The sequence below is a fragment of the Microcaecilia unicolor genome, chromosome 5 (assembly GCF_901765095.1).
Source record: "Microcaecilia unicolor chromosome 5, aMicUni1.1, whole genome shotgun sequence".
NCBI classification, from domain to species: Eukaryota; Metazoa; Chordata; class Amphibia; order Gymnophiona; family Siphonopidae; genus Microcaecilia; species Microcaecilia unicolor.
In genome coordinates, this window is record NC_044035.1 from 289,398,442 (window position 1) to 289,542,620 (window position 144,179).

Sequence of the window (144,179 nt, forward strand, 5' to 3'; positions counted from 1 at the left end):
CTCAAAATTTACTATACTGTGAAATATTACTAAAGAAATTGATTCTTTGTGTGCAATTTTCTTTTAAAGGAGTCAAACTTTTCCTAACTTGGATATGAACACACACCTCCACCTCAAGGTAAGTATTTGTGTATGGATGTAGAGTCTCTGAATCGCTGAGGGCAATGATGCTTGTACTTAGCTGAGCTTTTAGTTGACCTTTCTTGTATAGGAAGAATCTTTGGTCTTTCTTGAAATGTTGGTGCACGTGCTGCTTCGGCGTTGCTCCTTCTGCGTTGCTCAACAGCCCCGGTACCTGTACTTTAATTAACTGAGAGGATTTAAAACCCTATCTCCCTATTTGTTAGGAATTCTGTAGGGATTCTATTGTTTTTTAAAACTGTGGCTCACTCATCTCATTCGAAATCAAAAGATAATTAACTTCCCTAAAATGACCTGTCTAATTATTTTTTTCCTACCTAATGAGGAACACTTTGAGATTTAAGTTGGTCACACCGTATCATCACACTTGCATTTCACATCCCCAAACAAGAGCTGGAACACAGGTTATATAATGCCTGTCATCAAATTCACTTTATTCATTTCTCAGACCAATGCTCTCACAAGCACACGGTTCCACCTCAAAGTCAACAGTCTTGCTTTAATTTTTTAATCAGCGCTAATTCATACTGCGGACAGGTGCAAGGTGATTGCACAACCCCGCTCAGTGGCAAGTCAGTGAGAACCCACCAAGTTTGCTGCACACCCACTACCACTGGTCACATTCACTGGCTACCAGCAGCTATTATACAGTTTACAGCTTATTCCCAAACTCAGGCAAGCCTCAGTACCACCACTCAACAAATGAACGCATGCACATCTCTCAAAATGCCAATCAGGTGTTCTATGATTATCAGCTTGCCTATTTTAATCAACTTCTCTCTCACTCAGGCTCTCTCCCTTAGCCTCAATCTCACTCTCTTACACAAACAGGCAGAGCACGTTCCATGCAGGTCCTGTCTCTCCTGCGCCTTCAGTCCCTCTACCCCTGTCACCAGCACCGTTCCCCTAGCAACGGGACCGCGGCTTGGGCATCTGACCGGCCAGCACCAATCAAACGCTAGCTTTCGGAATGTTAGCCAGCTTTTACAGTTTGGAATTTTATATCAATCTCCATCTTAAAATCAATTTTTGCCATTAAAGTATATGGAGAAAATGAATTTTTATACAAAATACAGAATAAATCACATTGCACTTCAATGAAAATTACACCACCTTCCAAGTCATATTTTTCTGACTCCAGTCCATGTTTTATTTTTTAAAACCTATTAACAGGCACCAATTCTCACTATTTTCACCAAAATAACCCATAAAAAATTAATAGAATTTCACCAAAATTTCCAAGTATGGGCGGCAACATGCGCTCTCACAAATGCCATCGACGGAATTTTAAAAAAACGTAACCAGAGCAGCGCACGACGCTCCGCAACAAACAAACCTCTAAAACCCCTTTAAAATTAACTTTAAAAATTTTAAAGTATTCAATCCATTTAAACAATTCTCCAAGACCCCCTAACCATAAAAATAATAATTTAAAAAAATTCCAGGAAGGCCCGACAGAAAACATTGAAAAAACTCAAAAATTAAACTAATTTAAATTAAACCAAGGCCATAGGACCTCTTACCTGGCCTCCCTCACGTGCATCCTGGGGTTGTCCAACTTCCCGATGGTCCCGAATACCCTCCGACGCTCCTCTTCATCGCAGGCCCGAAAAATCCAAAAATCGAGGCCCAGGCTCCATTTTTCGGCCTACCGGCATCTCAGGCGAATCGCGCATGCGCGCGCACCAGAGACAGCCGGCTTTTCTCTCTCCCCAGCTCTCCTCCGGCTCCGCGGCGGCGCGCCAATCGCGCCTGCCAGAATTTCAGCTTCTCCTCCTCTCCCCTGCCCCAGGACTTGCTCCGGTCCCGAATCGGGACCCAGGAACGCCGGAGCAAGCCCTGGGAAGCCCGGAGAGCGCTGGCCAGCATCGAGGGAGCCTCTGAATGGGCCCAAAACCGGCCCAAAGACATCAGACCCACAGAGGGTCACAAAACTGAATGGGGCACACTCAAAACGGCCCCGAAGACCGTCAGGCCCAGCGGAGGGCTTGAAAAATGAGGGGCACACTCAAACCAGCCCCTAAAGCACCCACCGGACCCCGGAGCACCCCAGGAGTCCCAAAAACCCCCGTGGACCATCCCAAGGCCCAGGTAAGCCCCTCTTAAAGGGGACACCGACCCTTTTTTATTATTTTCTTTACCCCATCTACAGTATGTATGTATGTATGTATGTATAGGCACTTATATATAAATATCAGCAGTCTTTCAAATCAATATGTTTGAAGGGAACAGAGTTGGCATGCATTCATTTTTTTTTGAAGGCATGAATAAACATGTGGATAATGGTGAGTCAGTTGATGTAATGTATCTACATTTTCAGAAAGCTTTTGACAAGGTTCCTCATCATAGACTACTGAGAAAATGAAAGAGTCATGGGAAAGGAAGTAACCTTCTGCTGTGGATTAGGAATTGGTTATTGGATAGAAAACAGAGTAGGGTTAAATGGCCATATTTCTCAAAGGAGGAGAGTGAATAGTGGAGTGCTACAAGAATCTGTACTGGGACTGGTGCTATTTAACATATTTATAAATGATCTAGAAATCAGAATGACAAGTGAGATGATAAAATTTGCAGATGATACAAAACTATCCAAAATGGAGTGGAGGAGTGGCCTAGTGGTTAGAGCACTGATCTTGCAATCCAGAGGTGGCAGGTTCAAATCCTGCTGCTGCTCCTTGTGATCTTGGGCAAGTCACTTAACCCTCCATTGCCTCAGGTCCAAACTTAGATTGTGAGCCCTTATGGGACAGAGAAATATCCAGTGTACCTGAATGCAATTCACCTTGAGCTACTACTGAAAAAGGTGTGAGCAAAATCTAAATTAATAAAGTTGTTAAAACACAGGTGAACCATGAAAAACTGCATGAAGACCTTAGGGAATTGGCAGAATAAGCATCTAAATGGCTTCAATATGGACAAATGCAAAGTGATGCACTTAGGGAAGAATAATCCAAATCATAGCCAAATCTAAGGTCTACCTTGGAGTCAACACCCAAGAAAAAGATCTAGGTGTCATTGTTGACAATATGCTGAAATGTTCTGCCTACTGTGTTGTGGCAGCCAAAAAAGCAAACAGGATGTTAGGAATTACTAGGAAAGGGATAAAATAAGACCAATAATAATATAATGCCTCTGTATTGCTCCATGGTGCAACCTCACCTTGAGTATTGTATTTACATCTGATTGCCATATCTCAAAAAAGATATAGCAAAATTAGAAAAGGTTCAAAGAAAAAGGTGTCACAATTCTATGATATGTGTTACAGATGTTGGTGACAAATAAATATCTTTAAATGGCCTGGAATGACTGCGGTCATGTCAAATATATGACTCCCGCATCAGGGACTCTGACAAAATGGGCCTCACTCTAAAAGACTCCTAGGACCAGTCCTAAGCTCCAGGAGTGCCCAGGTATATTTAAAAAATAAATTTTAACCATTCTGGATACAATAGGGAATACTTTCCTTATCTGGAAGTAGAAGTATCCCTCAAAGATTGGTGTAGAAATCTATATTCAATCTCATTCTGCTCAGTCATTGTGAAATCATATTCTTAAAACTATGTTCCTCTGATTGGGAATAATCAAACTTCCTTTGCTAAAAGGCAAATATCTTCACAGGTTCCAAGGATCATTGTTTCTCTTGGCACTATTTCCAGTGGAGACTTGAGAGGTTCAAGCTCTCTGGTCTAATGCATTTATTTGTCATCAGATATGATTTAGAGGTAACTGCAGTTTCTGTTTTAATTAATGTTTCTTAGAGTTGGGAAAGCGGCTGGGCTAATCAAATCAATACTACAAAAATAATATCCATTCCTAGAATAGGAACTTATTCAATTATTTGTTTTGTCTCAATATAGGGACAAGTTCAGAAATGTTTTCCTCTTTGTAAAGCTTATTTTACTTGCAGAAAAAATGCCTTTTACAAACTTGTATGATGCTTGCCAATAAGATGGTACATTCTTACATGCACACCGCATGTAGGTATTCTCAGAGGTGTAGTTTGGGTGGAGAAGAGAAGAATGTACATGCATTTTTTAAATAATAAAATACATATGTACATGGTTAGAGGACAAAATGGGGCTAGAAGAAAATCAGATTGAGTAGAATCCAGTTGTAAAACGTATTAATAACAAGATTTTAAATATTGTTTGACATGGTGTGTTTTGCCCCTTCTTCCTGGGCTGTGTCAGGGGCCCATAAACCTTAATAATATAAAAAAAGCACTTCACCAGAAGATAAAACAGCAAGAACTCCCCTTCTCTAAGGGATCTCTGGTTAGAGGACATACACACATTTACACTTTTATCAAAGCAGGTGTAAATGTGTGCATCAGTATTTCTGCAATAAATGGGCAAGTTCTGGGTACCTGTTTATAAAGGCACATACATGTTTATTTGTTTTAGGGGGTATCCAAAAAAAGAAGAGGCACAGAAAAGCCACAGAAGAAGTCCAAATATCAAAAAAGGAGCAGCCAAAAGAACCAACGAATGACTGATAAATAAAATAGATTTATTATAAAGAGCAACCTTTGATGATGAAATGTTTTTGTATTGTCCTTCTGTACAGACATTCTAATGAGAGCCTAATGTGTTTCGGCAGCAGGATATCTGCATCAGGGGCACACTTTGCCCTTGTAATATGTGAAGAGTAAGTTGTGAAGACTAAGGGGCTGTCTTATCCTGGGTAGGCCACTAGAGGGTGATGGTCCCATAGAAAAGGGGGAAAATGTCCAGGTCATGTTGTTACTGAGGAGTCACTAGAGGGAGCCAGTAGGAGGATGTTCAGCTGGAGGGTGCTAGGACCAAGGAGAGTCCTGGGCTAGAAACAGGTGTAAGTTGTTATGGGCTGGGTCCTGCCTGGAATTAGGGGGAAGAGCCTGATGGGGTGGATAAGCTAATCAACCTCCTTATACCTACCTGAGTTTGTGAAAGGAAAGAGAAGAGAGAGGAGCTGGAGACCTGGCAGCTGAAAGAATACCCTCCTTTGAAGGTACTGGCTGGACTCTTTTGACTTTTGTTAGTCTGTTGTGGCTAGAACTGTGTATTAAGAACAATGAGCTAGCAGCCAGGGGCCAGAGGACAGAGCTGTATACTCCTGGTGAGGGGAAAACATCTTGTCCAGGACAGAAGGCTGTTAGTACTGAGCCCAGGTGTCTGTGTGTAGGAGGCTCAGTGGGAAGACCTGTGAAAGTGTTTAAGCTGGAAGAAGTGTGCCCGGGGGTTGGAATAAAGAGCTGCCTGATGAACATGCTGTTGTGGAGAACTGCTTAATCTACATCTAAGTTGCATATTAAGAACAAGGTCACCCTGAGTGGAAAAGGGACCCCGGATCTTGAGGTTGGTGTGTTCAGGATGCTGGGGAGAGACCGGCCAGAGTCCTGCTCAGGAGCCACAGGCCAGTGAGGCCTGCTAGAGAGCAGGAGGAGAAGCCTCGTCTTCACAACTTATAAATAATAATATAAATCAGAACATATATGCATAATAAAATCATAGTAATCAGAAATTAAAATAATATAATAGGCATATGACTATAAATCCATAAGGGGCCAGATTCTATATATGGCTCTTAAAAAATCCACATGGAAAACATTTCTGCCTAGGTGTATTAAATAAGAATTAGGCGTGGTCTATAGAATATGCTTAGTTGATATCCCAGCGCCTAAAACTACATGCCTCCATTTAGACCAATGAGAATATGGAGTAAATCCCTTTGCGTAGATTTTCGTGGACTGGGCCATATTCTATAACAACACATGTAAATTTGGCCCCTTTTGAGCTGCACACATTAGAATTCAGGCTCAGTACATTACAGAATACGCTTAGTGAGTTATTATTTATTTATTTGAATTTATTTACCGTCTTTTTGAGAGAATTCACTCAAGGAGGTGAGTTATGCGTTTAAATTCTAATTATTGCCAATTAGTGCTCATTATTGTTTAAGGACTGTTAAAAACACTGATTGGCTTGTTAAGCCAATTAAATTATGTGTGTTGTTATGGAATATTTCAATGCTGAACACAATAGGTGTGATATATAGATTCCTGCAGAAAAAGTGAACACATGCACATTAAAAGTAAAGCACTCAGGAGGCCTGTTACTAAAGTTTAGTGCACACCTCATGCTGACTGCCCCATTTTATATCTTTGGGTATCTAACACAGCACATGTCAATGTCTGTTAGTTCATGCCAAGTTTTAGTAAAATGGCCCTTTAATATGTAAAAAAAAAAAAGCAACATAAATAAATAAACATAAATATAACACTAAAGGGGGGGATATTACTTTAAGCAGGATACTCACTGCATAAATGTTGCCTATACTGGGTTCCTTGAGGCTGTTCCTTGTAAGCTGTTAAGAAACAACTGTACATCTCAGTCATTTAAAATATAGAAACACAGATAACAGCAGTGTTCACAAACAAACATCTAAAAAAAAAAAAACAACTTTTGGAGTCACATAGTACAGACCTGAAAGATAAAAAGGAGAGATACATACCAATAAGCTAGTTTGTAAAGATCATATGGTGCTGATTTCACCAAATCCCGTTATGAAGAAGGCATGGAAATAATTGAACTTGTCAGGGCCTAATGGTACAGATCTCACTCAAATAGACCCTCATACCAGCAAACCACTCTGGGTTGAGCTGGGATAGAGATTAGGGGTGGGTTGTTCTTAGAATGTATTCTTACAACAAAGAGCACATGTTTTAATTTGCATACAGTACACACAACTTTCTTAATGAATGTACACTATCCCCCCCCGGATTCTATATAGCATGCATAGCATTCTGCTCCAAAATCCAAGCGTATTCTATAACAAGCCAATCAGTGTTGTTAACTGCACTTAACAAGCAATAATGAGCACTAATGGGCAATAATTAGAATTTACGTGCATAACTTGCTAAACATATTCTGTAATGCACTGCGCCTAAATTCTAATGCATGCAGGCAAAAAGGGGCATGGTTATAGGTAGAGAAATGGGCATTTTGTGAGTGTCCCAACATTTACATGCATTGTTATAGAATATGGCCCAATGTACCTAAATCTATGTGCTGGGATTTATGCCATATTTTCATTGGTGTAAATGGAGGATCATAGATTTAGGTGCTAGGATATCAATTAAGCGTATTCTATATACCACACCTAAATATAGGAGCCCCTTATAGAATACACTTAGACAGAAATGTTTCCCATGTGGATTTTCTGGGCACCATATATAGAGTTTCCCCCCTATAGGGGTAAATTCTCAAAAGATCGCTGAAATTTAGGTTTAGGGATGGTGCGCACTAAGCACGAGTTCTTTATCGGCAGTTGTGCACACAGCTGCCATTATAGAATGCTAGCATAAGTCTTTATTTATACACCTAACTGTAGACAGTTTGGCACATAAATGCTAATAGCTTATAGCTGCCTGACATGCCCTGACCCACCCATGTCCCTCCCAGGTCCATGCTTCCTTAAAGTTGTGTGTTCTAATAATTAACAGCCAATTACTGAATTAAGTTACTTGTGCAACTGACATTATTTTATATTTTACGTGTGCAAATTTGCACAATAGTCAGAAATTTGAGCATGTAAGTTTAAAGAGTTACTGCGTATAATCACATGCGGGAGGGCATTCTGAAAATGGCACTAAAAATTGGGTTGAGCTCCATGTACAGAATAGCGCTTAGAGCCCATTTTCATGCCAAAAGTTAGGTGCCGGTATTTATGCCAGCTGAAGCCTGATGTAAATGCCAGTACCTAAACTTTGGGCATTTTGGCATAGAAATGGGGCTATTCTATAACCCCATGTGCAACTTTTAGTAATGCCATTTCCACTCCCCTGGTCATATCCTCTTTTAAGTTGTGCACTAGTGGATTTAGGCACACAAGGTTCTAGAATAGGGTGTGGGAAGATGTGCATGCAAATTTCAATTATTGCCAATTAACTGCACTAATTAACACCAATTAATTGCAATTAATTGGTTCGTAAGCTAATTAATTTGAATGTGCAAATTTTGGTGGCAAACTCTCGGCGCCAGATATGCACACACTTTCTCTGCCTATCAGTTGATGTTTTTTGGCTTGGGATCTCTCAGATGTGGCACAATGTTATAAAGAGAAATTAAGATATATAGCCACATTTATACTTCCGCTTTGGATCTTTTTGAATGTGAGATCTGCAGGAGAGAATTTTGGCCCTGACATATATGCTTCCCAAAACAAGGTATGTTGGGCTCCAATGCACGTTTTAGTCCAGATTATTAATAACTAGTAAAAAAGGCCCGTTTCTGACACAAATGAAACGGGCGCTAGCAAGGTTTTCCTCGGAGTGTGTATGTTTGAGACAGAGTGTGTGTGAGAGATGGAGTGTGTGTGTCAGAGAGAGAATGAGAGAGAGACAGATACAGCGTGTGTGTGTGTTTGTGTGAGAGAGAGAGTGTGTGAGAGACGTGGAGGGGCATAATCGAACGTGAACACCTATCTCCATGAGCGTTTATCTCCGAGAACGGGTCCGTGAAGGGGCGGGTCGAACCGTATTTTCGAAAAAATGGACGTTTTTGAGCTGGGCGTTTGTTTTTTTTAGCGATAATGGAAACTAAAAACGCCCAGCTCAAAAACGTCCTAATCTGAGCCATTTGGTTGTGGGAGGGGCCAAGATTGGTAGTACACTGGCCCCCCTTATATGCCAGGACACCAACTGGGCACCCTAGGTCAGTGCGGTGGACTTCAGAAAAAGCTCCCACATGCATAGCTCCCTTACCACGGGTGCTGAGCTCCCAACCCCCTCCCCCAAAACCCACTACCCACAAATATACAACACTACCATAGCTCTTAGGGGTGAAGGGGGCACCTACATGTGGGTACAGTGGGTTTTGGAGGCCTCCCATTTACCAGCACAAGTGTTGCAGGTGGGGGGGGGGGAATGGGCCTGGGTCCACCTGTCTGAAGTGCACTGCGGTACCCACTAAAAGTGCTCCAGGGACCTGCATACACGCAGGCTTCTAGGACTTGTTGCTGCTGTAAAACATTGGCACACCAGTTGACACCTGAAGACTAATCTCTCCGAAAACGTCTTTAATTGGAATAAGCACGTTTACTCACAGTTAACTGCTCAGGTTGTGCCCCACTGGCAACGAGTCTCCCTGGTACTGAGATGAGCAGTAGGTCAGAGCTGGCAGAATGCTGTACAATGCCCTCTTTCAGCCACATTCAAGGGAAGAACTAAGTTGTCTAACGTGGCTAACACAGGAAAGGGAACTAAAACTGGCTTACAAAAATGGCCACTACCGCATGGACTACAACAGGAAACACAACAGGGCACACTCTGACCCAGTAGGCAGGGGGAAAAGCACCATGGGAGAAGAGCCTACCAACTACCAACATCGTGAGACTGTAACTCAAGCTAATGAAATCATGGAGCCCAATACCCTACACCCACCACAATGCAATGCTGATGTGACCCTGTAGTGCACCTGAGAGCCACATCTGACCCAGGGAAAGGCTGTGAGAGGATCGAACACATTCTGCTGTCATGGAGGTGGGTGCGGCATTAGAGGCTGGCATACAGGCTGGGAAAAAAGTTTTTAAAGTGTTTTTTTTTGGGTGGGAGGGGGTTAGTGACCACTGGGGGAGTCCGGGGAGGTCATCCCCGATTCCCTCCAGTGGTCATCTGGGCAGCTGGGGCACTTTTTTGGGACTTGTTCGTGAAAAAAAAGGGTCCAAAAAAGTGACCCAAAATTGCGGTAAAAACGCCTTTTTTTTCGATTATCAGCTACAGATGCCCATCTCTCCTCAGCTGATAACCACGCCCCAGTCCCGCCTCTGACACGCCTCCGACACGCCCCAGTCAACTTTATTCATTTCCATCACGGAGTGCAGTTGGAAACGCCCAAAATCGGCTTTCGATTATACCGATTTGGGCGCCTTTGCGAGAAAAACGCCCATCTCCCAATTTGGGTTTAAATATAGGCGTTTTTCTCTTTCGATTATAAGCTGGAGAGTGTCTGTGTGTATGAGAATGTGTGTGTGTGTGACAGAGACATGGAGTGTGTCAGAGAGAGTGTATGTGAGAGACAGTGAGTGAGTGAGTGAGTGTGAGCCCCCACCCCCCCTCTCGCAGGGCCCCCCCTCCCCACCCCCACCTCTCTGGTCTCAGGGCCCCCTCCCCACCTCCCTCTCCCCTGCCCCCCCCTCCAGCCATCCATGTTCAGCGACCCTCCTCTCCCCCTGCAGCCACCCATGTCCAGCGACCCTCCCCTCCCCCCTCCAGCTACCCATGTCCAGCGACCCTCCCCTCCCCCCATGTCGCATCAAACCCCCTCGCCATCCGCAGCTGCCAGCGGTAACACTGTCCGGCTGCTGCTGCTTCTCCTGTTGAGCAGCAGCGGCCGCTACAAAAGAAAAAAAGCAATAAATGTTTTTAACCCAGCCCAAATCATTCGCAAATGCCCGAGTCTTAAAACGCAGTCTCTGCAGCCGCTCCTCCTCTCACCTGTCATGTTGCTGTGCCCCTCCAGGGTCTTATTCCAGGGGCAGTGATGTGAAGACGAGAGGAGGGGAGGGTCGGGTCGCTGGACATGGGTAGCTGGAGGGGGGAGGGGAGGGTCGCTGGACATGGGTGGCTGCAGGGGGAGAGGAGGGTCACTGGACATGGATGGCTGGAGGGGGGGCAGGGGAGAGGCAGGTGGGGAGGGGGCCCTGAGACCAGAGAGGGGAGGGTCGCTGGACATGGGTAGCTGGAGGGGGAGGGGAGGGTCGCTGAACATGGGTGGCTGCAGGGGGAGAGGAGGGTCGCTGGACATGGATGGCTGGAGTGGGGGCAGGGGAGAGGGAGGTGGGGAGGGGCCCCTGAGACCAGAGAGGTGGGGGTGTGGAGGGGGGCCCTGCGAGAGGGGGGTGGGGGCTCACACTCACTCACTCACTCACTGTCTCTCACATACACTCTCTCTGACACACTTCCTGTCTATCACACTCTATCTCTCTGTCACACACACACATTCTCATACACACACATGATTTGGGCTGGGTTTAAAAACATTTATGTTTTTTTTTTCTTTTTGTAGCGGCCGCTGCTGCTCAACAGGAGAAGCAGCAGCAGCCGGACAGCGTTTCCAGTGGCAGCTGCGGGTGGTGAGGGGATTGATGTGACGGGGGGGGTGGGGGTGTTGATGTGCTTTGGGAGGGGGGAGGGGGGAGGGGGGTGTTTGATGTGCCGGGGGGGCTTGGGTGATGCGCCGAGGGGGGGTTTCTGTGGTGCCGCGCTTGTAGTTTTTTGATGCGCCGCTCCCGGCCACTTGCTCCGAAGTGGCAGGGAGCGGCGCACTGACAGCTGATTCCCAGGCAGGGGGAGGAGTAGGGAAACGTGGAGCGTGTTTCCCTACTCCTCCCCCTGCTTGGGAATCAGCTGTGAGTGACGTCATCCTGGATACAGAGCCTAGCTCAGCAACTCCAGGAGCTACGGACACAGGCAGACCCACATTAGAACGTTGGTGGTGGGAATTATTGTTTCCCTACTCCTCCCTTTGCCTGGGAATCAGCTGTGAGTGATGTCATCCTGGCTACGGAGCCTAGCTCAGCAACTCCAGAAACCACAGACCCAGGCAGTCCCACATTAGAACGTTGGTGGTGAGAATTATTATATAGGAAGTGTGTTTTGACGACAATTATCACTTTTTCTGTTTTCTGCTCCTTGGTGTGCTGTTTGGTCTCTTGTGTGTTTGGTATGCATTGTAGAAGTCCTGAAAACCAGACTGAGGGCAAGATGCACTAAACTAAATGAGCCTTTAACGAGCCTTTAACTAACAATTTTTTAACCCTGGCATGTACTAAAGTCCAATTTCCGAGGACGGTAGCAGCAAATGAAAACGGAATGCAGATGAGCAAATTGTGTAGAAACCTTATTGAAATGAGATGCACTAAGGTTTTCCGCTTGCCCTAACGCTGGAAAACTCCGGGAAAGCTAACGAGAAGTCTGTACCTCTCGTTGGGGCTGCACGGCTTCCAAAACTGTGAAAAAAAATCGGGAGGGGGCAAAAACTCTCGTCAGGAGCGTCCTTTATGGACGGCCATGCCCCCCCCCCGCCCCGCCCGAGGTCGCCGCTGCTCCCCGCTCCCCCTGCATTAAAATCGTGACTTTTTTAGGCAGATCCGGCCCCCTCCCTCCCTCCCTCCCCTCCTCTCTTTCTCCTTTTTTAGAAAAAAACAGCTCCCGCCATCCTCTGCAGCAGCGACGACCTCAGGGGGGCGGCGGAGGCGGGGCACAGGGGCGGAGGATGGCGGGAGCTGTTTTTTTTGTAAAAAAGGAGGAAGAGAGGAAGGGAGGGAGGGGGCTGGGGCTGCCTAAAAAAGTCACAATTTTAATGCAGGGGGGGGCGGGGAGCAGCGGCGACCTCGGGAGGGGCGGGGCAAGGCCGTCCATAAAGGACGTGTTTGTTTTTGTTTTTACGTTTTGGCATCCGCAGAGCAGCCAGCATAACGCTTGGCTGCTCTGTGCATGCTTTACGGGCCGATTATCAACGGTTTTAATGAAGGGTTAGAGAATGCAAGTGAGCTGCAATGAGCAGCTCATTTGTATTCCTTTTCCTTCGTGTATAGCCGTTCCGTACCGATTCGTTATGGAATTCGGTACGGAACGGCTCTAACGAGGACTTTTATGCATCTTGGCCTGAGTGGATGTTTCCCAAGGATTGAGATGAGAACCATTTCCTTAGTGCATAATCTACCAATTTGCGGGGGTACACTAAACAGCCTTAGCACATTTGCTAACCTTTCTTTCTTTGGTCCCATAATCTATAAAATTAGAAGGCCAAAAACTCATGTAGCAGTTGTTTAACAATTAGTTGCTGGTAGAGGAAATATTTTAAATTACTTGAAATCAATGTTTTTAACCAACTATGCATCTGTTAAATGTATAGCATATCCTAAGGGTTAATATAATAGAATTCATAATAGTTTTCATTTACAGTTCAAGTTCAGGTTGAAACTGCAAAGAGATGAATCCATGCAACCCATTCAGGCATCCTATAATTCAATTATAGATACCTTCAGGAAATGGAATGCTTTGTTTCATGAGCTCAGCTGTACTCACTGCAGATTATACACTTCCACAGACAGAAAAAGATATTTCATGGAATGAACTGATTGTTAAACCATGGACTTATAACATTTATGAGTCAATTGACAGGGGGATTTATTTTCAATCTATTTATAGAAAAAAAGATCTTGATGAATCCAAATGACTAAAATACTTGAATCTTATTCAAGTCTAAGTTGTTTCACCTCAATTTTCTTTTAAATGCACCATCTAAAACCATACAAGATGTATTACGTGTTCCTATGGAGGCTTGAAAAGAATCCCCCATGGGTTGCTCTATGGGAGTGGGTCTTGGGTGTGGCTGTATGTGATGATTATGTGGCCAAATAGTTTAAAAACGTGACGGCAAAAGCTAGAAAGATACTTGGGTGCACAGGGAGAGGAATGACCAGTAGGAAAAAAGAGGTGATGATGCTCCTATACAGGGCTTTTTTTTGAGGGGGTACTTGGGGGTACTGTGTACCGGCACCTTTTCTATTGTCTCCTAAAATTCACCTATTGTCTCCACAGTTTAATGAAAGAGGTCAGGCTCCACACACCAATTCTGTCTTGTCAAAGATTCTGTGACTGGTTGCAAGGGGCCTGGCCATTGTGGGGTGGGTCCCTCAGTGATCTCCCCACCCCTGAAGGGTTGCCTAGCATGTGAGTACCGGCACCTTTTTTCTAGAAAAAACACACAGACTCTGGTGCAGGGGCGTAGCCACGGGTGGGCCTGGGCCCACCCAATTTGGGGTCAGGCCCGCCCAGCAGCACAGCGATTCTGGAGGCTCTGGTCCCCATCATCCATTCCCCTGTGGCGTGCCGCAACTTTCACCCCCATCTTCCCTCACCCTCGCAGGCCCGCCCAGCAGCGATTTCGATCGCAGGCAGCTCCTTCGGCTCGTACACGCTGCCTGCCGGCTGCTGCTCAAATCTCCTTGCAGCTACTAGCAGTGCTAACCCGGAAGCCTCTCCTCTGAGCTTCCGGGTTAGCGCTGCTAGTAGCTGCAAGGAGATTTGAGCGGCAGCCGGCAGGCAGCATGTATGAGCCGAAGGAGCTGCCTGCGATCGGAATCACTGCTGGGCGGGCCTGCAAGGGTGAGGGAAGATGGGGGTGAAAGTTGTGGCATGCCACGGGGCAAGGGATGATGGGGAAAAGATGTTGGAATGGGGGAGGGAAGACGGGGACAGCAGCTGCACGGGGGGGGGGGGGGGGGGGAAGAAGATGGAAGGAAAGATGCTGCACAGGGAGGAGGGAAGATGGAATGATGAGGCATGGTGGGTGGGGGAGAAGCTGCATGGGGAAGAAGGGAGAGATCCACTAAAGGGGTGGAGGGGTCAGGAAGGGAGAAGTCTTGGCTGCATATGAGGTGGAGGAGAGGGAGACATGCTGCATAGAGAGGGGATAGGTGGCGAGAGGGGGAAATATGTTAAACATAGGGGTGGAGAGGAGGGCAAAATGGTGGGCATAGGGGTGGAGGGAAGGGAGAAATGTTAGACATGCTGGTAGAGGGGAGGAAGGTAGATATGCTGTATGGGAAGGGGAGAGAGACGTTGGACAGTGGGAATGAGAGGGGGAGATAGACATGGGGGTGGATGAGAGGTACACAGTAGGTGGTGAGGGGGGAAATGCTGGGCCATGGGGGAGAGGACTACTACTATTACTATTTAACAGGAATGAAGAGAGAAGGGGCAGGAAAATATAAGGCTACCATGGTGGGGTGGGGAGGGGATCAGATGCTGGTTAGAAGGGTGGAGGGAGAAGATGATGGGAATGGTGGAACCCTGTGGGAGAGGGCAAGAGGGGGAGGAGAGGGTGGCAAGGAAATGAATGAGAGATAGTGATTACAGAGGGTAGAAATATGGTAATGGGGAGTAGATTAAAGATAAAAGAGAAAGTAGGGATGGGGAGGAGTAAGATGGGGAATGGGAGAGCTAGTGGGTGAAAAAAGAAGATGGAAATTTGATAGGTAGTTGAAAAGTAAAAAGGAGACAAATAAGGGTGAGAGAGAGGCAGAAAAGAGCTACAAAGGAATGACCAACATGTCAGAGGCAGGAATATTGAGGGAACAGACAGGAGAGAGGAGAAAAGACAAATGGACTACAGCCGCTTGAAGAAGAATTAGCAGACGGCAGAGAGGAAAGCAGAAAAGAGAAATTGGAACCAGCAAGATGGAAAAATAAAATGTCCAGACAACAAAGGTAGAAACAAAGCATTTTATTTCAAATGTTTTAAATGAAATATGTTAGCTTTTGGAAATGTGCATAGGAAATGTCTTTGTATTGTGTTCTGTAGAAAAGGAAATGCATGTTTTGTGTCTCCAGTGTTGCAGTAATGCTATGTTTAACTTCTTGGGGTTCCTTTTCAATTTTTGTCTAAATATTTTTATTTCTAATTTGTGATCCCTTGTTCTGTATTTGGTGAGGTTCTGTTGGTGTGATAGTAATGGCAAGTGGAAAATTGGAAGGGAGGCAAAGAGGAGAGGGAATCGGGGAGGGGAGCCCTCCTTTATGTTCTGACCTGGGCCCAAGCAGGTCTAACACCAGTCTTAACCCTTGCTGTATAGCTGGTGAGGATTCCCAGGCATCCCCAGCTAAGGACCTCCTCCAAAGGCAGCCAGTACTCCCTTCTACCAAGCTTTGGCAACAGCATCCTTGAGCCATCGACAGCTAAGCATGTGTGGGGTACTGGCATCAGTGGCTTAGGGTCATTGCTGCTGCCTGCCAAGCTTGGTAAAAGAGAGTTCTGGCCACCTTCAGAGAAAGTCTTCAGCTGACTGAGCTTGAGGATCCTCATTAGCTAAAGTATTTATATTTTGAGGTGGAGGTAGGGTGGAGCAGAGAAAATTTTGTGCCCACCCACTTTGGGCTCAGGCCCACCCAAAACTGGCTGTCTGGCTACGCCACTGCTCTGGTGAGACCTCACTTAAAATATTCTCCCGTATTCTATATATGGCACTTTGCATTACGCGTGCACTTCTGGACATATTCTGATATGCACACGTAACTTAATTTGATAAGGAGCCATATTCAGATATACGCAGGTAAATTAATTTGATAACGAGCCAATCAGTGCTAATAATTGAATGCTAACAAGCAATTATCAGCACTAATTGGCAATAATTAGAATTTACACGTCCTTCTCTCTAAGCGTATTCTATAACATAGTCCACGAGAATTCCAAAAGGGGATGTGACTGTGGGAAGAGCATGGGCGGGTTGCGGACGTTCCAAGAATTTATGTGTAATATTATAAAATAACACACTCTCTCCCAGATTCTATATAGTTCGCCTAAAGATCTGCGCTGAAATTGGTGCAGATTCTATAATGATGCACACAATTTAACAAGTTTAACAAGCTAATGAGCACTGATAACAGCACTTAACAAGCAATAATGAGCACTAACTGGCACTGATTATAGTTTAGGTGCACAGCTCACTGGGTCCTTTAACAAAGGCATGCTGAAAATGGCGTGGTAGTGGAGGCACAGGTTTTGGGCACATGCCGATCCATTTTTTAGCATGCCTGTAAAAAATGCCTTTTTAAATTTTTGCCAAAAATGGACGTGCGGCAAAATGAAAATTGCCGCATGTCCATTTTGGGTCTGAGACCTTACCACAAGTCATTGGCCTAGTGGTAAGATCTCACGCAGTAACTGGGCGGTAATGGTCTTCGCATGTCAAATTCCACTTGATGCGCGTAGCTGCCGCGTGTCAGAAAATAAATAATATTTTTCAGATGTGCGTAGCGGACGCATGTCAAAATTGAAATTACCACAAGGGCCATGCGGTAACCAGGCGGTAACTCCAGTTTGGTGCATAGATTTTTTTTGTTTGAAAAACAGATAGGCAAACGATCTGCAAAATCCAACGTGGAAACAAACACAGCAGATCAGTCAATGATATGGTTCAAAACTTTATTCTAGAGTCATTGCCCGACACAGACTGTGTTTTGCCCACTAGGGCTGCGTCAGGGGCTTTAAATTGAAACCAAGTTTGAAACCGAAGCAAAAAAAACCAGCGTAATGCCTTCTTCCAAGGTGAACCCAATAAATTCACTCCATGGACCGGCAACATATACACGCTGGAAAACCTTGGAAGAAGGCATCACGCTGGTTTTTTGCTTCGGTTTCAAATTTGGTTTCAATTTAAAGCTCCTGATGCAGCCCTAGTGGGTGAAACACAGTCTGTGTCGGGCAATGACTCTAGAATAAAGTTTTGAACCATATCATTGACTGATCTGCTGTGTTTGTTTCCATGTTAGATTTTTTGTTTTCCTTGATATAAATGGATGCAAGTAGATTTAGGTGCTGAAATATCAACTAAGTGTATTCTACAATCAACACCTAAATCTAGGCACCAATTATAGAATATGCTTAGTCAGCACTGATTTCAGTACCAATTTTTTAGGCACCATATATACAATCCCCCCTCTGCGCCTAAAGTTAGGCAGGGACATTCGCATCAAGTTTTCATTGGTATAAATTGCTGCACCTAAATTCTAGTCATGTGGATGGATTTAGGCAGTGCACTTTTTCTAGTGAAAAAGGTGCTGGTACTCAAATGCTAGGCCACCCTTCAGGGGTGGGGGTAATCACTGAGGGACCCTCCCCACAATAGCCAGGCCCCCCTGCAACCAGTCACAAAACCTATGAGAAGGCAGAATTGGTGTGTAGAGCCTGAGCTCTTTCATTAAAACTTGGGGTCCATGGGTCAATTTTAGCAGACAATGGAAAAGGTGCCGGCACTCAGTACCCCCAAGTACCCTCTCAAAAAAAGCCCTGGATTTAGGTATTTTCTGTAAATCACAATTAATTTTTTTTCCACAGTTTACAGAATAAGCGTGTTTTCCATCTGTGTTGATATTTTTTAGGCAATATATATAAAATTAGGTCCATGTACAATTCTGGAGACCACATGTTCAAAAAGATATATTCAGGATGGAGTCAGTCCAGAAAGCAGCTACTAAAATAGACAGTGGTCTTTGTCATAAATCATATGGGAAGAAAGGTGGGAGAGGGGAGATATGATAGAGACATTTAAAAACACAGGATGCAAGTCTTTTTCAATTGAAAGGAAGCTCTGGAATGAGGGAGCATAGGATGAAAGTGAAAGAGGATAGACTCAGAAATAACCTGAGGAAATACTTCTTCATGGAAAGGGTGGTGAATTAATGAAATGGCTTCTTGGTGAAGATGATGAAGACCAAAACTGTATCTGAAGTCAAAAAAGCGTGGGACAACTGCATAAGATCTCTAAGGGAGAAGAAGGGATAGTCGATAGCATGATTGGGCAGAATGGATACGCCATATGGTGTTTATCTGCCTTAATTTTCTCATTTAACAGAAACTCACATTGTTAACACACCCCCCCCCCCCCCGCAGCCCTTAAAGTTAGCATGTTATAACATCCCGCATCAGGTAGCATTGTGGCTTAAATAAAAGTGACACCCCATGTATCCCCAACACTCCCAGACAAATGTGTAACCTATATTCAAAGCCCCTAGTCAAAGTTTCCACCACGTGAAGTCCCCCAACTGAAACTCCTCACTTGGTTAAAGCATGCCCCATAAGGACCACAACCCAATCCTATTCCCACCTCCTAACATCCAGGATGTACCTGGCACTATCCCTAGTTGTCTACTAGTTGGGGCAGAAACAATCTTCCTCTACTCCTGCTCCGTTGCTACCTGGGCTCAAAATGGTGGTTCAGAACCCTAGCAGTAGTCTCATTGTCTTATTAGACAAATTGACCCCTAATGATAGTACTCTAAGACTATTGCTAGGGAGGAAGGACAAGATCCCCCCCCCCTACTAGGGAGGAGGGACAAGATGGACCCCTGCTACTACTGCTCCATTTACCTTTGCCATGCCCAAGAAAAACTGCAAGAAAGTTAGTTTCTAGCTGTCTCTTAGGGTCTTTCTTCTATACATGCTGTTCACCGCCGTTGCCTTGACTTTCTTTCATCTCAAGCTATTCTTGATCCACTTCAATCTGGCTTTTGCCCCCCTCATTCAACTGTAACAGCACTTGCTAAAGTCTCCAATGATCTGTTCCTGGCCAGATCCAAAGGTCTCTATTCTATCCTCATCCTTCTCGATCTATCTGCTGCTTTTGACACTGTTGATCAAAGCCTACTCCTTGATACGCTGTCCTCACTTGGATTTCAGGGCACTGTTCTTTCCTGGTTTTCTTCTTATCTCTCCCAGCGTACCTTTAGTGTATACTCTAGTGGATCCTCCTCTACTTCTATCCCACTGTCAGTTGGTGTACCTCAGGGATCTGTCCTCGGACCTTTTCATTCCTCCATCTATACTTCTTCCCTTGATACTCTGATCTCATCCCATGGTTTTCAGTATCATCTTTATGCTGATGACTCCCAGATCTACCTCTCCACACCAGAAATCTCAGCGAAATCCAGGCCAAAGTATCAGCCTGCCTGTCTGACACTGCTGCCTGGATGTCTCACCGCCATCTGAAACTAAACATGACCAAGACTGAGCTTCTCATCTTTCCCCCTAAACCGTCTCCTCCTCCCCCATTCTCTATTTCTGTGGATAACACTCTCATCCTTCCTGTCTCATCAGCTCGTAACCTTGGGGTCATCTTCGACTCCTCCCTCTCCTTCTCTGCACATATTCAGTAGACTACTAAAACCTGTCATTTCTTTCTCTATAATATCAGCAAAATTTGCACTTTCCTTTCTGAACACACTATCAGAACCCTCATCCACACTCTTATCACCTCTCGCTTAGACTATTGCAACTTGCTTCTCACAGGCCTCCCACTTAGCCATCTCTCTCTTCTTCAATCTGTTCAAAATTCTGGTGCATGACTAATATTCCGCCAGTGTCATTATGCTCATATTAGCCCTCTCCTCAAGTCACTTCACTGGCTTCCTATCCGTTTCCGCATACAGTTCAAACTCCTCTTATTTACCTATAAGTGCATTCACTCTGCAGCTCCTCAGTACCTCTCCACTCTCATCTCTCCTACATTCCTCCTCGGGAACTCCATTCACTGGGTAAAACTCTCTTTTCTGCTCCCTTCTCCTCTACTGCTAACTTCAGACTCTGTTCCTTTTATCTTGCTGCACCATATGCCTGGAATAGACTTCCTGAGCCGATACATCAAGCTCCATCTCTGGCCATCTTCAAATCTAAGCTAAAAGCCCACCTTTTTGATGCTGCTTTTAACTCCTAACCCTTGTTCAGAACCCTTATTTTATCATCCTCACTTTAATATTCCCTTATCTCTTGTTTGTCCTGTTTGTCTGTCCTAATTAGATTGTAAGCTCTGTCGAGCAGGGACTGTCTCTTCATGTTCAAGTGTACAGCGCTACGTACGTCTACTAGCACTTTAGAAATGATAAGTAGTAGTAGTAGTACATAGGCTGTTGCAGACTACTATGGTGATGTTTGCTGTCCAATCATCAACTGGAGGCCTGTTGAGAGCAAGGGAAGTTGAAGCATCATCTTCCTTGCTCCAAGACAGTGCATTTTGCTATCCCCCAAGGAACAAGAGCTTCTATGAAACCTGGCCAAACAGTGGGTGTTGAGCTCTACAGAAATTGTGGCACAGTTAGATGACATTTAGATCACTGCTATGCAGGACATGGCTGGTATTGCTGAATGAGCCGTGGATGAGGTGTAGTGCAGCCAGAGACTAGGGACTTTTCCTGGCGATTTTACAGCCAGTGAACAAGACACTAGAACTGTACTGGGTATGGTGGTTTATCAGACCATTTCATCATTTTTTATTTCCTTGGCAATGCCTGATGTTTTTACTCTTGAAGAGATATGGAAGGTTACAGTAGCATTGGGTCAATCCATAACTAAAAAGATGGCTGCAGATAATATGGTTCAGGTAATCAACATCCAAGTCTCAACTGAGTGTGGTGCAAATCTGGCAGTAAATCCCTCAAAAAATTGTCAGCTTCTTTGGTTAAGGGAAATACGAACCTTGAAGTCAAATATGGTGCATCGAGTAGCATGTATAACTTTGTAACCAGTTTACATGTGTTACTAAATTAAGTAATGAGCCAATTTGTCTTGATAATCAATTTAACTTCAGGAAACTACTGAAAACCAACTTGTTTAAGAAGGCCTACCCCCCTGATCAAAATTAACTTCTCACTTCATGCGACACAACAAAATATGAACCATACTAGATTTTTATAACTTACTGTTGTTTTATACTGATGTTTATTACATGCTTTCTAATGTACTATGTATTTGCATTATTGAACCGGAGTCTTCCTCTACGGTATTGTGTAAGCCACATTGAGCCTGCAACTAAGTGGGATAATGTGGGATATAAATGTGTTAAATAAATAAATACATAATTGGCCAATAACAAACAGTTATCAGTACTAATTGAGCATAATTAGAATTTACTTGCACTTCTTTTTAGGTGTATTCTAAAAAGCAGCATGCATAAATTCCCACACGCGCAGTCAAAAATGAGACACAGTCATGGGAGAAGTGTGGGTGTGTTTGGGTCATCAATCACATCCACGCACATGGTTATAGAATTTGGAGGAGAATGTCTACATTTAGGTGCAGGCATTTACACCAGCTTTTCACTGGTATAAATGGCTGTGCCTAAATCTAGGTGCATCCACCCAGCCTATGCAATATCCTATAAACTGCATCTGAATGTAAACGTGGCTTCTAGAATACCGCTAGGTGTGCGAATTGAACGCTCCTAGCTTTTAGTCGCCATATATAGAATCCTGCCTTATATGTTGGAAATTATTAAAATTGCTCTTCATTCCCTACCTCCAGTTTCTTTCTACTTGCCATCCTTTAAGAAAGAATTTTATGGAGAAAGGGTTGATGTTTTGTCCCCCATGACACTGGATAGTTTGGATTTAACCACTTTTTTGGAGTCTGCTAATGAAGCAGCAGCTATATCCTCCACTCTTCTTGTGACTTTAACGTTGGACTATGAAAGGGATTGGCTACTAAGGGGTTTGTTTACTAAAGTTTAGTTCGAGTTATCTGCAGCAGGGCCCATAGCTTTAGTAAACAGGGGGGTAAAAATTTACTTTAGACATTGTAATTCTACTTTTTATACTTTAAAGGTTCAAGTATTTCCTGATGTAGCTAAGACCACAAAAAATGTTGACAGTGTAACAGCCCTAGGTAGGTTTGTTTCTTTTGAATTTTCCCTGCAAATGTATGGTCAAATATCAATCCCAAACATATTTTATGATCCCTGTTATTTGACTATGATTTTAAGTAATACAATTGTGACAAGTGGTCAGAATACATCTATCCAGTCAGTAGAGCCCCAACCATAAGAATCCATGTCACCTTCGTGTAAGAATACATTTTCCTTACTCTAAGCTTTGTTTTCTTCTTAATGATTCATGACATTTTACTGATTTTTTTCCCTATTATTGTTTGTTATATTGTCCTAACTATTATTGTGAACTTGAATCCGATACTGTATTATTTTATTATTATTATCATGGAAAGTACAACAACAGTTTATATATTTTCCTGTGGTAATTGATACTCTAACAAGTTGTTTTACTTGTAATATATGTTTTAAATTTCAATAAAAATGAAAAAAAAAAAACTACTTCTAGGGGTCAGAGCCACTATTTTGAACCCGGGCAGCAACAGAGCAGAAGCAGAGGGAGATCACTTCTGTCCCATGACTGGGGATACTCCAAGGTAAATTCTGGTTGGATAAGGGTGGGGGAGGGTTGGGTTTTGTTCTTGCAGGGGGATTTTGGTCAAGCAGGGGTTCTACTTGGAGGGCTTAATCTGGAGGGTTTCACTTGGAGGGGACTTTGACTGGTGGGCTTGCATTTGGGATTGGGACTGACTGGGGGACTTGGATCAGGGGTTGGGACATTGATCATGGGGAGGTTGGTTGAATAGAGGACTTTAATCTGGGTGGGTTGCTAATGGGAAGTTTTGATTTGAGGGGGTTGTTGCTAAGGAAGGAACTTTAATCTAGCTGATGGGGAGAGGGGGTGTGATCTAGGAGGTAGGGGTTGTTTTCTTGGTGATTATTTTTCACATAGGTTGAGGCAACAGCCATATCCTGTATTACAAGCTATTTGACAGTGAATGCAATGCAGTCCTATATCATAATTGTCTGCCTTATGTGATAAATGCACGGCAGATGATAGTCATACATTGAAGGTGTAGTAGGTGCACTATAATCATGTTTGAAAAGTTGTAAACATTACTATTTTAGCACAATTTAGGATTTTCAAAGCAGTTTGTTAAATTCAGTAATGAGCTGAACATCGTGCAAACAAGCTCATTAGCAATTTAACAATAGCTAAATTCCACATGCAAAATGTTAGTGTACCTCTGAGAATATATTTCTCAAAATATGACACAGTTCTACTTTAAATAAATTGTCTTCACTATTTATAATGTGTGTTGGCTTTTTTTTTAAACCCAGCTACATTGTAGCCAGTTTTCAAAGGGGAAAGCATTCACATTGGGGCCTTTTTAATAAAAGATGTTAAGCCTTTAACGTGTGATTAGTGCACTCTAATAGGTTACTGTAGAAGACCTTAAAGTGCTTTACATTATTGTCCCTCTTTTTAGGAGGAGTCATGTCATGAGTAGAGAGTGGGTGTTCCTATCTTATCCATTTAGCACGTTAGGATTAGCACATGTTAACTGGATAATGCGAGATTAACACAGAAACACTCATAGCCCATTAAATAGGAGTCATTAATTGTTCCTGTGTTCATATTTTTGCAGATTCCCCAAACTAATGGGCATATTAGCACACAGCATGAAAAAAAAAAAAAGCCCTACAAAAATGGTACATTAAAATCTGGCCTTAATGTGCAAGAAAGTCCCACATTAGAATGTGCTAAGCTCAATTTTTACTGCACTTTAGTACAAGGCCCCATTGTGTTCTTTTGAAAATAGGCTATATAATATGTATATACTAGTAACGAAGGCCCGTTTCAAAATGCAATGAAACGGGCACTAGCAAGGGTCCCCTGCGTTCCTTCGTGTCTCCCTCCCTGCCGAGTTGCAGACGGCCCTCCCACAGAGTTGTAGACTCCCCCTCCCTCCGATTAGAACCCCCTCCGTTCGCGTTACTGCCCCCCCCCCCCCCGTGGCGCGACTCTGTGGAGAGCACCTTTACCTCCGGAGAAGCTGGCCCGAAGCCTCAGCGTGCATGTGGTGATGGAGGTGAACTTCTTTTCAGGGCTGCAGGGCATTCCTTGTTGAAGGAGCATCTGTTGACGTTTCTGTGCATGCGTCTGATGTCAGATGCACGCACAGAGACAACAGATACTCCTTCATGAAGGCACGCCCCGCAGGCGAGAAAAGAAGTTGTTCGGCGTTAGGAGAGGTAGGCGAAGGGTTCGGGGGAGGGTTTTCGGAGGGAAGGGTGGTGTGCAGAGGGTCACAGTGGGGGGTCCAGGGTGCAGTAACATGGAGGGGGTGTGTTAGAATTGGAGGGAGGGAGGAGTGAGTAAATGGTTGTTAAGGGAGTGACAGGCGTTGAAGTGGGAGGGATGGAGGGAGTGACATGTGTGTGGGTGGGGGCGGGTGTGTTGATGGCCATCTGTGTTGCGCCCTCGACGTCATCACATTTGACGCGAGGGCGGGGAGCGCAGACATGGTGAGTTTCATGGCTTCACCACCATGAACTAACGAACCATTGAGGGAGTGTGCAGTTGGCTTCAGGAGTTTTTTTGTCCTCAGAACGTTGAGGTAGCGTTTTATGTACAGATGGGGCGTGGCTGAGGGTGGGTGTATGACTGAGGGTGACTGGTCCTGATACCCTAGCATACGAAGACTACAGGAGTGCAGTGCTTCAGTGCCTTGCAGTGAACTTCAGAACGTTCGAGGTGGGATTTATTTATATAGATGTGTTAAAAGGACCCACATACTTACACCTGCTATTTGAGTCTGTAGCCGAGCAAGAATAAAATAGCACACACACATTTGAAAAGCAGAGGTGCATGGGTTTCATTTTTTTTTTACCAAAGCATAGCACCTTTTTTTAAAACCAGACCAAAGTAAGAGGACCTCTTACCAGGCTGCGGTAAAACGGGCCCTGCGGTGACATCGATATGTGGATTTGCCATGTGTGAGGCCCCTTTTACTGCACTGTTTATTTTTTACAGGAAATGTTTTAATACAAACTTATCTGGGGGAGCCTTCACCGCCTCCTATTTAGGAGGCAGTGAGGGATCCTGCTCTAACCTGGTGGTAAAAATAAGATATATCTGGTTGCAATGGAAATAGTGGGCACAGGGGGTAGGACTACTGCTTGCTCCCACTATGGGCCAGTGGTAGTGCTGGACTGGTGCATGCTAATGCCACAGTAACTCTATTGCGGCATTGTAAAAGGGACCCTAAGTACTGATTGGAGGCCAGGTAAATTGCTATTTAACTGAATAAATAGCTTTGAGAATTGCCCTCCAGAAGAAATAAAAATGCAGTTATTTCAATACAACATTATTCCAGATTTGTGATTCAGTTGTAGAACAACACAGCAGATTATATTCATCTAGAAAAGAACAGAACCAAGTGTCAGCAACCCAAAAATGCATGCAGTGAGTGGACAGCACAGGATTGGGGTCATTAAATATAAATATTGTTTATTTATTCCATAAATTTTAAATTACTGCGAGAATCTTTAAAACAGAAACACCCTACATGATTTTTTAAATTTTAACTTATTCCATGATAAATAATAATTAAATATTACCCCAAACATCAAACTGCAGAGTGCTAGAAAAATCAAAGTGGTGAATATCAGAGGCAAAGAAACAGAATCAAATAGTTATTCTGAGGGGTTAATTTAAAAATAACAATAGGCAAGAAACAAAGATGATTTTTACAAAAAAAAGACCTGTAATGAACTGTAAAATAATAGATCCATAAATTTCTAAAAGTAATTTCAAGAAGAACTTGAATACAAACACACACATGTTCTGCTTCTGTGTGGATGCACAAGGCATATGCAGTATCTATGTATCTATTCAAAGGGACACAGACATGAATGTAGTTATACAAAAATTAGGGATGTGCATTTGTTAAGATTAATTTAGTTTGTTGAAATGGACATATATATGCCTACTAAATGCGACAGCAGCATGCACTCTGTAATTGGCACCACCTAAAATATCAGAACATACCCATTTTTGTCTGCCATTTTAGAAATATGCATGTCTATGTTTCCCCAAGCTGTCACAGAGCTACTACTATTTGCCAGTATTGCTTTAGGAGGGGGAACATAAAATATTGGGGAAATAAAGGAGCAACCTCCCCTATTCCCTCCTGTAGAATGCTACATGAAATATCAATAAATTCAACCACACATCTAATCAATTTTAACTTTTCAAGCCAATAAACTAGCATTTATAAATAGACCCTCAAAATAAAGTGTGCTTGATAAATGCAAAAAAGCAATTTGAGCATAGTTTTCATCACTGGTCCATTAGACCTCTACAGTTTAGCAGGATACAAATATCAATTATCACTTGTCTGAATGTCCATAATCTGACATGATATCATATTTCTTGTAACACTGCATCAGGTACAAAATATTAACTCTCCTTCAGCTAATACAGTCCATATCACTTCAAAATGCCAGCATAACCTTCAGCCAATAGCCTCACTGCTTGCTATAAATGAAACAAAAAATGACATTATCATTCTGAAAGAACAGGTGTGTGATAACAGCCAATAGCACAGTGGCGTAGCTACGTGGGGCCTGGGCCTCCGTAGATTTGGCCCTGGACCCCCCTGCCAATGACCCACCCGACCCCCCTCCTGCCGCCAACCCGCCGTCGCATGCCTTTACTGGCGGGGGGACCCGCCAGCCGAGGTCCTCTTCTTCTCGCAAAAGGCTTCCTTCTGTTTCTGACGTACAACGTGCAGGATGTGAGAAACAGAAGGAAGCCTTTTGCGAGAAGAAGAGGACCTCGGCTGGTGGGGGTTGGGGTCCCCCTCCAGCAAAGGTATGCGACGACGGGTTGGCGGCGGCAAGGGGGGCAAAGTTGGCAATGGCGGGGGGGGGGGGGGGTTGGCGGCGGTGCCGGGGGGAGGCTAAAATGTGCCCCCTCACCTCAGGCTCTGGACTCCCCTCCCACCAAAGTCTGGCTATGCCCCTGCAATAGCGTTATGTTTTTTTTTTAATTATTATTATTTTTACTTCTACATTAGACCCCTGAGGCAGTCACATAGGTGAAACATAGCCACATTGGGCATTGTGTATTGCAGTCAAGATTGCTTAAAGGGCCCTTAATAACATAAGCATTGTCATACTGGGACAGGCTGAAGGTTCATTATGCCCAGTATCCTGTTTCCATCAGTGGCCAATCCAGGTCACAAGTACCTGGCAAGACCCCAGAACAGTAAAACAAATGTTATACTGCTTATCCTAATATTAAGCAGTGGATTTTCCCAAGTCCATCTTAATAATGGCTTATGGACTTCTCTTTTAGGGGTCCTTTTACAAAGCTGTGGTAAAACCTGGCCTGCGGTAGTGTGGGCACATCTTTTGGGCATGTGCTGGGCCACTTTTTACCACTGCTGGGAAAAATAGTCTTTTTTAATGGGCTGGGAAATGGGCATGCGTAAAAATTAAAACTAGTGTGTGCCTATTTACGGCCTGAACCATTACCACCAGCCATTGATTTAGCACTAAGGTCTTATATGCTGGCTATGCTGCAGATTATCACCGGGAACACTCCTCGCAGTAGAAAATAGAAAAATATTTTCTACCGTGTGATTTGGCACATGCCAAACTTGGACTTACCGCTGTACCATGTGCTACCCCAGTGGTAGTGCCAATTTGACATGCACTACCCGCACATTAGCCATCCCACAGCTTTGTAAAAGGGCCCCTAAGTAAATTATCCAAACCTTTTTTTTTTATCCTGCTAAGCTAACTGCTTTTCCCACATTTTCTAGCAATTAATTCCAGAGTTGAATTACATATTCAGGGGGTCTTTTACAAAGCATTGCTAAGCCTAATGTGGGCTTACCACATGCTACACTGGATCTACCAGTGGTCCAGTGCAGGCACTGGTGGTAGATCCAGCCCCAGTATGTAACATTCCCCCACGATGGGGAAATACGGCTGTAATTGTTTACCACAGCGCTAACTTAGCAGTAATCAAGCAGTGCCACACGCTACCTGGTTATTGTTGGGTTAACGTGGGAGCCCTTACTTCCTCTCAATGGGTGGTGGCAAGTGCTCCCCCTTCCATGGCCACACAGAGCAATCTTACCACATACCCATGGCTATTTTCAGTCTTTTTTACCCTCTGCAGTAAAAAGGGCAGCAGCACATGTCAAAAATGGCCCCCGCCACTAGCACAGGGCCGTTTTTACTACAGCTTGGTAAAAAGGACCCCAAGTGAAAAAAATATTTTCTCCATTTTGTTTTAAATTTACTACTTAGTAGCTTCAATGCATGCCTCCTAGTCCTATAATTTTTGGAAAACATAAGTGATTCCTGTCTACCCGTTTCACTCCACTCAGTATTTTATAGACCTCTATCATATCTCCCCTTAGCCATCTCTTTTCCAATCTGAAGAACCTTAGCCGCTTTAGCCTTACCTCATAGGGAAGTTGTTCCATCCCCTTTATCATTTTCATCTCCCTTCTCTGTACCTTTTCTAATTCCTCTATAACTTTTTTGAGATGCGATGACCAGAATTGCAAACAGTATTTGAGGTGCGGTCAAACCATGAAGCGATACAAAGGCAATATAACATTCTCATTTTTGTTTTCCATTCCTTTATTAATAATTCCTAACATTCTATTTGCTTTCTTAGCCACTGCTGCACATTAAGCAGAGGGTTTCGACGTGTTATCAACAATGAAACCTAGATCCTTTTCCTGGGCGGTGACTCCCAATGTGGAACCTTGTAGCTACAGTTTGGATTCCTCTTTCCGACATGCATCACTTTGCACTTGCTCACATTAAATGACATCTGTCATTTGGATGTCCAGCCTCCGAGTCTTATAAGGTCCTCTTGCAATTTTTCAAAATCCTCTTGTGATTTAACAACTTTGAATAACTTAATGTCATCTGCTAATTTAATTACCTCACTAGCTATTCCCATTTCTAGACTATTTACAAATATATTAAAAAGCAGCGTTCCCAGCACAGACCCCTAGGGAACCCCATTATCTACCCTTCCCAATTGAGAATACTGACCATTTAAGCTTACTCTCTGACTTCTATCTTTTAACAAGTTTTTAATCCACAATAGGATACCTTCTATCCCATGACTTTCTAATTTCCTCAGGAGTCTTTCAAGTTGTACTTTTTCAATTACCTTTTGGAAATCCAGATACACAATATCAACTGGCTCACCTTTATCTATATATGTATTGATCCCTTCAAATAAATGTAGTAGATTGGTGACACTACACTAAGAAAAGGGCTTAATACGTCATTACACAGGTCTTTCCTGTGTGCTAAACCAATTTCTAGCATGGCTATCAAAAAAGGCTCTATTCTATCTCTTGAATATATAGCCGTGTGCTAACTTTTAGCATTAGTGTTTGACTGATTCATACAATGAATGCAAGAATATTTACCGCCTCCTATTTCGGAGGTGCTAAGGGCTTCCAAAGTATTTACTCACTAATTAGTTAGTGGAGTGGTAAAGTCAGCACGCTAGATGATTAGCACATCCATGTTCATTCTCTACCCCTAAAATGCTCCCCATATACATGCACTAAGCGCACACAAATGGGAGTATTGTGTACTTAGTGCATATATATGGCAAAACTAATGCAGAACGCTTTAGCTCACCCTGTATTAGACCATTTTTGTTGTGTTCAATCCGTGTTAGCGCCTAACATAGTTTAGCAAAATAAACTGTATTTGGAACCGTTCTCTGACTTTTCTGGTTTTTTTGTATTTTTTTTTTCACTTTGCCTTACTGTAATGATAAAATGGTTCCACAAAATGTTCATTGTTTTTTAAATACAAAGAGAATATATCTGTGTCAGCATCCAAATGCCTACATTTGCATGCATAAATTTTAATTAATTCAATTTAGTACTAATAATTGCTTGTTAAGATTTTGAGTATTGGCTCATTATTCAATTAAATTCATGCACAAATTGAGCATGTGCCCACATTTGCTCATGCAATATTCAGCACATTTATAGAATTCAGGGTTAATGTACAGTAACTTACCATATAGGGCTAGATTCTATATATGACACCTGAAAAATCCACGCAGAATAAATTTCCTCCTAAGTGTATTCTATAAGCAGTGCCTAGATTTAGGCGCAGTATATATAATATACTTAGCTGATATACCAGCAACTAGAACTATGTGCATCCATTTACACCAAGGGTAGCGTGGCATAAATAATGCCGGATAGATTTATGTGCAGAGGGCTATACTCTATAACAGTGTGCATACATTTTGGAGCACCCACAAAATGCCCATTTCCCTGCTCGTAACTAAGCCCCCCTTTTGGCTCCACACATTAGAATTTAGACGCTGTGGATTACAGTATATGCCTAGTGAGTTATGTGCATAAATTCTAATTTTTACCGATTAGTGTCATTGTTGCTTGTTAAGTGCTTTTAAAAATGCTGATTGGCTTGTTAAACTAATCAAGTTATACGTGTTGCTATAGAATATGCTTGGACTTTGTTGTGGAATGCTAGGCATGATATATAGAATCCTGGAGATAGTAACTGCAAGCACAATACATGCCCATAATCTGCGCATTCTCCTCTCCCCCACTGTGGAAAGCAGTTAGGACTAGTTTCTGCTTATCATGTCTAAAAAATCAGTGCTGAAATGAAATTTGCCTAAGCGCATTATATAAAGTACACCTTAATTTAGGCATACTTTAGAGAATAAGCCTACATTTTCATACGGTATATAGAAAATGAGTGCTGCTCTGTGCGACTAAATTTAGTCACGGACAATTACACCAAGTAAAAATTGGTATCAATCCCGACACCTTGCCCTATCCCTCCCTAATATTTTCCCCCTCCCACCGCAGTATACCACACAAACTCACTGCCCAGCCATGTCCTCTCCCGTCCTACTCACCACTGCAATACCCTACCTACCCCTGTCCTCCACCACCTCACCATCCCTACTGTCCTCCTCCTCCTTCCTAGCTCTCAACCTTCAACACCGCCTTCCTGCCACGAACCCTTCCCCATTCCTCCTAAGCGCATCCCGTCTTCGTCACCTTCGTCGCCCTACCTCCCCCACCCTTCTCCGCTCTCTCTTGCTCCTCCTCCTGCTATCTGCGGGAGACATCAACCCCAACCCAGGTCCCCCACACCTGTCCTCGTCTCAACTATGCAAACATTTCCGCAATATCTCCAATCTCATCTCCATTCCCCTCCTCCCCCTCCTCCCTCCCCTTCTCCTGTGCCCTGTGGAATGCCCACTCAGTCTGCAACAAACTCTCCTTCACCCATGATCTCCATCTCCCACTCCCTTCAACTGCTCGCCCTAACCGAAACCTGGCTCACCCCTGACGACTCTGCCTCAGTCGCGGCCCTATGCCACAGAGGTTATCTTTTCTCCCATTCGCCCCGCCCAGTTGGCCGCAGTGGCAGCGTTGGTCTACTACTTTCGTCCTCCTGCAGTTTTCAACCTCTCCTCCTACCACAGTCTCACTGCTTCTCATCCTTTGAAGTCCACTCTATCCGTCTATTCTACCCGCTGCCACTCAGGGTTGCAGTCATTTACCGCCCTCCTGATAAGTCCCTCCCTTCCTTCCTTACTGACTTTGATGCCTGGCTCTTCGTTTTTCTTGAGCCCTCATCCCCATCCCTCATTCTTGGTGACTTCAACATACACATTGATAACCCATCCAACTCATATGCTTTTCAATTCCTCACTCTAACCGCCTCCTTCAACCTCCAGGTGAGCTCCACCACCCCTACTCACCAATCTGATCACTGTCTTGATCTCGTCCTCTCTTCTACCTGCTCACCATCCAATTTCTGTGCATCAGCTCTTCCTCTCTCTGACCATCACCTGATCACATTCACACTTCATCACCCTCCCCCTCCGTCCCGCCCAACACTAACCACCACATCCAGGAATCTCCAGGCTGTGGACCCCCCCACCTTATCCTCTATTATCTCTGATCTCCTCCCTTCCATCATGTCCTCCGAATCTGTTGACAAGGCTGTCTCCACTTACAATGCCACTCTCTCATCGGCCCTAGACACCCTTGCACCATCCGTCTTCCGTCCTACAAGGCGTACTAATCCCCAGCCCTGGCTGATCCCCTGCACCCGATACCTTCGCTCCTGCACCCGATCGGCTGAACGCCTATGGAGGAAATCTCGCACCCATACTGATTTCATTCACTACAAATTCATGCTATCCTCCTTCCAGTCCTCCCTATTCCTCGCCAAACAGGACTATTACACCCAATTGATCAATTCCCTCAGCTCTAACCCTCGTCGTCTCTTCGCCACCCTCAATTCCCTCCTCAAAGTGTCCTCCGCTCCCACCCTCCCTCACTCTCTCCTCAATCACTGGCTGACTACTTCCGTGACAAGGTCCAGAAGATCAACCTTGAATTCACCACTAAACCTTCTCCTCCTCTTCATCCTACTACGCACTCCCTCAACCATTCAACCCAGGCCTCCTTCTCCTCTTTTCCCGATATTACCGAAGAGGAAACCGCCCATCTCCTCTCCTCCTCAAAATGCACCACCTGTTCCTCAGACCCCATCTCCACCAATTTACTTAACACCATCTCTCCTACTATCTGTCATGTCCTCAACCTCTCTCTTTCCACTGCAACTGTTCCGGACACCTTCAAGCATGCCATAGTCACACCTCTCCTCAAAAACCCATCACTTGACCCTACCTGTCCCTCCAACTACCGCCCCATTTCCCTCCTACCATTCCTCTCCAAGATACTGGAACGTGCCGTTCACAGCCGTTGCCTCGATTTTCTCTCCTCTCATGCCATCCTCGATCCACTTCAATCCGGCTTTCGCCCCCTGCACTCAACAGAAACGGCACTATCTAAAGTCTGCAATGACCTGTTCCTCGCCAAATCCAAAGGTCACTACTCCATCCTCATGCTCCTCGATCTATCCACCGCTTTTGACACTGACAATCATAACTTACTTCTTGACACACTGTCCTCTATTGGATTCTAGGACTCTGTCCTCTCCTGGTTCTCCTCTTATCTCTCCCATCGTACCTTCAGAGTACACTCTCACGGTTCGTCCTCCACCCCCATCCCGGTCTCTGTTGGAGTCCCTCAGGGATCTGTCCTTGGACCCCTTCTTTTTTCTATCTACACCTCTTCCTTGGGATCCCTGATCTCATCTCATGGCTTCCACTATCATCTTTATGCTGACAACACCCAGCTTTATCTCTCCACACCAGACATCACTGCGGAAACCCAGGCCAAAGTGTTGGATGTCCAACCGCCACCTGAAACTGAACATGGCCAAAACCGAACTTATTGCTTTCCCACCCAAACCCACTTCTCCTCTCCCTTCACTCTCTATCTCAGTTGATAACACCCTCATCGTCCCCGTCTCATCTGCCCGCAACCTCGGTGTCATCTTCGACTCCTCCCTCTCCTTCTCTGTGCATATCCAGCAGATAGCCAAGACATGTCGCTTCTTCCTCTATAACATTAGCAAAATTCACCCTTTCCTCTCTGAGCACACCACCCGAACTCTCATCCACTCTCTCATTACCTCTCGCCTTGACTACTGCAACCTACTCCTCACTGGCCTCCCACTCAGCCATCTATCCCCCCTTCAGTCCATTCAGAACTCTGCTGCACGTCTTATCTTCCGCCTGGACAGATATACTCACATCACTCCTCTCCTCAAGTCACTTCACTGGCTTCCGATCAGGTACTGCATACAGTTCAAGCTTCTCCTACTAACCTACAAATGCACTCGATCCATAGCCTCACCTTACCTCTCTACCCTCATCTCCCCTTACATTCCTACCCGTAACCTCCGCTCTCAAGACAAATCCCTCCTTTCAGTACCCTTCTCCACCACCGCTAACTCCAGGCTCCACCCTTTCTGCCTCACCTCACCCCATGCGTGCAACAAACTCCCTGAGCCCATACACCAGGCCCCCTCCCTGCCCATCTTCAAATCATTGCTCAAAGCCCACCTCTTCAATGTCGCCTTCGGCACCTAACCACCACACCTCTACTCAAGAAACCTAGACTGCATCAACTTGACATTTCGTCCTTTAGACTGTAAGCTCCTCTGAGCAGGGACCGTCCTTCTTTGTTGATCTGTACAGCGCTGCGTAACCCTAGTAGCGCTCTAGAAATGTTAAGTAGTAGTAGTAGTAATAGACACCTAAATTATGCATGGAGTGGGTGTATTCTATAAAGAACCCACATATATTTTAGAAACACCTATGACCCACCCATTCTATGCCATGGCCATTCCAGTTGTCTACTATGCAACTTAGAGGTATGTTTACTAATGTGCATTTAATAACGGTCTATGGACTTTTCCTTTAGGAAGCCGTCCAAACCTTTTTAAAACTCTGCTAAGCTAACCACCTTTACAACATTCTCTGGCAACAAATTCCAGAGTTTAATTACACGTTGAGTGAAGAAAAATTTTCTCCTATTTCTCTCTCCCTGTCTATGCACATCAGACTCTCACTGCCTAACACATACGTCTCCCATGGATTTCTACTCCTTAAGTGCATCAATTTGCACTTTTTTGCATTTGTATTGTTGTTCTTGAATGATTTTTGATACATTACTTTAAGTACTACTCATAATAAAGATCATTTTTGTTTAGGAGGTAGAGGTATGACAAATTATTTGAAAATTGTATAAAGATCTCGAACTAGGAACAGCTGTGTGCTGTAAAATGTACAACACGGGCATTCGGCATTCACTCAGTCACCCCCTTCTATCCAAACACCACACCAGAAGCCAATTTCTTTAACAAATGTGGATTTATTTAGGCCGCAGCCAGGTCCGCAAAATTTATTTATTGTAAACCTTCACATAAACAATCATTGGTAAACATCCTTGATAAACATCTCCCTCCGAGTACACAGCCCTTCTTGCTTATATTACTACAGGCTGTGCCGTCCAAGCACCCTGTTCCTCCTCAGTGCTGTCTGCTATAGCACGCTGTCCAATCAAATGCATCCCGTACAAGGATGCATTTACCACTTTAACCAAAGCTATTGGCCCCCTGGCCGTCCAAGCCAGGAGACTAGTCGTATCCATCTTGTTCTGTAATCCTGCCCGCATGCAGGCATAACATTTTGCTGAGTATTGTAACTTGCAACAGGTCATTAACATATACATAGTAACTCAGTTTGCCATATTATCCGCTGAGGTGCTGTGTACTCGTCGCTAATGTTACCTAAGTTCCATAGCTTATGCCTTGCTGCGACAACGACCCTTTCCCTGTACCTCATGGGCGGGAGGGCGGGTCAACACTGCTCCCTCTGCTTGCTGCAATCCAAATGGCGCTGTGTTTCCCTTCACAGCCCTTCTTCACCCCTCCTCCCTACCCGCCCCTTTTCCCATCACCCTTCAATCTCTTAATCTCCCTATCCCCTCCCACTCATCCCTCCCTCTCCTCCCCACCCCAGATTCTTCCTGAGCCTTCAGCCCGGTTGTAATCGGCTCCCCTTTAAGGGTGAGCCTTTCCATCAACACGGGCATTCGGCATTCACTCAGTCACCCCCTTCTATCCAAACACCACACCAGAAGCCAATTTCTTTAACAAATGTGGATTTATTTAGGCCGCAGCCAGGTCCGCAAAATTTATTTATTGTAAACCTTCACATAAACAATCATTGGTAAACATCCTTGATAAACATCTCCCTCCGAGTACACAGCCCTTCTTGCTTATATTACTACAGGCTGTGCCGTCCAAGCACCCTGTTCCTCCTCAGTGCTGTCTGCTATAGCACGCTGTCCAATCAAATGCATCCCGTACAAGGATGCATTTACCACTTTAACCAAAGCTATTGGCCCCCTGGCCGTCCAAGCCAGGAGACTAGCCGTATCCATCTTGTTCTGTAATCCTGCCCGCATGCAGGCATAACATTTTGCTGAGTATTGTAACTTGCAACAGGTCATTAACATATACATAGTAACTCAGTTTGCCATATTATCCGCTGAGGTGCTGTGTACTCGTCGCTAATGTTACCTAAGTTCCATAGCTTATGCCACAGCCCACGGCAACGACTCCTCGTTCGCCGCGGGCTCCCCCCAAACCCTGGCTGCGACCTACCACCAGCGTAATGGCTTCAATAAAATTCTGTAAATCAAAGTTATAGCACGCTGTGCAATCAAATGCAATGAAATGCAAATCAAATGCTATTCTGTAAATCAAAGTTATAGCACGCTGTGCAATCAAATGCAATGAAATGCAAATCAAATGCTATAGCACGCTGTGCAATCAAATGCAATGAAATGCATCCAAACTCGTCCCTTCTTGCTTAATATTACTACAGGCTGTGCCGTCCAAGCACCCTGTTCCTCCTCAGTGCTGTCTGCTATAGCACGCTGTGCAATCAAATGCTATAGCACGCTGTGCAATCAAACGCAATGAAATGCAAATCAAATGCTATAGCACGCTGTGCAATCAAATGCAATGAAATGCATCCCGTACAAGGATGCATTCACCACTTTAACCAAAGCCCCCTGGCCGTCCAAGCCAGGAGACTAGCAATCAAATGCAATGAAATGCATCCCGTACAAGGATGCACTGCTTGCTGCAATCCAAATGGCGCTGTGTTTCCCTTCACAGCCCTTCTTCACCCCTCCTCCCTACCCGCCCCTTTTCCCATCACCCTTCAATCTCTTAATCTCCCTATCCCCTCCCACTCATCCCTCCCTCTCCTCCCCACCCCAGATTCTTCCTGAGCCTTCAGCCCGGTTGTAATCGGCTCCCCTTTAAGGGTGAGCCTTTCCATTAACTGTTCTGATGTCATTTCATCCTTATTTTAGCTATATTGTGGATTAGTTTTAACAATTATTTAGTAATAAACATTATTCATACATGGATATATATGCTCTCTCTCCTTTTTTCCAGTATGTTTTTTTTTTGGCGGCGGGGGGGGGGGGGGTCCACTAGCTTTTTTGTTGCAAAAAGTAAGGAAGTGACATTGTCAGAGGGACCAATTCAACATTAGTACCTTTTGGGGGGGGGGTCTATATACTAACTGCCAAAATGTTCACTGGTTAGTACCCATTTTCCATGAAATTTAGCTGGAGATGTAAATAACAGCAGGACCTATTTGCATTTCTTAACTAAGGACCCTGTTTACTAAGGTGTGCTAGCATTTTTAGTGCATGCTAAAAATTAGCATGTGCTAAAAATGCTAGTGTGGCTTAGTAAACAGGGCACTTAGTTAAGAAATGCAAATAGGTCCTTCTCTTATTTACATCTCCAGCTAAACTTCACATTAAATTTTTCACATGTTGCCACAGTTGCTACTGAAATAGCAACAGAAGGGTTTTAATTTTAAGACCAGTATATAGAACTTCTCTTAACAATTACATTTAATTTTGGGATATTTCCTGGTCATTTGTTGGTTTACATGCTTTTACCTTTGCAATGAGCCCTCAGCTCCTCCCTGCAGTGCATGAATTGTGGGAAACATCCCACCTCATGGATTTTTATTTCTTGAGTAACTATTTTGGAATGAAGACATGTTTGCATCTTCCTCTATCATAAGTATGGGAGAAAGGAGAAAGACAACTGAACTAGAAATATCTTTCTTTAGATATCTGGGCATTTATTGCCACACAATATTAAAGCGCAACTAACTTGTATTAGCCTGTATATTCCATTAAAGAAATAATAAATCAACAAAAGTCTTACATGCCTCATTATAAGTTTCAAGATAAGAACCCATAGCAGTGTGCATATAAAAGCAGTAGAATAAGTTCATCTTTTATTCAAGGCAGTCAAATTGTTTAATTCAGCCTTGTCTGGATCATAAACTTTGCTGGATAGATGCACAAGGGCCCAGTATCATTACTTCACTTGAATAACCCTTTAGTTGTTGTTGTTGAATTTTTTTTATTCTGAAATTAAATATGTTAGCAAATGAGATTAAGAAAATTGACACTCAAGATTTTATAGGCGTCGATAAACTCAATGTAAATGTTGATGATTGCTGCAGGTAAAATAAAAATAAGTAACTCTGAGGGTAGACTGAAGCAATGAAAAGTGAAGGTGTTTTAATACCCTAGTAAGATGACTGGCTGAAAACTGACCCTTTGCAAGCCTAAAATTATACACTAGTTTCCACAACATGCATACCTTTAGCTGGGTTAAAAAGATGTGTTCTTGCAGAATGTTGATGTCAAAAGAGGGAAAAACAGTGCAAGGGCAGGACATCTGGAAAGGGCAAAGAGTTGAATTAAGTCCAACCAATGTCCCAAACACAGCCCACAATGGTACCCCTAGACCCTTCCAATGCATCCTTCCAGTGCTTAAACAAAAAGACAGTATAAGACTCAATAAGTACTGAGAAATAGCATTATTATACAAAACAAAACACCACCACCCCCTGTTTACTAAAGCTTAGTTCGAGTTATCTGCAACAGGGCCCATTTTATTCCTGTGGGCCTTGCTGCAGATAACTCGAGCTAAGCTTTAGTAAACAACCCCCCCATATATATTTATAATGATTAGAAAAACACTGAAATTAATGATAAGAGAATGGGTGTGGCAGATGGCAGCTGAAAGAGTTAAGGGCATAATAGCTAGAGGAAAAAAAACATATGTGTAGTTTCCTTTTAAAACTGGTTGATGTATAAGCAAGCTAAAGGCACCCCCTTATACTGCAACAATGCGAGCCAATCAAAATTAGCCTTAAAATATGAGTAAACATTTTAAACAAAACTATACGTCTAGCTCCTTCTCTACCTGTTTTCAAATCTATGCAGAAAACCCACCTTTTCACTGCTGCTTTTAGCTCCTAGCCACAATTGCCCTCCCCTTGTCCCTTCCTCCCTTCTCACCCATTACTTCCCTCACCCATAACTGTCTTGTCTGTCTGTATTATTTAGATTGTAAGCTCTTTTGAGCAGGGACTGTCTCTTTGTATCAGGTGTTCAGTGCTGCGTGCGTTTGGTAGCCCTTTACAAATGCTAATAATAATAATAAACAAGCCAAATATATAATATAAGCCACAGTCACATGCATTAAAATAGAAAAGAATAAATCTGAAAAGTAAAGCGTAAAAGCAATTAAGAATCAATGAGTTCCAATACTTCAGATTCAACTTTGTCAAAGAAATGTTATCTAGTCCTGAGAATCATTAAAAATGCATAAAATTCTACAGTTGGATGAAGGTTTAGCTGCTCTTTGAATGTGTCTTTATACCATTTGTATGTATTCATCAACTCAGGACGTAATTGGGAGCCAGGCCATTATTGTAATGTTTCTGAATGTTTATCAAATGACTCCCTGTCACCATGGTTTCTTGCAGATGTCTGGCTGTCTGTTGTATGTACTATATGGACATCAGTATAATGCTAATTATGGGTCACTAATTGTAATGGCTTCACAAGGCTGAAATTAAATTACATTAATTTTAGTGAATTAATTACTGCAAGGAGCTAGTCTGAAAAAATAAAATTCTAATGTGACATTTTAAAATCGCGGTCACCATTTTAATTAGTGCCAGTTTTAGTTAAATTGGATGCAGAAAAGTAAAGAAAGAAGGAAGGTACTTATAATGCTAGATTATACACTCTTGCTTACCAGCTATAAAAAAGAGGCAACATATTAAAAAGTATGCAGTGTTCATGCATTTAGGGTCCCTTTTACCAAGCTGCAGCAAAAAGGGGCCTGTGCTGGCATTGGGATATGTTTTTGACATGCGCTGAGGCCCCCTTTTACCGTAGTGGATAAAAGGTAGGTCTTTCTATGTTTCAGAAAATGGCTGTGCTTCAAGTGAAGAACTTGCTGCGTAGACATTTTCTTTGGGGGATGGGGAGTCTTTACCGCTACCTATTGAGGAGGCAGCTTCCGCGCTAACCCGGCGGTAACCAGGCAGTGCACGACACTGCCCAATTACCACGGGTACACACCAGCGCGCTGGGGTGGGAACTACTGCCTGACTGCTGAGGCAGCCTGGTGGTACTTCCTTTTTAGCTAGTGGTAAGTCCACGTTGGGCTTACTGCCGCTTTGTAAAAGGGGCCCTTAATTTTAAATGTACACTCCTGCAATAACCGTTTTCTCTTTTCATTTTAAACAATATTTATTTTTCCATTCAGTTTAGTTGAAATAACAAGCTGTGCTAAAACATGGCCAGTGTGGGGCTTTCCCATGCACTGAGGCTAATGGGCTAATTTCCCCATTGCCACATGGCGACTAGCACATGAGCATTTATTAACACCTATTTTCTAGGCAGGAAGAGCTCATGTGCTAACCACATGATAATTGTGGCAATGTAACTGCACTAACTGATAAGCACAATAAACTCCTACTCTCTTCTCTCAGACACACATCCAGCACTAAAAAATATTATCTATTTTTTAGTGCGCGGGAAGCACAAGCTGATCCCAAAACTACCACAGGATGCCTAAGCATGCACCATGGTGCCAGTGGTGGCATCAGTGTGTGTTATACAAGCGTGCCGAGGCCCTCTTTTATCACAGCTGGTAAAAAGGAAGTCTCGCTTTCCTACAGGAAATGACCGTGCGGCAAGTAAAGCACTTGCCGCACAGCCATTTCAGGGGGAGCCCTTACTGCCACCCATTCAGGTGGCAGTAAGGGCTCCCACGTTAACCTGGCGGTAACTGGGCAGCGTGCAGCACTGCCCAATTACCGCTAGGTACACTCTGGGGCTAGAAAAATAAATACATTTTTGTAGTGCCGGAAATGACGGCACTCTAGAGGTGGGAAGTACCGCCGGGCTGCTGCAGTAGCCCAACAGTACTTCCTATATAGCAAGTAGTAAGCCCGCATTGGGCTTACCACCGCTTAGTAAAAGGAACCCTAAGTGCAGCGGCTCTATCAGCAGTCTGATATCATGGCAGAAGCCCATCCCAATATGGTTAAAAAACACCTCACAGTACCCAAATGCCCAGTCTGATCAAGCTTCCCCAATAAAGCTTGTATGCCCCTATTAAGTCTTTCTACAAATAAGCCCTAACCTCATCTGTTTGCACCCCCCATACCAAGGTAGTATCAGCAGATTTACCTCAACTTGCCTCCAACTCCCGGTTGAAAAAGTTTGTGACCTAATTCTTTTTTTATTAATTGACCTTTTGCAATGCTCTACAAAAATTAACCACACTTCAGTTAAAGGGATCAGAAGTGACGTATTACTTTTCACAATTAAAAAGACTCAGAGCATACATAAAACTCTTTCCTTTTGTCCCTCTCTGGATTCATTTCTAGTGGTTTCTTATAAACAACTTTATTCATAAGGGCTCCTACATAAGCCTTTCAGTAGAAAAATTGTTGGCACTTGTACTAAAATGTGTTAAATAATGGGCTTAGCACATTTTAACATAGGACTTTCCTATGCATTAAGCCCATTTTTAATGCAGCCCTAAAATAGAACTTTTTTTTTATTTTTGCAAGTCTTGTGCTAATTTTTCCATTACCTTATGAGACCTGCAAAATAAATTAGCATGTGAACATTTATCATTTCCTATTCAGGAGGTGCTAGGTAGGAAATTCTATATATGATGCCTAGAAAATCAACACAGAAAACATTTCTGCCTAATCTTATTCTATAAGGAGCACCTATATTTAGGCACAGTATTTACAATACACTTTATTGATATCCTAGCACCTAAAACTACACGCCTCCATTTACACCAATGAAAACATTGCATAAATACTGGCACGTAGGTTTAGGCGCAATGGGCCATATTCTATAACAATGAATGTAAATTTTGGAATGCCCATTTCTCCACCCATACCACTCCCATTTTTGCCTGTGTGCATTATAATTTAGGTATTGTGCATTACAAAATATGCTTAGCAAGTAATGTGTGTAACTTCTAACTATTGCCAATTTGTGTTCATTACTGCTTGTTAAGTGCTGTTAACAACTCTGATTAGCTTGTTAAGCCAATTACGTTATGTGCATTATTACTGGAACGCTAGACTTGCTATATAGAATCTAGGAGTAAGTGCTCCAGCATTAGCTCTGCATCAACAAGCTAGCACATGCTGATCGGAGTGCGCTAGCTTGCTAATACAGTCAAACCCATTTCCTGTCCATGGCTCTTCCAAAAATATTTTTCAATATTCATTAATGCACACTTAGCATGTAGAAAAGGCAAAAATGTCCTGAACAGTACTATATGTTAGGGCTTAACTCTCTTTAATAAAAGGGCCACTCATTTGAGAAAAACAAATTCTAATCTACCTTTCATCTAGTTTTTTTTTTTTTAACTAACCTATCAAGGTGAAATTCTATTTGTCTATAATGTGTTTCCTACACAGCTTATTCTAGTATGCATCCAATTTTTATTTATTTTTATTACTCTTTTACATCAGTTACCTTGTCTTAATTTAAATATAATCTAAAATAAATCATTCCCAAGTTTTAATCAAGACTTATTGATCTTCCTGGCCAACCCTAATAATTCTATTTGCCATTTAATAAATCTAATCATAGAGTTTGGAAGGATCTGGTTTCCCAGTCAACTTCACCAAGTCCTTACTTATCCTTTGCTATTCTAATAAATCAGTCCAAGGACTTGGACAGATTTGATTTTCAGGTGACTTTGAAATTCAAATTTCTAGGACTATGGATTTCAACACACCTCCATGAATTATACCAGCTAAATTATATATATTTAAAAAAAAAAAAACCTAAAAGATCAAAGGAGAAGATAAACTATAAACCTGTGATTGTATCTGGCTAGGCAAGCTATGTGATATCAAAGTGTTCCTCATACATTCTTTATGCAATTGAGACAATAAATGTTGAAATATATCTATAATGGAAACAGAATGCCCATTGACCCCCAGATTTGGGTGTGCCAAGATGTGCCTGCAAATTCAATGATTAACAAGCTCTTAACCAATATGCAAATAACCAATTATAGATGTGAATTGACACTCATTAAAATTGCCTGTGCATCTGATTACACACTGTTCTCTAACAGGGTCTTTTACTAAGGCACACTAGCCATAGGAGCCAACTTTTCAAATTGATTGGGGATGCTGATTTTTTTTTTTTACAGGTGGTGCATTCCCTCCCTCCCTCCCCCCTCCCCGGTACCTTTACATCTTGTCTGCTGCAGTCTTCACCTGGGCAGTGGCAGCACCATTCAAAGGCTGCCTGCAACCTACACCAGGACTTCTTCCCTGAACAGTCCTGCCCCTCAGTCCCCCTGTACTGTGCAAATATAAGGAGATGCAAATGTCAAAAACTGATATATTTCAATCACTATACTATAGTATGATAGTGATAGTATCATAGTTTCCATTTTTTATTTTATTTGTATTTGTTAACCTATAGCCAATAAAACAAAAAATGGAAAATATGATAATATCATTTTGTTGGACTAGATACATTTTTCAATTAGCTTTCAGAGGCCAAAACCTCTTTCCTCAGGTCAGGACAGTATACTGCTGTTACGGTATTCTGTTCTGACATGGGAAAGGAGGGTTTGGTCTCCAAATATTAGTCAAAAATATATTAAAATTAGTCCAATAAACATATTACCTTATTTCCATTTTCTGTAGTTATTAACACAGCTACTACACTACTTTATACTAAAATAAAAATAAAATTCATTTTTTCCTACCTTTGTTGTCTGGCTGTTTACTGTTTCTAATTGTGTTGGTCTCAGTCTCTAATTCTTCTTTCCTCAATCTTAACTCTCCCCCCTTTCCATCTACCATCTGCCCCCTCTATTTCCCCTTTCTATCCAGCGTCTATTTTCTCCATCCATGTGTAGTTTTTCTCCTCTTTTCCCTTTCCCTCATCTCAGTCAGTATGCATCTCCTTCCTCTTTCTTCCCTCCCCACCATCCATATGCATCTCCTTCCTCTCTCTTCTCTCTCCTCCATCCATGTCCAGCATTTTTCCTCTACCCCCTCCATTCATGTCCAGCTTTTCTCCTTTCTCCCCTCCATCCATGTGCATCTCCTCTTCTGTCTTCCCTCCTCTCCATCCATGTCCAGCATTTCTCCTCTCCCCTCCATGTGCATCTACTTCCTGTCTTTCCACGACTCCATGTCCAGTCCAGCATTTCTTCTTTCTTCCCTGTCCTCCATCCATGTGCATCTCATTCCCTCCATCCATGTGCATCTCCTTCCTGTCTTCCCTCTCCTCCATACATGTCCAGCATTTCTCTTGCCCTCCCCTCCATCCATGTACAGCAACTCTCCTCTCCCTGCCCTCTTCTCCATCCATAACCAGCAATTCTCCTCTCTCCCCTGCCCTCCCCTCCATGTCCAGTGATTTCTTCTCTTTCTCTCTCTCCTGCCCTCTCCTCCATCCATGTCCAGCAAGTCTCCTCTCTCCCCTGCCCTCTCCTCCATCCATATCCAGCAAGTCTCCTCTCTCCCCTGCCCTCTCCTCCATCCATGTCCAGCAAGTCTCCTCTCTCCCCCCTGCCCTCCCTCCATCCATGTCCAACAAGTCTCATCTCTCCCCTGCCCTGTCTTCCATGTCTAGCGATTTCCCCTCCCCTCATCCAGTGATTTCTCCTCTCTCCATGTCCAGTAACTCACCCCAAACACCACTTCCTCTTTTCATCCCCTCCCCACTGAGTTCCAATCCCAGCCCTACCTATTCTCCCACAAAAGTCCTCCGTCCTCGCCTTCCTGCTGCCCAGAATTTAAAACTGATTTTACCTCAGGTCGCGGCAACAGTGTAGGCTCGCTTTCAGCCTTCCCTGCCTTCTTCTATCTCAGCTCTGGTCCTTCTCTCATTTCCTGTTTCCGCGAGGGCGGGACCAGAGCTGAGAGAGAAGAAGGAAGGTAAGGCTGAAAGCGAGCCTTTAGTGCTCGCTTTTCACTACCGCCGTGACCTGAGGTAAAATTAGTTTTAAATTCTAGGTGGCAGGAAGGTGAGGACGGAGGACTGTTGAGGGAGAAGAGGGCGGGCAGGTCGGGCTGGGGTTGAAACCGGAACTTCATTACAACGGCAATATTGGGGGTGCTCGAGCACCCACAGCACCCACGGAGTCGGCACCTATGGCACTAGCGTTTTTAGATGTACTAATAAATAGGGTATGCAAAACGATAGAGACACCCATATATTCCCATGTACATTTCTAGCATTTAATGTGTCCTAATCATTAGCATGTGCTAAAATCGCTAGCATGCCTTAGTAAATGTAGACAAATAAAAGGTGATGCACATTGGAAAGAATAATCCGAATCATATATCTAGGTGTCGTTGTAGAAAATACGCTGAAATCTTCTGCTCAATGTGCGGCAGCAGCCAAAAAAGCAAACAGGATGCTAGGAATTATTAGGATATGCATGATGAATAAGATCAAAATAGTATAATGGCTCTGTATTGCTCCATGGTGTGACTGTACCTTGTGTTCAATTCTGGTCACCGTATCTCAAAAAAGATATAATGGAATTAGAAAAGGTTCAAAGAGCTGCCAAAATGATAAAGGGGATGGAACTCCTCTCGTATGAGGAAAGGCTAAAGAGGTTAAGGCTCTTCAGCTTGGAAAAGAGATGGATGAAGGGATATATGATTGAGGTCTACAAAATCCTGAGTGGTGTAGAAAGAGTAGAAGTAAATCGATTTTTTATTTGTTCCACAAGTACAAAGACTAGGAGATACTCAAAGAAGTTACAGAGTAATACTTTAAAAACAAATAGGAGGAAATATTTTTTCTCTCAACAATAGTTAAGCCTGCAGGCCCACCCATTTTTGGATCAGGCCCACCCAGCAGTGGCAACCCTCATCAACATCTCTCCTCCTCTGTGGTGTCCTGTCATCTGCCCACCTGTCGCTGAATCCCGTCCCTTCCCAGTGTACCTTACAGGCATCCCCGGTGCCTGCAGTGATTCAATTATTGCTGCCTGTGCCGGCTCTGTAGGTTTCCATCTGCCGGGCCCCGCCCTCACTTTCATCATTTGTTGTCTGACGGGACCCGGCTGATGGAAGCATGCGGAGCCGGCACAGGCAGCAATAATTAAATCACTGCAGGTGCTGCGGTCGTCTGTAAGGTACACTGGGAATGGATGGGGTTCAGCAATAGGTGGGCAGATGACAGGATAATACGGAAGAGGAAATACGTTGATGTGAGGTACGTGAAAAAAAATCTTTATATTGTTTTATATCTCTGGGAGGGGCTGTGGAGTGATGTGTTATGTGTGTCGTGGAAGGACCCATCTAAGTTAGCTCTGGGCCCATCCAAAATACTGGGTCTGGCTACACCACTGAAGTCTGGGCTCCTTTTTTAGATACAGGAAAACTGTAGGTACTATGGTGGCAATTCTAAAATAGGGACCACCAACTAGGTATCTGAAGGGTGCACAATTGGAGCCTACAGTATTTTATAATGGAAAATGGGCTCCTACTGTTTGTAACAGAATATTAACATAGCTGAGTATTAATACGTCTAATATGTAGGGGCCCTTTTAGCAAACAGTGGTAAAAAGTGGCCTTAGTGCACCCTTATGCATGTCATTCCCATGCACGAAGACCATTTATACTGCTGGGGAAAATGGCCAATTTTCCTATTTTAGCTTAATTTTCCCATTAGCACGTGAGCCTCTACTTTCACCTATTTTGTAGGTGGTAGGAGCTCATGTGCTAAACCTGTGTTGATTGATGCCCACATGCTACTTCATTAGCGCAGAACATGTCCACTCTCTGCCCCAGATCCACCCCCCCCCCCCCCCCCCCCCAGTGCTAAAAGTTAAAAATTCAGGGGCCATATTACAAAAAGGTTGCTGAGTGGGAACCCGGAACTACCGCCGGTCCAATGCAGCCACTGGCTGTAGTTTCAGCTCCAGTGCGCACCATTTCCAGCATATCAGAAAATATTTTTGGAATTTTTACCATGGCATTAATCTGGCGGTAAATGGGCAGCACCACGTGCTGCCTGGTTACCACTGGGTTACCACGGAAACCCTTACCCTCACCCTTACCCCTCAATGGGTGGTAGTAAGTGCTCCCCACCACATGGACACACGTTGAGTAATCTTACCGCATGGCCATTTTTTTTTTGGGGGGGGGGGCATTTTACTTGCTGCTGTAAAAAGGGCCCTGGCATGCAGGAACAATTGCCCCCGCTGCTACTGCAGCACCCTTTATAGCACAGCTTGGTAAAATGACCCCTTAGTGCATTGGTAGTGTACACACACACCCAAATTACCATGGGCTGCCTCAGCACGCCCCCGTAAGCCAATTTGTGCTGCAGTAAGCACGTGTTAGTGCTTACCGCACCTTTGTAAAAGGGTTCCTTAAGCACTTAAACTTACACCAGCCATAGACTTGGTATAAGTGCAAACACTTAAGTGTGTCAAGGACACATGTAACTTACAGTACTCTGTAAGTTACATACATAAGGGAGAGCCTCAACTATGTCCTGCCCATACTCTACCCCTGTGTATGTTCCCTTGCAAATATGTGCTAGGCATTTTAAGGGAGTATTTGCAAAATACCACTTAGGTGCTTTGCTAGCATTTAGAAGTGTAGGTGCACAGATATGTATGTAACCCAGTATTCTAAAGTTATATACATGTAACATATATGTAAATGTTAGCACCTAGGTTAAAGACTTTCTCTTCATGTGATATAAAAAAAAAACTTTTGTCTACTATCTACTTCTGTACAAGATGTTAAGTTGTTAGCATTCAGGTTTATAACCACAATAAAGAAGTGAAACCATACATCAAATAAATCAAAATAAATAAATAAATAAATTTAATTAATAGACATTTTAAAAAAACTTATAGAGCAAGATTCTATATATGGCACTTGGAAAATCCATGCAGAAATCATTTTTGCCTAAGTGTATTCTATAAGATTTAGGAACGGTATATAAAATACGCTTAGTTGATATCCCAGCACCTATAATTACGAGCCTCCATTTACACCAATGAAAATGTGGCATAAATCCATGGGCGTAGTTTTACATGAACTGGTCTATATTCTATAACAATGTGCGTAAATTTGGGAATGCCCACGAAATGCCCATTTCCCCACCCATAGCCACGCCCCTTTTGAACTGCACTCTTTTACATTTAGTCACAGTTTATTATTGAATACGCGAGTTATGCATGTAAATTCTAAGTATTGCCAATTAGTGCTCATTATTGCTTGTTAAGTGCTGTTAAAAATGCTGATTGGCTTGTTAAGCCAATTAAGTTATGTGCATTGTTATGGAGTATGCATAGATTTCAGCGCAGAATGCTAGACGTGATATATAGAATCCGGAAGATAATTCATATGTAAAGATATTCAGAGTATTAAACCTTCAACAATATAGTGACTTGTCAAGCAAACAGGTACCATAAGTTGTGTATGTGACTTATCTATACCACAAGATAGAGGGATATCAACTGCATAATCCTGCAGAATTTCAACCTCAGGTACGGACTAATTATGTCTTTTACTAAAGATTAGCTCTTATCTGCAGCAGGGCCTATAGAAATAAAACGGGGCATCTGGCATGAGCTAATCTTAAGTAAAAAGACTCCCAAAGTAATTAACCCCAGAAATCACATACCCCACTTTAGGTGCCTGAAGTTTTTAGGCTGCAGAAATAAAAACATCACATTTGTGAAAATAAAAATGCATAGTCCCATTCTACTGACACTCATATATCCAGTCATACAAGCAGCTATAGACAAAATCTGCAGTTTGACCATACCTTCTGCTGGTAAGAACTCTCTATAATGACTAGCCAATAATAAAATCGTACTATATGGAGAACAATGTTCAACAAAATGTTAGTTTATATACATTCCTTTTTAGTCTAGGATCAATCAAGCTGGTGTGTATTCATGTATAATATTAATTCTGCAGTCTTACTGCCATCATACAATATATTGGACATCAAAAACATAGCCTTCATAAAAGAAAAAAAGACAAAAATGGGCATGACTTACAGCCTAAAAATGCAGTAGAAATCTGTTTTTACCAAAGTCCATACTTATGAAATGTTTTTATATTTCAAATAAATTGAAAGCAAACATTAATTCATATTATCAGAAAATGTAACTCAACACTAATGTTACTGATAAAAATACTGTTATGCTACTATTTAGCTCTGATACATCATTGCAGCTCAAAAATACATTTATTATTGGGGGCAGTGTTCTTATAATTCCCACCATTTTATTTAAAAAATTGCAGACCATTTAAAACTTGGTGGTTTTCAAGAATACATTCAGAATCCAATATACATCATAGTACAAAGACAGTAGATATGACAATACAATGTAACAAATTCTTCAGATCATCAACAAAGTGTTCAGAAAAATGTGACCACAAACAGCCCAGTTTTCAAAAGTATACTCAAAAAGGGGGCTAAAAAATGTCAACACTTTTTCACACACACTGAAAGTAAGAATTTGTTGACAGATTCTAAAGCTCAAAGAGACAGTACATGCTTAGGGCTCCTTTTACTAAGCAGCGGTAAGCCCAATGCGGGCTTACTGTTCGCTATACAGAAGTACTGCTGGGCTACCGCAACAGCCCGACAGTACTTCCCACCCCTAGTGTGCCATCATTTCCGGCACTAGAAACATTTATTTATTTTTGTAGCACTGGAGTGTACCCAGGGGTAATCGGGCAGTGCCGTGTGCTGCCCGGTTACCGCCAGGTTAATGCAGGAATGCTTACCACCACCTCATTGGGTGGCGGTAAGGGCTCCCCCCAGAAACGGCCACGCGGCAAGTGCTTTACTTTCCGCATGGCCATTTCCTGCAGGAAGGCAAGACTTCCATTTTAACGGCTTCAGTAAAGGGGGTCTCAGTGCATATATAAAACACATGCCAATGCCAGCACCGGCCCACTTTTGCCACAGCTTGGTAAAAAGGGCCCTTAGTTAGGTGCCCTTTTTACTAAAGAGTTGCCGTGCAGCAACCCAGAACTACCACCAGTGCAACTACTTCCACCCCCTAGCACCATTTCAATTCTAGCATAAATATAAAAAAATTTCCATGGGTGTTTCCTGGCGGTAATCAGGTCAGTGTGACACACTTCCCGGTTACTGCCAGGTTTGCTTGCGAGCCCTTACAACCACCTCAATGGGTGCTGGTAAGTGTCCCCCCCCCAATGGCTTCACAACAAGTGCAAACGTACCACACGGCCATTTCATTTTTGGCAAAAACGGCCGTCTGCAGCTAGCGTAGGGTCCTTTTACTGCAGCTTAATAAAAGGACCCCCAACTATAACTATACTTACAGGCAATGCTAGAAGCTGAAACACCTTTAATAATATTAAAAATGTTGCCATGGCCATCTTTAAAAGTCAATTTCCAACCTTTTATTGATTGACAGTCTCCATCGTGACAAACACTATTGTTAAATCAATCTGAAGCTAAGAAAAACCACTATTCCTATATGGAACCCATTCCTTCTTATTTACTACCACAGCTGCTTCCTCATCTCCTAGGATGTCCTGAGAAACCAACTTTCATCTTTTATTTCAAACATTGGAAATATTTAAGCAACTTCTTCAGCTTTCTTGCTTGCATCAAGCTTTTTATCAGTTAGAATAGGAATGTCCCTGGTGATCATGACCTATTCATTCTCCATATTCTTTATGGGTTAGAATCTCAGTGCTTTTCCAGTACATTGATGCAGTTGCAGAGTTTCCAGTGGATCGGACGTGCTACCTTATTGTCCCTTTATGTATAGACTTTTCTCCCATCATTGCTTCACAGCCAGATACGAAATGAGAAACATTCTAGCTCTTTCTTGCAGAATTTTCGTGTTTCCATTTAGTTTCAACATTTTTATTGTCAAGATATAATAAATCTCTTCCAAGAAAGCATGATTACCTTGAACATTGTATGAAAATTTAAAAAAATGTACAGCAAATCAGTTTTTTCTATATTTTCTGTTGACCATTGTATCCATAATCCATTGTCCAGGACTGTATCTATTGCTGTAGTGGGGGGGGGGGGGGGGGTTGTCTTATTTTTATGTTTCATATGTTTGTGCAGTTTATAATTGTTTTTTTCAAATAAATAAAATCAGTCTATCATCATTAGGTTTCAATATACCTCTCTTAGGGCCCTGTGTTAGCTTTTTTTAATAATCCTACAATTATTTATTTAGATTTTTGCTCACACCTTTTTCAGTAGTAGCTCAAGGTGGCTATTTCTCTGTCCCAGGAGGGCTCACAATCTAAGTTTGTACTTGAGGCAATGTAGGGTTAAGTGACTTGCCCAAGATCACAAGGAGCAGCAGTGGGATTTGAACCAGCCAGCTCTGGATTGCAAGACTGGTGCTCTAACCACTAAGCTACTCTTCCACTTCACACACAATTAGCACGTGCACTAACCATGTAAATGACTATATGGAAAATGTAGGTACGTACACAGTTAATGCGCATTAAAGACGTTAATGCACCTATAATGTGGCTTAGTAAACAGGGCCCCAATTCTTGGTGCGGCAAATGAGTGGGAGCTCATTCAGTTCCTATGGGCTTCCTCTCATTTGCCGTATGGGAATCGCTAGCATGGATTTGTAAAAGAAGCCCTTAATGGTTCACAAGTCTAGATTTGATCCACAAATCCTGGACTAACATTTTGTATTTTCCACTGTATTTATGCATTTACCATTTGTTTTTCCTGTTTGCTGATCTAATTATTTAGATAATTTCTCTCCTTTTTTTCAGATTCTGTTGCTTCCTTTTCTTTGGGTTCTGATGAATTTTCATTCTCTGCTAACAGAATGCTTTTCCAAGTTAAAAGATAGAGCTAGATTCTGGACTTTTACCTTCATATTCATCTTTTTGACCCTTCATGTGATCACAGTGAAACTTTTCTGCTTCTACTCACTTTGAATGTGATTTAATAACCATATCCTTTATTTTTTAAATGAGCAAATGTATGGTTTCATCTATGGCTTGAGTGGCTGGGGGCTGGGGCGAGGGCAGCAAGCTGACTACTAGTGAATTTTATGGTTCCATCAAATCTTACTACTGTAATTTTGATTATAAATCCTGATCTTTGTGAAAGTGCTAAAATTAGTAATAGACTACATATTAATTCATGCATTGCTTCACAGAAATATAGCTGAAGTATTTCCAAAGGAATCTGGGTCATTTGTATTCTAACCAACAGTAATGATTTTTTAAAGTCTACTAACCTCCATAGTTTATAATATCAGAGTTCTATGCAAAATTATTTAGCTTAGCCATGCAGGTCTGCTGGAAATATTTCAAAACAATTCCCTTGTTAACAGTCACAAATTAAAACGACTCCAATATTAAAATATCATTATCAGAAACCATGAAAAAAGGATCAGTTTTACTAGCTCATTCCTTCCTGGATTTTTTTTTCTATTTTCTTGAATTGGTACTGGAACATTTTACGTTGGTGAGATTTAAGAAACATAATTAAAGCTAAGTTTCACCCTGTAATCCCTACTAAATTAAATCCATAAGAAAAATCAGATCAAGATGGAAAATATAAATTTGGAGATAGTTCTTAATAAATAGATGTACAATGGTGTTTGCCTTATAGTTGAAGAATAAAGCCCACAGAATCACCTGGGGCTGAATAGTGGAATTGGAAAAGGTGCAGCAAAGGGCGACTAAAATGATAGCGGGGATGGGACGACTTCCCTATGAAGAAAGACTAAGGAAGCTAGGGCTTTTCAGCTTGGAAAAGAGATGGCTGAGGGGAGACATGATAGAGGTATATAAAATAATGAGTGGAGTGGAACAGGTAGATGTGAAGCGTCTGTTCACGCTTTCCAAAAATACTAGGACTAGGGGGCATGCGATGAAACTACAGTGTAGTAAATTTAAAATAAATTGGGTGGGAAAAATGGAAAGAAATTTGGGAGTAGGGGATTATACAAGCATTTAAAGGATAAAAAAATTCATACACAATTTGAGGTGTGTGTGCTAAAACATCTTGATGATTAAAAGAGCAAGAGAAGGGATGTGGTTAAAAATCCTATAAATGTTTGGGAATCATCAGTCTTTTGATTCTTCTAAATCATCTTCTTCTACTTTGGGAAGTGACTCTTATGTTGGCCCTGCTATAAGCTCTAAGAAGTCATTTAAGTGTTCAGGGGAGGTTAATGAAAGTGTTGTATGACAGTAATTGAATAAAAGTGGTCATACATTTAGGACTCAATTCTACATATAGTGTCTGAAAAATCAGCGCTGAAAAATTTTCTGCCTAGGTGTATCCTATAAACCACACCTAGGGGGTTTATAGAATATGCCTAGCAGCCATGATGGTGCCTAACTCTAGGTGCATCCATTAACACCAAGAAGAACTTGGTATAAATACCGCTGCCAGGTTAGGCAAGGAGCAGGTATATTCTATAAAGCTGTGCATAGTGTTTTAGAATGCCCATGATCTGCACATTCCACAGCCATAACCATGCCCCCTTTTCAGCAGTGTACACTGGAATTTACGCACACCACTTTGCATAATATGCTTAGGGCATAGTGTGCGTAAATTGTAATTTATGCCAATTAGTGTTGATAATTGCTTATTAACATCCAATTATCAGCACTGATTAGCTTAACTAATTAAGTTATATGCATTGTTATGGAACATGCTTCAATTTCCATGTGGAAATAGTGTGAAATGCAGAACCCAGGGGTCAGTGCTTTGGCACCTTTAGGAACCCATATATCATTGAAAGTACAAAGAATAATGTTAAAAAGAAAGTGTGTTGATTTGTTTGCATTGTTGGTGAGAGAACAGGATTATGGGGTAAGAAGGAGTGAAGATGAGAATGTGGAAGTGAAGAAAAAGAAGGTGGAAGTGCCTAAGTCTATTCACAATTAGTTACAATGTTTTAAAATGTATGCTGCTCTTTTGGGTGAAGCGAAGCCTGAATTGTATCCATGATTTTTAAGGTACTTAGATATGATATTGAGAGCTTACAGGATGTATGGGGATTGGTCATGGCTAAACTAGGACACTAATTTTAAGAAATGTCGTGAAGGATAAATCTAATGAATGGGGATTTAGGGATGTTACAACAGCACATTGGATACTCGTCCCCTTAATAGTATCAAAGTAGTCACCACTAATATAAATGGCAAGTGAAAAAATGGAAGGAAAAAGTATCAATTGAGTTCCAGGTAATGCAAAACCTTTGGTGCTGAAACTTTCATCATGGACATAAAAAATACTTTGTTGTCTTTGCCATCAAAATTTATTACATTTGTTAAACAGAAGGGAAATGGGACTTGATATACCGCCTTTCTGAGGTTTTTGCAACTACATTCAAAACAGTTTATATATATTCAGGTACTTATTTTGTACCAGGGGCAATGGAGGGTTAAGTGACTTGCCCAGACTCACATGGAGCTGCAGTGGGAATGTTTAACAATCCTTTAAAAAGGTGTACTTATCTTGTCTAATTCTGTATGTAGTATTGAATCATGCAGAGAGTTGTCTCAGTCATGTAGTTTATGGTCATAAGTCTCTCAGTAACAACAGACAATGGCCAGCGTTTCACAAGGCTGCTTCAGGATATAGTCATCCAGACTAAAAATAAAGCAAAACCACAGATGCTCATCTTTGATCTACACATAAAACAATTAGAATACATACTTTTCTACTGCACCCTTAAGCTGCTCTCAAAAGACTCTCGCAACTCTGCCAACATGGCTACTTTCTTTATAGGATGACATCAGATGCTCAGCTCTCCAACAGCCAATCACTAAGCTCCTCCTCAACTTCATTTAGAAAACATTACACCATTCCACTCAGGGATTTATTCCTGAGTGGAGAAGTCTTCCCGGAGGAAGAGCTTAGTGATTGGCTGTTGGAGAGCTGAGCATCTGATGTTATCCTATAAAAAGAGTAGATATGTTGGTACTTTATTTTTACATGTTTTTGCTTTATATTTAATCCCACATGACTATATCCTGAAGCAGCCTTGTGAAATGGTGGCCATTGCCGGCTGTTACTAAGGGACTTATGACCATAAACTACATGACTGAGACAACTCTCTGCATGATTCCATATTACATACAGAATTAGACAAGATAAGTACACCTTTTTAAAGGATTGTTGAACATTTAACAAATTAAATTTTGACAGCAAAGATAAAGAATGATTTTTATGCCAATGATGAAATTTTCAGCTCAGAAGGGTTTGCATTAGCTAGAACTCAATTGAGGATTTTTCCTTCCATTTTTTCACTTGTTATTTATATTAGAGATGACTACTTTAATACTGTTAAGGGGAAGAGTATCCTATGTGCTATCCTTTCCTTTCACTCTTCATATTGATGTAGTGTATTTAGAGATGTTGACATTTGGTTAATTAAAATGACTTCATTTTGGCCCTGGTCCTTTTTGGGTTTGGGCAGCAGAATGTCACATCTATGGGTGAAGGTTGGAAATCAGGCATGAAATAATACATGGGAAATTTTTCAATCAAATTCACTTGCAGGAGGGGTCAGTTTATCAGAAGGAATCACTGGAGTGTGAGGAGGTGGGGGTAGGGGGAATGCCTATTTTCACTTCAACTCTGGGCAATGTGCATGACAGTCCTGTAAGTTTAAGCATAAATGCTCCATCTGTGGAGGAAATCATCCCATCTTCCATTGCAATGTTTAAGCAGGTTCGGCTTCCAGTGCCTATGGACCCAAAACAGTGCCCTCTGTTTCAAAAATATTGGAAGTATTTTTGCAAGGCTCCATCTGGAGAGCACAGAGAACAGATATCTCTGTTAACAGTTAATTGGCTGTGACTCATCTGTTTTATAAGGTATTTTGCATCAAAAATCAATAGACTCCTGACGCAGGGCTTCACGGCCGAAACACGTCATGTGTCGGGTTGTTTTTATTGATTTGAATAAAGACCTTGTTCAGGAAGACACCTATTGTGAGAGGACTTTTATTGGATCCACTGTTTGTACGATGATCTTGCGTTACCACTTGAGGATTTGAGTTATGTGCAGCTATGATTAATTTACGATGGTCCTTGATTTGAATGCCCCTTGGGGAGGACATAGATGGCCAAAGTTATGGATGTTATATGCTTGGCTAGTGTGACACCATCTAGTCAAGTAGTTCAAATGTATTTATATGTTTTCTGAATGGGTATGAGTTTTAATGAGTGCAAGTCTTCTTTGAATAAAATTTAATAAAGCTGCAGCCCTGTTTCTCCATAATTATTGTCTAAGTGTAATTTATTGGGGAAGGGAATTGGGATTGTGAATGGTACACATCAAGTTTCACTAATCAATAATGCTAAATATCAATAATGAGAACAAATTCTGGTACAAGTTATACCCAAGGAAATATCACTAGCTCCATGATAAATTCTTTGTAGTATTTTATTGGAGCTCTTGTCACTTTTGCTCATGTTGTTAGGAAATCCAACAACACTGAAATACAATGAATCCATGATCCTAACTAGATGCACAAAATATATACTGTTGGATTACATGAGGACATTTACTAAAAAGATAGAAAATAACCTAAAGTTTTCTCCACTTTCTACTTCTCCTTTCCCTAATTTGCCTGAAGGTAAAGAAGCTATCTAGCTATCTAGCTCCAAATGCCTCCCCCCCCCCCCCAATACTCAGAAACCTCCATTTGAAAAATAAGATACATTTTAAATTCCACATAAAGAATTATAATAAAAAAAAATAAAATGATAAACTGTGAGACATAGCACAATAATCTAAAAAGATGGAAAACAGGTTTGGGTAAAATCAAGAACTACCTATTCCCATTAAATTCTAGCTCACCACACTTTTGACAGGCATCTCAAATCTATCCATATTTTAGCAAACCTTGGGGGTCTTTTACTATGGTGCACTAACGTTTTTAGCTTATGATAAAAATCAGCTGGCACTAATCGCTGAGATGCCCATAGGAATATATTGGGAGTCTCAGCGTTTAGCGCCAGCTGATTTTTAGTGTGAGCTAAAAACACTAATGCATCTTAGTAAAAAGCCCTCCCTTACCTCTTAGTTCCACTGTAGTATAACTTATGAAAACATTGAATCAAATCTTGAAACAAGTGTGTCCTTCAAAACACCTGAAAGTATGTGTAGCATCCCACATTTAGAGATGACCATTGTAGTAAGAATGTGCATTATTTTGAAATGACTTGAGAAATGTCAATGCCATTTTACATGATGTTTCATGTTGGTTTTAACCTCAAATGTAAGGCAATAATCCTGAAATTTGGGGAGTTTTCTCTGGGATTAAATTAAAAGGAGAAAGGCTCCCCCACACGCAAATACCAATAAAAGAGAGTAAGGATGGGCCAACTAGATTATTATAGAAAAGCCTGATGTGGAAAAAACACCAAAAGGAATTGAAAACAGTCAAAGTTTATTAGTCCTAAAAGGATAGGCCCGCAAGTGCCTATTTTAGGTGCCCAAAATATTCAAAAGAAGAACTCAACAGGGTGCAGTGTTTTGGCGCAAATGCCTGCATCAGGAGTCACAATTATCATTTCAAATACATCTATAAGTTGCATAAAGTCAATACAGAATGAGGACGATTTTTTTTGTTCCCTCTGGGCAATCATAGAGCTCCTTTTAGCATGCACTGAATGTGAAGAACTGAAAGGGCTTCTTCATATTCAGCACACTGCTAATTGATAGTGCCATTTTGTAAAAGGAGCCCATAGTATGCCATTTTGCTCAATCGTAAACACTATTTATCAGTAAGCACACAATTATTCTGTGTACTATTGATCGATAGGATATGCTATTTGAATAATATGACACACTGTTGTACAATCATGGGTACTATTGAGGACTTTTACCTAGAAAGAAAAAAAGAAAACAAATAATCCCATAAATGACATGGGAAACTAACCAAAATGAAAATATTAGGCCTGCACAACTCTAATTTCTAGGGAGAGGAAAATAAAGAATATAGGCTGTGTTATGACTTTAGTGGGGGTAAGGGAGTCTATGTGAGAAGTACAAGAAGGCATCTATTTGAAGCTTCTTTTATAAAAACAACACAGACCCACTACAAATATCCATAAACAAATTTTCACCTACTCTGAAAAGGGTTCATTATATAATTTTGTGTCTATGTGAAAAGTCTGTTTTATATGTCAAAAGGGGCTCTTATTTGCATGCAAAAAGTAGGTACATAGGCTTATTTTCAAAGGAGAAGGGCGCCCATCTTTCGACACAAATCGGGAGATGGGCGTCCTTCTCCCAGGGTCGCCGAAATCGGCAAAATCAAAAGCCGATTATGGGACGTCCTCAACTGCTTTCCATCGCAGGGACAACCAAAGCTCATGGGGGCGTGTTGGAAGAGTAGCAAAGGCGGGACTGGGGCAAGCCTAACACATGGGTGTCCTCGACCAATAATGGAGAAAAGAAGGGCATCCCAGACGAGCACTTGGGTGACTTTACTTGGTCCATTTTTTGTTACAACCAAGCCTCAAAAAGGTGCACAAACTGACCAGATGACCACCGGAGGGAATCGGGAATGACCTCCCCTTACTCCCCCAGTGGTCACCAACCCCCTCCCACCCAAAAAAACTTTTAAAATACTTTTTGCCAGCCTCTATGTCAGCCTCAAATGTCATACTCAGGTCCATGACAGCAGTATGCAGGTCCCCGGAGCAGTTTTAATGGGTGCAGTGCACTTTAGGCAGGCGGACCCAGGCCCATCCCCCCCTCTACCTGTTACACTTGTGGTGGTAAATGTGAGCCCTCCAAATCCCACCACAAACCCACTGTACCCACATGTAGGTGCCCCCTTCACCCCTTAGGGCTATGGTAGTGGTGTACAGTTGTGGGGAGTGGGTTTGGGGGGGGGTTGGGGGGCTCAGCACACAAGGTAAGGGAGCTTGGAGCAATTTCTGAAGTCCACTGCAGTGCTCCCTAGGGTGTCCGGTTGGTGTCCTGGCATGTCAGGGGGACTAGTGCACTACGAATGCTGGCTCCTCCCACGTCCAAATGGCTTGGATTTGGTCATTTCTGAGATGGGTGTCCTTGGTTTCCATTATCGGCAAAAATTGGGGATGACAATCTCTAAGGACGACCGTCTCTAAGGTTGACCTAAATTTCACGATTTGGGCGTCCCTGATCGTATTATCAAAACAAAAGATGGACCCCCATCTTGTTTCAATAATACGGGTTTCCCGCCCCTTCGCTGGGATGTCCTGTGAGGACGTCCTCAGGAAAACTTGGGCGCCCCTTTCGATTATGCCCCTCAGAGTGTACCTAATTTTTTGCAAGCTTATGCCAGAGGATGTAGTAACAGTAGCTAGCGTATCTGGATTTAAAAAAGGTTTGGAAAAGTTCATGGAGGAAAAGTCTATAGTCTGCTATTAAGACAGACATTGCCCTGGGATTGGTAGCGTGGAATCTTGCTACTCTTTGCAGTTCTGGAATGTTGCCACTATTTGGGTTTCTGCCAGGTACTTGTGAACTGGATTGGCCATGTCGGAAGCAGGATACTGGTCTGACCCAGTATGGTTTTTCTTATGTTCTTATATAATCCATTGAGGTGGGGAGGTGAGGAGAGTGGGGGGAGTGGGGGAATGGGAATATAGAAATATGACTCCTATTAGTAGTCATGAAAGACTACCTGTAGGAGCACCGTTTTATGACTGGTGCTGGATTGGTCAAGAGTGCTTGGCATCACTTCTGCCTGAAGACCCCCTAGACTAGCAATGATGTCAAAGTAGTCCTTTGAGGGGATGAGGTCTACCTTTGAAGTGGGGGGTGAGTGGAAGGGGAGGGGGAGTGTGCGTTTGAAATTATGGGGTGGGGGGACTTAAGCTGAGGGACAGAAGCCTGGGGGAATCCTGCTCTGTCAGCCCAGGAACATCGGGCAGGGCTTTTCAGCCTGATGATCCTGGGTGATGAAATAACCCCAGTTTACTGTGCTTTTTGAACTCTGTCACTGCAAGTCACATTGGGGTATTTTTATAGTAATTAGATTACTGCTTAACCCACGGTGACTTAACTATTACTGTGGAAATTTTGGTCAGGTTGCATTAGGGCCATTTAATTTGATTTCAGAAATAGTTAACGTGACATAAAGTCCTAGCACTGCTTCATAACACCCCCGTAATACACTATTTTGGCTGCTTTTATGTACCTATTTTATGAAGGTACATAGATACCTATGTTGCCTAATAAAATAGGCTTAAAATATCTGCTTTTCTGGACTTTTCACATAGATGCTTTGTTATAAAATTACCCTCCAAAAGTTGTACATGTGTACCTTCATGGTTTATAAAATATACACATAGCTCAAAACTCCTAGGAAAACCTACATACAGGTCATGTAAAAATAGGTACACTCTTTCTGTGCACTTACTTTTTATGCACTTATGTGGTCACACAGTTTCACAGAAGTCTAGCGCCACATGTAAAACAGGACTTACATGCAGGAAAAGTAAAGATTTATAAAATTATTCCCTTTGACCCAGATTCTATACATGGCACTCAAAACTCACTGCCCAAAAAATTCATCACTGAATGCTTTTTTATAAAGGGCATGTTGAGTTGTGCAGCCTTTATAGAATAGCGCTTAGTGAATATTTTTGGTTTCATTAAAATAGATCTGTGTGGAAAAATGTGTGTTGATTTTCTGTGCAGATATATCGACACCAATATATTAGCGCTGACATCAGCGCCAACATCAGTGCATTATGTGTGATGAAGTCTTGAAGTTATGCACATGGGGTCATGCACTCAACTTTTAGGCTGAGGATTTAATTTTGTCCTGTCACGGCACAAAAGGAGGAGCTACAATAAGTACAGTAAGGTCTGGCAGAGGCTGACCAACCTGTACGATGACCAAGCCTCCATTCTTAAGTGTAAGCAGAGTAGAATTCCAGTCAGCTGTGACATCAGTACAAGAAAGCACTGTTTGCATGCTACTTCTGTGGCACTAGAAGGTGGAGTAAGTAAGCTCAAGATGATAGGTATCACTAGTGAGATTTGAACCTAACACTCTTGAACATTAAGTTAAATGTTCTAGTTACCAGGCTACCTCTCCTGCTATACAGGTTAATCTCTCTTACATCTGTACTGATGCATTAGGAGGGCAGCATGTTCATGTCGGTGTGTAAGATTGCTATTTCCATATATGCCATGTCCTGGAAATAAGATATTGTGGCATATGGAGGTGGATACAGTAGAAATAATGAAACACTATAATGTCAAGGAACACAGCGACGATGACAAAAAGGTCTTGGGATGATGTAGAAAGATCCAAGTTTATTATGTAACTCAATATACACACAAAGTCCAAAAAGGTGAAAGAGACTTGACACAGCTGTGTTTCGGCCCACTGGTCTGCCTCAGGAGTCTTTATATTCTTCAGGGGAATCTGTGTAGGAGAACTCTATCTGTAAATCTGCTATCAGATAGGCACTATTGTATGGAACTCGATAAACATTTTACGTTCTGAAGAGGTGACACTCTATTGCCATTCCTCACAACGTAGTTTTTCGTTCTTTGAGCGCACCTGCAAAAAAGGCCTTTTTTTGGCTGAAAATGGATGTGTAACATGGTCACAATCTAGGTGAAAAGTTGGCCAATCATGGAGAGGCACAGGAACAGTGGATTCCTGGACATTATAGGTGTAGTGGCTGTAGATATTGCATACATGCAATTGTAACACAGTGGGTAGAAATCCCTAATCAGAAAAGACCTCCTAGGTTCTATTTAAGATTGAGGACATATTGTAAGTCCTCAGCAGTGATTTATGCCATTAAATGCCCTTGTAATTTACTATATATTGGGCAAACAAAAAAATAAAACATCGATTGGATCAACATCTAAGCAACATAAAATTAAAGAAAATGGATACACCTGTGGTGGATCATTGGGTGAGACAAAATCATTCCATGCAAGACCTGAAATTTGTAGTATTGGCAGAATTTGAAACAAATCAATCGGGCAATGTGTTACAAAAAATTTTAAGGTTGGAACAGACTGATTTTCGATTGGGGAACTGTGACCACAAGAGGATTGAATAAAGAAGTGGAATGGCGAGTATGACGTCCTTTGATGCCTGGTAGCCATTTTTTCTCTCCGACTCTCAGCGAGGGATCCTCCGTGGCCTGTCCAAATATAATTCAGTAATATAAGCGAGTACCGTGAAGGTGAGCACAATAATTAATTAAAATAGTTAATAGATAGATTACAGGACAATAAATGGTAAAATCTTGGCTTTATTGTTGTTATAGTCACAACCCCTGAAGACGCATTGTGGCGAAACATGATTGTGTAGGGTGTGGCAGGAGTTCCAACTCTTACCTCCAGTGTTCAGTTAAGTAATGATTGAACTTATATTATTGGCATGTGAAGAGGAATATACATTCAATTGAATATAGTTAGGATGATGTTGTATAAGTATAATAGAGATCAGTTTTAAGTAACACTGCCATGTACGTGATGTGCATTAACCTGGTATGATTAGTATTATAGGAGTGAATGGAAGTATGAATGAAGCTAGGATAGGGGAAGTTTTATATGATAGGATTTGTAATCTACATATTATGATTCAATAAAGTAGACTGATATAATAAAACCTTAAAAGTGATTACTTTGGGAGGATATCTATTCATTAGGGATATCCTGAAAAACTGATCCATTTGCAGCCTTCAATGACAACACCACTGCTTTAGACTGTAGCTCCTTTTAGTTTGATTTGATTTATTAATTTGATATACCATTTACAATAAAGCAAACAGAAACATAACAGCATTACATTACAACCAAGGAAAATGAAAAACAGCCCAAAGTGCTCTCAAAATGCCAGGATTTTAAGGCTTTATGAAAATCAACATCACTAGTAGTGCTACTAATTTCAATTGGCAGAGAGTTCCACAAAAGGGGTCCCATATAACAGAATGTTCTTTCCCTAGGAGAAGTCAGTTTAACTAAAATAAGTGAAAGAACTTGATGCAAGCTATACCAGGAAGAACACAGTAAGCGCTGATGCACTTATTCTGCTTAGATCATCAATGAGATATTTGGAAGTGCACATACAAAAGGCCTTACAATCAAGACACAACAGCTGAATGTGCCACTCACTGTACTCAGATTGCAGAATGTTAATATGAACTTCCAATCCCTGATCCATCAACAACACCTGGAGTTGCACCTGGTTTTTAAGCTGCCATTCTTAGACCTGCACTTGTTAATCAAAAATGCAGAAATGTATATGCAAAAAGACTTAACATAGACAGTCATTACAGATCCAGGAACGGCCCTCATGTGTCTTTAATGGGTGAGTTAGCTGACAGCTCTGTAGCTGTTTGCGAGTTTTCTGTACTAGGACTGCAGGAAGTGAACAGATGGCTCATGGGATGTGGATAAAGTAAATCAGAGCCAACCTTGCAGTGGTCCTGACTTTGGTATGAGCTTTGGAAGCGATGGGAACAGATCAATAATTTGAGCAATTCCTCCTGCTTTAAAGAAGGTTCTCATTTAATCTGAACTAATTTACACATCTTTGCTACAAAGTAATTTTATTTATTTGTAGATATCTATAAACCACTTCTTCAGCTATGATTAACCATCTAAAGTTTTAAAATGGCTTCTAGAATAAAGCACATAAGGCCCCTTTTACAAAGTTATGCTAGTGATTGTAGCACGTGCTAAAAATAAGCATGCACAAAACATTGGAGACACCCATATATTCCTATGTGCATCTCTAACGTTTAGTGCACGCTAATCATTAGCAATTGCTAAAAACTCTAATACGCTTTTGTAAAAGACTCCTATAGTGCAAAATTAAATACATATATGAAGAATAAAAATAATATTTTCCAAAAATCAGAAAAACAAAGTAGTCTTTTTACTAAACTGCAGTAAGCACTATAGGGTGCCATCAGCTGTCAGCTCTGCATCCACTCCTCCTCTCACCTTTCAAGTCGCTGCGCTCCTCCGGGGTTCTACTTCAGGGGCAGTGACATGAGAGGTGAGAGGAGGAATGGATGCAGAGTGATGGCTGCCTGCGGTGCCCCGCTTCCTTTTTAAAAGCATTTTTGGTTTTTGTACCAGCCACTGCTGCTCGACAGGAGAAACAGCAGTGGTCAGAAATGGCAGCTGAGCTGACGCCGGACGGAGGGGGGGAGTGGTAGCGACCTCGGGAGGGGGGAATCAGTGGCTGCAGCAACCTTGGGGGGGTGGAGGGGAGGAGCGGTGGCACCCTGGGGGGGTGGAGTGAGCGGCTGTGACCTCGGGGGGGGGGGGGGTGGCAGCGAGGGCGGCAGGGGTAGGGCCTGAGACAACGAAGGGGGAAGGGGTCCTGAGACCAGAGGGGAGGGGTCCAGAGACCTGGGAGGGGAGGGGGAGGAAGAGGGGGATGGGGCCTGAGACCAGATATGGAGGGGGAGGTGGGCCTGAGACCTGAAAGCAGGGGGGGGAGACCTGAGAGGAGGGGAACCATACAGGGAGGGGAGGGATCCTGCGACCACACAGAGGGAGGAGGAGGGGGTCCTGCGACCACACAGAGGGAGGGGGGAGGTATCTCTGGCACACACACAGTGTCTCTCTTACTCTCATACACTGTCTACCACACACTCTATGTCTCACACTGTATCACATTCACTCTGTGTGTCACTTGGAGGGGCATAATGGAACAGAAACGCCTATCTCCATGGGCGTTAATCTCCGAGAACGGGTCCGTGAAGGGGCGGACCGAACCGTATTATCGATAAAAAATAGACACCCATGTTTTATTCGCCAATGTGTGAGCTGGGCGTTTTTGCTTTTCAGCGATAATGGAAAAGGAAAGTGCCCAGCTCAAAAACGAATAAATCCAAGGCATTTGTTCGTGGGAGGGGCCAGGATTCGTAGTGCACTGGTCCCCCTCACATGCCAGGACACCAACCGGGCACCCTAGGGGGCACTTTTACAAAAACAAAAAAACAGGTAAAAGAGCTCCCAGGTGCATAGCACCCTTCCATTGTGTGTTGAGCCCCCCAAATCCCCCTCAAAACCCACTGCCCACAAGTCTACACCATTACTATAGCCCTAAGGGGTGAAGAGGGGCACCTACATGTGGGTACAGTGGGTTTGGGGGGGTTGGACGACTAATAAGCATTAAGCAGCACAATTGTAACAGGTAGGGGGGATGGGCCTGGGTCCACCTGCCTGACGTCCACTGCACCCCCTAACAACTGCTCCAGGGACCTGCATACTGCTGCCTGGGAGGAGGGTATGACATTTGAGGGTGAAAATAAAAAGTTGTGAAACATCATTTTTTTGTGGTGGGAGGGGGTTAGTGACCACTGGGGGAGTCAGGGGAGGTCATCCCCGATTCCCTCTGGGGGTAATCTGGTCATTTAGGGCACTTTTTGGGGCCTTATTCGTGAAAAAACAGGGTCCAGGAAAAGTGCCCTAAATTCTAGCTACAAACGCATCCATTATCGGCGAAAGGCGCCCATCTCTGTTCGGGTGATAACCACGCCCCAGTTCCGCCTTCGACATGCCTTCGACACGCCCCCGTCCACTTTGTCCGCATCCGCGACGGAGTGCAGTTGAAAGCGTCCCAAATTCGGCTTTCGATTATACCGCGTTATTCGTTTTTGTGAGATAAACGCCCATCTCCCGATTTAGGTCGGAACTTGGGCGTTTTTCTCGTTCGATTATAAGCTGGACAGTCACTCTCAAACACTCTCTCAATCTCATACACTCTTGCTCTCACAGAGAGTCTGGGTATCACACACATACTCTCTCACACTCTATCTGTTTCACACAAACACTCTCTCTCACACACACTGTATCTGTGTGAAACACACTCTCTCACACTCACTGTGGCTCACATACGCACTCGCACACACTCTCATTCTCACACACACACTCTCACAGACACACTCGCACCCACACTCACTCTCTCTCTCTGTCACACACACACACACATTCACTCTCTCTCTCTCTCACACAGTCACTCTCACGCACACTCTCTCAAACATACACACTCCGAGGAAAACCTTGCTAGCGCCCGTTTCATTTGTGTCAGAAACGGGCCTTTTTTTACTAGTTCTACAATAAAAGGGAAATGGGACTTGATATGCCACCTTTCTGAGGTTTTTGCAACTACATTCAAAGTGGTTCATTCAAACCCGCTGCTCTGGAGGGTTTAAATTGTTGATTTACCTCCATCCTAGCAGCAGTAGCTGCAGTGAAAGCCCATCTCTAGCCTTGTGTAACCAGTTGTAGAAATTGGTTTATGGTTTAATTTGTTTACCTTACTGCTGGGAAAGCAGAGGGGTTGGCTGGAGGTGTCCTGGGTTGCCAGGGAGATATTTAACGAGGATGACTTCCTGCATGAGCAGTTCATACCAAAGAGACTTGCACTGACACCTGAGATTTTAAAAGTGCTAAAAATAAGTTTTAAAAGTATTTGTATTAAATCTAATTGCAGAATTTAGGTGCTAAGAAGTGGAATTGGTATGCTATGTACTCAAATTTGCTCAAGCCATATGCAACTTAGTCCATTTTTGGGAGGTTCTCATTTGCATATTTATGGGTAAAAATTGTTGGAAATGTTTACAGCCTTAATGTTAGGGCATGGCTCTGATCACAAATGTGAAGTTTGATCCAAAAATGAAGGGTGTATCTAGTGTTTTTGACTAAAAATTCCCATTAGAGTGTCTGTATGTTAATTTGCATTCAAATAGAGCTCTCTGATTGGATGAGCAGCTCCTGTTAGAAATCTGCCTGGGGACAGAGAGAAGAGAGCAACTGAAGATTTGGCCTGAGAGGACATGCAGCTTTGAGCTCCGTGTGTAAGGATTGATTGAAAGAATTGAAATTATAAAAGAGTGCCTGATTATGTGGTAAATGAGAAAATATGAGTGAAAAGAGATTGGTGGAAATTTACAAGTTTGAGGTTTCTCTATTGAGAAAAGGATCTGAATATTTCACTTGTAAGCCTTCCCTTCGTTCCCGTCAGTGTCCCGCCTTCTTCTGACGTCATTTCCTCTTTCCGCGAGGGCGGGACACTGATGGAAATGAAGGGAAGGCTTACAAGGCTAGAGACGGGCTTTCACTGCGGCTGCTGCGACGGAGGCAGGGAAGCAAGGAGAATTGTTGAGGGTGGGTATGGATGGCTGGAGGGGGGCAGGGGAGTGAAGAGAATTGCTGGGTGGATGTGGATGGCTGGAGGGAGGCAAGGGAGAGGAGAGAATTGCTGGGTGGATGTGGATGGCTGGTGGAGAAGGGGAGAGGAGAGAATCGTTGGGTAGGTGTGGATGGCTGGAGGGGGCAGGGGAGAGGAGAGAATTGCTGGGTGGGTGTGGATGGCTGGAGGGGGGCAGGGGGAGGAGAGAATTGCTGGGTGGGTGTGGATGGTTGGAGGGGGCAGGGGAGGAGAGAATTGCTGGGTGGGTGTGGATGGCTGGAGGGGGGCAGGGGAGATGAGAGAATCACTGGGTGGTTATGGATGGCTGGAGGGGGGCAGGGGAGAGGAGAGAATTGCTGGGTGGGTGTGGATGGCTGGAGGGGGGCAGGGGGAGGAGAGAATTGCTGGGTGGGTGTGGATGGCTGGAGGGGGGCAGGGGAGAGGAGAGAATCACTGGGTGGGTATGGATGGCTGGAGGGGGGCAGGGGAGAGGAGAGTTGCTGGACATGGATGGAGGAGAGGGAAGGGGGAGAGGAGAGTTGCTGGACATGAATGGAGGGGAGGGAAGAGTGAGGAAGGAGATGAGATGAGGGAAAAGTAAGAGAGAAAAACTGCACATGGATGAAGAAAATAGGCAGAAGCTGGATCCATTGGACAGTCAAGTCTGCGGAGGACCCTGCTTTTACTTATGGATGTAGGACAATAAATGAAGAAGAAAGGCGGAAAGTAAAGAAATAAATGGAAAGGAAGCCCTGGAAATGAAGTTAAGAGGACAGATAGCAGCAGAATCGGATAATGGGCCAGCATGATCAGAAAAACAAAGTCACCAGACAACAAAGGTAGAAAAGATCATTTTATTTTCATTATAGTGTTTGGAATATGTCCACTTTGAGAATCAGGTGCTCAACATTAAACATTTATATTTATTTACTTATTTATGACATATTATCCTACATTAAACATGAATTAGGGTGTTTTGTGGCTCTACATGAAAATTGTGATGATATGATCCCGTGTTTCATATTGTTGAAGGTCTGCATTTCCGTATGGGTGGTAAATTGGTGTATTAGGTTCTGCCCAGTGTAATATTTATGGTACAGTAAGGTTCTGAGTGTGTTTTTGCACAATGTTGTGCATAGTGTTTTGCAGTTGAGCGATTGTGGTTAGTATATGCTTTGAGCAACCACTTTGTTCTTTGACATATAATACATATCTAATATCTAAATTTAATAAAAGGTATTAATTGTGACTTTTATTTTTATTTATTTTTGTCTGTGTGTTATCAGACAATTATGGATTTAAGCTCCACCCCTGGCCCTACCCTAACCCCGCCCCCTTTAGCCTCCCCAAACACTTGGGCCACCGACCGCCTATGCTGGCTATCAAGACTTCATTTCAGGCACAAGATGTCTCCTTTCTTGTCTTTAAATGTAAGAATGTTTCCTGATATAACTAAATCTACCTAGAGGTACGTATGCAATTTTTATTGCTGTGACCTAGGGTAATAGCAATTGGAGCTATATTTGTGGTTAAATTTCCTTGTAAATGTGTGATAAAGTTCAGGAAAATACTTATATTTTCTGTGAATGATCTCAGCTGGTAATAATTTTTGAGTAATAAGACTGTTGAAGCAGGACACCAACCAACTTTCCCAGCCTGAAGGCTCATCATAGACTGTCTCTTTATAGACTTCTCCCTTTTTTTAATTTACACTGTAGTTCTCTCCATTTAGGGTATTCTTCATTTGTCCTTTTGTTTCTTAGACTGTTTTCAGCTCTTGAGATCTCTGTTACCACCCTGTTTACTAAGCTGTGGTAGTGACTGCTGTGTGCTAATGCCAACTCAGTCATTTGTGCACGGCAGCCACTTGCAAGGCTTAGTAAACAGGGGAGTTATTGAGCACTGGATTATTTACTGAAATATTAATGAGAATTATTTCATTATGTTATATTTTGGGTTATTTCAGATATGCAACAGATCTTCAAGTCTCACATCTCAAAGCATACACAAAGTTTTTTCTTGTCTGTTTCTCCCCATGGAAGGAATTACTATTCAGAGAAGGAAGAAACCAGGGCTGATGGCAGTTTGATGAATATTGACATGATGGAACTGTGAAGGATGCCAAGGCTTGTTTTTTGTAATTAAACAATAACCAATTACTTCTAAACCTATAGTTGTAAACTGAATAAAATATGTTCCCTTTCCAGTGCTTTCTTATATGTCTCATTTTATTGCTCTTTGTAGAATGAGGTTTGGCAATCATTCCATTTAAAGGTCGGATCAACTTATGCAATCCTTGCTTCCAGTAACCTGCTGTCTGCTGATTTCTCTGTCAGGCATTTGCAAAACTCCTTTAGGCCTTCCCATAATCCTATTCTCTGTGGCAGCTAAGGAGTATTTATCAGTGTATAGAACAAAAGGATACACTATGAAAATCTGGTGTTAAAATGTATTTTCAAGTCTGATTTATGCTGTAGTGCCACCTCCATATACAGATGGAAATTTTATTTTCAAAGTGTATCCACTTTCAATAATTTTCCTTTGTTTTTATAAGTTAAATGTGTTTTTTCTTTTGGAGATATTTTTATAAATTCCATGAGTTTTGCAGAGCTTAAATGTAACCTGGAATTATGTTCAGAGCTTATAAGCGTACAGTTTAAGAACACATGAAACTATAGCTTCATATAATGTTCCGCATGACTTCAGATCATTCTTAAGGAAAACAGCTTCGGTTGTTAGCATACTGGATATCTGTTCATTGTCTGATGTTAGCCAATTATGTGACACACTCTTTGCCATTGATTTTAGTTCTTTACATCAACCACATAATTATAACAAAAATGATGATATTCAACTCTCTTGAATACTTGGGGTATGTTGTTTGCAGTTAACTTGACTGGTAATATCCTATCAATATTTATTTGCAACACCAGGCATTTCCCTTCAGATTTATATTTAAGGGTCTTTATTGAATTCATAACTTCAATGATAGAGATATTAATAATGTTCCATCTGTGAAGTATTTAATTTCCTTACAGAAATGATAAATTGGAATTGTCATATCATCTCTTATTCATGAACAAATGAAGGTCAACAAACAAGTTGCTTGTGATACCTTTTTATTGAGCTAATGTTTTTGTGACTAGCATTGAGAGCTGTGCATTCTGAGCAATATGAACAAAAGATAATACTGTCTGAATGTATAGTTTCCACAACTATAGAGAATTGTAAAGCAAAAGGATGATGACTTCATGTCCTTTTTTATTAAGAAAGTCCTTGTTCCTTGGCTGTTATTTAGGTTTGATGAGTAAGAGATATTTTTCATTTATATTTCCTACATTCTGTAAAATATGTGCTACAGATTGGCTCATACAGTTGTGTCAAGCTGCCTTGAAAAGGTTTTGAGTGACATACAGAAGATTCAAACTACAATTATTAAGCATATCTTCATTGAAATGAGAATCATTTGAGAACTATACTAGGAGTTGAAATCTCCGCTTTATTAAGTTTCCTCAGGTGTTTGTCACTCTACCCAGAGATAGGTTGAAAAGATACTGAAAGAGATTTTGGACTTGATGATGAGAAAATGCCACCTTTTTCTCAAAAATATCTACCTAAGAAGCCAGCTGAAGGTCAGCATAGCTTAGGCCATGATAAGCTCCTTTGACTATATCAGATATTTTGGAAACATCAGATGTGGATGCAGCTGTTTCAGCAATGTTAGTTGCAATTGTGGCTTTGAAACCTGACAAGGACTAGCTATTAAGATATTTTCAAAGACAGAGCTAAACCCTTTCTGGGGTTTAAGGTTCAAGTTTTCCCATATGTTGCGTGGAAAACCCAGAAGAGACGTAGACAGTTTTGTTGATAAAGCCAGGAGTACTTCAAATTGGGGCAACTTTTTTTCCTTAGAAATCCATGTAAATGTGTTGTTAGATTCCTTCTGTTAAATGTGTTTCAGCAGAACAGCATGATTCTCCCAAGTAATTATTCTTCTAACATATAATTTTGGTACTCTCTGCTAACACTGGTATATTTGTCTTTTGCAATTATTCCTCTAGTTTCCCTTTGTTGTATTCTTGGATCCCACAATGTGGACTTGAGTGAAGATTTCCTTTATTTTGTTGATATGCAATTGTTATAGTTACTCTGTTCTTTTTCCTTAAAATCCTTCTGTAAACGTTTGTTGCTTGGTTTTAAAAATTGTAATAGCCATAAATAAAAAAATAAATGTTTTTTAAAAATGTAAAAATGACCCTAAGAGTCCAATGTATTAAATTATGCAGAATGTCAGGGAAAAGTATTGATTTCATGCATATACATTTTGTACTGCTATTATCTGCAAATGATCCCAGTAAAATGCATGCACAGAAGTTTCCTATGGCCAACTTTGCAGGAAAGAGCTATAATTCAGTGGGGTGTAAATATCCTATGTTGTTGTTTGATTTTTTTTGTTTTTCCTAACTGGCATGCAAATATATATTTGCATGCCAATTTTCATCATAATTAGTAGTGTTTTTTTCATGTTCAGAGTGAATTTATATAACTTTCACATATACTGTGTATATACCCTAGAGGGAGGAGAGACAGGGAAGATATGATACAGATGTTTACATACTTGAACTTATTAATATAGAAACAACTATTGTCCAGAGAATGGAACGTGGTAAAACTAGAGGTCATGAATTGAGGTTCTGGTGTGGTAGACTTAGGAGTAATGTCAGAAATTCTTTTTGACGAAGAGGGTGGTGGATGCCTGGAATGAATTCCTGAGGGAGGGTGGTAGAAAAAAAAACTGTGGCAGAATTCAACAAGGCATGGGATGAACACAGAGATCTCTTATTAGAAAATAAATGATATAAAAAACCAAAACTTATAGAGTTGCATATGTGTTTGCATGTCAAGTGGTGCTCAGATGGCAACTCTGGCTGCATCAACTAAGGCCGGTGCTGGGCTGGCTTGTACAGTCCTGAGTCCTGCATATGGTAATCCGATTTCAAATGAGCTAGAGGAGAGCTTTTGACGGAAACTCCAGTTGTTTGGAATGTGAGGAATATGCCGGGAAGACTTTATAGTCTTTGTCCTGCAAATGACAAGACAAATTGGATAGGCTTGTCACGTCTGGGTCCGTGACCACCCTCAGACTTACCTTGTTCCTGGGGTCAGCTTCCTAGCTGGCTCCTGTTTCTTCTGTCTGTCCTTTCTGAACTAGCTCTGGCTCTCTGTGCTGGCTGCATCCAGCAACATGACACTAATTGCTTCCCTATACTGCACCTGTGGGTTTTGCCTGGGCTAGCTCTCTCTCTCTCTCTCTCTCTCTCTCTCTCTCTCTGCTGGCTGCTTCCAGCATGACTCTAATTGCTTCACTACACTACACCTGGTGTGGGGAAGCCTCTCTATGTTTCACTGTGCTTTCTGCCCGCTCCTTGGTTTGTGCCTGAATAGCCTCCGTAGTTGCTTCCTGATGGCTGCAGCTGCTCCTCAGGTGTTGAAGGGCTTTATTAATCACTTAGAGACTGCAGCTTTTGCCTTTGCATCGTCTAAGGTCCCTGGTATGTTAGAGTGCTCCAGGGGCGAATCTGGACTCCGGCGGTAGGGGGGGCCAGAGCCAGAGGGGGGCACATTTTAGCCCCCCCCAACGGCCCCCCCGCCGCCGCCATTGCCAGAACCCCCCCCCCCCCCGCCATTGCCAGATCCCTCCACCAACGACTCTCCACCCTCCCTCCCCCGCCGCCAACCCTCCCCCACTGCCATTGCTTACCTTTGCTGGCGGGGGACCCCAACCCCCCCGCCAGCCGAGGTCCGCTTGCCGCCTTTAAAGATAATTCTTCAGCTGGCGGGGGACATCCGAACTGGATTGAACAGCTATCAACTACAGCACGGCCACGGAGGCCGAAGAAGAACTTTAAAGACGTCGGGTCAGCTGGCGGGGGTTGGGGTCCCCCGCCAGCTGAAGAAATATCTTTAAAGGCAGCAAGCGGACCTCGTCTGGCGGGGGGTTGGGGTCCCCGCAGCAAAGGTAACAACGGCAGCGGGGGAGGATTGACAGCAGTAGGGGGGTCCAGGGCGAAATCTGCGGGGGCCCAGGCCCCTGTGGCCCCACGCAGATACACTCCTGGAGTGCTCTGTGCACTGCTACATTGTCCAGTTCAGTGTGAGTTCTAGCTTGTTACTAGTAGCTTGGGCACAGCTTTGCTTGTTAGCTTGTGTACAGCTTTCCTAGTTCTCCTGTGTTTTGCTTAGTGTTAGTTTCTAGCTTGTGACTGGTTAGCTTGGGCATAGCTTGTGTACAGCTTTGCTAGTATTCTTGTGTTTTGCTTTCTGGTTTTCCCGTGTGTGTTTTCCTTGCTTCTGGAGTTTCAGCTCTAGTCCTGTCTGCTGCCAGTACTCCTTGCTACTGGAGCTCCAGCCATAGTCTTGCTCCTTGACCTGACCATTGCCTGAATCTGACTACTCTCTGCCCGCTGTCTGACCCAACTACTTCCCGACCCGGATATTCTCTGCCTGCGGTCAGACCTGACTATTGCCGGAACCCGGACATTCCCTGTCTGTCTGTCTTGCTTTCGCCTAGGTGCCTGGGGACACTTCTGTATCCTGAGTCCTGTGTTCCTGCTTGCTAGTTCCAGTTCCGGTTTTTCCTGTAAGCCCTGCCAGCTGCCCATAGGCGCCCAGTATAAGAGGCTTGGGGAAGCTAAACCTCCCCAGCCACAGCAGGAAAGAGTTAGGCGTCGGGCGGGTGGGCGGCCGGGCGAGCGGCACCGTGAGTCTCCCTGTTCCCTCCCCTTGTTTACTAACTGCCCCGCGCCATCTTTAATTTACCTGCGTCCCAGCGTCGGCCCATCACGTCATTTCAAAGCCCGCCCTGCTGCCTGTCTCTATTCTTCCCTCCCTTCGCGATGTGATTCGTTCGGCAGAGTCCCGCGCTCGAGGAAATGATGTCAGAAGGTGGGACTCTGCTGAACGAATCACATCGCAAAGGGGGGGGAAGAATAGAGACAGGCAGCAGGGCAGGCTTTAAAATGATGCGGAGGGCCAACGCTGGGACGCAGGTAAATTAAAGATGGCGCGGGGTAGATAGTAAACAAGGGGAGGGAAAGGGGAGAGGAGAATCGCGCTGGCGCTGGGTATGGATGGAGGGGCAGGGACAGAAGGGAATTCAATTGCTGAATATGCATGGAGGGCAGGGGAGAGGAGGGTTGCTGGAATGGGTGGATAGAGGGGATGGCAGGGGAGAGAGGAGGGTTGCGTGGAATGGGTGGATAGAGGGATGGCAGGGGAGAGAGGAGGGTTGCTGGAATGGGTGGATAGAGGGGATGACAGGGGAGAGAGGAGGGTTGCTGGACATGGGTGGATAGAGGGGATGGCAGGGAAGAGAGGAGGGTTGCTGGACATGGGTGGAGGGGAGGTCAGGGGAGAGGAGATTTGCTGGTCATGGGTGGGTGGCTAGAGGGGAGAGGAGGGTTGCTGGACATGGCTGGCTAGAGGGGAGAAGAGGGTTGCTGGACATGGATGGTGCAACGGGAAGACAGGAAGGAGATGCACATGAATGAAGGGGAGAAATTCTGGATATGCATGGAGGGGAGGGAAGACAGAGAAAGGAGATGAGATGAGGGAAAAGGGAGAAAACCTGCACATCGATGGAGAAAATAGGCAGAAGCTGGATCCACTGGACAGTCAAATCTGCAGAGGACCCAGCTTTTACTTACGGATGTAAGGCAAGAAATGAAGAAGAAAGGCAGAAAGTAAAGAAATAAATGGAAAGGAAGCCCTGGAACAGGAGTTAAGAGGACAGATAGCAGCAGAATCGGATACTTGGCCAGCATGATCAGAAAAACAAAGTCACCAGACAACAAAGGTAGAACAGATTATTTTATTTTCATTATAGTGTTTTGAATATGACCACTTTGAGAATCAGGTGCTCAACATTAAAAGTTTATATTTATTTATTTATTTATGGCATTTTATCCCACATTAAACATGAATTAGGGTGTTTTATGGCTCTACATGAGAATTGTGATATTATGATCCCTTGTTTCATATTGTTGACGGTCTGCATTTTCCGTATGGGTGGTATATTGGTTTATTAGGTTCTGCCCAGTGTAATATTTATGGTACAGTAAGGTTCTGAGTGTGTTTTTGCACAAAGTTGTGCATAGTGTTTTGCAGTTGAGCAATTGTGGTTAGTATATGCTTTGAGCAACCACTTTATTCTTTGACATATGATACATAGCTATATCTAAATTTAATAAAAGGTATTAATTGTGACTTTTATTTTGTTTTTTTTATTTGTTCTGTGTGTTATCAGACAATTATGGATTTAAGCTCCACCCCTGGCCCCAGCCCTGGCCCCACCCCCCTTTAGCCTCCCCAAACAGTTGGGCCACCGACCCCCTATGCGGCTGCCCGAACCTGAGGGCTCAACCCTCGGGGAACGGTGGCTAAGCGTAGGTGAAGCCTAGATCCAGTGTGTTCCTGTCCAGCGGGTTCCGGTCCCGTGGGTTCCAGTCCAGTGAGCTACGCTCCTGTGTGTTCCAGTCAAGTGGGCTCCACTCCAGTGTGTACCAGTCCAGTGGGTTCCAGTCCAGTGCGCACCCGTCCGGTGCGTTCCAGACTATGTATTCCCGTGCAGAACTCCAGTCCGGGGTTCCAGTCCAGCCTTGCCTCGTCTCTGCTTTGGAGGTGACCTTGCCTGCCACTGCTGCTCCATGGTAGTGGTCCAAGGACTCACAAACCCAGTGCTTCCGGGGAAGAAGCCTGACAGAATGCCAAGGCCCTCGAGAACGTGACAAGGCTGGAGTGGGCTTTGATGGGAACTCAAGTAGTTGGAACATAAGGACAGTGCCGGGGCGGACTTCTATGGTCTATATCCCAGAAATACCAAAGAAAGACCATGATCAAGTATATAATATCATGTTCATTGTTGATTTAAATCTAATTAATTTTGTTGACTGGGTTACCAGGGAATTGGATTGAGGAAGAGAGCTAGATGTGGTGTATTTAGATTTTAGCAAAACTTTGACACTTTCTATGTAGACAACTATTAATAAACTGAGTGCCCTTGGTATGGGCCCTAAAGTGACAAGCCTGCTTATTTTGAACGAGAAGGCCGGCCATCTTCCAACACAAATCGGGAGATGGCCGGTCATCTCTGAAGCCAGTGAAATTGGTATAATCGAAAGCTGATTTTCGCCGGCTTCAACTGCTTTCCGTTGCAGGGGCCGGCCAAACTTCAAGATGGTCGGCTTCGGCCGATAATGGAAAAAAGAAGGCCGACTCTGACGAGCACTTCGCCGGCTTCACTTGGTCCATTTATTTTTAGGACCAAGCCTCAAAAAGTGCCCCAACTCAGCAGATGACCACCGAGGGATTCGGGGATGACCTCCTCTTACTCCCCCAGTGGTCACCAACCCCCTCCCACCCCCCCAAAAATTATTTTTTTTTGCCAGCCTCTACGCCAGCTCAAATGTCATACCCAGGCTCCCTGACAGCAGTATGCAGGTCCCTGGAGCAGTTTTTAGTGGGTGCAGTGCACTTCAGGCTGGCGGACCCAGACTCATCCCCCCCTACCTGTTACACTTGTGGTGGTAAATGTGAGCCCTCCAACCCCTCCAAACCCACTGTACCCACATATAGGTGTCCCCCTCACCCCTAAGTGCTATGGTAGTGGTGTACAGTTTGTGGGGAGTGTGTTTCGGGGGGATTTGGGGGGCTCAGCACACAAGGTAAGGGAGGTATGCACCTGGGAACAATTATTGAAGTCCACTGCAGTGCCCCCTAGGGTGCCCAATTGGGTCTCTGGCATGTTAGGGGGACCAGTGCACTACAAGTGCTGGCCCCTCCCATGATCAAATGCCTTGGATTTAGCTGGGTTTGAGATGGTCGGCCTCGGTTTCCATTATCGGCAAAAACCGATGCCAGCCATCTCAAACCTGGCCATCTCTGACATTTGGCCGGCCTGAACCGTATTATCGAAACAAAAGATGGCCAGCCATCTTTTTTGATAATATGGTTCGGGGACCGCTCTTTGTGGCTCCGGCCATATAGATGGCCGCCATATAGATGGCCGGAGCCGTTTCGATTATGCCCTCCATCTGGGTTAGGAACTTGATTGAGTGGAAGGCAACAGAGAGCAGTGGTAATAGAGCTGATTCTGAGAAAAAGGATGTTACCAGTGGTGTGCCGTAAGCTTCAGGTCTAGGGCCCGTTCTTTTTAATATTTTTTGTAATTAATATTGCTGAAGTGCTCCTCAGCTACAGACAGCATACATACACACACACACACACACACAGTTGGAAAACTTAATTAGTGATTCCAAGTATAAACTCCTAAGTAATTATTCATTAACTAACAGATATTCTCATCACTCTGTTCTATAAAATATTCAATTGTGCAACATTTTCTGATAAAGTAAGCCATTTCCTGGATGATCCATAACTAGTGCATTAAGATTCTTCTGGCCATTACAATACTCTAATGCTTGAGTCATTCAACCTTTGTCCTCACAATGTACTTGAGGTATGTTTTAATGGCCAGATAAAGTAAGACTTTGAAGGTGCTAATGTTTGTCTTACAGTTTCAATACTTCATTAACAACATTTACATCAATATCACAAAGAATAACTTTCCTGTCAAATAAAGAGATCATCATTAGGAATTAGTAGAATGAAGCAAGCTCCATTTAATAAATGGGCATTGTCATAAATAAATAATGTTTGATGTTCTATAGACTAAACAGCTCACATCGTTTGTAGCAGCCTACTGCCATTTCTAAAGCAGTACTAGTCATAACCAAGTCAGTTAGCAATTATGAAAAGTAACATTTTCATAAAAAGTCAGATTAAGCCAATATATGATGACTAATGATAGCAGTGTGTTTTTCAAAAGACTCCTGCATTCTTGTTAAAGCTACCCAATATCCAAGATTGGATCTAGTATGGCACTATCTGAGTAAGATGCTGATAGTAGTGCTCCTTCTGACTTCAATTTTTACCTCAAAACATTTCTTTTTTCTTCTCTGTGATGAGCCGTTGGGGTGAAGCCTCTGCTCCAGGCTTACCCTGTGGTGGGGGAAGCCTCTGTTCTTGGCTTACCCTGGGTTGGGGTGAAGCCTTTGTCCGGGTTTGTTCTCTGTCTGTATGCGAAGCCCTCAGCCTTTGTGGGTTCCCCAGTCAGTGTGTGGAACGGCCGTGCCCTGTCGCCCTCGTGTATCCCAGACCCAGGGTGGGTCCTCTGGATCTTCAGTTCCTGCCTTATCCTGTAAGTCCTGCCAGCCGCCTGCACTTCGGAGCTCAACTCCGGAGGAACGGTGGCTAGGTGCTGGTGAAGCTGTTCCTGTCTCATCTGTTCTAGTTGCCTGCCTTGTACTACTCCAGTCCAGAGTTCCAGTACTGCTCTTCTGTGTTTCCAGTCCCGAGGTGGTCTTGCCTGCCGCTGCCGCTCCTCGGCAGTGGCCCAAGGGCTCACGAACTCCAGTCCTGCCTCGAGGACCTGACAGAATGCCAAGGCCCTCAAGAACGCGACATTGGTTTTGCTGTGTTGCAGGTGTAGGTATTTATGTTGGGTCGGTGAGGTATGCTTTTTTGAACAGGTTGTTTTTTAGTGATTTCCTGAAGTTTTGAATTTAAGGGTTTTGAATTTCCTTCTGATACCTTCCATCTCCCATAGGGAACTATTTAAGAGGTTCTTTAAGGAGGTTCTTGGGATATCAGAGAAAATAGTTCCACCATTGAAGATCTATATCAACAGTGAAAGGAAGATCATAGACCTGGTGACAGTCCTCCAGGAGGACTGCTTTTTTAGAGACATCACAGGAAGATATCCAGGAATGGGCTACTTTAATTGTGACCTTTATGTTTGAATCTGATAAAGACTCATAATTGAGACTTTACTTTTGTCTCCATCCAGTACAATTTTGGGGCAAATGGGTATGGCTTTTCCCAGTTGTTTCTAAACTCAGGATAGGCATAATGCCTTCCTTATGTTGCACCAGGAAGTTCAATCCCTAGGTGGGCAGTTCTTCCTTCAGATTATTTCTGGATTCAAAGAAGAATAATGCTATTTCTGTTAAAACCATATGCTGACTTAGGGCTTATTTTACAAAGCTGAGCTAGTAATGACCATGCAGCAATTGAGAGGAAGCCCATAGGAATTGAATGGGCTTCCTCTCATTTGCCGCACCGAGAATCGGTAGCACAGCTTTGTAAAAGAGGCCATTAGTTTCCTTGACTAGTATCATGGTTGTAAAGTTTAGATACTCATAGTGTGCCTAATTACTTTGGGGTCTGTTTACTAAGCAGTGTTAAGAAGTACTTTCCACGCTTTCCAAAAATACTAGGACTAGGGGGCATGTGATGAAACTACAGTGTAGTAAATTTAAAACAAATCAGAGAAATTTTTTCTTCACCCAATGCATAAACTCTGGAATTTGTTGCCGGAGAACGTGATGAAGGCAGTTAGCTTAGCAGAGTTTAAAAAGGGGTAAGACGATTTCCTAAAGGACACAATTCCAGGAATCACATGTATAGAATGTTTGTATGTTTGGGAAGCTCGCCAGGTGCCCTTGGCCTGGATTGGCCACTGTCATGGACAGGATGCTGGGCTCGATGGACCCTTGGTCTTTTCCCAGTGTAGCATTACTTATGTACTTATGTACTGTGTCCTTCCCGCTCACTAAAATGCACTATCATAAGGTGTGCTCAGGCACCCTGCAGTAGTTCAGGCATCTGTGCATGCTTCCCAGGCGTTAAAAACACATTGTATTTTTTTAGCACTGGGGGCGTACTTTGGGGCTGAGAGTAGTCATGCCCAATGCTAATTGGTTAGCGCAGCAACATTGCCTCACACCAACTGATTAGTGCATGGTTAGCGCATGAGCCCATTCCACCTACTAAATAGGTGTTGGTAAGGGCTCACAAGCTAATGGCCATGCACTCGTTTGGAAATTAGCATCTGGCAATTAATAGAAAAAATGTAAATGTGGCCATTTTACAGCCACACTAAAAGTGGCATCAGTGCATGGGGAAACCCATGCGCTAATCATAGTGCAGGCTACCTTTTAGCACAACTTAGTAAAAAGACCCATTTATTTGGAATATTGCTGATGTTTTGTTATGTTTCTCCCTTTTTCTGGGATTTTCATCTTATGTTGAGGCTCGGATGCCCTTTTACTAAAGCTTCGTGCATGCTAATGGACATTAGCACACTCTAAATGCTGCACATCCTATTTAATACCTATGGGTCACTTGGCATTTAGCACATGCTAATGTCCATTAGCATGCACGAAGCTTTAGTAAAAGGGCCCCTTTGTCTTATTTCTTCATTATTTGTTTTTTTTTAATTATTATTTCTAGTTTGCATCACCCTATTTCTGGACAGTTTGTTTCTTTCTCATTATTGTATAAATATTTAATTCTATTCTTGTATATGTTCTCCTTTGTAAAAAAAAAATGCTATGAAAAGAATCCTAAATTTAGATCTAGAGATTTCTTTTTTAGTATCCAAAAGGGAATATTAAAAACGATGTGAAAAAAAATACCATCCAAGACAAACAATTTAGGGACATTTTAACTAAAGTGTGGTAAGTTTTTGCACTTAACAGCACTTTAGCAGTGAATACTAATAGAAAGGATGTGTGGTAATTGTTGGGGGGGGGGGGGGGGGAAGTCATGTCCAGCATGTTGTCTGCAATTATCATACTGAAATTGTCTGCATCATGCATTAATTCTGTTTTCAATTAATATGGATGAACTTAACACCCTCTGTGCTAACCATATAAGTGACAGTGCTGTGTGCAGTCCATGCCCATTCTCTGTCCATATAACCCATCCAGTTCTTTTCACCTAACACAGCATTCAGTAACAGTGCATGCTAATTAGTGTATTAACTAAGGCTGCATTTCTGAAGTAGGCTGTGAAAACTGTAAGGCTGTTTATAGCTATTCTGTATGCTGTTTTAGATTTTTTTTAATTTTGTATTTTGTATTTCTTATCTTTATTTTCTATTTTTGATTTATTTAGGGCTGCATTTTGATTAAAATTGTAATCATGATTAATCATATGATTAAATGTATGCTATGTATTTACCTTACTGTTTACTAAGCTGCATTAGCAGTTGCCGTGCGCTAATGCCAACACAGCCCATTCACTTTGAATGAGCTGTGTCAGCATTGATGTGCGGCAGCTGCTAGCACGACTTAGTTAACGGGGGGGGGGGGGGGGTAATTTTATTTCCTCACTGCAGATCCTTGTGACTCTGGGCAATGGAGGGTGAAGTGACTTGCTCAGAGTCACAAGGAACTACAGCGGGGGGGGGGAGGGGGGATAACATATTTTTAATCACCTAATTAATCACAATTACAAATGTTAATCAAAATGCAGCCCTAGTATCAACTGTTTAACACACTTTAGTAAAAGGGCTTCTTCATCATGTGACTAGGCCCTACACTGTGTGATCCATTAATCTATACAGGTTAAAACATGTATTGAATATGGTAAGCAAAAAGCAAAGTAACATTTCCTTATGTCTTTTCCTTTCCTTGTTTATGAAACCAGTTTAGATTCAATGATTACTTGGTCAACTGAAACTCAATTTTACATATGTGCAGGGAATGAACTTATTTGCCAGAAATGACAAAAACAGACAAATCAGATTAGGCCAGTCTATTTTGTTCTGCTGTGCATGTTCCCTTGGTGAGAAATAAGCACCTACAAAATTGGGTTTCATCATCTGTTTTGCAGCTGTCATTTAAATGCCTCTGTTCTCTCAGATTCAGGACTCAAAAAATTTCTAGCAGAAAACGGTTAATTTCAGCATGTACAAAGAATATAATACTAGCTAAAAACTATGATTTAGAGGCCCTGCTGATATCAGAAAAATAAAAGTAAATAAACCTTTCTTATGCACCATTTTAGACAACAAATTGCATAATAAATTATCAGTTCCATTACAGTATGCAAAAACCTCATTATCTCTTCTGAGAAATGCAGAGTCAGTCTCCTGGTGTCTTCAACATCTGTAACTGGGAAAAGAAAGCATATTGAAAATACTTAATACTAGCATGTGCCTAATGCAGCTTAACATGAGATACCACAGGACAGTGGTGTGTTTCAGGACCCAGAGTGAGCATTTCTGTGCTAATCAGTTAGCTTTTACAAAGCTAAGGTAAAAAGGGCCCTGTGGTAGTGGCAGGGGCTGTTTTTCCTGTGCACCAGGGCCTTTTTTCCCACAGTGGGTAAAAAGCCCCTTAAAAATGGCCATGAGGTATGATTTTTCTTTTTAATAAGACTTACCATAATAATCAATAATAGGAATTCCAATGCATCATTACTTACTTGATAGTCTGACTGTTTCTGATTTACTGAATTGTTTATATTCAGTATGCTATACTTGTTTTTTGTATGCAACCAATTGTTTATCTACTCTTGAATGGCGCTTGCCGTGATGTATTATTGTAAGCCACACTGAGTCTGCAAATAGGTGGGGAAATGTGGGATACAAATGCAATAAATAAATAAATACAATGGGGATCACTTACTGTAACCCAGTGGTAACTGGGCAGGATGTAGCGCTGCCCAATTACTGCTGGGTTAGTGCTGCAGTAAAAATGTTAAAAATATTTTCATTGCACCGGAAATGGCATGCGCTCAAGGCAGATCTACCTCTAGAGGCTGCATTGGGCCAGCGGTAGTTCCAGGTTGCCACACGGCAACCTTTTAGTATAAGGTCCCATTAGTGCAGTTGTATTACCGCATGATAATTGATTAGCGCAGGGATAGTGCATGAGCCTTACAAACTACAAAATAGATGGTGGTTAAGTGCACAAATGCTAATTTTTAAAATAGCTGCATAATGGCAAAATTAGCGTGTGGCCATTAATACAAGAAATAACAAAAGACCATTTTTACAGCTGCAGTAAAAATGGCCTTAGCCCGTGGAAAAAAAACTGCATAAAAATACCCGGTCACTTTTTACCGCTGCTTAGTCAAAGGACCCTTGAATGTGTTCAAACCTCTTACACAGCCCTACTCCATAAAATTCATTGATATTTAACAGGAAGGGAGAATTAAACATAACAGCAAAAAGGATCATTTTAATCCCTGTTTGGAAAAAAAAAAAAAACCTGTTATAAATGAAAGAAAGAGAGTCTGTAGTAGCAGACAGGTTGCAAACACTAGAAACAGGAATGCTGAAAGGTAGGTAGTAACAGCAGAAACACAAAAGCTTGGTAATAAATATCTCTTAATGCTCTATAGCAGTTTGGGCTGATCAGTCTTTTAGTTTCCAAAAGCACTTCCTGTTTCTTAGTGTGTCCTTCTGACTTCTTCAAAAGTTAATCTGCTTTCTCAGTTGTGCCATCAGGTTCATGACTTGTCACCTACTGACTCAGAAGCTACAGAAACAATATATTTTTCTGCTTCAAAATTTCACCCTTAAATCAGTGTGCTCCCCAAGCATAACTTCAAGTTCAAATTATTACCAGTTAGATAAGTATGAATCCACTTCAACTGAGTCAGTGTATATTTATTTTGAGTAATCTAAGATAGTCAGACTCAGACTGGAATCCTTCCAAACTTGATAAATTTGGAAGCAGAAACATCTGAGAGGTAGCTTATGAGTACAGATATGCATGGGGGTATAGGCTCCTGCTATTTTACGACTTTGCAACATCAGCTAATGAGTCCTGCCTGAATTCTTTCCACTTTCATTTGCAATTGTTAAATGTTTTAACACCTGTGCTTGATAATGTCTTCACATCATTTGTAATAGAAAGCTCATAGCCTGCTTGCTTTTTATTTATTTATTTGTACAAAATGTCAACTTTGTCTGTGGTAGTGTATGAGTTAACTGTGTCTTTAACACATCTTTCATGAATTTCATCTATGAGCTTCAAAGGCCAGTTAACATTCCTTCTTATGCTGATCTTTTTTGCTTGGTAATTCTTTTTTTCCTGAACTCTTTTTTTCCTATTTCTTTCAAAGATGCTAGCATGCCAATTTAGTTGAACTTTGTAACCAACTGAAGGCACAGTAATCTTTTGTATTTTGTCCTTGTGTTCTATAGAAATTTTTATTATTATTTGCTCTACTAAGCTTGAGTTTTTGTCAGGTCTGCTTTAATAAACACTAGTAAATTATAAATTGGATATCTACAACATACATCATTTCACAATCACACCATTAGCAAGAGACAAATTTTATATTGCATCTACCTTCTAGGCTCTGATCTTGTCATCTCCATTTTTAACTCCTGTGAATTCCACATCTGAATCTCCATGGATTCTTTCTCTAAGACAGACACACATACTATGAATCGTATAGTGCTCCACAAATGCTTTTAACACTTGTAGGAGTCAAGGAAACAAAACCTCTAATATAGCCCCAACAATAAACACGGATATAGATGGGTTGCTTCTGAGAGTGTCAGGATAGATGCTTAATAAGGTTTGTTTCATATGGGGGGGGGGGGGGGTCTAAAGCTCCTGTTTCAAGGCTTCTAAAACCTGTCCTACAGTCATGTGGGTTTTCAGAATAACTATATGGAATATGGAAAAGATAAATTTACGTATCTTGGGGGTCCTTTTACTAAGCTACGGCAGGGTTTACCGCCAGCTGATTTCTATCACGAGCTAAAAATGCTAACATGACTTAGTAAAAGACCCCCTTGGTAACTCAACATATGCATATTAATCACATGTAATTCATTTTGGATATCTTGCATCCCTGACTAGTTGGGAGATTCCCAGGACAGGTTTGAAAGCCCTGTCTTATACCCTAGTAAGGGAGACAGGCAAGATTCACTTCTGCTAACCATCTGCATCTTATTAAATTCAGGCAAGCAATTCATTACTCCCAGAGGAACTACATCTAACTCAAGACTACCTCTACTTCAGGAAGCAGGTGAAAGCCTGGCTCTTGTCCCAAGCCTTTAATACACTGGGGGACTGACTATACACCACTCTGCACCTGGACTAGCTTGCTACAGACACTGCAACTTAGACCAGTTCCTTATATCTTGTTTAACTATACAAAGGACTTGCTTAGAGTTTAGCCACCCATCTATTAATCCCAACTGACTTTATACCACTCATCTTGGCTTTGTCTATTTATATCTGCACCTGAATCCTTGGCTACATGGTAAGCTGTGTTGTAGTAAAGCATTAACATCATATCTATGTTATTTGAATGTTCTAATGCATGTTTATTAGATGTTTCACTAGTATTATGCTGACATCATTTATGCTTACTGGTTAATTTGGTTATAATCTGCTATGAACTAATATTGATGTGAGTGGAATATAAATCCCTGGTAATGTAATGTCATGTCTTTCTGTGGTACAATGAAAGCCATTTATATATTGTATTTAGGTACTTTTTCCTCTGTCTTTTGTAGGCTTATAGTCAAGTGTTTTTGTTCCAGGGCCAATGGAGGGTTTAGTGATTTGTCAGAGTCACCTGTAGCTGTCATGGGACTCAAACCCAGTTCTGCAGGTTTGAGTCTACCATACTAACATTAGGCTATTCCTCTACTCCATTCCTTTTAGGGAACTTGGTTATATGCTGGAGGAATATTGGGGGTTTTTCTATGCCTGGTTGTTTTTCTGGTTCATTGTTTAACTTTATGTGACGCTGCTGACAAAGAAGTTCTATTATTTGTAGTCATTCCTGCAAATAATAAAAAAAAACTATTGAGAGTGAAAATAAAAGTATTGAGAATGAAATACAAGAACAGATGCAGAGAGATATATTGTTCCACATATGGCAATGAAATGTTGAAAATTATCACCTAAAATATGGCAATAGATGTAGGGGAAAGAAATGTTGGGGAAATGTCTGAACAAATGAGAGAATGGTCTGAATCTACTGTAGATTCATGGAAAAGGTAGTTATTCGGCTTGAGGAATTAAAATAATCACACATCGGCACCTATGTGCACACACACATGTACACACACATATATTGACAGACATCACCTTTCAGATTTTAATCTGTAGATATCCAAAGATAAAAGAAGACTGCAACTCAAAAGCACTCTCTGGGATGCACTGGGCAGGGTCAGTCTGCCATATAAGGGAGGCAATATTGGCGGTCTGGAGAGGGGTCAAGGTGCCATTAGACAATAGGGATTTAATTTTTCTAAATCAGGCACAGAGGGATCAGGTTGGGAAGAAAGATGGGGTTTTAGGTAGGGATGATTTAGGGGGACAGGTCAGGTGGAAGGGGGCCACTATACTTCCAGGGAGGTATAATGTTGGGGGCAGGGGGACAGAGGGGTAGAAGAAAGTGAGGGAGGGGTTGCCACTATATTATTGGGGCATTATGGCTATGTTGGGGTAAGATGTATGATAAGTTTGAGGGTAAAGGGGGGCACTAGATTACCAGGGAACAATATAGAAAGCTACCATTGGCAGAGGGTTTGGGTTGGGGACTCCCCATAGCCTTTCAATGCTGCTTCAGACCAGGTGGCTAATTTCTCATGCTGCAGACATTAGGAACCAGGCTATTAATTTCTCTGCATTGCTGCACATTGGTTAATAGCTCATTTACAATATCTTTAATTTCCTAAGGAAGATCTTAGGAAATTGGAAGACTAGGCATCCAAATGGCAGATTAAATTTAATGTGGACAAATTCAAAATGATAGACATTGGAAAGAATAATCAGAATGATAGTTATCTGATGCTAGGTTCCACCTTGGGGGTCAGCACCCAAGAAAAAAATCTAGTTGTCGTTGTAGACAATATGCTTAAAACTTATGCCTAGTGTGCAGCAATGGACAAAAAAAAGCACGCAGGATGCTAGGAATGATTAGGAAAGGGATGGTAAATAAGACTTAGAATACTATAATACCTGTCTCGCGCTATGATGCGACCTCTCCTTGAGTATTGCATTCAGTTCTGTTCACCATATCTCAAAAAAGATATAGCAGAATTAGAAAAGGTTAAAAGAAGATCAACCAAAACGATAAAGAGGATGGAACTCCTTTCATATGAGGAAAGGCTAAAGAGGTTAGGGCTCTTTAGTTTGGAAAAGAGATGGCTGAGGGGATATTTGATTGATATCTACAAAATCCTGAGTAGTGTAGAACAGTATTTCCCAAGTCAGACCTGCAGTGCTCCCTTGCCAGTCAGGTTTTCAGGATATCCACAATAAATATGCATTAAAGAGATTTGCATATAATGGAGGCAGTGTAGGCAAATTATTTTCATGCATATTCATTGTGAATATCTGAAAAACTGACTGGCAAGGGGGTACTTCAGGACCAACTTGGAAAGAACTGCTGTAGAACAGGTAGAAATGAATCCATTTTTTACTCTTTCAAAAAGTACAAAGATTAGAGGACACTCAATGAAGTTACAAGGAAATAGTTTTAAAACATAGAAGGAAATATTTTTTTCGCTCAATGAATAGCTAAACTCTGGAACTCTTTATTGGAGGATGTAGTAACAGAGGTTAGTGTATCTGGGTTTAAAAAAGGTTTGGACAAGTTATGGAAGAAAAGTCCATAGTCTGCTATTGAGACAGACATGGGGGAGCCACTGCTTGCCTTGGGATTGGTAGCATGGAATGTAGTTACTATTTGGGTTTCTACCAGGTACTTTTGACCTGCATTGGCCACTGTTAGAAACAGGATACTGGGCTAGATGGACCATTGATCAGACCCAGTATGGCTATTCTTGTGTTCTTTTGCCAAAGATGTAAAAACACTTGAAGCAGTTAATAGAAAAGTGATGGAAATATATGGAAATTGCTACAAAAGATGTATGAGAAGAAACTTGATGACCAGACCCTATATACCTGTATACCCTAATTTTTTGACAGAGAAACCTTTTCCAAAGACGAGAAGGTGGTAGAACTAGAGGACATGAATTGGGGTTGCAGGGGGGGGGGGGGAACTCAAGAATATTGTCAGAAAGTACTTTTTTAAACAGGTGGTGATAGCTACCTGGAATGACCTCCAGTGGGAGGTGGTAAAGATGAAACTATAACAGAATTCAAAATGCATGGGATAAACACAAAGAAATCGTGTATAGACGGAGAATGGAATCAAACAAACTTAGCAGTGCTTAGACGGCAATTCCAGTAATTGAGAAATACAGTCAGTGATGGGCAGTCTTCTACAGTCTGTGCTCTGATCATGGATGATCAGTTCCAGTAGTTGGGAAGGCCAGTGTTGCAGACTTCTACTGTCTGTGCACTGAAAATGGCAAGATCAAATCAAGGCCACAACAAAGATCAAATCAAGATCAGGTATGCGTATGTAATATTGCATCATACCATATACTATCTGGATGATATACAAAAATAGTTAACCAGCCAGTAACAGCTCCTAGTCGGTTAAATAGTGTTTTAGTGCCTAACTGTGGATATCCAGTGGGACATAGCTGGTTATCTCCCTCTGAATATTTGTGGTCAGCAGCTAGCTGCTAACCAACTATATTGCGCAATATAGCTGCTTAGGTGTGTATATTCAGTACCAAACCAGCTATGTTTCGCAGTTAAAATTTGCTGCATAAACAGCAGGCCTATCTTTAACTGCTAAGCACTTAACTTGTTAGCACTGAATATCAGCTTAACCGGTTAAGTTCCCACGGTCAAAAGTGAAACTGGATATTCAATGTTGGTTGCTACATACAGGCCACCACTGAATATCTGGTCTGAGCGCCGGCATTGACCAGTCATAGTGTAACCCAATGCCATCTGAATATCGAGGAGCATCAGTTTATCTTGTTGGGTAGACTGGATAGTCTATACAGGTCTTTATCTATTATGTTACTATTGTTACCATGCATTTTAATATGCTGTGTGCTGATGTCTGCTGCATGAGTTAAATTCATCACTAAACTCCTTTCTGCATTGTGCAGTCCATAATGAGTTTGTTAGTTGTGCATTGCATGGTAGCTTTCTGTATGGCCCCAAAGTCCTTATTTCTATCTCAATATATTATTGCCTTTGTCTATCCCCTATTAAGACTAGCCGTTGAGCCCGTGAAAACGGGCTACTTTTGGAATGGGGGGGTTTCCGAGCCCCCCCCCCTGTAGTCGCCGCCGCCACCCCTCCACCCAGCCCGAGCAGCACTGTAAACTTACATCAGCACGCAGCAGCAGGCACATCAGCAAAGCTGCCGTCGGGGCGGGCTTCCTTCTCTGCCTGTGTCCCGCCCTCGTGTGACGTAACGTTGGCGAGGGCGGGACAAAGGCAGAGAAGGAAGCCCGACGGCAGCTTTGCTGATGTGCCTGCTGCTGCGTGCTGATGCAAGTTCACAATGCTCGGGCCAAATGGAGGGGCAGCGGCGACTCCGGGGGAGGGGGGAGGGGGAGCAGTTCCAACATCTGCAGCATGCCAGTAGAGACTTCCCTCTCTGTCCCGCCCCCATCATCACGTATTGAAGCGGGGGCTGGGCAGAGAGGGAAGTCTCTACTGTGCATTTGCGAGTGAGTACGGTCACTCGCCGTTTATATGTTTGATAGTTCTATCTAATTAGAATTAAACATTGATTTTTAAAAATTAGAAAGCATTTATTCAGTTTTTCTGATTTATGCTGAATTTCATGATGGTAGAAATTGCACAGGTATTTTTTAGCCAAGCAGTTTCTCCTTTCTCTGTTTTCTATTAGGTCATCCAGGAGCAGAACTGAGATCCTAGTGCCATGACCCTTCATAAAGGTTGGATTGACAATTAGATAAACTAGATTTTTGCCAGCTCCCCAGCTTCTGAAATAGATTTTTTTTCTATCCCCAGCTTCTGGGAGGTAGAAATAGGTACTAACAGGAAAACATCAGCATGTACCTTTACTCGCAGGGAGGGAGGACAATGTTCGAACAGCTTATACACCTGAATAAATGGCTTTTAGAAATTGTTCCTATTATATAAACACATATAAAAATATGATGTCTTTTTTTATCTGGATTGTTCTGGAATACATAATGTTGGGGTAATCAAGGATTGTTGGGTTTAATTATCAGAATCCTGGGGAAGATGGGCTAGGCACTTGACAGTTAATTGGGAGGTAAGGACAATGCTAAAGCTTGCCTAGGGCACCTAATATCTTTGCATTGGTCCTTGCCTTCATTCACATCTAAAGGGACATTTACTCTTTTGATTAGATCCTCATGATGTTCCCAGTCTGGTCACTACAGCAGGACTCTTTCTTGAATCCTGTATCATAGGATCTAACATCTGCTATCTTGCCTCTACCCAACCCAGCTCTAACAAATCTATGGTACTGAAGATCCAAATTAGGAATCAAACTTGGATTTCCCACAAAACAAACCACCAGGCTGGTCCTTTATATCTACTATAATAAAACTCACCCTCAACGTTCTGAAGACAACGTTCTGAAGTCACTCAGTCAGTCACTGAAGGGTTCATGGATTCATGGTGGTGAAGCCTCAACACTGACCATGTCTCTCTGCCCCGCCCTCGCATGACGGACCAATCAGAAAAAACACCCTCAACATTCTGAAACACAAAGGACCATCACAACACCGTTCCCAGGCAACACTAGGCAACGTAAGACGGACCAATCAGAGGAAACTACGTGACAATAAGGGAGGAGCATTCCCCAGCAGAATGGCTCATTATCTGTGCAGCACGGAGAGCACAGAAACACCGCTGGAACGAGAGAAGAATATTCCTGCTGTGGGTATGTGCAAAAATTTACATTTACATTTCACCAACAGAAAGACCCCCCTCCACAAACCTCCTTGACAGACAAAACCACACATACACAATACAACAGAAACACACCCTCAAAGCCACACACCAATCCAACCCACTTTGCCAGCACAGCACAGTACATCCCCCAACCCCCAAGCAAAAAACAAAACAAAAAAAGACACACATCAACAACCTGCACACACACCGCACCCTCACACACTCACACACACACACACACACACACACAAAATAACTCTGTGACACATACACACACACACACACAAAAACCACATGCTAGCGCCCGTTTCATTGGTTTCGGAAACGGGCCTTTTTTACTAGTATCTTTATAATACAAATTTGCAGTATTCATTATCATCATGAGTCTGACTCTTGTAATGCAGCTCATAGATCAATGACGTGTTCATGATTATTTGTTCATAGTAGACTAAATTTACAGCAAAAAAAATTACCTGACGAGTTTCTACTCTTGCTCATGGGAGCAGTAACACCCAAAGCTCTTCTATTATTCTTCTATTCCTTATATTTCATGATCAGAAACATACAGTGAAAAGGAGTGGAAGCAGAAAGACTTGCTTAGATTCTCTTGTGGCTTTATTTTCTATGATTTTATATTTCATATACCTTTAATATATTTTGAGTAGACGAGGATTTGTTGGCCATTTTTCATGTATTTGTATTCCCATGCCATGAAAACAGCAGACTTTGCTTTAGCTAAGTTTATGGCTTTAAGTGAAAAACTGCTGAGTGCAATCATTTTTTTCTCAATTTCAACAAAATTTTAGGTACCCTGCAGTCCTAAGTAATGTCTGTCAGGGTTCTCTTGTGCAAAGATGTCATTTTTACCTGATATTTGTTTTCCACAAATAGCAGAGAGAAATGGAACAGAGATTCTATGATGCTGTTACACTGAATTCACAATGAGATTACCAAGCATTATAGACTGGCCAATCAGATGGCTTAATGGATGACAAGTGCATAACTAATTACTTTGTGCTAGAGAATGGCACTTACAAAATACCACACTTCCCAAAACAGAGATGTTGCTGCAGCTGCTATATTCTATGTATAAATCAAATTACTCTATACAAATGTTAATGTTTTTTTTAGAATAACTCACATTTATATGACATAATCATCTCCTGAAAAATGAGGAGCCCTTTCACTAAGCTGCACTAAAAGGGATCATTTGCTCTGATTAGTACTTGGGTTTCCCAATAGGCTGAGGCCACTTGTAGCACAGCTGTAAAATTGTCACATTTCCTTTTTTTTTCCTATTAGTGGCCAGGTGCTAGTTTCCCAATTAGTGCATGGCATTTAGCGCATGAGCCTTCACTAACACCTGTTTAATTGGTGCAAAGGGCTCACATGCTAACCATACACTGGTTGGCATAGGCACCAACTCCATGGGTGCTGTGGGTGCTTGAGCACCCCCCAATATTTTCCTGGCCGTCAGTCATCCGAAGTTCCGGTTCCAACGTCCCCAGCCCGACCTACCCGCCCTCTTCTCCCTCAACAGCCCTCCTTGCTTTCCTGCTGCCCAGCCAGCGCTTAAAACTCATTTTACCTCACTGAAGTCATAACTGCAAAGAAGCAGAGTAGAGCAGGCTCGCCTTCAGCCTTCTTCTTCTCTCTTAACATCCCACACTTGCAGAAACAGGAAATGAGGGCGGGATGATGAGAGAGAAGGGGAAGGCTGAAGGTGAGCCTGCTCTACTCTGCTTCTTTTGCAGTCCCGACTTCAGTCAGGTAAAATGAGTTTTAAGTGCTGACTGAGCGGCAGAAAGGCAAGGTGGGCTGTTGAGGGAGAAGATGGCAGGCAGGTTGGGCAGGGGGAGTTGGAACTGGGGGGAAGGTGGGGTTTGGGGCATCACTGGGCATGGAGGGGAGGGCAGAGGAGCATCGCTGGACATGAAGGGGAGGGCAGGGGAGAGAGAAGAAATCGCTGGGCATGGAGGGGAGGGCGTAGGAGAATCGCTGGACATGGATGTGAGGGAGGGGAGAGGAGAAATCGCTAGACATGGAGGGGAGGGCAGGGGAGAGAGGATAATTGCTGGATATGGATGGGGGAGAGGACAGGGGAGAGAGGAGAGTTGCTGGACATGGATGGAGGGACGGCAGGGGAGAGACAAGAGTTGCTGGATATGGATGGGGGAGGGAATGGAAAAGAGGAGAGTTGCTGGATATAGATGGGTGAGGGAAGGGGAGAGAGGAGAGTGACTGGATATGGATGGAAGGGAGAACAGGGGAAAGAGGAGAGTTGCTGGACATGGATGCAGGGGAGGGCAGGGGAAAGAGGAGAGTTGCTGGACATGGATGCAGGGGAGGGCAGGGGAAAGAGGAGAGTTGCTGGACATGGATAGTTGAGGGAAGGGGAGAGAGGAGAGTGACTGGATATGGATGGAAGGAAGAACAGGGGAAAGAGGAGAGTTGCTGGACATGGATGCAGGGGAGGGCAGGGGAAAGAGGAGAGTTGCTGGACATGGATGCAGGGGAGGGCAGGGGAAAGCGGAGAGTTGCTGGATATGGATAGTTGAGGGAAGGGGAGAGAGGAGAGTTGCTGGATATGGATGGAGGGAAGGGCAGGGGAAACAGGAGAATACTATAACAGCAGTATACTGTCCTGACCTGAGGAAAGAGGTTTTGGCCTTTGAAAGCTACTTGAAAAATGTATTTAGTCCAATAAAAATGATATTATTATATTTTCCATTTTATTTGTATTTGTTAACCTATAATATAGTGATTGAAATATGTCAGTTTTTGAAATTTGCACCTCTTTATATTTGCACAGTACAGGGGGACTGAGGGGTGGGACTGTTCAGGGAAGAAGTCCTGGTGCAGGTTGCAGGCAGCCTATGAGTGGTGCTGCCACTGCCCAGGTGAAGACTGCAGCAGACAGGATTTTAAGTTGGGGGGGGGGGGGAGAGAGAATGCACTGCCTGTAAAAAAAAAAAAAAAAAAACAATTTCAGCACCCCCAATCATTTTGAAAAGTTGGCTCCTATGCTGGTTGGCATGAAGAAACGTAGCTGTGCTAGCTGATTAGCTCTGGACACGTGTACTATCCACCACCCCACCCCCAAACAAGCCCTCAGGACTAAAAAAATACAAAGTATTTTTTAGCAACGGAGAAACATGCACTGATGTCTGATCTACTGCCGGATGCATGGAGTGCATTTTGACACAAGGGAGGCACGCATTAGTGCCTACAGCTGCTTAGTAAAAGGATCCCTGAGACATACATATATGTATTTTTAACCTAGATCACCATTTATTTACTCTAATATGTGAAACAACAGTCAAACCTCTGAAAGCTCACAGGACACTCAAAAAAATGGCAAGATTTTTTTTCATTTTTCTATACTTACAGGAAAACACCTTCAAAATTAAGGCCCATAATCTCATGCTAAAAATTGACTATACTAATTACCAAGCAAATTAATTCATATCTATTAATCAATATAATGATGATAAGAATGGATTAGAAGCATTTAGAGGGGTATTTCTTTTAAAGTAGCCACTAACATCTATATAGCAGATATGCACATGAATATTTAGAATTTCTGCATATAAGCACATGTGTGCACATATGTATGTAAATGTTGAATATGCATTCTCATATTAATCTGTAACTATGTGCATATCTTCAGTAGTATGTAGTTAGGAGACAATTTTATGAAGGAAAGTAGGCACCTACTTTCCTTTATAGAATACTAGGGTAACCAGGTTTATATGCACTTATGTAGTTAGGTGCAAGAACCTTGACTAGCCATTCGGCTGATGTAAATACCTGTGCCTAAATTACGGAGATATGGGCATAAATTTAAGTACGTATGAATCCCTCTTAGACTCTACCTATGTGTACACCCAGCTGTCAAATGTATGCTGTGTACGATATGCACTTATTTACAAAATAGCACTTAAGCAGGTTTTCTGCATTTCTGTACCTATATGTGTGAATGTTCTGGTTTTCTAATCATTTATGCACATATATGGCACATAATGACCCTTATTTTAGCAGCTCTACTCATGGTTTGGACATATGAACACTGGTATATAGATATCCATATTACGTGGATATCCAAATCCCAATTTTATAAAGTTAGGATATGGATGTCTAAAGCAAGAGTACATTCAAACAGAGCTGCTGAGAGGGGAGGACGGGGGGGGGGGGGGGGGGGGGGAAATTCCATAGGCCTGACCTCCAAGGAGGGGCCTGGCACTGGCAAGCTTCTTCTTGCTTCTGTCTCTCTCTCTCCTCCTGCTCCTCCTATGTGTCATGACCCAGATGATTGCATTAACGTGATATCCTGGGTTATCACATTAATACAATCATCCGGGTCCTGACACGTAGGAGCAGGATACAACAGACCAAGGAGATTTTCATCCAACCTCCTTGCAAAAGACCGAGAAGGGTAAGGGAGCAGGGGCAGCGGAGGTGTGTGTGGGGTGTGTGTGTGTGTGTGTGTGTGTGGCAGAGATCTGTATGTGTGTGTGTGGGGGGGGGGGGTTCGGCAGAGGTCTATGTGTGTGTGTGGGGGGGGCGGTCTTGCCCCAGGCATGATTGAATCTCTCAGTGGCCCTGCATCTATATGGCAAGGGGCGTGGTCTGGGTGTGTTTTGAGTGGGACTATAGAGGGGCCAAAATATGGACGACCAACTCTAATTTCAGAAAGGGAAGGGATATCCATGTCTAAAAAGATGGACATCTGTATTTAGACCTATTACTTGGCATGTCCAGATTACAGAAATGTGCTCTGATCAAGCAGTTATGCGCTGGTGGGAGCAAAGGAAGTTGCAGTAGGAATTTATTGTGTCCTTGGAGGGCTCATAATTTAAAAAAAGGAAAAGAAAGTTGCAAAAGGCCATTGAAGGACTTGAACAGGCATCCTCTGGTTCTTTATCCTGGGTATCAGCCAGGTGCTTTAACCATTAGACTACTCCACATATATTTTGGTGTGGTTGTTTTATAATATGGATGTTCCTATGCTGCCACACAGCTAAGTCCCTTGTTTTCCCCCGTTTATAGTTTGGATGTTTCTGTTTGTTAAGTGGATGTTTATGTGGATGTAGCCAGCATTTGGACATCTACTTCTCATGTATTTTACAACACGCTGTATGTTGCCAGATCCTGTTCTATAATACATGAGAAATGGACATCCATATCTGATGTCTAGACTTGGATGTCTATATTCTGATTTGGGCGTCCTTTCTAAAATCTATCTCAGTGCTAGCTCCTTATTTCTAGAATTATCCCCTTAACTTCTAAATTAAAACTGACAAAAGGACAGCCATATACTTTCAAATTTAGATCTATGGATTTGTCAACATCTAGAATAGTGCTTTTCAACGCAGTCCTCAGGGCATATTCAGCCAGTCGTGTTTTCAGGATATCCATAAAGACTATGCATGGGATAGATTTGCATACCAAGGAGGCAGATGATATGTTTGAATTTGATTTCACTTGGTATGTTCTAGTGGTTAGGGGAACCCTTGATCCATCTAAGTATATTTCCACCAATCCCGAAGTAATCTAGGAGTCTTAGAGGAGCATAAACGAACGCGAACGCCCATCTCCATGGGTGTCTATCTCTGAGGACGGGTCCACAAAGGGGCGGGACAGACTGTATTTTCGAAAAAGATGGGCGTCCATCTTTTGTTTCGATATTACGGTTGGTGCCGGGCAAATGCATCAGGTTTGTGCGGATTTGAGCTGGGCGGTATCGGTTTTCAGCGATAATGGAAACCGAAGGCGCCCAGCTCAAAAATGAACAACTCCAAGGCATTTGGTCATGGGAGGGGCCAGGATTCATAGTGCACTGGTCCCCCTCACATGCCAGGACACCAACCGGGCACCCTAGGGGGCACTTGTAACAATTAAAAATTAAAATACCTCCCAAGTCCATAGCTCCCTTACCTTGGGTGCTGAGCCCCCCAATTCCCCCCAAAACCCACTCCCCAGAACTCTACACCATTACCATAGCACTTATGGTGAAGGGGGGCACCTAGATGTGGGTACAGTGGGTTTTAGGGGCAGTTTGGAGGGCTCCCATTTACCAGCACCCACTAACAACTGCTCCAGGGACCTGCATACTGCTGTGATGAAGCTGGGTACGACATTTGAGGCTGGCATACAGGCTGGAAAAAAAGTTTTTAAAGTTCTTTTTTTTTTGTGGGAGGGGGTTAGTGACCACTTGAGGAGTCAGGGAAGGTCTTCCCCGATTCCCTCCGGTGGTCATCTGGGCAGTTGGGGCACCTTTTTGGGAACTTGTTTGTGAAAAAAAAAGGGTCCAAAAAAAGTGGCCCAAATTCTCGCTTCTGCTGCCCTTCTTTTTTCCACCCTTCTATTTTCCATTATCGGCCAAGCGCGCCCATCTCTCCTCGGCCGATAAACACACCCCAGTCCCGCCTTTACCACACCGCTGACACACCCCGTCAACTTTGTCCGTTCCCGCGACAGACTGCAGTTGTAGGCGCCCAAAATTGGCTTTCGATTATACCGATTTGGGCGCCCATGAGACAAAGGCGCCCATCTCCCGATTTGGGTCAAAATATGAGCGTCTTTCTCTTTCGAAAATAAGCTGGTTAGTAGTATATTATGGTTTACCATGTTGAATGCACTAGACATGTCGAATTGGAGGAGAAGTATGTTTTTACCTGTTGCTATTTCCTGCTTGAATTTGGCTAGGAGAGTAAATAGTACTGTTTCAGTGCTATGAAGGGGGCGAAATCCTGATTGTGATTCATGTAATATTGAGAATTTATTTATGTAATCAGTAAGTTATTTGGTTACCATGCTTTCCATCAGTTTGACTACCAGTGGGATAGATGCTACTGGGCGGTAATTAGTGATTTCATTTGTTTTTTTTTTCTTGGTATCTTTTGGTATTGGGGTGAGTAGGATGTTTCCATTTTCCTTAGGGAAGAGACCTTGTTGAACCATGTAGTTTAGGTGGGATGTGAGGTCTGCTATGAAGCGGTCCACGGCGGATTTTATTAGGTAGCTGGGGCAGTGAGTGTCGGAGAACCTATAAATCACCTGGGTAACTGTTTCGGCGGTGAGGAGAATGAAGTTTGACTAGGTTCGGTCTGTTGGGTATTCTCCAAGGGTTGGTTCCAAACCATTGATGAAGTTTTTGATATTGGTAGTGTGTTGCGTAGGTTTGCAATTTTTTCATTGAAGTATTTAACGAGTTTGTCTGCAGATGGGATGTCTGTATTGGTTGTGGTGACCAAGGTGATGTCTAGTAGTTTGTTTACGAATTGGTATACTTTCTTTGTATCTTTGTAATCTGGCCCTATTTTAGTTTTATAGTATGACCTTTTGGTCTGTCTTATTGCGTATTTGTATTTTCTTTGTATTTGTTTCCATGTGTTGAGTGTGTGTTCATCTTTTATTTTTTTTCTATGCTCATTCGAGTTTCCTGGATTGTGTTTTTAGTTTTTTCAGTTCGTCGTTGAACCATGGTATCGAGTTATGCCTTTGTGAGGTTCTTGTTCGTAATGGTGCTATTCGTCTAGTATGCTTCTGCATCTTTTATCCCATTCTGAGAGGTAGTATATGGAGTCCATTTGTGCTGTGCATTCGTTATTGTATATCTGTTGCCAGAATGTTTCTGTTTGTGCTGTCCATTCATTATTGTATATCTGTTGGCAGAATGTTTTTGAGTCTATTTGGCCTCTCGTGATGTAGGTTGTGTGTTCTTGTATAGGAATAGGTTTAGTTTGTAGTGATCGATCCATGGTGTTTCTGTCCATTTAATGTCTGTTATTATTATGTGGACAGTTTGTGTGAGATGAGGTCGAGTGTGTGCCCTTTGATATGGGTTGCTTGAATGTGTGGCCATTTCAAATCCCATAAGTGGAGGAATTCCTTGCATTCTCGTGCGTTGGTAGAGTTTGGGTCTTCTAGGTGAAGGTTAATGTCTCCTAATAATAGTATATTAGAGTTGGTTACACAGGTGTTAGAAATGAAGTCCATGAAGTTTGGCTGGCTTTCGTTCCAATTACCTGGTGGTCTATAAACAAGACACAGTTCAGGTGGTCAAGCAGGGTTTTGTTGTGGATTCTGACTGAGGCAATTTCAAAATGGGTTGTTATGGACTCGGCAGTGGTTTCGGTGGTAAAGTGAGATTGATAGATTAGTGCTATGCCTCCGCCTCTCTTTTCCTTTCTGGTCCAGTGAGTGATTTTGTTTCCTGGGGGGACATAGGTCTAGGATTATGGGGTCCATTTGATCATGGATCCAGGTTTCATTGATGAAAATTAGATCAAGGTTTTCTGACATGATCCAATCTGTTACTGTTGTTGTTTTGTTTACTACAGATCTGGCGTTGATGTAGCCCACTTGAAATTTTTGGTATGGGGCTTCTATGTTTGGTGTTGAGTAGATTTTTGTTAGTTATCATTTCTTTGTTAGTGTGTGTTTGTTATGCCCTTCTTTCCCTTCTGTTGATGTTGTCCGCATGTTGGTGTTCTTCCTTTGTTTTGGTTGTTGTCAGTTTGATGGGGTGTGGCGTATCTGATCAGTCTTTGCTGATTATGTAGTATGGGTATGACGTTATTTTCTTGTGAGTGGGGTGGTTAGTGTTAGGTGGATCAGAGATAAGGAGTAGATTGCTAGGAGTAATTTAACAGTATTCATTTTGGTATCAATTCAGTTTGGGCTGCTAGTAGGCCGTGTTCGGTAGGGTGCGTGATAGGACTTTGTTCTATGGAATCTGGTGTTCTGGTCTTGTGTGTTTTATGTATTATCAGATTGCCTTTGAGTTATTGAGATCAGTAGTGGCTCCGTGTCCACAGTTACACATACAGGAGAAGCCATTTAATGAGTTGAGTGACATATATCTTTCTAATGAATTCTTAATGTTGTCTAAGGTATCATTCAATAAATAGTTGTATTAAATTCATACAATATACTCAACAACTATTGCACTTATATTTATCTTTATTACATCAATTAATCTCATAAACTAAACAATTATTGTCTAAAATCCCCATATATCTATCATTCATTCAATCATTCACTCTAATTCAAATCTAATATCAAAAAACTATTGTCAACTCTATAACATTAGAATTCCCGGAATCAAGGTTACACTTGTAATCTTTTAACAAATTATGCTATTATCATTAACAACACTGGTGTGAAACTTGTTAATTGCTCTGTCAGTCAAAGCACTTTTTCTTCATTGCGATCTTATCTTAACTGGTGCAGGCTCTCTGTGGCCGTATGAAGATCAGTCCATTGATAAAGTCAATTACCCACCACAGCAGGTTTAAAACAAAGCTTTACAGTCCATCGTAAACCATGACTGATTTACTAAGTGCTATAGTACTGAATGACAGTAGTTCCATTCACTGTAACTCCACTCTTCACGGGACTAATGTTGAATCTTTTCCTAGAACTTCAAACTGCTTCACAGAAGCTGTCCTCTCTTTTGTTAACTAAAACAGTTGTTCTCAGACCCTACACGATCGTGTTTCGCAAGTTTTGCGTCTTCAGGGGTCGATAATCTAAGTAAACAACAATAATACCATACATTTGTATTTCACAAAAATTATTTCAACCCTTTTAAAACCCAATATTGTAAACTCTTACCGGCTCTACAAGTAGTCAAACATTCAACAATCCTGGATATGCTGGTGGCAACGCCTCAAAAGACGCCCACACATGCGCATACCAAGGCATCTAATGAATTCTTGAGATATTATTAGATACCCAGAGATAAGAGCAAAAGAATAGCCATATTGGGTCAGACCAATGGTCTATCTAGCCCAGTATTCTGCTTCCAACAGTGGCTAATCCAGGTCACAATTACCTGGCAAAAACCCACTCCATGCTACCAATCCCAGGGCAAACAGTGGATTCCCCCATTTCCATTTCAGTAACAGACAATTGACTTTTCCTCCAGGAACTTGTAAAACCTTTTAAAAACCCAGATACACTAACCACTGTTACCACATCCTCCAACAGAGAATTCCACAGTTTAACTATTCTTTGAGTAAAAAATATTTCCTCCTATTTGTTTTTAAAGTATTTCCATGTAATTTCATTGTGTCTCCTGAAACACTGGTGGTGACCCCGGGTCCAAATGAGCAGATGGCTAGCACTTGCACATGCCTTGGAGCAAGTGAAAAAGCTGGTGCAGAAATGTTTTAAAGGGTACGTATATTTCTATTGTAAATTTGGTACCTTTTTAGTATACCCAAGCCTTGAAGTCTCTGAGTCCCTTGAAATCTCTCTCTCTATATATATAAATAGCAGCTTTTAGAAATTGCCAATTGCACATATGTGTAATCTATACATGTAAATGTCATTGCTTCCATCTATAGCTGCTTTTAAAATGACCTCCTTAGTGCTTTGCATTCTAACTACCCAATCTTACTTTTTTAGACTTCCTGTGTTTGTGGACAGAAAATGCAGTCTGTTTTTTTTTTTTTTTTTCATAATCTGCCAGTTGATGGGGTAATTTTAAGAATGGTATCAGCTCTTTTTTAAAATGCACACTAGCTACTTTGGCCTTTACAACAATTTCGCTCTCAGGATATTCTAACTTCTATTTTGCCAGTATCCTTTGAAGCTATCTCAAACCAAACTATGCACTCTAGAGCAACTGTCAGTTTTTCCTTATGAGCAAGTTTAAAAGCTCTCTGACTCTATCAAATTGCTTTGAAAGCTTCTTCTCCATGATTGTATCTTTTGTAAACTTAGGCTCTGTTGTTCATGTCAAATAAACAAGAGCTTTTGAGAAAAAGCACCAATTTCACACTTTTTGTGTGCAATAAAAGTGAGAGGATTTACCACTGAAGGGACAAAACTGGGGCAGTTCTATATAGGATGCTAAAATGTAGGCATCAAAAATCTGAGTGTTAAGCTACTTCGAAATCTGATATAAAATGCTAGCATACATCAGAAATGAAGTGGCTAAATTTAGGCATGAAGGCTTACGCCTGCTCTATGGCAGACATAACTGATTGAAACTTAGGGGTCCTTTTACTGAGTGGCGGTAAGCCCATTATGGGCTTACCATGTGCCAATCTGTAGTTAAAGCCGGCCCAATATGGGTGCCAGCGGTAGTTCCACCCCCAGTGTGTGACATTTCCAGTACTAGCAGAAATATTCAAAAAAATATTTCCACGGGGGTTACCCGGCGGTAATCAGGCAGCTCTGTGCGCTACCCAGCTACCACCGGGTTAGCACTGGAGCCCTTTCTGCCACTCAATGGATGGTGGTAAGTGCTCCCCCCACCCCCCGCAAGGCCAAGCGGTAAGTACAATATTACCACATAGCCATGTCTTTTTTCAGACTTTTTACCCGCGTGCGGCAAAAACAGCCCCTGCCGCTAGCGCAGAGCCCTGTTCACCACAGTTTAGTAAAAGTATCCCTAAACGCGGCACCATCTGTGCACATCTTACAGAATTCTAAAAAGTGTGTGCTGAAATGGTTGGAACATCCATGATGCACCTATGCCCCTGGGACGGGAAAAGGGCATGCAGTAAAACTGAAACCAGTGCACGTCCAAAACTGGCCTGAGTCCTTAATGCCACTCATTGATCTAGCGGTAAGGGCTCATGCGCTACATGTGCGGTGACCGGTCAGCAGGCAGCAACTGTTGATTACTGCCAGAAACAATGCGCATGGGAGGAAATAAATAAATAAATCATCCAGGCATTATGAGCATGCGCCAAATCTAAAATTACCACCAGGGGGGCACTGTAGCCTAACAGTAGTCTCATTTAGGCTCACAGTGTATGCGCGTAGTGCCTAACGCACCTTTGTGAAAGGGCCCCTTAGGCACTAAGGGGGGTCTTTCACTAAAGCTTAGCTCGAGTTATCTGCAGCAGGGCCTATTTTATTCCTATGGGCCCTGCTGCAGATAACTTGAGCTAAGCTTTAGTAAAAGACCTCCCAAGTTACATAATAATGCCTAAGTGCACTAACATCAGCATTCACACTGATCTTCACATCACAAAGCACCAGTACACTAAACCAAAATAATTACACAGCAAATGTTTAATTCAAGGGGCAAAGCAATTGACTGCAGATTTATGATTTCAAAATGATATACCTTAATTACAGAACATTTAAACTCAAACTAGCTCCCTCTGCAGCATTACAGCAATATTTTGGTTGATAGCTTGATGATGTAGTCACAATATTATTAACATCTTGCATGGTATGGTTTTTTTTAATTTTATGTAGATTTGGTGTTGATTTATATGACATATGTTGTATGTTCACCTTTTTTGTTGTAAACTGCTCAGACATATCAGTATAAACTGGTATATTAAATCAGTAAATCAAATCCAATCCAATCCAGTGATAAATAACATGCCCATCAGTGACCCAGGGTGATGCAGTGCTATGCCTCCACTCATGATGGTGTCACATACCAGCAAATAATCAAGTACTCCCTTTCTCCTCAGTTTTCCCCATTACACCTCCCACGTAGCCACATCTGAATCAGAAATCCATTTTTTTTGCAAACTGCAACCACCCGCACACTCCCAATGCTTCAATTCTAATGGCCATGTACTAATGGGAAAATTAGCACATAGCCATTATTACAAAAATGGAAAATGTAGTTTTTTTACAGCCACAGTAAAAGTGGCCTCAGCACAGAGAAAACCCACATGTTAGTCACAGCGCAGGACACTTTTTAACGTAGCTTAGAAAAAGGTCTCTAAATTTGCATTAGGGCTTAATGCCTTTTAGTAAAAGGGCCCCTGAAGCTGGAAGAATCTCAGGTAAAATGCATCTGTGTACATTTTCACTTGCTCAGGGATTGGTGTAAATGTACACCCATATTTTTAGAATATAAGCAAGTTCATACTTCACAGCTGTTTCCATGATTCACCCAAATCCCTCCTCAGAAAATGCCTACCTTTGGTTCACATAACAGTAGTCGCCAACATTTTCTTTGCCTATTGATATTCACATAACCCCTGAGAAACCCTTTTCCAAAAGGGTTTGCCTGTGAAAAAAAAGTTTATAACATTACCCACCTTTTTTTCCAGCATCCTATTATATGTTATCTCTATGAACGTTTTTCTATTTTAAGCTGTCACACAGATAAAATTATTTTCTTCCCTTTCAGAATGAACACAGAAATGGGCTCACAGAATGTATTCTCTGTAATTTTGCAAGTGTTTGTGAACTGAGGAAGTGTCAAGATGGGAAAGGAGTATAATAGAAAATTATAATTAGCTGACACAGAGTACATTATAATAGCTTTAACTAAGTATTAATATTGCATCTGAGAGCTGGAATCAGCTGATCCAGCAGCTCTCTACTTAGATCCACAGTTGTCAGGATCCATATTTAATAAAAATAGACAGATAGATACATAGATTTAAAAATCTTTAAGAAATTTAATGGTGCAAAATGGGATGCAGTTTTATATCATTTCTTTATAGCAGAAAGATATACTTGTGTAGAATATTTGACAGGGCGACAAGAATTATGTTACTCATTTGATTTATGGCAGCACTTATCTGTTTGAATGTGTCTGAACTTCCATGATTATTTTTCATGCATCAATGGCACGGGAATGATATGATGTGCCACCTTTTCTGGGCACCCCCCCCCCCCCCCCACACACACACACACATACACACACTGATCCAGCAGATGGGAAACTGTGTGTACAACACAGAAACCGTAGATTCCTGATTCACTAGTAAAGAACTTAGGGCTCCTTTTACAAAGCAGCACTACTGATTAGGATGCGTTGAATGCAAAGAAATCCATTGAAAGCGAATGGACTTATTTGCATTCAGTGCACTGCTAACCAGTAGCACTGTTTTGTAAAAGGAGCCCTTAGACTGCTCTGACCCGTATCATCATGTTTTGTTTTGCCTGGGAAGTATTGACCTGTTATTTTTAATTATGTTTTAATGTTTAAAACCAGAATCTCAAAGTAGCAACACAAGTTTACACAGTGTGAGGCTAACCTTCCATTGCTCAGTATCACCACTGAAGGCAAACTTTGCTTCTGAAAAGAATAATGCTAAACAGAAGATGCAGAGGGAACATAAATGTTTGCCTCTGTGTCAAAAACTATCCTAATAAAATTATTGCCAAAGTCCCAAGTCTTTGTAGTGGAAGGGTTACCATAAAAAGAATTATGAAAGGTTCTACTTTTTAGCATCACTTACTGGAAAGCCATTGTGGGTTAGATTCTATATATGGCGCCTGAAAATTCCACACGGAAAAAAGAATACACCTACAGTTATTCTCTAAAATACAACTATATTTTGTAGAATAGGCTTAAATTTCCACACGGTATATAGAATACACCGAGCGCCTCTCCACATGACCAAATTTAGTTGCGGCTATTTATACCATGTTGTACTTGGCGTAAATCCAGATGCTTAAATTGGAAGCAGGGTGGGTGTATTTTATAACAATGCACATAGATTTTTCAAATACCCATGTCGCACCCATGGTCACACCCCCTTTTCAACTATGCAACTTAGAATTTAAGCTCACCACAATACAGAATACACTTGTGAGTTGTGTGCCTAAATCGTGATTAATGCCAATTAGTGCTGATAATTGCTTGTTAACATCCAATTGATAGCACTGATTGGCTAGTTAACCAATTAAGTTGCACACATTGTTATAGAGTATGCTTTGATTTCCATGCGGAAAAAAGGCACAATATATATAATCCATTATATGCCTTTTTGACGACCTAATCCCTTATTTGTCCTGTTTTCTGTCTTGAACAGACTGTAAACTGTATAGAGCAGGGACAGTTTCTTATGTGTTCTGTGTACAGTGCTGTGTATGTCTAGTAGCACTACAGAAATGATATTTAGTAGTAGTACTAGTAGTAGAATGCCTTTAAGAGTAGGACTGTTGGACAATGTACATGCAATAGCAATATTCTTTAGTATAGACAAAGGTGACATCTCAGATATTATGACTCAGCCTCATCTTCGACTATAATTTTTGATTGGAAATTGTATCCTGATATCTTAAACCTGAGACAATCACATAAAGAGGGGCATTTTCTATATGACATCTAAGTCCATCTTTGAACGTTTTGCACAAAACGTCCAAAATCCAAATAAGAATGTTATTTTCGAAAAAGAAAAACGTCTTTTTTTTTTTTCAAAAGTACTATTTTGAACAAGGTTTTGTGCTGTGGATGTTTTGTTTTTTGGTCCATTTTCAGAAAAAAAATGAAAAAGTGCAAGCCATTGAGATGTAGGAGGAGCAAGCATGTTTAGCAGACTGATCCCCCCAGACATCACAGGAGAGCAATTGGGCACCTTAAGGGACACTTCTGTGCACTTCATAAAAATTCTCCCAGGTACACATCTCACCTTTGCTCCCTTATCTTGTCTCCTGAGCCCTCCAAAACCCACCCAAAACACACTGTCCCCTTTGTACAATAGCCCTTATGGGTGAAGGGGGCAATTATATGTGGTTACAGTTATCAGGCTTCTTCCCTGGAAGCACTGAGTTTGTGAGCCCTTGGACTACTACCATGGAGTGGCAGTGGCAGGCAAGTTCACCTTCAAAGCAGAGACGAGGCAAGGCTGGACTGGAACCCCGGACTGGAGTTCTGCACTGGAATACACAGGACTGGAACGCACCAGACAGGTGCGCACTGGACTGGAACCCACTGGACTGGTACACATGGGACCGGAACCCGCTGGGCAGGAACACATTGGACCTAGGCTTCACCTACGCTTAGCCACCGTTCCCCAAGGGTTGAGCCCTCAGGTTCGGGCAGCCGGCAGGGCTTACAGGAAAACCAGAACTGGAACTAGCAAGCAGGAACAACAGGAATCAGGATACAGAAGTGCCCCCAGGCATCTAGGCGAAAGCAAGGCAGGCAGGCAGGGAATGTCCGGGTTCCGGCAATAGTCAGGTCTGGCCACAGGCAGAGAATATCCGGGTTCAGGCAGTAGTCAGGTCAGGCAGCAGGCAGCAAGTATCGGGGTTCAAGCAGTAGTCGGGTCAGGCAGCAGGCAGCCAGACTATGGCTGGATCTCCAGTAGCAAGGAGTACTGGCAGCGGATAGGACTAGGGCTGAAGCTCCAGAAGCAAAGGAAAACACACACGGGAAAACCAGAAAGCTAAACACAAGAAAAATAGTAAAGCTGTACACAAGCCAACAAGAAAAGCTATGCCCAAGCTACTAGCAACAAGCTAGAAACTAACACTGAACTGGACAAGGTAGCAGTGCACAGAGCACTCTAACATACCAGGGACCTTAGACGATGCAAAGGCAAAGGCTGCAGTCTCTAAGTGATTAATAAAGCCCTTCAACACCTGAGGAGCAGCTGCAGCCATCAGTAAGCAACTACGGAGGCTGTCCAGGTACAAACAAGAGAGACAAGTCTGGCAGCCTGGCAGAACCGGGCTAAAGTCTGGAACGGGTAGGAACAGCAAGACAAACTATGGCAGCCACTGGGTCTGGCCACCAGCGGGTGAGAGGAGCACAAACCAAGGAGCAGGCAGAGCTAACACAGAATATAGAGAGACTTAGAATACCTAGGTGCAGCAGAGAGGAGCAAACAGAGCCAGGCTGGAGACAGAGGTAGATCTAACTCAGGCAGCACCCTCAGGTGCAGTAGAGTGGAGTAATCAGAGCCATGCTGGAAGCAGCCAGCACACAAAATGAAAACTACTCCAGAAAGGATAGACAGAAGCCAGCTTAGAAGCTGACCCCCAGAAATAAGGTAAGTCTGAGGGTGGTCATGGCCACAGATGTGACAACAGTAGGGTTTGGTGAATTTGGGAGGGTTCACAGTTTCCACCACAAGTGTGAGAGGTAGAGGGAGATAGGGACCTGAGTTCCCTATGCCATAGGGCACTGCTCTGATCACTACAGTACTCCAATGACCCACATGCTGCTGTAATAGACCTGACTATAACATCTGAGGCTGTCAGAGAGGCTGGTAAGTCATATTTTTATTCACATTTTTGGTGGTGGGAGGGGGTCAGTGACCACTGGCGGGGGTATTGGGGTTCATCTGTGATTCCCTTCAGTTGTCATCTGGTTATTTAGGGCACCTTTTTGTGCCTTATTCGTTATTAAAACAGGTCGAGCTCAAAACATCTTAGTTTTAGTTTTGTTTTGTTCCATTATGGCTGAAAAATGTCTAAGGAATGCTCAAAATGTCTGAGTCTTAGGAATGCTCAAATTCCGTGTTTAACACACCCCTGGCACGTCCGCTTGAGATTTGGATGTACTGCAGACAAACAGCATAGAGAAACATCTGAAAAATAGGTTTCAAATATACTGATTTGGATGTTTTTGTAAGAAAAATTACCAAATACTGCTTTTTGCCACTTTTTAGACATTTTTTTCTTTCGAAAATGAGCCCCAAAGTTAACTATGTAGTGGCTGAATATCATTGCAGTCAGCTAGCCTTCAGCCCTGCCCCTAAATCTCAAATTTTAAACTTATGAAATGCAATTCTATAACTGGGCACATGCTGTTACAGGGCCTTGTGCATATGTGAAGTAGTTTAATGGTTAGTGCAGTGTCTTGAGAATCAGAATAACTGAGTTTGATTCCCACTGCAGCAAATTGTGACTCTGGGCAAGTCACTTAGCACTCTGTTGCCCCAGGTATAAAACAAGCACCTGTGTATAATATAATATGAAGTGGAGGAGTTGCCTAATTGTTAGTACAGAGGGCTACAAGCCTGATGAACTGGGTTCAGTTCCCACTGCAACTGCTTGAAACCCTGGGCAAGTCTTTTAAACCTCCATTAAGTGACTTGTCCAGGGTCCCCAGGTAAAAAAAAAAAAAAAAGCACAATTTTGATTGTTATACCAGTGGGAACAGAGAAAGTACCTACATAGGATATGTAAGCCACTTTGATTGTACCACAGAAAAGCACACCTTAGTAAAAAGGACCAAATAGTGTATAACTGCATGGGGTCAACTATAAGTTGTGTGTACTGCATGATGCACTTACAACAGCCATTAACCTGACTTTTAAGTGGAGATGCCTGAAAGTTGGTGTCTCAATAGCAATTTATGCTACAATTCTATAACAGAATCATGTCATCAAGATGCCATTATAGAATTGACACTTAGTTAGCAGCATTGAGACACTTGATTTGAGGCACCAAGTTATAGAATTATGCCCTCAGTGCTTTACACAGTCACATAAGAAATAGTTCCTGCTCAAGACAGACAGGCAAGACTCACAAAAGACTGAGTTAAGTTGACAAGTTCTTGATAGGGAATATCTGAAGTAGAGACTCCAGCTGTGTTTAAGTGAGGGAGGATCAACTTATTATTGAGTGAAGCTAGAAGAACTGAGGTGCATCAGGAGTTAATTTATGAAAATGACCAACCAGTGCAATTGGTGAGGGATTTTTCATATTATATTGAAAACAGTTTCTAGTCCCTTCTGGCTAGCCTTTCACAGCTAATTTAGCATTGCTTTTTTGCCATGAGGATGGGTGGGTGTATGTACAAGAGAACAAATAGAAATAATGACTTGTGTAATAAGGTAAGTTAATATGGAGCTAAAACAAAGATGTGGACCATTTTAATTTGATGGATCAACAAAATTAAGGGCCTTTTGTTTTATCAAGCCATGCTAGTGGTTCCCACATGGTAATGCTGATGAAGCCCATTCAAAGTGAACGGATTTTGTTGGCATTACTGCACCAGGGACCGCTATCATGGTTTTTAAGAGTCCTCAAATCATTTGGCCAAAACACTTTCACTCACCCATGCTCTGTGTTTTAAAAGAACATTGCTGTCTCTGTGCTCTGCAGTGTTCTTTCACTGACCCACCCACCCCTTTTTCGGTTTTATTCCCTTACTCCACCTAGATTTGCATTTCAAAGGGTTATTTAATGTTTTTGAAAAGCAGAATATTAGTTAAACTCTATAAAGCAACTCCATTCATATAGAACAATAAAGCTAAATTTTCTAAATTAATATTAGTTGCTTATCTGAGAGAACAATATGCCTGACTGTAGACAGCAGTATTTTTTTAAACTAGTAAACTCTAAAGGTTTGCCTTCTCTTCCATTCTCATTTCCTAGATTCTGCATTACAAGATTCTGTATGGCCATTATATCAGGTTTTGTAATAATAGAGCTCAGTCGATTCACAGAAACTGCAACACTAAATCACTACACAATGAAACTCCAAAGAACCAGATTTTTATATTTCTGCTTTAAAATATTATGAAATGTTACAATGCATGATATGGTGATCAAATATCTGAATTCAAGAGAGCATGGGACAAGCAGAGAGGATCTCTAAAGAAGAGGAAAGAAATATATAGCTTAGTAATTGGTATGGATGGAAAGACTTGGTGACCATATGCTTTATCTGCCATCATTTTCTCTGTTTCTGTGTTTCTATGTAAGAGTTGTGTGAGCCATAAACTGGTCTGGCTTGTGCAGTGGAAGCCACTTCTGTTTTTGTTAAGACCCTTTTATCTCTGTTTTGCATGGCAAAGAGAATGTGAAATTGTAGACCTTTTCTATTAATTTAGAATGGACTGCTTCTTGTGAGTGTGTGGTATATGCAGTCAAAATGGAAAGGCAACTTGTTTTAGGTCACCTTGTCATCTTATCCTGGAGCAGAAACAGTATTTTCAGTGGAAGAGAATATTACCTTTTATATACTGTGAGAGAAATGTAGCACATACTTTAATATTCTCCCCTACTTTAAAGTATTACAAGTATTCATCTAGTTAAAAAGAAACTCAGCAAAGCTGCTGGGTCGAGATGTTCCTTTGGTAAGACTGAGTGTCTATAAATGGCAGACTTTTGGGTCTATTGAACTCCCATCCATGGGACCGTGACTATCTTGCTATGCTTTTTAATGTACTATAATTCAACTTAAAAAAAAGACTTTTGCAATTGTAAGTAAATTATCTCAAGACTAGGAGAACTATGTATGCCAAATGGCCATAATATAAAATCCTTATGACTAAAAATGTCACATATTAGCCAGAAATTTCCAATTAAGTACATGCCCATCAATATTCTGGAACTGGCTTAGCTCAAATATGTATTACATTACAAATGGCTAAAAATGTATTTTGGAAGAAAGCCTGCCATAATATTATATTGCTGTTTGCTAGACATATGTTGAAAGTAGGAAGAAAAATCAAACTGAGCTTCTATTATATGCAGCATAGGTGTCACATAATGAAGAACACAGAGCATTATTTGTAAGGTTAATTATGGTCATCTCAAACACAGACATGACAAACTGCCAGCGCTGCTCAATTTCACAGTTTTTATTTTTATTTTCAGGCTTATGTTTGCTTCTGTCTTATTTGTAAAGACAGGAGTTTAAATATAATCAGCTCAGCTCATTTTAATAGTGACATCAGGGACCCTGTTTAATAAGCTATGCTAGAGGTGCATTAGCGTTTTTAGCACACACTAATGATTAGCATGCACTAACCATGTAGATGTAGTTGGGTGGCCCCAGGGATTCAAAAGATCAGGGGGCTCTCCTACTTGCTTAAATTGCTTTGAATGTTGGCTGGTCTATTCTTGTTTTGGACGTCTGAAAACTGTGATTTAAGACATCCATATTGCATGGACATCAAAATCCAACTTTATAAAACCAGGATACAGAAGTCCAAAACTGCAGTATGTCCATATGGCATGGTATAGGTGTATTATAGGTGGGAATAGACAGGGGCCAACATATGGACATCCAATTCTGATTGCAGAAAGGGAAAGGATGTCCATGTCCAAAAACATGGATATTGTTATTTAGACCTGATACTTGACACGCCTAGGTTATAGAAAGGTGCTCCGGTCAATGAGATTTCAACTGGAGGGATTAAAGGAAGTTACTACCTTAATCCCCCAGTGTTTGTTGCCCCCCATCCCTCCCCCAAATGTGAAACTGCCAGGGGATACCAGGCTTTATGACAACTTCAGAAACTATGGACATTATTAATAGTGGTTGTAACAGATTAAAGAAATAGCCTAATGGTTGATGCAGTGGACTGAGAACCAAGGGATCCAGGTTCAAATCCCACTATAGCTCTGTAGTATTTTTTCCAAATGTTAACTTTCCACGGAGAGAAAGATACCTGCTGTACCTGAATGTTTAAGAGACCTGCAAGCCTGAAGGTGATTGAAATGGTGTACATTCAGACACAGTAGGTAATTTTCTGTCCCAAAACAGCTCAAAATTAAAATAAAAAATCACAAACAATTGAAATGAGATTTGAAGCTGGGTCTTCTGGTTCTCAGCCCACTGCTCTATCCATTAGGCTACTCCTTTGCTCTGCCTGGACTTGTATGTGTCCATTTAAGAACCCATGTTTTTCCTTTTCATAATTAAGACATTTCAGTTTATAAAATGGATGTTCATGTGGATATCTCCAGGACATGGATTCTCCTTTCTCGTGCATTTTAGAACACACTGTATGACAGCAGATTCTGTTCTAATATACATGAGAAATGGTTGGAGATCACATGATGCAGTGAGCAGCGCAGATGGAGGTCTGTTGTGCTCCGGGGTTCCTCATTCTTACAAGACAGGTTTTGAAGAACCACAGCTGATTTGGTGCTCACAAGTGTGCTGCCAGGAGAGTTACCTGCATGGACAAGTTCCTTATAAACCCGGAGGGAATATGTCAGCAATACCCTGGAAAAAAGATAAAGATATGCTCCACAGCAGTAAAGACAACATGGTGGAAGCATCAGGGCCCACACTGTGAACATTTTCTAGGCACAGCTGGTTCAGCTTATCACCACAATAGCAAAGGCACTGGAGCTATGCTTCAATTAGCTGCTGAGCCGCTTCCAACAATTTGATGGTATGCTGGCAGAACTTCCCAACATACTGGACACCTCAAAAATTGGGTGTTCTTCTCCTGTATTCATGGAGGCAGGGTATATTGTTACATATATTTAACATGAGCATTATCTGTATTCAATTGCATTGTTTGTACAATAGATAGCTGACAATTGTGGAGCTTGCATTCAATTCTATAAGCAAATAATTTGTACAGATTTCATAAGCCTTTCAGACAGTGTGGTGCCAGCTTCCCTCTAAAGAAAGGCAAACCTGCATAATTAATTAGCTGAAACCATCTGCTTTGCACAGAGCAAGAGTTCACCCCCTTCCTCCACTGCCTGCAAGTTACAAAGGAAAGGAATTTCCATATTAGGGATTCCTAAGTAAGCTGTTGTGTGCAACAGGAGAATAGAGAGCTGTCTGCATTCTCTCTTCCCATCACCCCTGCTGCTTCTACAAGGCAACATTTGGCACAAAGCCAAGGTTCACTCTGCAAAAGTGTTCTAAGAGAACAAAAAAGAGAGATAAAGGGGATTTATTTTATTAGTGCAAGGCTATTGAAGATTCTATAGTAGTTGAGCAGCCTGACACAGGGGGTATAGCACAAGACAGTATGGTCAGTAAGAAAGAGTCAGAAAGATCCATAAGACCACATATATCTATGGAAGTCAGAGAGATATATGAAACTGAAGTAGCAATGAAAGACACAAAAACACACAGCCCCTACAAGGGAGAATGAATCTTAGCACTCTGGCACTTCTAAGCACAGGTCTAGAAATTCTAAAAGTTCTAGGTCTCTAAAATCACACATAACAAACCATTCCAGTCAGTCTGCAACCAGTGCAGTAGCTCTGCAGGTCCAAGCTAAGGCCGAGGCTGCCAGATCAAAAGCTCTTTATAGTAAACAAGAAGCAGCTATATAAATTAAGAAACTTAAATTAGAAGAAGAGGGAAAACAGGTGCTGGCTGCTGCTAAAGCCAAAGCTGATGCAGCCAATGCTGCTGCTGAGACTGCTAAGGCTAATGATGTCACAGCAGATGCCACTGCCACCACCATCACTGCTGTCATTGAACACAAGAAGGCATAGTTAGACATTTACTTGAAGATGCTCCAGCAAGAAAAAGAAGCAGCCACCATGCAGGAAGAAGCCATAGCTCTGGGAAAGAGTATAATGCAGGATGGCTGGGAGAGCCAGCTCAGCCACACAATTACCGAAGATTTTTCTCAGCAAACATCAGCATATGTGAATGCTCATGCCATGGCTCACAAAAGCACACAGTCACGTTCTGAGAAAAAAAAATCAAACATATGGCAAAACACGCCAAGGAGGTGTATATGGATGCACTACTTCTGGATCTCGCTCTGGGAAAGTGCACCAAAGGAAATGCTTCATTTCAGCCACAGACTCTGCCACTACCCAGGACCTGGGTTCACATAAAAGTTGAGCGGTTATGCCCAGCAAAATACCCTGTGATTAAGTAAGAGCCACCTGACCATCCACACTCCATGCCTGACTTCAGACAAACCCCAGCACACCACCAGCCACAGGCACCTACTGCCAGTGCACTAGACACTTCAGAGAGAGATCTAGCAACATACATGGCTCGCAAAAAGATGGTGAACATGGGGCTTACCCAGTTTATTGACTGCCCTGAAAAGTATAGAAGATGGAAATCTAACTTTAAGAAAGCTATGGCAATTATGAAGCCTATCCCAAATCAATAAATGAACCTGAAATTAAAATGGATTGGAACAGAGTCAGCTGTGCATGTGCAATGGATACCAGATACACATTTGCACGACTTCTCCAGATGATTCAAAGACATGTGGGAGATACTTGACTAGTGTTATCGCAGCCCAGAAGCTATCCAACAGACACTGATGAAAAGAATAAGGAGTTTCTAAAAGGTCACAAATAATTACAAGTAACAAAATTTAGGAGATCTCCTTCAGGAACTGGAAGCACTCAAGGCTGATTTGAGCCTTCCTGGCCCGTACTACTTGGATACAACTTGGGGCATATAAGAGATTATATCAAAGCTGCCATATGACATAAGAGAAAATGGTCATCAGTAGATGCCAAGTATAAAGAGGACCATTAATAGAGGTTTCCTTCCTTCACAGACTTTGTAAAGTTCATACAAGATTTGGCAAAAAGGAGAAATGACTACAGCTTCATGTTTGATGTACCTGAAGCAGTCAAGACAGGCTACTTCCCTAATGAAAGGCCAGTCAAGAAGCACAGCAACACCAAGAAGTCTATAGCTGTAAACATGACAGATGTGTCACCCACAGGAATCCTATCTACTGATCTTCCTGCTACTACAGAGAAAGTAGAGAATCACAACAGACAGTGCACTATACATAAGAAACCTCATTCCCTCAAAAAATATAGAGGGTTTAGGGAGAAACACTCAAGAGAATGTAAAGATCTGTTGAAAAAGTACAGAATCTGCTACAAATTTTGCTCTTCATCCAAGCACATAGCTAAAGACTGTAAAGCAGCCGTTGGATACCTGTGCTGGCGGGGGTCGCCAACCCCCACCAGCTGAAGTCCTCTTCAGCCGGTCTCCGGGCCGGTGTGTTGCTGCAGCTGATGTGGAAGCCTAGGATTCTGTTTCTGTGTGAGTCGTCATGATGTCCTGCACGTTCCTACGTGCTGAACATGCAGGATGTCAAGACGACTCACACACACAAACAGAATCCTAGGCTTCCACATCAGCTTCAGCAATGTGCCGGCCCGGAGACCGGCTGAAGAGGACTTCAGCTGGTGGGGTTGAGGACCCCCGCCAGCACAGTTACCCAACGGTGGCGGCGGGAAGGGGAGGGTCGAAAGGGTAGGCGGCGGGGGCCAGTGTCAAATCTGGGGGGCCCAGGCCCCCGTGGCCTCACATAGCTACGCCCCTGGTATGGAGTGCAGTAGTGACCAGCATGTCAGCACCTTACACCCTGAGAACAGTAAGTCTACTTCTACAGGAATCCCAGCCTCAGAATCATTTCTTGGCGGGGAGAAGGAGATAGAGCATCACCACAGAACATTACTCCAAATGTACACAAATGTGCGAAGAAGGCCGAAATGGACGGTCATACACCATGATATATGTATATGTGTAGCCGAGGTATATCCAAAAGAGTAACCAGAAAAGACAGTAAAGATGTATGTCATCATAGATACAATGCACACATTAGTAGGTCCAGATCTACTCCCCACTTAGCCACACATATTTATCAAGTCGTAATCACACCTTTATTCCATCTTACCTCAGTAGTGCTTGATTATCCCTCAATAATTTCTTAGGGTAATCCACATGGCACTAACATCTTCATCGGCTTATTAATATTCTTTATAAGTGAAATTTTACAAAGTACTTATTTTCACCACTTTACTCGGACAAAAGGGGAATACGTTGTCCGACACGCATGTTTCGCCACTAGGCATTATCAAGGACTTCCCCTAAAAAACAAACACACAAAGCCCGTCTTACTTTCACTGAGCCCGGGGGTACTTTTAGCCACCCACACCCAATGCCCAATATACTTTTACTCCCCAAAAATATCATACTCATAATTACCCATACGCCATCCCAGCGCCAGCTCAACCAACATGTCTAGGGTGTAACTCCCGTCAAGATGGCGGCGGCGTCTACAACTAATATCTTTATTCACCTTTCACTGATGACGTTTCTGGAACCCCAAGCTCTCATTGGTCCCACCTGACCTATAGCTACGTTCGAACCTTTATGACTAAATTAAAGAATCCCACTCCAATTCCGCATTAAGCCCCTTAGGGCTAACGGTATCCAAATAGAAGATGTGCCACTGTTCACAATAATTCAGAAGCTTTTTCAGGGACCCCCCTTCCCTCCGGTCATGAACCTGTTCCAACACCCTCCACCGTATATCATCAATCCCATGACCTTTCTCAATCCAGTGCTCCATCAAGGGAGCCTGGGTATTCTGAGTAACTATACGGGATTTATGTTCTGTCAAGCGCACCTTAATTGGTCTACTGCTCCGGCCTATGTAAATAAGATCACATGGGCAACAGATGCAGTAGACTATATTTTTAGTTGCACAATCCGTGATACCCTTAGATCTCAAAATTTTCCCAGTGCCCGGATCCACCCAATGGCTTCCCTCCATTGTACTATCATACCACTGACACTTCCCACACTTTCTATGCTCACCCCCACCACCATCTCTATCCTGGGGGCTAGCAAACCTATTCCTAGCCAACTTATCTCCTATCGTTTGACCTCTAGTATATGCAAACATAGGAAGTTCCGGGAAACAAGGATATAGTTGCATCACATGCCAATGTTTACGAATGCATTGCACCATAGATTGACTCACTTCTGTAAAAGGCAATACACATGTAAACCCATCCATTTGTATCTTCTGGCGATCCAAGAGTAGCAGTTCCCTCTGGGCAAATCTAGCCCTAAGATATGCCTTGCGAATTGCAGATTTTGGGTATCCCCTAGCTTCAAATCTCAACCCCAACTCCTGCGCTTTTATTTTAAATTCCACTAGAGATGAACAAACTCTCCTCACAAGTAAGAACTGGCTTATGGGCAACCCATATTTAAGCCTATACGGATGATAGCTTCCAAATTGAAGGAACATATTTCTACTCACAGGCTTCCTATACAATGTTGTCACTAATCTAGTATTTTCCTTATATACAAGCATATCCAGAAATTCAAAATTTTCTTTTCTTGCTGATTTTGTAAATTGGATGTTCCTATCAAGGGAATTTAGCCACCCCACAAATTCATCCAGCTGTTTTTCTGTCTTTGTCCATAAAAAGAACACATTATCCAAGTAACGTTTCCAACTCAGAATATTTTCAAAATACTCAGATGGATAAATCCACCTCTCCTCCATACGAGCAATATACAATGTGGCAATTGAAGGGGCAGCTGTTGCTCCCATAGCGACCCCTTCTGTTTGTTGAAAAAACTGATCATTATACCAAAAATAGTTATTATATATCACCAGCTCAGCCAATTGCAGTATCAACTCAACAGGAATTCGATGGTGCTGTGTTCTTTTTTCTAATGTTTCCCTTATAATGTCCATAGCACCTCCCTGGGGTATCCGAGTATATAGTGAAACCAGCGGTGGAACAGCATATATTAACAGCTAAAGAAGGCAGATTTTTGGCGGAAGAAAATCCGCAGACGCCTAAAATATATTTTGTTCCGAAGATGCATAAAAATTTAAGTCATCCACCTGGACGGCCAATCGTCTCTACAAAGTTTTCGGTCTTGGAGCCTTTGTCCAAGTTTTTGGATGTATTTTTAAGAGAGTCAGTATTCTCAATGACATTCTATGTTAAAGACTCTTCCCATTTCCTTAGGGAAATAAGTAAATTTGATAATATCACTCAAGATACGTGGTTAGTCACGTTAGATATAGTTTCACTATATACTCGGATACTCGGATATATTTTAGGCGTCTGCGGATTTTCTTCCGCCAAAAATCTGCCTTCTTTAGCTGTTAATATATGCTGTTCCACCGCTGGTCCAATCAACGCCCTAATTTGGTCCTATAGTTCTTCCAGCGGATCACCCTTCAAAACCTTATATGCTCCCTGGTCCGCAAGCTGACCCAGGGCTTTCTGATGGTAATCTTCTCTATTCCAAATCACTGTGGCACCTCCTTTATCCGCTTTCACAATTATAATAGATGGTTCATCCTGTAGTTGTTGTAATGCTTGCCAATGAGTGTTTGACAAATTACATTTAACACTGGCCATTTCTTTTTCTGTATTAGAGCACAAGCACTGCATATTCTGGGATCTATATAAGCTATATCACAGATATATAGTCAATCCCTGTAATATACTAATTATATTGTGTCAGGAGCTTTTACCACTAGAAGTCACAGCTGTGGCTCCAAGCATTCTCCCCACTTGCTGCCTCTCCATAGTAAGAGCTTGGTTAGTCTTTATGCTACTGTGGTCTGCTTGACCTTGTACGCCTTCACATCTTCATACCCAGGCCAATCTATATGAGCAAAATAAACCTCAATCATAAAGGCTTGTCTGTGAGCTACTGAATAATGACAACTGCTACATCTCAAACTTTCATGCAGTACTTAAGGAGAAGGCCGGTAGCTCTCCTGAAGCAGCACTCTGTTATGAAGGCTCATTGGCTGCACAGCTGCAGCTACATCTGCCTCACCCAGACATGCAGTTTTTAGAGATTGAACTCTCTGATATCACACTAGATCCTGTTCTCTCTCTCCTCTCCCCTCACTGCCTCCTTGCATCTTTTTTCATCTGGGCATTTTGTTTTCAGCCACTAAAGTGTCCACTGTAGCCCAAATTACGGAAGGATAGAGCAAAGCTCTCGTTAGGTGGCCATCTTCATGAGCTTGCAAGTGCCTCCTATTCATTAATTTTTTTTATAGATGCACTAATGAATATACATCTATGTCATTGAAAGCATCATGTTTCCTCTGCACTTTTTGAAGCCTGAGAGGAGGGAGAGCATGAATAGGGTTTTCATGTGTCCTATGGTTTGACATTGTAAACCATAGAGCTACAAAGGTCAGAAATCATCGAGGAAAAGTTCTATAGCTGAGAAGTAGGCAGGAGAAGCTAGAACATTAAGCAACAGTGTGTTTGACAGAGTTGCAAAGTGTACCAGAACAGACACAATGCAATTGTTTCAACTTGGTCAAATTCTCCAAGGAATAAAATTTAATTTCTAGTTTACAGCACAATGGTTCAATAGATTTTATTTTAAGGAAGAGTCAACACAGTAAATATAACCAAATAAATATTAAAAACATGACAATCTCCTGTCATTATGGTTAAATTAATTCTGTGTTGTCTAGCTACCAGCTTATTGCTATCCTATGATCAGTGTTTCTAGTACTGTTTTATCATCTTAAAGAATGGCATGTCCCTGCTTAGTTTCATAGATCTATTTTTCACATGTAAAGCTGATATATTGAGCTCACCTCCCTGTTCCTGATGCTGTTTAAAACAGATGTATAGGTGCTATGTTTACACAGCTATATCAGTTCCTATTTTCTAAGTATGTTTTGATGAAGCAGGATTTTGTTACACAGTGCAACAGAAAAAGGAAAAACAAAAAGGAACTAAATATGATCTAACAACTGAAACAAAAAATAAGGCTCTTTAAGCTGCAGAGTAACATTTCTCAATGTCCAATTATACAAATTTCAGCCTGGCATTTCTTGTTAAATTATGACAAGATTCCAGCAACGGCTGCATTAATGCAGTGACACCTAGCGTTTTCTGAGCAACTGCAAAGCATTATGCAATTCTGCCCTGCTTTTCCAGCCAGCACTAATTATAAAAAGGAAATAACACTATGGATATATGATAGCTTCCACAGAGACAGAAGAAGAGCAAAACTCATCCAAATGAAATGCCTGCAACAATACAAATACTGTTACAGTATGTGGATCAAAGAATTAGTTATGAAAAATTAAGTCACATTTTTACTGTTGTCACATAGCAAGACACCAGGAAAGTATTGACTAGCCTTGGTTTCTAAAGCTAGCTCTAATTAGGAGTGGGAGCTGCATATACAACTCAGTTCCACAGAGGTTCACAGTGACATAGATTAGGATTTCAAGAAATAATGATTCAGGCATGGTAAACAATTTTTGGAATCCTAGACATGTGTGACATAAAAGTAAAAGTTCTATGCATGCAAGAACCAAAGAACTGACTGTTACCATACTAAAGCAAAGTTCTGAGATGGTAGAAAGCAATGAGGCTCCCCTCTGCTTTCATTTGCAATGGAAGTCATACAAGATTTATGATATTTTAAAACTATTATTATTATTATTATTACAAATTTAAATATTAAAGAGCAGGGGTGGGCAACCTCTTTAAAATCTCTACATGGTATGGATTTCCATGTATAAATAATGTGTATGTGAGCTACATGCGTAAATGCTGCTATTTCTACATGGAAATGATTTCAAAATAACCACAGAAACCTATCCTGCTTATAATCGAATGAGAAAAACACCCAAGTTCCGACCTAAATTGGGAGATGGACGTTTATCTCACAAAAACGAATAACGCGGTATAATCGAAAGCCGAACTTGGACGTTTTCAACTGCACTCCATTGCGGAAGCGTACAAAGTTGATGGGGGCATGTCAGAGGCGTGGTGAAGGCGGGACTGGGGCATGGTTATCACCCGAACAGAGATGGGCGCCTTTAGGCGATAATGGAAAAAAAGTATGCGTTTGTAGCTAGAATTTAGGGCACTTTTCCTGGACCCTGTTTTTTCACAAATAAGGCCCCAAAAAGTACCCTAAATGACCAGATTACCCCCAGAGGGAATCGGGGATGACCTCCCCTGACTCCCCCAGTGGTCACTAACCCCCCTCACACCACAAAAAAATGATGTTTCACAACTTTTTATTTTCACCATCAAATGTCATACCCACCTCCCTGGCAGCAGTATGCAGGTCCCTGGAGCAGTTGTTAGGGGGTGCAGTGGACTTCAGGCAGGTGGACCCAGGCCCATCCCCCCCACCTGTTACAATTGTGCTGCTTAATGCTTATTAGTCGTCCAACCCCCCCAAACCCACTGTACCCACATGTAGGTGCCCCCCTTCACCCCTTAGGGCTATAGTAATGGTGTAGACTTGTGGGCAGTGGGTTTTGAGGGGGATTTGGGGGGCTCAACACACAAGGGAAGGGTGCTATGCACCTGGGAGCTCTTTTACCTTTTTTTGTTTTTGTAAAAGTGCCCCCTAGGGTGCCCGGTTGGTGTCCTGGCATGTGAGGGGGACCAGTGCACTACGAATCCTGGCCCCTCCCACGAACAAATGCCTTGGATTTATTCGTTTTGAGCTGGACGCTTTCATTTTCCATTATCGCTGAAAAACAAAAACGCCCAGCTCACAAATTGTCGAATAAAACATGGACGTCTATTTTTTGCGAAAATATGGTTCGGTCCGCCCCTTCACGGACCCGTTCTCGGAGATAAACGCCCATGGAGATAGATATTTTCGTTTGATTATGCCCCTCCACGTATCTTTAGAAAATAGGCTACAAATAAGTGCCTGTTTGCCTTCTCAACCTAGAATCCCTATTATAAAAATACCCTCCACATGATTAGATCGTGTGGCCTGGTTTTATATCAGTTAATAAAGACTTGGCATTGCACACTAGCAGGCTTATTTTCGAAAGAGAAGGATGCCCATCTTTCGACACAAATCGCAAGATGGACGTCCTCACAGGGTTGCACAAATCGGCATAATCAAAAGCCGATTTTGGGCATCCTCAACTGCTTTCCATCAGGGGGACGACCAAAGTTTACGGGGGGGGGGGGGGCGTCGGAGGCGTAGCAAAGGCGGGACTGGGGCATGCTTAACACATGGGCATCCTCGGCCGATAATGGAAAAAAGAAGGGCGTCCCTGACGAAGTTCATTTTTATTTTTGTACAACTGCAAGCTGAGACTGTATTAGTGGTTTACAAGTAGACCAAAACCGGGAGAAGGATTTCTCAAACAACACAAAGTCTGATGTTAATGGGTTTGCTATCACAATGCCTTGTATTGTGAACTAATAATTATCTACAAAGGTAATTGTTATATACAGATTGTCATTGTTCCTGAAAACTAGATGACATTTTGTTACTATATATTTTATTAAGGAAGACTAACTAAGGGACCCTTTTACAAAGCTGTGGTAAAGGGGCTATGCAGGTAAAAGGCTAAAAAAAATAAAATTAAAATGGCCATGCTGTAAGTGAACTATTTGTGCAGTCATTTCCCGGGGGGGGGGGGGGGAGCTTGTAGGATCAGGTGCTCACTTAGACTGGCAGAAAATTACTAAATAGCAAGTATTCATGGCTCGTTTCTAGGAATATGATTGTACTTCCTATTTGACCCTAATCTTGGCTACTAGGTTGTACCAATGAAAGGGACAATGCCAAAATGAAAATATATTATTTATATGAATATAAAAATAACAATATGGCAAAAGTGCAAAGCAAATTACAAAAATATACTTGTATACTACAAGTATATTTATTACACCAATAGAGCTATACAAATACTGTAGATATATGACCACACCACTAATATCCTAGGGAGATTATACTAAATTATGTTAATAATATATCCTGATAAGATTACCACTCTTAGCAGCAAGTTATCCTACTGACCACAAATCCTGAGACAAACCAGTCCTTCACAGACAAAAAACAGGGCCTAACTATACCCTGAACCACAGGTAATAAATCATGATTCTCTTATCCTGCAGTCTGTATTTTGCAGACTTCCAATGGGGTGAAGAATCAGATTCTTCTATTGAGATTCTAGCAGAATTCTCTGCAAGTCTATCGCAGTCCAGGAATAAAATCCAAGGTATTTACTCTGTATACTAATTACATAGGGGTCCTTTTACTAAGCCGCGTGTCTACGCACCCAACAAGCACCAAAATGGAGTTACCACTCAACTACCGCGTGGCTCTTACAGTATTTTCATTTTTGGCACATGTCTGATATGCACGTCTGAAAAATATTTTTTATTTTCAGGTGCATGTAATGGACGCGCATAGAAAAAGCACCCGCACCTACACTACCAAAGACATTTTTCAGTTTGCCTTTGTAAAAAGACCCTAAAGTCTTTTGGGTAAGACCTTAGAGCTGCAGAGGAACTGACCTTGTCAGTTTTTATCACAAGGAATTCAGTTCACTGGTGTGTTTAGGAAAATCATTCTCTCTAGTTAGTCTGAGAATGATCTATCCACCAACAAGTCTTCTGTTCTCCTGCCTTTTTTTCTTTCTGTCTTCTGTCCAACATTGGCATCTTTCTGGGTCAGGTAATACCTAAGGACCAATCATAAATGGTGTACTTCTGTCCAGCAGAATTCATGGTGGTGACAATGAAAGATCTTGTGATAGCAGCAAAGAAATTCATGGTGGTGACAATGTAAGATCTTGTGATAGCAGCAAAGAAACTCTTATCAGTCACAAGTCTGATGGTAGCAAACTCCCTCTGGGTTCACATATACTCCTGTAGACTTTTGTCTTCTGTGAGAGATAAGCTCCTCCACACTTCCCAGGAGATAACTGGGGGCTAATTTGCAGTAAAGAGCATGTTTTTGGATGCAATCATCACAGCTAGGGCAAGCAGTAATATTAAATTGAAGAAAGTTGGTTTCTGATTAGTTCTGATGTATTCAGGGCACAGGCTGTAGAATCCATATTAGTTGATAAAGGATTGCTCAGGCTTAGCAGGTCTCAGACCAACAAAGGTGAGATAACAGGAAAATATTCCTATAAGCCCTTACCACCACCTATTTGGAGGCCAAGCCTGGGGGGCTATTGTCCCCCTCCTGCACCCCCCTCTTGGTGGACCTGGTAAGAATGTGTATTTGTTTTCAAATATAACCTGAAATACCACTAGTAGACTTGGAGGGGCATAATCGAACGTCGCCAGCCAAATAGATCACCGGCGATCTATGTTGGTGGTGGCGCTACAGCTGGCCGGAACCGTATTATCGAAAAAGATAGCCGGCCATCTTTTTTTTTGATAATGCGGTTTAGCCCGGCCAAATGCCATGGAGTTCGCCGGGTTTGAGATGGCCGGGTTTGTTTTTCAGCGATAATGGAAAGTTATGTTGGCCATCTCAAACCCCGGCCAAATTCAAGGCATTTCGCCGTGGGAGGAGCCAGCATTTTTAGTGCACTGGCCCCCCTGACATGCAAGGACACCAACCAGCCAACCTAGGGGTCACTGCGGTGGACTTCAGAAAAGCTCCTACGTGCATAGCTCCCTTACTTTGGGATCTGAGCCCCCCACCCCCCAAACCCACTACCCACAAATGTACTGCACCCACTAAAATTGCTCCAGGGACCTGCATACAGCCTCTAGGACTTATTGCTGCTGTATAACTTTGGCACACCAGTTCACACCTGAAGACTAATCTCTCTGAAAAAGTCATTTCTTGAAATAATCACGTTTACTCACAGTTAACTGCAGATCAGAGGTTGTGCCCCACTTGTAAAGAGTCCCCTGGTACTAAGATTAGCAGTAGGTCAGAGCTGGCACAATGGTGTACAATGCCCTCTTTCAGCACCATTCAAGGTAAGAACTACGTTCTCTAACGTGGGTAACACAGGAAAGGGAACTAAAACTGGCTTACAAAAATGGCCACTACCGCATGGACTACAACAGGAAACAAAACAGTGCACACTCTGACCCAGTTAGCAGGGGGCAAAAGCACCATGGGAGTAGAGCCCAGTACCCTACACCCACCACAATGCATTGCTAATGTGACTCTGCAGGGCACCTAACAGAAAAGGTGTCACACTCACCCGAGAGCCACATCGCAACCAGGGAAAGGCTGTCAGAGGATACAACACATTCTGCTGTCATGGAGGTGGGTACGGCATTTGAGGCTGGCATACAGGATGGCAAAACAGGTTTTTAGTTTTATTTTTTTAGTTTGGAAGGGGATTGGTGACCACTGGGGAAGTATGGGGAGGTCATACCCCATTCCCTCCAGTGGTCATCTGGTCAGTTGGGGCACCTTTTTGAGGCTTGGTCGTGAAAATAAAAGGACCAAGTAAAGCCGGCGAAATACTGCTTAACGCCGCTTTTTTTTTCCATTATCGGCAAAAGCCGGCCATCTGGTAGCCACGCCCATGCCCACCCATGTCCCGCCTTCACTAATCTACTGACACGCCCCCTTGAACTTTCGCCGGCGATGCGACGGGAAAGCGGCGATGCTGTCAAAAATGCCGCTTTTGATTATACCGATTTTTCCGCTTTTAAGAAATCGCCGGCCATCTCCTGATTTGTGTCGGAAGATGGCCAGCGATCACTTTCGATTATAAGCTGGCTGGTCTATTTCATTTCAAAATAAACAAAAGAAAGTCCAATGAAATTCAGTTCTTATTTCATTTAGGGGCATATTTACTAAAGGGGAGTAAATCTTTGCGCTTACCATGTGTTAGGGGCAAAATCTGACATACAGTAAGTGCAGTGTGTTTTTGTACTGAAAAAGGTGCCGGTACTCAAATGCCAGGGCCACCCTTTGGGGTGTATTGATCACTGAGGGACCCACCCTATAATAGCCAGGCCCTCTGCAACCAGTCACAGAATATATGACAAGGCAGAATTGGTGTGTAGAGTCTGAGCTCTTTCATGAGAACTTGGGGACCATGGGTGAATTTTAGCAGACAATGGAAAAGGTGCCAGTACTAAGTACCCCCACAAGAAAAGCCCTGAGTAAGTGCAACATCTGTGTGGTAACTGTTGGAGGCATGATCAGTGTCTGCCCGAAGTTACAGCACATGGCAGATATTTACCACACAGTAAACATATCTATGGATAGCATAGTACGCACATCTGCACTATTTGCTGATGCAAGTACTGTGACTTCCAGCAGTTTTAAAAAAATCCTCAAATTAGCCTCAACATTAACCCCCACATCCTCAATCAGCATCTTCATCACCCCAGCCCATGATCCCCCTAATTAGCATAACCTCCCCACCACCCTCTGGTCAGCATCACCCCGAAATCCCATCCAGCCTCAGCATAATCCCTCACCCACCTGAACCCTTCCTATCAGATTCAATATACCATCCTCAGCCTCCTGATCCCTTCTAGCCATTACTGAAAATATCCTTGGAGGATTAGTAGATGAACAAAAACAATTCCTGAATTTTATTGATATATTGCTGCCTGGGTTCAAAATGGTAGCTCTTACCCGTAGTATATTCTTGTGGTTTTACTGCTAGAGGTCAAGCTGCTAAATAAGGGAATCTGCTAATAACCTCCCGGTGACAACCCTAGTAAGTGCCGAGGAAGGGATAAGAGAGTGGGAGGTTTATGGTGATGTTGGTGGGGATCAGAAACTGATACTGATGCTGGTCGAGGATGTGGTAAATGCACCTGTGTTATTTACAGTGGTGGAAGCACAGGGTAATTTAAAGTGTTATAACTGCAAATCACTGCCCATGCCCTTAAGCAGCTCATTCTCCACCCCTTTTCTTTCCCATGCCATAGTAAACAGTTACCACATTAATTAACACACAATAGGTTTCACAGCCATGGTGTAATTGTTACTGCAATAATTTTGTAACTGTTTTCATGGACTAATTCACACAGTAAATGCTCAGAACACTTTAGTAAACATGCCTTTACTCCCCCCCCCCCCCCCCCCCCCATTTGCTAAGCCGTGCTAGCGGCTGCTGAGAGGCAATGCCAGCACAGCCTATTCAAAGTGAATGGGCTGTGTCAGCTGCTAGCGTGGCTTAGTAAACAGGTGGATAAGTTTGCACACCTTCTCTTCCCAACAATCCACATAAATACAATTTTTGAGAACATTTACTTGTGTAGTTTATCCTTGAGGATTGCTTACTTGGTCTGCCAGTACACAAATAACCATGAAACTTGCATCAAGAAAGATGACTGAAAATTGTTCCCAAATAGCATCTCACAATTTTCAGGATAAAATTATTTCAGTTTACTCTTGGAACCTTTCACAAAAGATTATAGAAAAAAAATATGTGCACTGATGCATAACTTTACTAGATACTGCTGATCTATGTGGAAAAAGTGAATCTTACCCATAAAAAGGAATAAAAAGGGTATATATTTGCATATCTTTTTGTTTGCATTCAGGAAAGCTGTGAAATAGTGTTAATGTCACTATTAACATCTACCGTTACAACGCATGTATGTAAATTATTTGTACAATATCTATTTTTGTATAAAAATAATTGATCCACAACGGGGAAGTTTCTAAATATGGCATCTGGAAAATCTGCACAGTAGTCATTTTCATCTAAGCATATACTATAAAATTTAGATGTGGTATATAGAATATGTTTAGTCAATACCCCTGTGTCTAGAACTGTGTGCGTCCATTTACACCAATGAAACATGGCATAAAACCCTGAATGTAGATTTACATAGACTGGGCCATATTCTATAACACCGCACATAAATTTGGAAATTCCTTGAAACACCCATTTTTCTGCCCATATCAATGCCCCCTTTTGGATGTGTGCATTAGAATTTAGGCGCAGTGAGTTATAGCATATGCTTAGCTAGGTATGTGCATAAATTCTAATTATTGCCAATTAGTGCTCATTGTTTCTTGTTAAGTGCTGTTAAAAAAACTGATTGGCTTGTTAAGCTAATTCAGTTAAGTGTGTTATGGAATATGCTTAGATTTAGGTGCGGAACGCTAGGCACGATATATAGAATCCGGTAGAATGTGTCTAAGCAAGTTTAGATAATTAATCCCACTGTTGTCTTGGAATATCATAGGAACAACTTTTTCACAAATTGTATGTGCTTTTCTGTGATGGAAATAATGTTTCTCTCCATGACCTCCAGTGTTTACCTTGCTCTATTTAAATCAATTTAGATGTGAATCTCCAAAGCATTTAGAGGCTCTTTTACTAAAGTGTGGTACAGTTTTGCATTTACTGTGCTTTTTAACAGCAAAAAGTAATGGTCTGTAATTGCAAAGATGTGTGGTAACTATTAGGGGGATGCCCCCAAGATCCTCTTTAGTTACCACAGAAAAGTTCTTTATCATTTGTTATAAATAATGTGGATGCACATATGGGACAATTCTATAAGGAGGTCATTTACAAAGCCACGGTAGAAATCATCTGGTGGTAAACACTGAGACATCCATTATATTCCTATGGGCATCTCAACTTTTACCACCAGATGGTTTCTACCATGAGCTAAAAATGCTACCGTGGCTTAGTAAAAGGACCCCTAAATTAGGCAGTAACATCTATGGCCCTTATTTTAGACGTTTTATTTGTGTTTGTCTACTGGAGTGATTAAGGTAAGTGACTGCCCCTCCCCTGAATGTGAAGCTAGCAAGGGATATATATATATATATATATATATATATATATATATATATATATATATATATATATATATATATATATATATATATATATTTATTTATTTATTTATTTATTTATTTATTTATTTATTTATTTATTTTCAATTGCTTGATATACCACATGGGATTCATACATGGCAATTGCTTAGATTACAATAAAATTTAATCTGAAGGGGGATGATACAAACAGGAGGTACAGACAATGTATCGCAATCAACCAAAGGTCTCAGTGAAGAGTAGGGTCTTGAGCTGGGTCTTGAATCTGGGACAGGGCTCTATGACAGCTTCAGGAACTATGGGCGCTCATATTACTAAAATTGTTTTTTAAATTCTTTGATTGAGCAGCTGTCCACTGGACGGAAAGCACAACACTTCCTTAATCCCCCAATAGTTATTGTCCTCCTTCCTCTCCACCCTACCAGAATGTGAAACAAAGGACACCATGTCCTTTCTATAATGCCTCTCTAAGTGTGCATGTTTTCAATGAAAAGGCACTCATTATTTAGGAGCACATAATTTAGGAATGGCCCAGAAATTGTGTCATAGCTGTATGTTCCTATATATCAGTGTGAATAGTGCTCATTTTTTCAAAGTCTATCTTTCTTAAGGCAGACATCTGTTGAGACTATTTTATCTAGTATCCAGTAGTCTTGCATCAGCCTGATCACCAGACCATTATAACCTTCTAGATGCCAGGTGCTATCTGTGATGCACCTACCATGACATGATATTAAATATGGAGCCTCCCCCCCACAGAGCCCCCAAACACCAAGTACAGAACCTTTCACCCACCCATACCCCCTGGCTTTTACCAGGGAGCCCTGGTAGCTAGTGGGTGACAGGAGTAATCCTGAGATTCTCCTGCTCCATCGGAAGCCTAGTTTAAAATGGTGGCTCCAAACCCTAGCAGTAGTCTCATGGTACTACTGTTATTGGTCAAGTTGCCAAATAATGGTCAATACTATGAGATCAGAGCTACTATTTTGAACCCAGGCTACCAATGGGCAGCAGCACTAGAGATACCCTCCACTAGTCACTAGAGCCCCCAGTATGAGTCAGGATGACCAGGGGGATATGAGGGTTTTGGTTGCCTGCCAAAAGGGTGCAGAGGGGGTGGGGTGTTCTGAATCTGATGTCAGGGTGCCTGTGGAATGGGTCCAGGATAGTGTGATTCAGTACTTGATAACAGGGAGGGGGTCTGTGGATCATATTTACTTTTTCTAGATTTCATGGTCCCTTATTGCATTGTTAACAGTGTAAATGGACTCACACTTCCAGCAATACTAGTTTAACCTGCAGTAGAGGTGTATTCTGCGTGGTAACTGCAGGCCAGATTTTGGCCATGCTCCTAACAGTTACTGCATATGTGTTACCATGCATTAATGTTTGCAACCAACTTTACTGCACTGTAATAAACATACCCCTTTAAGTATTATCAAAGGTATCATTTTATTTGATTTTCTAACACATACAAAACAAATACAATTTTAATAAATGGTAACAGCCAGAGGAAGACTTTTGAAAGGAAAACTGTGTGTTCCTTTTCAAATAAGAATTGCTGAAATGCACAAAGGACTGCAGAGCAATGAAAACTAGCATTTTAATGTGAATAAATTTTTGGTTTATTGATTTCTTTGCACTTAACACAGTGGAATTAGAGTCCACAAAAGCTTAAAATGTCTAAATAACAGGCCAAGTCTGCTGAAAGCAGGACAGTGCACTATTGTTTTAGTAGTCTGTTTTGTACAGAAAGCTGTTAAACACAGATTTTTTATTTTTGCCATGTCCTATACATTATAATCTGAGCCATTACTTGAGCTGCAGGAACGATACTCAAATATTGAACTGATTAAAGCATTAACCCCCTCCACACCCTATTTACAAAGTTGTGCTAGATGCTGAAAGAAAACAAAAGAAGCAGAAAAACAAGGAAGATCTGGTTAACAGGTACACATGGACATTAGGAAGATCAGTGAAGCCTTGGAAATTACTAAGCAGCAAATAACAGCAACATTAAAGAAAATTGCCAGATATGAGGCCAGAATCATCCAGTACAGACAGAACCAATTGTTCCAGTCAAATCAGAAGTGCTTCTACTAGAACATCAATGGAGAAGCTAACAACCTGACAAAAATGAAGCAGTTCAATTTTGGAAGAACCTGTGGGACAGTAATAAAGATTACAAGAAAGCTGCATGGTTTAAAGAAGTGGAAACTGAAGTGGTTGAAAAACTTATGAAAGAACTACTAATAACAACTAAATGAGCTGAAAATAAAAACAGCAAAGATTGTGGTTCAAACATCCGACCACTTTGTGTGCAAGAATAGCTGAACAGTTCAACAGCATACTGCAAGGAGGGCAAGCTGAAGTCTAGCTGACAACTTGGGAAGACTTACCTCCTGTATCAAGACCCAGCAAAAGGGACTATTCCAAACAACTACAGGCCAATAGCCTGTCTACCAACAATGCTCAAACAGCTGACTGAAATAATAGAGGACACAATCCAGGACCATTTTGAAAGAAACAATTTGCTTCCGATGGCACAAAGAGGAAACTGTTGAAGCACCAGATTTATGAAAGATCAGTTGCTGATTTATAGGGCTGCAAATTAACTGCATTTAATGCTGTTTACCTTGTTATTTGAGGTAAATCTTCACTCTATAGCAGCAGCTTATTGAAGTGCTGCCTTGGTCAGCATCAGGCCTTTCCTTCTGACCCATCCTACCCCATTCTGATGCAACTTCCTATAGAGTGAAGATTTATCTCAAATACATTGCAAATGCTCCATCTAGCCCAGTATCCTGCTTCCAACAGTGGCCAATTCAGGTACTTGACAGAACCCCAAATGGTAGCAAGATTCATGCTACTGATCCCAGTGACAAGCAGTGTCAAGAAATGTGAATTTGACTTAGGCAAAGCTAGAAACCTTAGACAGAAAAAAGATCATGACCATCAATCATCCTCTGCAACCCCACAGTGATGGTGATAAGCTTTATCTTCACCACAGCATAGGTGGAAGAGGATTGCTACAGGTACTACAATGGAAGAGGAGAAACAAGGCCTGGCTGCCTACAACAGAATGTGCTAAAGCTAGTAAATCAACAAAGCTTACTAAAGACAATAGAAGCCAAGTGGGTCTACAGACAAGAACAATTAAGATATTAATGAGATAAGTGTCACAATAAAGCACAATATGGACAGTATGTAAAATGTATTGAATGGAAAGTTGATAAATCCAAAATGTGGCTGAAGACAGAAACCAAAGGATGTATCATGGCAGAACAGGAACAAACATTTTGAATACATGCAATAAAAGTTAACATTGATAAAATATCCATTTGCCCAGGATCCAAGACTGCAGCTGTGGTGAAAGAGGTTGATACATGTCTCTTACCTGCTGCTTTCCATATTGGACAATGAGGAAGTGTAAGAGTGGTCAGAAATAGAAATCTTCTAATTCTTCTGTCCCATCTGTTGCCAACCTGATTGATGCCTTCATGAGATGGCCAGGAGATCAGTGTTTTGATCCAGAGAATTCCCCACTGGAACCTCCCGTCATTGGAGATGGAATTGAGCATTGGGGGCAGATGTCACCTTATGCCCAAATGATAGAGCCCCAGTACTTCAGCCTTTAGCAATGAGCTCCCCAGCCCACGTGGAGTGGTACCTTTATTTGAAAGGGACACAAGGGGCCATCGGAAGTGGTTAGACTTCTTTCAAGGGAGTATTCTAACTGTGAGCATTTTGGGGCACCAGAAGAAAGATGCCATTTGCTACTGAAGGTAGATTAAAGGTAATACAAAGTGTGTTGGAAAGTATTCCTTGAGACTTTAATTTATTTGGATTTTGCTCACACCAAGTAGTAGTAGCTCAAGGTGAGTTACATTCTGGTACACTGGGAATTTCCTTGTCCCTGGAGGACTCACAATCTAATGGGCAGATGATCAAAAGCCCCACATTGTTCCAAACAGTGCTCTAAAAATAGCTTTACCGTCTCTATGATCAGAGATAATAGCATGCACCTATATATGGTGTGAAATCCCACCTAACGCATCCCAGGATGCACTGGGCAGGGCAGGGCACCACTATTTTCGAGGCAACACCGATGGAAGAGGAGGGAGGCCACCTCCCTCCTCCAATGAAGGTAGGAGTGAGGAAGGAGGCTGCTAGACCACCAGGTTAGGGGGGAATTGACTTGCAGCCCACTGGGCTACCAGGGCTCCATTTGAGGGGATAATAGGGGGGTTAGAGGGGCTGGAGGCCCACTGGATCTCCAGTCCCCCCCGCACTTGTGTCAGGGAGGTCGGGTCAGGGTTCCTGCTCCTTCTCCTGCGGGGAGGGGGCTGCTATATTAGGGGAATGAGGGACCTGTTAGCATGGAAATGCATGCTGGACAGGGCTCACCGTTCCTCCCCAATGGTCTGGAAACCCTAACACCAGCTCTGAGCTGGCTTAGGGTTTGCTGTGGACAGCACGCCAATGTTTGGAGTGCTTCTCCCTGATCATTGGGGAGGAATGCATTTAGCATGCATTTGCATACTACTTGCGCTAAGGTCCCTGTTTTGCATGCATTTACATGTTAATTGTGTTCAGAGCCCGTGAGCGCATTGTTTCGTACACTCAGGGGCTCTGATCATGGGGCAGTAGCAAACGCAGGCACTAGTATGGCGCTAACAGCCTCTAGCACCTGCATTTGGTTCTGATCATGTGAGCATAATTTTTTATCTGAGGAAATGTACGGTTGAGTGACTTGCACAAGATCACAAGGAGCAGCAGTCAGATTTAAACCGGGCACCTCTAGATGTCAAAACCAGTGCTCTATCCAATAGGCCATTCCTCCACTCCATTTAGAAAAACATATTCAGATTTCTTTAGATTCAATTTGGATATCAATATCTGACATTAAAAACATTTATTCCAGTTATTAATTCTATGACAGCACAGATTAAAGTACTGGAACATAAAATAAATCAGCATAGAGATCAGGTATAAAAAACTTACCCCCTTGTTTACTAAAGCTGGCAAAGCCGACACAGCCCATTCAAAGTGAGTGGGCTGTGTTGGCATTAGCACACGGCAGCTATTAGTGTGGCTTCATAAACAGGGGGGGAGTTAAGATCAGTCTGTGCAACAAGCTATTTCACAGATCCGAGTAGTTTAAAAGTCATGTACAGCTGATTTGCTGCAGTTTGAATAAAATTGGAATCCTTTGAGGACTCAGAAGTTCTAACCTAAGATTTTTTTTATTTCCCATGTTTGAAAACATTGTCTGCTATAGAAATGGTTATGAAATATTTTCTGAAGTTTTGCATTTAACATTGGATCAGATGTCACCAATTGTTTGAGCATACTATCTACCAGGAAACCAAAAACACGAAAAAAAAGATAACTATGGGAGATTTAACTTCAGATTCATTGGAAGCTGGAAGAGACATGCCCTTTTCTGGAAATTCCTTTGGGACTCTAATTAATAGTGCTGATAGACATTTGTTACTTAAAAGTTAAATTAATAGTGCTGATAAATATTTGTTACTTAAAATTTACTTTATATCTAAGGAAAATTAATTTCTGGGACAAAAGATTATGTCGTTCCCAGATGTATCACAGCAGACTCAAAAAAGAAGGAAGTAATTTTTGTAGATGAAATTGGGAGTGCTTTGATAAAAGCCTCCTTTTACCTAAATTTCCCTGCAAATGTATTTTATCAGTCACAGATATATGCTTATTTGGGAATCTACTCCACTGATTTGATTTTTGACAGTAAAAAGTTTGTAGGCAACAGATTCCTTACCAGGGTCTGTCAAGAGGGATTAATGTATAATTGATCTCTGTAACCTCCCGGTGGCTTGCCTTTTTTCTTTATTAATATGATATAGTTTCCTATATTGCTCCTCCATCTGTGGTATTGGATCCCTAGAGTGATGAACTAGAAGAGAGAATGGAAAGAATTGGATTACCTTATTATTTTTCTTATCTTATTTCTGTCATGTTTCCTGTTTTTCTGTACAAGTATAATTGCTTGATTACAAATAACAAAACAACAACAAAAAAAGATCTACTTCCAGCAAGTGCTACCTGTGCAAAGAAACCAAAGAGATTCTGGACCACCTTGACCCTGACTGCAACAAAATCAATCAGATTGACTACAAGGAATGACACAACAAACTAGCAAAATTACAGAGTACGGGAGGAAAATCACATATATCACACAGAAATCATCCCCTTTCACTGTAGACCAAAATCACAGCTACCCCTCACTATTAAGTGGAAGCAAAGAACCTCAGTTAAAATACAAAATCCCTTCCAGAAAACAATAAGGGAAAACATCTTCACTCGTCCTGAAAAATCTCCACTACATTAATATAATCTAAATATTCAAACATATAAATCAGTTTAAAAATATAAAAAAAAATCCAGTTGTTTATCTTCAAGGGTGAGAAGAGGTTTTTTTTAGTTGAACTTCTTTACTTCCAGCACTGCAGTATAAAATCAACTTGCAATATCTCATAGCAGGTAATGAGTTTTCAGTTCTCAAAGACAGGGGAATCCATTACCCCACACAGTTTATTTCAAAATTTAAAGTTCAGAAAAGTCCTGACAAAGATACCTTGTGTCGCCCACTGGGCTGCCTCAGGGGACCTCAGCTGAAAAGTTTTTTAAAAATCATCATATCTTTCAAATTTTAAATAAATCTCACCATGCCATTAAACTTGCACTGCAACACAGTCAAAAGGCTGAAACTGAACCACCAGGGATATGGGCAGGTAAGTCCACAACCATGTAGGGGGCGGCTTGCTGTTCCGGGGGATCCAACAGGAAGGGACTTGCTATTCACCGGAAGGGCTAGGAGAGGAGGCATATCTACTTAGGCTATGTCCTGGCAAGCGCCTAAGTAATTAGCCTTGGCCAGACATTGAATATCTAAGGCTAATTCTGCCCATAGCGGTCAGCATTTTAAAAAATGCCCATGCTGAAAACCTTTCTGCATTACTATCCCACAGAATGACAGTGTTAAACCTGCAGTAAGTGCATGAGAACTTTCCTGTATCGGCCCCACTTATGCTGCTTGCTGAATATCTAGGGGACTATTTATAGACTAGCATCTACCACTTATGCACATAACTGCCAATTGTTGGTGCCAATTATATGCCTATACACTAGACACAGTATTGGTGCCTAAAGTTAGGGGCCAGCATGGCATGTGCAGTTAATACTTTCCCAATTTCAGTCAAAAATATTAATAATTTCTGTTTGTACAAAACCCCTAATCATGTCTGGAAGCCCCCCCCCAAAAAAAAGAATAAAAATAGTCCTCTATTTATGGAGTTTTCTGGAACAGGAGGTTGTCTTCAGCCTTGCAGATCAGTGCTAAACTGTTAAGGAGATTAGAAAATGTTTTTAACTGTCCACAGACCCTTTCAAAGTTCATTGTGCTAACCTCCAGACACCATACTATCTGTCTTCATTATAACTGGACTCCAGCAAGGTATCACTTAACTGAGTTGATCTCAGTTTTTCAACATTATTGATTTTTTTTGATCGATTAAAGCAACTATAGAGTTAACATGGAATGGCTATTGCAGGTCCCATTGCTTTATTTGATTTCATATCATACTGCACTCAAACATTTTTCTTGCACATTCGATAAAAATTAACTTGGAAAAAAAAAAAAGAAAATCCTATACTGAGGCAAGTGTTTGCTGTTTCTTTGTGTTCAAGTACTTCTACCATACAGTGAGGCAATGTTTTTGAGCCTATAACTTGAAAAGAATTGTATTAACTTTCTTTCCAATGCTCTATAATTAAATATTGAAAACTATTATTATCTTAGTGTAAACTGGACTTTGTGCATCTTCTCTTCTTGTTGTAAAATTGCTGCTATTATCACAGTGATGGCAATGCATTAGCAAGATCTAATTTCCTTTGCAGTAAATTTAGCAATGATCTTGTACAAATCAAGCCTGGGCAGGCACAAATATAGATAGAACAGAAATTCTAGCCTCATTTATTGTGTTACTTGAGTTTCAAAACTTCTTGTGTAACATTAACAAAAATCCTGCTTCATTGATGCTGGGCACTCGATCAGCGGCAGATCAAGTGTAAAAAAAAGTCACCTTCCTATAGAGGTCTTCTCTCTGCATTCACATTCTCTGTTCAATCTCCTCCATTCCTTTTATTCTCTTAGGGGCCTACATTCAAAGTAATTTCACCAGGCAGGAGAGGGTCCAGCCTGCTTAAATTGCCTGTGCGAAACTATCTGTTTATATTCAGCGACACTTAACCTGGTAGTGCAAGTGAATATCAGCAATAGCCATCTAAGTCAGAACAGGCTATTTAGTGGGAAATCTGGGGGAGGAATCAGGGCAGAGTCAACACTTAGGGGTCCTTTTACTAAGCTGCGGTAAGCTTAGTAAATATTTACCACAGCAAAAAAGGGCTTGCTACAGGGTATCTCAATCATCCTATGGTAAGTTTTGCATGTGTACAGTATGTGCTACCCAAATGCTAAAATACAAAATCTATTTTTTAGCACTAGGATTGGGTCTGGGGTGGAGAGTGGGCATGTTCTTCACTAATCAGCACAGCTATAGTGCTGTGCACTAACCAATTGGCATGCAGTTAGCATGTGAGCCTATACCACCTGCATAATGGGTGGCAGTAGTGGTTCATGCACTAATGGCCACACACTAATGGGAAAATTAGCATGTGACCATAACTCAGGCATTCGCATACCCACACCTCATCACACATCCAAATAAGCACGCCTTACAATAAAAAGGTGTGTGGCACAAATGGTTGCAGCTTTATTCACTAACATAACATCCCACTGACATAACATCACACTTTAAATAACAAAACTTCCACTTTACATAGACTACCTGCTTGTCCCCACTTCCTCACCCAACCACAGCTGACAACCAATTGGACTGAACACAAGCCTCAATGAGATCTTGGATCCCAGACAAGAAATATCCAACCCAGTATCAGGAAGATGGATCTTGTCAGCCCTATATAAATCCACACAAGCCCAACCAACTTTCTGACAAATCAAGAAACCTTGGCATTCACCCACTTCCAAAGACTCTCAATCACCTTGACATCCTTTGCATCCCTACAAACTCTTCTCAAGATAATTTGAGACCAAATCACTCTTGTTGCAGGGAAGTAACAATGAGTCACCAATAACGTTCATCATGCAAATCAGTTCCTCACCCTTGATGGTACATAAACCATTACCTCCAAGATGAATTAGAATAATAGCTGGTGAAGAGAAACATCTGGCTTGTAACAATAGAAGTAACTGGTCCCAAACTATACCCCACAGACCAAGCCAGTGAATCTGGACTCCCAAGGAACACAGTGCCAGATGAGGACCCCATTGGGATTCACTCGCCTGCTTCTGGCCCAAAATACAAACAAGTGACCACAAATCCAGGCACACATTGCAGGAGCTGGTGGTTCTGGAAAGGAAACTAAAACAAACAGAAGGTTAATGATAAGCATTATTAGCCACGGGTCACACATAACCTTTATATTTGCATGATCTCCAATGCCCCACTTGCTTAAGTCCATAGCCACCCCCATGCAGCGGTACAAATAGACACCCCAATATGAAATGAATGCTAAATCTCTTGGGATCCAACCTACACTGAAGTATACATTGAAGAAGTACCGATGCAAACTGAAACCTCATCAAAGACAACTCATCCTTTTGGGTCAACCAAAATAAAAGCAGAAGAAGGTCTCACCCACCAAAAATTATGCACATACCTCCAGGTGAGCAAGCCCGGTACTCTCTGCAACATCACCCAGGAGCCATGTGCTAATTGGTCCATCTTGGAGTGATGAATCCATAAAATTCACTTGAGCTTCAGAAAGACAGACATCATCCTTCAACAAACCTATCTCACCTGTATCACTCTTGCTAACAGCCACCACCTTGCTCACCTGAAAAGACCCAAAGAAAGCAAATATGAATGCTATTTGATGCAAGCACATTTCATAGCTGGAAAAAAAAACCCATCTGTGGAGCCACAAAAAAACAGAACCAAGTGATCATGCAAAATAGGTGACCAAAGTGATTGGAACGCAGCAGCCCTTACAGTAATTTCTTGACTAGAAAAGATGATATAAGTTCCTCTTGACCATACAGTTTAAACAAGAACTGCACACTGGCCAATTAGGTCACCACTATTGGCCTAGATCGCTCATCAGAAGAGTAAAGCAAAGAAAGTCTAAAATCACTTCAGAACAAATTTAAAATGGATTTTGGGGCACAAGAGCAACTGATGGAGGCAGATGCTACACAACAGCCCAACATTCCTTGCTCTCACACCCTCCAAACTGCTAACAATGTCCTCCCTGGCTCACCTGCCATGGAAAAACAACCTGGTTGCCACTCCCTACTATGGAAACATGACTCCTCACACAACTGTTGCCTACCTCGAATGGCCTAGTTGTGAAGAAAAAATCCTGAAGGATCCTGGACAGCAACTACACAACCCAGTACCATCCAAATCCCAAACACACTGTCACACTAACAAGATAGACTGAAAATGCCAAAGTAAGGCTGCCAACAGAAAGAAAACTAAATTTTGCCTCACTGCCCAGGCTCCTGTCCGCAACAGTCTGCGAAAAACTCCTCTCCTCAGTTCTCTGCTGCACATATCCTCGATTGGTGCATCCACTCAACCTGTACCTACCAATCAGGAACCCACACCCATCCACCTCTTCCCCCACCACTTCCACTAAACTCACTATACTCCCAGGGAAGGCTAGAGAAGCTCAGCAGAGTTATGGTACCCCCAGTTTAACCCAAGGTTTTAAACCTTAATGGGAAAATAGAAAAATTGGCCATTTTACCCCAGCGGTAAAAATGGCTTTAGTGCATGGGAATGACCTGCATAAGGATGTGCTAAGGCCACTCTTTACCACAGTTTGGTAAAAGGACCCCTTAACCATTTAAGTGCTGGTATTCAGTCTTAACCAGTTCAGTTAGCTGGCAAAATATATAGCAGTTCTATCTTTAGCTGGTTTAGCTTTAACTAAAATGAGCTGCTTTGCATATTAATAACATTGCATTAACTTTCATACATAACAGACTAGACAAACGTTTACTATGTGAGGGACATAATTTTGCAAGTTTTCCTGTGATATCTAGGCTTTAGATCCAAACAACAAACTGTCTTTCCAGAGCAGCCTTCACACCTCATTGCCCCTTATTATCTCATCAGCTTCACAATCAACCTAGCTGCAACGAAGATCAAAAATACTTCCAGTGATGCCAAGCCTTCTCTCGACTCATGGCATTGTCACACACAAGCAGGAAACATTCCATTTTTTCGACTTCCTTGTTATTCTCCCCTTTAGCTAGTGGCCACTGGAAATTAAAGCCCCCCTTTTTTTCTATCTGTGACTACAACCCCTCCCACTTTTGATCACCCTCACTTTAATCCAGATCCTATATCAAATGTAGCCCACAACAGCATTCCACCCCACAACTCAACACAGCAACCCTCAAGTCCTAAAAGTGGGGGGAAAGGATGGAAAATTATTCTCATTGCAACCAACCCACATTTCCCCCACTGCACCACCCACCCACTTAATGAGTAATAAAAACACTAAAACTCCAGCATATCTTCCTCCAGCACTTCTTACTCCATCTACCTTCTCATCCAATCTTGCATTCAGAAACAAACTCTATTCTCTTAATGCTTTCTAGCAAGACAGACATTTCCTCATTCCCCCATCCACCACCTATCACTCACTTTAGCAGAACTATGGCTTGGTTCAATGTTATAGACCTACAATTAAGACTGAAAAACTTATTTAGCTGTTCAAATGTGTTTTTCATCAGTCTTTTTGGTGTAACATGGATAAGATGATTCTGTATTTTCTAAAGGCCTGATCTATTAGGTATGGTATATTTGTCTTTGATTGAAAAATCAATGTATCTTTGGTAGTCATATCCTTCCTCTGAAAGTGGAATTGAAAAGGGCATCATAAATGGTCTCACTGTATTTAATTATTTCTCTAAAACAGGGTTTCTCTACCCAGTCCTTGGAACACACCTAGCCAGTCAGGTTTTCAGGATACCCATAATGAATATGCATGAAATAAATTTGCATGCCCTACCTCCATGGTATGTAAATTTATGTCATGCATGTTCATTATGGGTATCCTGAAAACCTGACTGGCTAGACGTGTCTTGAGGACTGGTTTGAGAACCTTTGTTCTAGAACAGTGTTTCCCAAGTTGGTACTGGAGTACCCCCTTGCCAGTCAGGTTTTCAGGATACCCACAATGAATATGTATGAAATAGATTTGCATACAATATGGAGGTGGTGTATGCAAATTAATCTCATACATAGTCATTGTGGATATCCTGAAAAGCTGACTGGCAAGGGAATATTCCAGGAATGACTTGGGAAACACTGCTCTAGAATATAGAGATATGCTGTCATCAAAACCAAATTAAAGCACTAATTATATGATTGGGTGTTATTTTCTATCAGAAATGGCACAAAAGCTATCAACATTTTATTTTGCATTTTTATGTTTTTCCATGTATGCTGCTATGCTACTGCTTATAATAATATTTTCACTCTTAATAAAGTAAAATGTAAGAAATATATAGTGAACTCTACAATTAAATTAATAAATGAATGAAATGAGATACATAGGGAATAAAATGATCAAATGAAGTCAATTTTCAGGGTTCAGTGTGGTTTACATTCTAGGTGAGACAAAAGCCAATAATGTTGGTGTGAGGTATGAGAACAATTAGAGACCATTGGTGTAATGCACGAGACCAAAAACATTATAGGTAAGGATAATGGATGATACTAGGAGGTAGAACACTAAAAATATCTCAGTGTTGATCTCACCCAGCATTGAGATATGTGTTCCTCTCTCCGGCTTTTCCCTTTTGCTTATGTTTCCAATTCCCCTGCTTTATTTTTGCTGCTAATAATTTCTTATGATTCATAATCTTGGTAAGAATAAATTTTACTAATGTGATAAGAATTTTTTGTTTGTAGTTTTCTTGTTGTGACCCAGACTGAACCAATTGTTGGTATTATCCCAAGATACAGTGGGGGTAAATGTGTTGGGGAGAACTGGGGTGGTTCTAATCCAGTTCTATCTGGGCCCGGTGCAACTGGTAAAATGATAAAAATGTCATAAATCCCAAATAATGTAATGACTCAAAACATTTTTCCAATGCACATACCTTTAATAATATGTTTTTTTATTGGTATGTTCCTGTTACAAAATTGTGTGTGCATATATGTACAGTACTGGGTTGTGTAAATATATTTTTTTTAATTATAAGGGTGAATGTGAAGGATATGATGAACTTGACAAACAGCTGTTGTATTGCTGCACTATAATGTTAGAGCGGAAATGCATGCAGGCATTGCAAATACAATGATTACCTCAACTCTTTTCTTCTGTAGTTTTACAATATTTAATCTATTACTTTTCTGTTGGGTCACTAGTTTCATTTATACTCTTGTGTTTAGTATTTCAAAGGATTGTTCTATCTCAGGGAGAATTATGAATATCTTCACAAGTATGCCATCCCCTTTTGCTACTTTCATGCAGTTTTCAAATGTACTGTACTCTTCTCCAGTTGAAAGATATCACTCTACTGTTCATCACCTTGCCTTCTTTAAGCAAATGTTTTTGTTTTGCTACTTTCCAGAACAACACAATCTAAGAAAGAAATTTCCTGTAACAAATGAGAAAGAACATTAGTCTTGGAATTTCTCTTACATTTTTGTTAAGCCAGCAAAGTTTCTAAATTTAGACATTCTTGTGTTTATGCAAATATTACTTGATGTTGAAACAGAAAACATTTCATATGCTTGATTAAAATAAATGTAGAAAGAGGAAAGTAGACTGATCAGAGGAAAGGGACCATCCAAAGCTATGCTCCCCCATATGATTAAAAGGACAATGCAGTCATCTAAGGCACTGCATTTCCATTCTTCAACAGTAAAATCTTAATACTAGATTTTGTTATTAGGGCAGCACCATGATGGTCAGTAATAGACACATAGAAACAGAGATCACAATGGCAGAAAAAGAATATATGATCGATCTAGTCTGCTGACCTACACCAACTGCTCAGCTTCACAACCCTTTTTTGTCCTTCAGCAATCTTCTGTGCTTCCCCATCTTTTTTCAGATTCAGATACTATTCATGTTCCACCACCTCTACTGGAAAGCTGTTCAATGCATCTGCTATCCTTTATGTAAAGAAATATTTCCTGATTACTTCTGAGTCACCCCTTTCTTACTCATCTCATGAACCTTTGTACCAAAGTCCCTTTCCATTTTGAAACAGGTATTTGTCCAAGTATTTATATCTTGGAATTATTTAAATTTCTCTATCATGCCTCCCCTAATCCATGCTCCCCCCAGACCTTGAAATATGTCTCCACATGCTTTATGTTGAAGACCATTGACCAACCATTATATTAGTCACACTCTAGACTAATTTCATCCAGTTTATATACTTATGAAAGTGTGTGCTTCAAAACTGTACAATGTACTCCAAATGAAGTCTCACCCGAGACTAACCTGGGTAGTCACAGAAAATATTCAGCTGCACTATCCGTTTAAATGCTGCTGAATATTGCCACATGACAGCTCAGCAGGGTTTTACCAAACTGATGTTTATTCTGTTCTGTTAAACACTTTTGATTATCAGGCCCATTGCAGAATTGGAAAAGATGCAGAAAAGGGCAACCAAAATGATTAAGGGGATGGAAGGGACTCATATGAGGAGAGGCTAAAGAGGTTAAGGCTTTTCAGCTTTGAGAAAAGACAGCTCAGATGAGATATGATAGAGGTCTAAAAAATCCTGAGTGCAATTGTTTACTCTTTTAAATGATACAAAGCCTAGGGGACATGCCATAAAGTTACATAACAGTACATTTAAAACATACAAAGACCAGGGGGCACTCAATTAAGTTACATGGAAATACTTTTAAAACAAATAGGAGGATTTTCTTTTCATTCACTGAAGAGTAAATATTTTGCCACTTGAATGTCTCATTGCTGAATGATATGGAAACAGCATATTTGGGTTTTAAAAAGGTTTAGACAAGTTCCTGGAGGAAAAGTCCATTGTCTGCTATTGAGACAGACAAGGGGAAAATCACTGCTTGCCTTGGGATTAGGAGCATGGACTGTTGCTACTATTACCAGTTAAAAACAGGATACTGGGCTAAATGAACATAAGAACATAGGAGTAGTCTTAATGGGTCAGACCAATGGTCTATCTAGCCTGTATGACTCAGTATGGCCACTCTTCTGTTCTTATACTTTCCCCTATATTGTCTCATTCAACACATAGCTAATCTCTGGGATGTATTGCCAGAGCAAGTGGTAACAGCAGTTAATGTAGCTGGATTTTAAAAAGTGTTTGGACACATTCCTGATGCAAAAGTCCATAAACCATTACTAAGGTAGATTTGGAGAAAGCCACT